Here is a 144,179-nt window from a genome sequence, read left to right as displayed (position 1 = left end):
TAAAGCCTGGTCTAAGGCATATGCAGCAGGTGTCTCACCAACTGAGACATTTTCTTTTGCCCAGTGAGCTTTGGCTCTTTAGCAGCATGCTAGAAGCATGTTTTATATTTGTGCCAAGTTTGCCACTCAAGGAAATAGTGGCAAACAGACAGCTGACTGTAGATCCAAGGTTTATGCCATGTCCTGTCCCTGGCTGAGGGGAAAAGCCCCTGAAAAGTGCTCTTAATCTGTGCCAAGGGGCATCCATTCCTAGAGAATCCTTCTTGAGCTAAGTATCGCTCCTTCACAGTATCCCCTCCATCCTCCTACACAGCTCCAGCCAGGAACTAAGGGAGACCCATGGATAAGGACCCAGCTATGACAGCTCTACAACACTGGAGGAATAGCACTGGGATTCTTCTGGTGTAGCAGGAGGAGTGTATAGTGGGTAGGCTGGGATGAAAAATGTGGTTCAAACCAAGACTAAAATTTGTATTTGATCAATAAGGAAAAAACCTGGTCATCCTAGCATTGCTGTTGCTCTGTGGTACCTGTTAGCCAAGCAATGGTACTGTAGGCTTGATGAGTATATTATTTTCAGGCAGCTCTCAGTTTGTGCTTACTCTGCATCATTTTGGAAAAAATATGATTTTAATCACTTGTCATCAGGATGACCTTCATGTAACACAGGAGATCTCAGTTTTTTTGTGGTTTTGGTGAGAATGACATAAGGAAGAGGAGAGAACGTTTGAGCAACCTGACATCTTGGCCAATATGGTCATTCTTAGGTTGACCCAATACCTTCATCCAGACTGTGGGTGGATGCCTCTGTAGCCTCTGGAGAGCAGAGCCTGCTGGCTTCCCCAGAGCAGGGCCTGGCTGAGCTTTGTGTGCACTGGCAGAAAACTCCCAACCCTGCGCTGAAGAAGGGCAGAGGCAGAAGATGTGCAAAAGGTAGGACCAGAGGAGAATATGCACCTGCAAGATGGGGGTTTGAAAACGAGACTGAAAGTTCTCGTGTAAAGCCACTGTCTTGACTTTTTGGCCTCAGCTAAAAATCACTAGATTTTGAACTTTGAAACCTCTGCTGCTTTGGTTGTGCAGTTGTTTGGTTTGGGTTTTTGGTGAAGTTCAGAAGAATGCAATGATCACATTTGCAATGATCATCTACAACAGCCAGTTGAGGATTATTGTCATCAACGTTATGGCACTTCTGGACCAGCAAGATCCAATCCCTAAGTCAAATAATTATACAATATAAAATTCAATCCCTCTGGCTAAAGAACCTCCTTCACCTCAAGTAGTAATTATTGCTCTTCAACCCTCTAGGTATAGGGACAGAAGAAATGTTATGATTATGACTTCCATGGGTGCAGCCCAGGGGATCTGGAGGGCACAGCATGCCTCACAGTTTTCAGTGTTTAACGAGATCTGCATGCTAGCTTTTTCCATTCCTGTTGAACGTGTGTGGAGGTGCCAGGAAGAGACTTAAACCATTACGGAAAACAAATAGGGCATAATCTGAAAAGTTTGAAAATTGCCATTGAAACAGATGTCATTGCTGAAGGTGTTTTCTGCAGAGGTCAAGGGTGTTTGTAGCTTCTCTGCCCTTTCAGCATCATTCTTCTATTTTTAATCTAAATAGACATAGTCTCTTCTGATATTCTCAGCTGGAGGTGTTACTTGTCTTCCTGGGCTCAAATGTCGTGGAGCGGCCATTAAGAATTGCCTGGTGTTGCCCTAGAGGTGTCTATGTTTTTATGATAGCAAAATGATTTCTGTCCTTTGCAGGGTGTAGGCCCCTGCCATTGTCACTGATAGAATAATGGGGGGTTGTCAAATGGTGGGGGCCAGGCTGCCTGGTTTTGTCAGGTGTAATTTTCACTGAAATTACACAAGAGATGCCGTAGATTTTGCCAGAACTACTTTTGAACCAGGTTTAGTGGAGGCCTTTTACCAGAGGATCCTCATGAATATATTTAGAATGAAATCTGTTTCCACTTGCACTGTCCTTCTTGGATATTTTCTTCCTCAGCCCATCCTAAAATTCAGATGCTGACATTTTAATTTTGTTTGTATTTATTGACCTAAAGTTTTGTAACATTTCATTTTCTTTCTGCTTTTGGATGGAGGTGAGATGGGAAAGGAGACACATTGATGAAGGTAGTTACCTGACAGCTGCCTGTGTATTTTGGGGGTCGTCCATCAACAGAGATTATCTATTGTGGGATCTCTCAGTCCAAAAAGGATGATGAGAAACAGGAAGGGTCCAGCAGGAGCTACCAAGGTTATCACAGTCGTAGAGCACTATCACAGTCGTAGAGCACAAGACCTACGAGGAGAGGTAGAGGGAGCTGGGGTTATGCAGTCAGGAGAAGAAACGGCTTAGGGGTTAGGTCTGACTGGGGGCCAAATGAAAACTGCAGGAGCTGAGCTTGGATCCCCCTTAGGACAGTTATGTCAGGCTAAGACTAATAATTGCCATGCAATACTGCTAATATGTTTGTAACAAAAATTGGATCACACGAAAGCAATGCTGTAAGATTTTGTAAAGCTATGTTGTGGGTGATGAGTACCTCCTTTAAGTTCTGCAGTGTATTTTCATATACTTCTTTATGGTGATTTTCATCAGCAGACCCACTCTCTAGTTTCATCAAACTCTACTGAGGTTTTTTCCTTGGGTCCACTGACTATTCCTGCCTACAAAATGCTGGCTTTCACTACTCTCTCATTACTCATTCATTAATAAATTTAGCAATCAGATTCATTTTATTATGGTACATAGGAGTATTTTGCAATCAACCTTATGGATGTAGAAAAATTACCAAATATTTCTATTCTTTTTTTTCTGTCTCTGAGCTAGTTTCTTATTGATTGGTATCCCCTGACCACTTACTCTTCAAAAGCAGCTTTATGCCAGGAGTATATAAATTTCCATTAAAATGATAATATTCATTCTCTGATCACTGTTTTGTTTACTGACTGAAGGAATCCCAGGAGAGTAAAAAAAATCACTGTCTGTAGAAAAGCCTTGTGGTGTACCCCCAGCCATGAGCTCTGTCTTTTTCAGATCTTTAGGTGATGAAAAACAGCATAATTGCTTTATTTGTGGTGGAATAATGCTGACTTGCATTCAGTGAGAATCTGAATTTTTATTGGCAGTGGCCACAAATGGGTAGGAGTTATCTCAGAGGTGAGACAGGGGCATCAGAAAGGACCAGTGGATCTGGTGTATTATAAGAAAGGATATATGCAATTTTTTTCTGAAAGTTTTCTTCTATAGAAATAGATTTAACATGTTCTGTTTCTTATTGATGCTCTGAGAACAGCATCTTTGCACTGGGAAAATAAAATTTTCTGCTCAAAGCTTCCCACAACGAATTAATTATTCAGTATTTGAGAACTCTGTATTTGAGATTTCCTAAGAAAAAGTGATAGGGTAGGAGTGAAGAGAATTCACAACACGTGATGCCAAACTCAGGCATGAAAAGAATGATTTCTTTAAAAAGAATGCAATATCCATCCTTTTATTTATATTTTGCACGTTTACTGTGGGTCTATAGGACATAAATCGCCTGTCAGATCTATTTGCCATTAAAATACAGAAATTACAATGTTTCTACTTGTGAGAGTGTATGTTAAAAGCAAGTCACAAATGTTAATGGTGGGCTAGAAACTCAGTAGATACAAATTGCAACAGCTCCTCTGAAATCAGCAGTTACGTGAATTTATGCCGCCACAGGTTGTGGCCCGGTATATTTTAAATAGATCCCAAAGCAGTAGCCAGTTTGACTGTCCTGAAAGCTAAGCTAATCTAACCAGAAAGGTCTGCTAGCTGACAAGGAACAAATAATATTTTATCCATCTCTCCTCGTTTCTTGAATTTGGTCTACTCGTTACTAGCCAAGGTGAGCGGCAGGTTTACGCTCCGTACAACAAGAAGACATCCAGCAGATGTGCTTTGTTCCTTCCAAAGCAGCAGAGCGGTGGCTGTCACACGAGCACGGCGGGGGAGCAGTTACCACATCCTGGCCCTGGCTGCTACCTGGATTTTCAGAGTGCCGTAGGTGCTACCCTGGCATGGGCTTGGGAGGGTGGCAATCACCAGTCCAGTCCCCTGACCTCAAAGCATAACAGATTTTCTTCGCCATCAGCCTAAAGGTATCCTATTTGGTCTGGGGTTTTTTGGTGGCTGGCATTAACAAAGGTAAATTTTATAGGATAAGCATTTTGTCCTGTTAAGTATTCATTGCCAAGCTGGTTGCTGCCGTGCAAATCTCAAAGTATCTTCATTCCTATGTGAGGACGAGGATATCTTCTATTTGAGGATGCTTCTCTGATGGCTGTCCAGCTGCTTTCATCCTTCTCTTATCACAGCGGAGTATTAAACAGTGTCATTTTGTAGGTGGACAGAATCTACTTCCATTATGTAAGTATGTATTCTGAGTTGCCTTAACAAGAAGTAAAATGGTTGCACTGGAAAAGCGTTGTTAGCGTGAGAGCTTGGAGACAGAAGGTTTTTGCTGCAGAACAGTGAGAGAGCTTGAGACTGTCTAAACCTATAATCTTTTAATGTGCTAAATCTCTGTTACCTAAACCGACAGTCTTTTTATATTATGGTAAGCTTGTCATAACTTGCAGATGTAGGCTGGTAAATAGTGCATCTTATATTTAGTAAATAAATAAAAAAAAGCATTAAACCTTCCCTGTAGAACTTTTTCCACTACAGTACTTAAGCTTACTGGAAAAACCCAAGATGGCATAAACTGTCAAGTGCCAAGACACAGTGCAGCTTTTTCCCGGGGCTGAACATTCAAGGATATTCTAGCCTTTCTGCTTAAATTCTGAAAAAGAGGCAGACAAAGTAAATATTAGGTTTGTGCTCATTTCTTTTCTTTGCACATCAGGTATCAAGACTCTTGCCAGGTTTTTTTTTTTTTTTTTGGCAAGCTTGATTATCAGGTTTGCTTGCCAAGGCTGTAGAGAAACATCCTTTGTTGGCAAGATGGACTAGATGATCTAATGCTCATAGTTGTTCCTTTCTACAGCTTCTCTACTTCTGCTAAATATTGCGGCACCGTAGTTTTGACTTACTGAAATCCTGTTGTTGCTATTACTTCTTGACTACTGAAGTTAAATATACTTCAAGTAGAAGTACATTGTATTTGAAAGAGATGAGCATTTATCAAAGCTCTATCACAGGGTTTTGGTGTCTGTGGGCCACATTTTCTGAGGTACCTAAGGGTGTAATAAACATCTAGTGAAACTTGTGAAGTGCCTAAGAAGCTAAGTGATGGTCTGCTTCTTGAACGCAATCTCTTGGTAATGAACACAGTCCCTTGGTAATTGAGCAAAAGGACTTGGAGGGACAGATTTCCACCTATTTTACAAGGTGAGAAATATCTATTAATCTCTCTCTTCCCTCTGCAGGAGTGCTATAAATGCACCAAACCGTGAAGTGGTTTTTGTACCCTGTAATGACAAATTGTCCATGTTACAGTCTTTCTTTCAAAAGCAGGAGCTATGTAAGGCACTTCTTCAGGAAATTGGCTTTCTCTTCATTAAGCTAATCTTTTGCCTCAGAACACAGAGTATTCCACACGGTCACAATTGCTGAAACATGCTCTCACCATAAAGTCATTAACAAAGGCAGCTAAGTAAGAGATACCATTAGAATCATTACCTAGTGACAAGATATAAAATTATTCTGACATCTCATCTCTTAGGCTGAAATCTGTTCTCATTCGGTGTTTCGTTATCAAGATAAGAATTAAAATACTAAAGCCAGAGTTTAGCAAATTTGTTTCTGATCTTGAAGGCATGTGGTCCTACTGCATGATAGTAGTAACTGCTGCAGCCTTCATGAGTAAGGCAATAGCAGAAGAGTGGCAGTAAATAAAAATGTGAATAAATTCCTATGGTTATTATTCTGACAGGCGTGAAGTGGGTCAATGCAAAATTGCCCAAACTACAAGGGGGTAACACCATTTACCTTGGCTGTCACTGGGCTACAGTATCGTATCCTAACCCACTGTCTCGGCAACAACATCACCTGGGAACTAGGACCTGTGCTGCCATTATCTCTTCCTTCTCAACACACCACCATTTTCTTTTAAAAGTAGTTAGAAATTAGATTTCTAATAAATATCTGACTTTGTATCTGATCAGAGACCAAGAGAGACTTTAAGTAGCTGGTAGAGTAGACAGAGCCCCTGTTTCATGACTTTGCTTTCTGGGTTTTTTTATTTATTTTGAGGACAAGGGAGACCTATTTAACAGGTAATACTCTGTGTTGTTTTTTTAAGCAATGTGTCTATGTGTTCGATGTGTTTAGTTTCTTTTGCTTCAGCTTCAGTGATCAGCAAACACAAGTGCAAAGCTAAGTACAATTGTGTAGAGGCAGGTATAGTAACGCTAGTAAACGGTTTGCCAAAGCCTCATTGCTGCGAGGAAATGGTAATGCCAATTTTCAGCTAGAAGCTCTTTTTTGAATAGCACTTCCTTCGAGCAGAAGGGAGCTTGATCTGCTGCAGGAAGGTAACATCTGTGCTTAGCTTTGTAGAGTGCATCCGCACCAGCGTTTTTGTTTGGCTCAGGGGCAGGCTTTTGAAATGTCTCTCCCAACACTGCCGCCATCCCATGCTTTGGGACGTGTCGCAGAGAAGTCTCGCAACACGCCAGTTTGTTTCCTGAAGGATGCGCTCTGAGAGGCTTGTGTGGCTCCTGCCACCTGAGCAGGTTGGCCAGTGCCACCCCCGGAGCCCCCACGTTCCTGCACGCCACGCACCAGGCCAACAGCGTGACCATCCTGGAAAAGCCTCGTTCCGAGGGGCTGCGGCTCTGCCTTCGCGTTATTTCACACGCTGAGTTGGAAAAAAGCCAGCTCCTTGTTGTAGTAGTAGTAGTAAGAATAATACCACTACTGAGGATGATGATGCCTCACAACAAACAGGGCCGTCGCGCAGTGTGGGCATTACCTGCCTGAGAGGAAGGGAGCCCCGATCACTACGGACGCAAGCCAGCCCGTGCCTCCAGGAGCTGGGAATCACTGTCTGGCCACATTTTATTTCACAGTACGCACATCTAGCCTATAATTTAAAAGGGGAAATACTTTGCCCGAAACTTATGAAGTACAGGCTATCCATAAGGTTTTGCACCACAAAATGCCAGGGCGCTCCTGTTTTGGCCGTTGGTGATAAGGTGAATGTTGTTCAGGGTGACTGTGTGTTGATATTTGAAAATTGAAGGAAAGAAGACAAAAGCAGTGTCTGCACACCTTGGGGTTGGGTCTTGGAAAATATTTGCGTGGCTGGAGAATTATTTGTGCGTTTACAGTCCTGCAAGCACAGCATTTGATCAGAGATTGGGGCCTAATCACAAGCAAATATAAATTAGTCAAACAGATAGAAAAGAAAAAAAGGAGAGACTGAGTGTATTCAGGCATTAAAAGAAGGGCAGAGAAAGATCAAACCCAACCTAAAGAATGACAGTCAATGCAATAAGGACATATCAACCAATATATAACCAGCGATTTCATATTTCTAACTTTTGACTCATTTTTCTGCCTTGGTTTCCCATGTTTCTTTTATCTCAATTTTGATCCCAGAAATATTGTGGTAGTGTAGAAATCCACTTGTGTGCAAGAACTTGCATGTCTGAAGCGAAGATTACAAGTACTTTGGGGCTAACACTATGTCTGTTTATTAGCCTAGACAGAACCAACCTCAATGAATAAATAACAATAGTTTATCCTAAGGAAATTGATTTGGAAATAATTATTCAATGGAGAAAAGTGCCAATATTTCAGTGTGACATTTGCATGAAATATTATTTGCAGACTATTATTCAAACATATATTGAGGTACTGAATAAGGAAAACATTTATCCATAATAAGTATTTGATAAAAATATTGCCCAGATTTGCAATGAATAATTCAGTCTGCATTAGTAACACGTGTGTGACTGTGCACATTATTCATATCTTTACAAATGCTACGGCAAATTGCTACAGGTTAATAAGTACTTATATCCTTTTCTGTGTAGAATGCTATTAGGTCCAATTTTTCAGAGGAGCTGAGCCACCCAGAAGTTTAAATATGATAACGAGTTGCAGATACTAAGCGTGTGTGTAAATCAGGCCGCGGCAATGTTAGTCACAGGGAGGCTGTTTGGGACTGGCGTGGAAGGATAACGCGGCAGCCTGAACTGGGGGGGTATTCTGTAGGGCTCTGCGGACTCGGGTATTCATTTCACCCTAAATATTCTTTTCTTCTCAATATAACAGACATATTTAGAATGGATACAATTAAGTGCTGAAAAGGTGATTAGAAACTGAACAGATTGTTGCTGGAAATACCAAAAGATGGGTAAGACTGATTACTGGATACGGCGATGAAAGGTGACAAACCCTTGTGAAAAACGAGACACAATAATCTAGAAAGCTCACTGCAAAAAGATCTCCCTACCATGTTTCTACTTCTGTTTCATTCTAATTGACACGTAGGCAGGCAGTGGGAGTCAAGCAATGTAAATAGCTGTGGATCTGGCATCCTGTCGTTAAGGACAGGCATTGAAAAAAACCCACGCTCCGAGCCACAGAGATGTATATGAGGCATGTATAAGAGAAGACAGAAAAATAGAATGTGAAACAGTAAAAGCATTTCCTTTAGATTTAGCTTTTTGCACTGATCCAAAAACCTTGTCATTCTAAAGCAAACTGGAATTGTTTAATACCATAAAATGTGTGGTTTCTGAGAGGATTTAGTTAGGCTGGTTCGATTATTCACCCTGTGACTTCAAAGAGCTCTCTAGACTGTATCAACCCATATGTCTGCTTAAAAGTTCACATATGTTGTAAAGCAGTTTTGATAACACAGCAGTAATATTGCCATAACCAACAGATATTAATAACAGGTCATTAAGAAAGCATTGTATCTATTTATATCACTCTGTTTATCTTTACACACATCCTAACGGACCGTTATTTCTGTACATCGAGCTAGCCAGTGACCCTAGAACAGGGATATACACAGGACTAGATTGTGCTAATAAAAACATCAGTTATTTTATCAGGAAGCCATGCCTTGAAGTCTGCTGAAGAAAAGCCGGGGATAATAGCGCAGGCCACGAAGAGCACAAGAACGTGATGATAGCAGGGCCTTGAAGGTACAGGCACAGGACATTACCAGAAGCCTTAAGCACAAATCGCAAGTGGTAAATTACTGATCGCAAGAGAAATGCAATCCTGAGAGCTGGGTAGAACCAGTTTTAGGGCCTAACTGGGACATGAGTTGTGTAACAGCCTATTGCAGCTGGCTGGCAGCACAGGTGGAGACGTCTTCTTCAGATGGTACACACGATTGCAACAAAACTGACTAGTTGCACAGGAATCTTATTTCAGAATTGGGTATGCGAATTGATCACTCTGATATCCCATATTGATACATATGCAAATATTCTTTCACCATCATATTTGCTCTAGTGTTGTGTTGCTTGTGTTTGGTTGGAGGCTTTGGTTGTAATTTGGATGCAACGTGCATAAAGCTGTACATTTCGGGTTTCCTGGAAAAGAAATATCAACATTAACTGCTGTATTTCTTAAAACACCTTTGTTTTATACAAAGCTTGGAGCCCTTCATCATCCCAGATGATGCCATTCCATATGTCCAATTCTAGCATAATCTGGTGTTGTAAATCTCTGGGAAAGACTTCAAGAAGCAGATATGTTTAGACAGAAAATACAGGCTTAGAGCCTATACTGTCTTTGCAGGAACAAGATTATGATCTTGTGACTGATCTTTAAGCTAAAGAAAACTGATTTGCCTTGTCTGCCTGCTATTATTTTTTGCTGGCATAGGTTGGAAGAGCAAATAAATAAATAATGTTTATACAAAGCTGTACTAGAATCATGTACGTTTTATAACATGGTCACACCTGAACAGCTTGATGATGTCGTGTATGTAAATTAAAGATGTTCCTGGTGCATAAAAAGATGCTGTAAGTGACAAAGCTGAAATACTGACTTACAAATTAGCCGCACCATCCGGTGAGCTTGTTAAAGAGCATCCCTCCAGGAGACAGTGGTAAATGTGAATGATGAGCCATGAATCCACTTAGTGGATATCCTGTAAAAACAGATTTTGAGCCCACATTTTTTGGTCTGCAGACAGTTCCGAAAAAACTATTTGGGAAACAATTCCTTAGTAAGCAGACATTTGGTAGAGGGCCGGTATAACAGCTCCTGGACCTCCTTTTCCTGACAAGGAGAATAAAAGACTTGACTAGGAAAATGAGTGGGCTTCTCATCCACCATACGTTGACAGTGCACATCAGCTGGGGGTCACGGGCAGCCACCCTCCCTTGGGATCACACAGGACTCTGATGGTTAGAGCAAATCCACTTTCCTCCTCCTCTTCCTCCTCTGGGACAGAAGTTTCAACCTGCAGAAACAGCATAACTTCATTCTTCAGCTCATATTCACACCTCCTTGCTAGAGGCATTACTCTCTCATTTTGAAACCTTCTTGTCGCTTTTCCAGATTTGACCTGCTTTTTCTTTTCTTTTCTTTTTTTTTTTAATTTTTGAGAGCTAGTGTTACAGTGCCATTCTAAATGAGAGAGTTACCCTTAAACACTGCCTGAGAGATGCCTTCTCAGGTGCTTCTTTTCCTGTGTTATACTTGATGTTGTCTACACAAGCGCTCTGCGTTTTTAGGAAGTCGTTGATCTCCACTGTATCAAAATCTTAGCATCTCCCTTTAGGACCAAGAGTTTCAAACAGGCAGAATCCTCTCCACTTTCCTGTTTTCTTGATATCCTTGGTACGTGGCCTCTGGCTGATGTATTCTGGCTCCCCACGCTGCCTCCCTTCCCTCAGCACACTTCATTCTGGAAAGCTTTGCTTGTAAGTACCTGGCTTCCGCCGAGGAGCCGGAGTGCTTTGCTTTTCCCCTCGCTCTGGAGGAAAATGAGGTGCTATTGGCAACTCTCGGGAGTAAAGAGCTGCAGCCTCCACGCTGAGACAGAAAGACAGAGTGCCTTCAGACCAAGCTCTGGGGTAGCTCACGCTGTGGATCGGAGCAGGTCTAACCCTCTGACACGAGGTTGCATAGGCCAAGTCACGGTTCTGTGTGCCGTTTTACTACTGACCTTTCAGTAAGTGATGGTATAAGTTAGCCACTTGAGGTGTAACGGCTGTAGGTTGCGTGATATAAAAGCCCAAATGCACCTATTTTGCTGAACGTCTGAGCAGTTGTATTTTAAATAGATATTTCCCATGTGCATTTTCTCTTGAGAGGGTATTAATGGAATAATTACCTGGATTGGTTTGTACTGAAAAGACCTAACTTAATGTCATTTTTCAGTTTCAGAAAATATGTTTAAACTGTATTCTAGCAGGATCTAATTCTTTATTTCACTGAAGCAAGCTGTTCAGGCTGTTAAAAACAAACAACAAAAAAACCCCAGTCTGGCAGTTTCAGCAAAAATTTAACAGCATTAAATGATGCATTAGCCAAGACTTCATTACTTTTACCAGATATAGTATGGTGTGTTTTAAGTATTATCAAAACTGACCTTCAGCTGTCAAATTAAGGTGGCAGATCAGAGGCCCATTTGGCCAAACCTCTAAACTTTGGCAGGGCAGACCCCTGGGCTTCTCTTCTCCCCTCCTTGGCAGTGCTGCCGGTGTGTCGGAGCCGATTAGCCCGAGTTGGGCTGGCACCTCCTGCTCCTGAGGAGGGATGTGAAGTTAGAAATCACAAGTGATGGGCTCTGGGCATCTCTCTGCATGGAGCTTGTTCCAGGATTAGTGGATTTTGGGCCAGAGGAGCCCACAGGGACCAGTCAATCTGACCATCCGTCTAGAGAATTTCACCCACTGTAGCTGGTAAATTTGTCTTCTACGGCTCAGATTACTGCATAAGTATTGCATTTAATTGAGCATTGTATTTAAAAAAAAAATCATTCCTTTTTTAATTGAGGTTCAGCTTTTGCAAATCACTAATATACAAAGACAAAAAGCTGCAGGAAAAACATCGCGAGCCTTGGGTTAGAAGCCAAGAAGTGTAATTACTGATGCGCGCAACAAGCTATTGCACGTGTGGTGCAAGTGTGATCCTGGCATTGATTTTTCCATTACTGTATCAAACTCCATGTGTGAAGCATTAACAGCGCTTCAGCGGGTGTATATGAAAATCTGTCATTTGCTACAGCTGCCTCGGCGCCTGCCCTCTAACAGCCCCAAAACCTGCCCTGTGCCCCCCGCCGGGTATTTCAGCGGTGTGAGAAATGATCGCTCTTGACACCCGAGAACTAGATGGAGAGAGGGGAGATGGCAGCACATCCTACCTGCAAGATGCACCTGCCACAGCACCCTGAATGATGCAAGGAGGGGAGTCGGGCTTTTGCAAAGTGAGCAGAAATTAAAGGAGTAATTTATCCCCTGAGAACAGGAGCTGCCAGTGCGTGTGTGCCAATGCGGCCTGCGCTGCGGTGAGAGCCAGCACCCGGGGAACGACCTCCTTCACTCGGGGTTGGGTGAAGCGCTCTGTCTTGTCCTCTTCTTAAGCCACTGATCCAAGGCAGACACGAAAAAGAGCCTCTCTGGTTTGAAACTTCCCACAGTTCCCAATTCTATGTAAGGACCTATTCCAAATCCCCAAGGTACAACTGCTGTGTTACCCACTTGGTCCACCTGACGGCAAATTTGGTTTTCAAATACAACTTTTTAAAATAGTTGCTCCATGTGGCGTGGCCATCCCGCACAAAGCCTTACTTCCCTCTCTGCCTTGCCTTCAGAGATTCTTTACTTTCCCTAAAATGGGGGCAAGGTGCCTTCCTAGGAGCCTCGGGGCCACAAGAAAAGACAGCAAAAGGATTCAGAAATGGCACACAGGAACCATTCAAAAGGTGGAAATTTTGGGAGGGAACAAAGTATAACAAGAGCCGAGGAGATGGTGTCAGATGCTGTGGTTGGAGGGGTGGTAAGAGGAGGTGGGGGGGTGCATCAGGATCGCTGCAGTGTTTGGATGAATCCAGAAATAATGATCTTGTAGCAGCCCCACATCTGCTTAACCTGGAAAAACTGATCCAAGTTCAAGAGGTTCCAGGCAAGAAGATATTAAGAGAAAGAGAGTGGAATTGGGAGAGAAGGGGGGAGGATCTGGGGAGTGAGAGGGGATAATGAAGTAAGTTGTCACAAAAGCAGTGCAGTGTTTCTCTGATGTGCTATATAGGAAAAAAAAAAGACTGTGAAAGCCTGTTGAGATTTTATATCATAGGATCAGGCTCTCTAGTTTTGTTGCTGTATTTTGTATGTCTAACTGGAGCAAAAATGTCCACAAAACATTTGAGGATTCTCCTTATAAACAGGGAGAATGAGCGCCAACCCAGAGACCTGGGAAAACGAAATACCTCCTCCCTGGTTTTCCTTAGCAAGCAAAATTTCTCCACCCACAAATGTTTCGACACTGCCCAAAGTAGCCGGCAGCAAAGGGAACATGGGAATATTTTTGCTTTGTTTCCTAGTACTTGCGGATAAAGAGTAATATTTATCTACACCTTAAAGCTCATTTTAACTTTTACAATACTCCATCAAATTCGTACTCCTCCCTCCTCCCCTCCTTGGCAACAATGTGCTACAAAATTAATTCTGTAAGAGTTACCCTGTGAACTGAACCCCACTCCTGCTCTGGTCAGGGAGCATCGCATCTCTCAGTCTGGCTCCGCAGGAGTCACCCGTCTGGTCCTGCCTGGGCGCTCGGCGGGCCGCACCGCGGGAGAAGCAGCCCGGCTCTGCGCTGTTTGCCATCCCTCACAGCAACGGTCTCCCTCTGGGCTGTTCGCTTGGCACGACTCGAGTCTCACAGGGAACACCTCAGAGCTGTTCTTGTACTCGCAAAGGGTGCTGCTCCTCCAGCACCTGGAATACTGACGTCCTCCGCCTGCCCACCAAAGACATGTATTTTGAAAAGCAGGCATGCAAACTCCTTCCGCCCTGCCACATTCGCCTCTCCCCATGGTCTGTGCCCCTGGTACACCTCCAGCTTGGCCGGGAAGTATTCTCGTCTTTACGGCTACTTCCCAGCCTGACCTCTCTGGTGGACGGCTGACAGCAAAATTAGAAATTAATTTCAGGTCTAGTGGTCAGTTTATGTGATGTGGCTGCTCATCCGCTGGGAACACGATTCAATGCTGAGATAAAGTCGCTGGGCACTGAAAAGGCTGCACAGAGTACCGGTTTTCAGTCAATACTGACCTGAGCTCAAGACAAACCTGACTATGAGAAACAAGCAGCTCTGCAGAGCTGCCATTTACAATTCCCTTTGGCATGCCGAATCCTTACCTACAGCAGATCCCTTCTTTCTGAGGATCATTATGAAGCAAACTCCATTTCATTTAGGTCATGACCTTTTGTTTGATTTTTCAGAGAATTATGACCTACTTGGTGGCAGGTCTTTGTGCTTGTTTTTAACTCTTCAGATGGAGAAACTAGTAAGTAAGCTAAGTACCAGAGCACAAGTGTTTATTTTTAATACTAGCCTCTCAGTGTAACCAACCATAAAATATTTAGGGTTCTTCCTTGTAAATCTAACAGCTACTAGTTCTGAATCTCCTGCTTTTTCTCCTGACCTTGATGAAATCTCCAGTACCTCACTGCGAAGTGTTGCATGAAATTCTGCCAAAATGAAATCTCTGGCCTGAAACACAGTAAAGAGTCCATACCTTAGAATAATGCTGGCTAAACTGATCTAAGCATTACCATATCTACTAGAATAAAGGAAAAAAAAGCAGATATTTTTTCCCCCACTCTCTTAATCCACCTTTCTCTATACTAATCTGAAGATGAGTTTGTGAATGGTCAATAAGGAGGCCAGGACTCAATGAGTTTGCTGAGCATCTGGCCTAGAACCTCAGCTGATGTAGATCACATGTATTGTGAAGCTCATCACACCAGCAGCAGATTGGGTTCCTGAACAGTAAATGTTTACTTCTATAAGGCCCTATTCAACTTTAAGAATACGTAATTTTCTATTCCAGCTCTTGTCCCAGATTAAGTCCAGGTAAGCAAATTAAAGCATGTTACAGCAAGATAGGGAAACATAGCAGCGTTTTGAAGCCATGTTTTGATTTTTGCTGGAAAGGAAGCGTGTCACTGGTGCTGTACCTTAACCAGGTCATATTGAAGTTTCCCCAAATTGTATTTGCCCCCTTCCTAGAACAATAAAAGTACTAGCAGTTGGGCTGTAGCACACAGTGTGTTTCTGAATAGTGTGACAAATGGCAAGGTATATATAAACAGACCTCTAGGAACATAAGGTCTGAAGACCTTACTAGGCTAAAAGAGTTTCCAACCTTTGCTTTTCTTTGTCCAAATAGAGACTCCAAGACAGGCTGAAATGCATTTATCCAGTAAACTTGTCACACAAGAAAGGCTGTGCAGAAGTGCTTGGTCGGGCCCGCCTTCGCTGAAAGGTAAGAGGATCTCCAGTTGTTTACTGGAAGGTATTGCACAATTTGCGACACCAGTTAAATACCAGGCTGGCAGGCTCTGTGGGAGCCATACTAGGTAGCACTTCCCCAGCTGCCTGGGTCAAAGGCTTGCATAATATCAGGAAAAATAATGTTTATCTGTGATATTATTTGAAGTGTAAACTTCATTAAAAATATCACCTACTGTAATTTTTTTCCAGTTAATTATATGATTTTAGATTTCTAGGAAAGGGAACAAAAGGACTACCTCATTGTATTGACATATATTGATCTGTTAATGTTAGATTTGGTGGCACTCTCTTGGCAAACCATTTCACACATTCAGGTAATTAATTACCTGATAAAATTGCACGTGGGTAATAATGCCAGGACGCACAGACTTGCTTTATCCCTCTTCCATGCAGTGCCAAGTAAGCAGCTCTGATGAAGTCAGTGCAGTTACTCCAATGTGAGATGCATTAGCTTCATCTTCACACCACACAGATACATAAACAGAGTGATGTTTTTGCTGTTTTGTTTTAAATACTGTATTCTGCACCAAGTCTTCAAATTTATGTTATTTGACTCAATAAATGTTTGATGGTCTCAGTGTAGCATCTAGTGGAGAAAGGGTAAATAACAGAAAAAAACACAAAGCAGAAACATTCCATTAACCCTTGCTTATGGCAGCGATGAAAATGTGAACTGTTGGGGAGTGGGAATACTCACTTCCCCAGATCATTCAGCGAAACACGTCAAGGGTTACTCCAAAGCGCCTGCAGTTAACTGGGTACAATGCGGGGCTTGTAATCCTGGCAGAGCAAGATGGTATCGCTGGCTTGAATTCAGCTCAGAAAGGTCTCTGTCTGAGGTACGCAATTGCTGTGAAGGCATATTGTCCTTTAGAAACTTCTTAGTTTCAATTTGCTCTTGCTCCAGCAGTAGTGTTTCTGTCCTGGCTTACGGTCAGTTTTGCATTTCTTCCCTTCATGCTAATGCTGTTTCCAGTCTAACTATAGAGCCAGAGCTACTGTTCCCCAAATTCTGTCCCAACTTAGCCCCTGCACAACCAAAATGATGTGGGTGTTACTGCAGCGGCTGGTTGCACTGGAAACACCGCAGCCAGATCCGGCTCAGAGCGGACTTGGCTAAGGACTAGTCCTGGACCCGCGGCGCAGCCAGACCTTGTGGGGCTCAGGGAAGCTGTGAACACGCAAGCAAAGCAGGAATTGTTCCTGCTGCCTTTCTGCAGATTTGATCTGGGATACAAGGGTTTAGCTTTTGAAACATATCAAATCTCAGCAGGTGCTGAAAAATGGAGTCCTCTATGTAATTATTTAACAACAGCAAAAAAGCTTACATTTATAACTTTTTTCTTAATATTATTATAAACAAATTCAAGTAGAATATCCATGGCAAAAGAGAAGAAAGCTTAATTTTCAATAACCATGAACATAACAGGGTAAAGAATAGAAGGCTTGTTTTACAATTATTTTCTTCAAACTTTATTATGACTTTTTCATGTGCATAATGTCTTTAGTATTTTATGGGGAAGTGAACAAAGAAGCACAAATCCGTACACCAGAATCTGCCTCTAGGCACAGTTCATAGTGGAGAGTCCTCCAGAAGCACCGCTGTTAGAGGAGCGATACAGCTATGAAATTAATGATGGGGTTGCAGAGCCAGTTCCTCCTGATATGGCATGGAAATGTGCTGCCTTGGGCAGGAATACAAAGGAGAAGGTAAGTATGTCCCTCATTAAGGGTACCTCTTGAGAACACTGTGATGAATCCAAAATTATCTGAGATACAATTTATTTGCAATTCATGAGGACACTGTATGTTGCCACTGATCCGTACTAGCAAGCAATTACAGAAGCATCTGCATTGGCCTTGGTGGCACTAACCAAGATGTAGCAGAAGGGTTACCCTCAAGGGTTACCCATTCTGTACTTGCCCTTGCTAAATCTTCTAAGCAAGATAGAGACAAGTTCAGATCTGTTTACTCCTTCATCCCTATTAGCCAACTGGACAGTGTAAAACAGGGGGATTCTCATTTTCCTATCCTGGTGCAAAGAGTACAGCTGATAGTGCTGCCTGTGAGTAGCGAGGCTGCTGAAGTGCCTTTCAGCTCTAGCCTAATCTCAGTCCAACCCCTCATTACTTGATGTTTTCCTGTTCCTCTGAACTGCTGGGGGTCCCATCCAGTGATCCCAGAAAAAAAGGACCCATGCAATCAGAATAACTACCCTGTTTTCTGAGAATTTAAGAAAGGGCAGCGGACATCACTGAAAAACTCTTTCGCAGCAGTCTAGTAAGTGACAGAGCCTGGAGCTGGAGAGCAAGCTCCAGATTTTTACCTTTTTAAGTGGAGAGGAATTACTTTATGCACGCTTTCTGCTGTCCTAAAGGTGACTTGGGAGTATCAGTAGCAACACTATTGGTAAAGCCAAGCATTCCAAAAAGACATTGTTTCCAAGATTGTGAAATACAAAATATAGATGCATTTTAATTTGCATTCTGCTTTTTTTTTTCTTTTTTGACTTTCGTATTTCCAAGTCCTCACAACTATTATGACTAGAAGCGTTGTCACTATCATTCCTATCATCAGTACTATGGCTGCTTATAACAGTAGTACATGAAAGCTAAGACTCTTAGATAATAAGCAAATTTCATGAGCTGTGGGCAACATTACAGACCTGCTACAGATCAGATAAAAGCCACATTAAATCTGCAACTAATTGGTAGCCTTGGTGGTGGTGTCACCACAGAGATGAAGCACTGAGCCATCCTGTCCTCAGTGTGTGGTCCCTTTGCGGTTGAGTAAGATAAGTGCAGGTAGAATAGCGCTGTAAACACAATACAATGCTTTATTATTTTCAATGCAGGCTACAGTCCATAGGGCTGACAACTCACCCTTTTATTGGCTTCTCTGTTCTTCTGTGTCCCTGCTAACCCAGCAGCCAATATTGTGTCTGTGAAAGCATCTTTTCAGGGCTCTATCCACGTAACAGCGATCAAACAGTTTGAAAACTTCCATCGGCTCTCTGGTCCTTTTGTCTTTGCTGGTTGTTTTGGAAGACGTCATCTGGAACACTCCATCAATACTGTTTTTAGGGTAGATATATATTTAAATCAAAACCAACACATACAACCTTTCTGCAGTCTTGAACTGAAAATAATTTTTTTCACCCTATTAGAAAATGCAGTGAGCTGAATTTTGTGTAAATGTTCATGCTTTTTATTATAATTAATCTAATTTCTATACAATCAGCCCAAGCCTTCTAAAAATGTTTGCTATTTATAACATGAACTTTGGAACTACTTCAGGAAGCCAGAAAGTGAACGTTCTATGAATCAAGAATTCAGAACGAATTGTTCAGTTCCTGGAAGAACTTAACCGGTCAAAAAATCTCTCTTGACAATTTTAATTACTTTGCAGGGAGGCCAGAATGTGGGTGTACCAGGAAGCAGTTTGCACATATGTTTTGTTTAGCTGAGTTGCTGCTGTGCTGTCTTTTGTCTTTTTCTTAGGAAAGGTCAAATTTGGCAGTTTTCTGTACTGCATACTCAAGTAGATGGTTAATGCAAGGTAAAAGCAAACCACAACAGTCAATAAACACTCTTATTTTTCTCTTTAGAGATACTTGTAAAAAACACTTACTTTTGAAACACGTCATGTTACACTGCAACAAAGAAAGATGTTCTTAGGACTGGAGTTGTATTTCTGGCTATGGTTTACCAGCGGGGGGGAAAGTCTTTTACTGGTGCTTGCTGTTGGCAGACAATGTCGACCTCAAAACCTCAACTGTGAAACTGCGGAGCGGTAAGAAGTGACATACGGTCTCCTCTGTGCTTCAGATGAGTGAGTAGTTCTGTGCAAACTTTTGTAAAGAAGCCTGTAAAAGGCCAAAGTAACCAAACACTACAGTATTTTTTTTAAATCCTCAGCAACAAAACGGGAAGAGATGACAGAGCAGCCATTTTATCCTCCTCTCTTTTATATGTATTTGTGTTTTTCAGAAGGTTTCCCGATGTTTTACTTGAAACAGACCTGAAATATGAAAACTGCCCATCTGAAAGACTGGGCTCATCCCAGCACTTGCCTTGCAGATCAAGGAAACAAAACCAATAAAAGCAACTTCTATATAGAGGTGGAATGTGTACTGCATCCCCTTAAAGAATAAAAGGCCTTCACTCAGAAGTGGAGCTCTTAGCAACAGAAATGTAAATAGCATTGAGTGCAAAATGCAGCAACCTGTGCAACATGTGCAAATACTTGGCGTCCTTATTAGAATCACTGCTATCTGACTTGCAGCTTTGAAAGAAAACTGTCTACCTTCCTGAAAGTTACCTAGAATTCAGCCAGGTACAGGTCAATGTAAAGTTAGGGGAAAAAAAAAAAATTAAAGCCTGTAGAGCTGGAATCTGCATGCCTGAGCTGCTCATTTCAAAATATTAATTGGAATTTTTTTTTGGTCACTATACAAGGAAATCAGTAGTAGAATTGAACTAATTCCTTACAAACTGAGCCCACCGATACTCTCGCTTTTCGCATGTTTCTTTCTCTCCTCTCAAATACTCTAGAAATTTTCTGACAAGTTGCAAAGCCAGGAGGCTTTGGTGGCAGTTCTTAGTGCTGGGTTGCTTAATGATGGACCTAGAAAAGGCAAAAACTATTTTAAAACATGCAACATAGCTCAAACCAAAGTTATAGGCTTGCTGCAAAAATTACTGGGTGAGGTTCCTTGGGGTAAGTCAAAGTGGAGGTCTAACTAAATGATAATTTTTGGCTTTATATCTGTGCAAGTGGTTTGCCTAAAATAAAATCACTATGGATATCATCTCGAAACAATGATCAAATCCCTTTTAAGGTTCTACAAATGTTATTTAGATGTTTCATTAAAATGTTTTATCAGGATTTCTCATGTTCAATACCCACAGTTCCAGGATATGATAGGAAACAAGACAGAAGTCTCTCTGCTGCAGTCTCTCTGCTGCAGTCTTTCTTAGACTGAATTGAGTCACACCAAAGGTCCAGATAACCTGGCACCCTCCAGTTGCCTATAGTAGAAATGTAAGGACAGAGCAGTTATAGCTTCATTTCTTCTCCTATTTACCATCTCAATTTCTGGCAATCTAAGGACAGAATTGGAGCCTCTGTCCATCTCTCTGCAAAGCAGCCTTTTCTTCCATTAATTTGTCTAGTTAATTCTTGCAGGCCTTAGTATTTTTGGCATCTAAAATACCACATGACAATGAATTACCCAAATTAAGCAGATGTTGTTTAAATAGTATTTCCTTTTGTTTGTTTTACACTTCCATCTGAAAAAATATTACTAGATTCATAAGAAATGAGTAATTGTTCCCTGTTCACCTTTCCCTTGTCAGATGTGATTTTTGATACCTGTATTATGTCTGCCATTTGTCATCTGTATTCCTTGTAGTCCCAGAGTACCTCATCTGTCTTACTTAGGCGGTACTCCATCTTTCTGATGAATCCAGTCACTCTTTTTTCTGTTTTGTCCTATGTTATTCTGATGCTTAAGATGATACCACATGTCAAGGTGCTATAAGCATACTTTTGTGTTGTATTAAAGGAAAGAACATTTTTCCTGAGGATTTATACAGCAGCATTGTTTAATGTTTGCTTTTTCATTCTTTTCTTTCCTTTTCAGTCCTAACTGCCTCTCTGAGCACTGACACAACAATTTCAGAAAACTATCCATAGTGACTCCAAAATATCTTTGCTGACTGATAGGAACTAATTTAAAGCCTACTGTGTTGCACAGGTGGAGAGATTTTTGTTTTCCTCTCATGGATATCTGTGATCATTGCATTTTAGCTGCCTCTTTATCACCTACTTAGTCTCTATCGTGAATATTTTTGCTACTTTGTGCCAGCAGTCTTGCTTTTGGTTTTCCTGAATAATTGTGAATCACTGGAAAACACTGTCATCTCACTGTTCAATCCTGTTTCACTTGCCACTTATGAACATGTTTTAAAGCACAGGTCCCTTTGGAATCTCACTGGTTACTCCCTTTGAGATCATTTGCCCATCCATCTTCCTTTTGTGAAGCAGTTGCTAATCACAAAAGGAGCTCATCTCTTGTGCTTTGTAAAAATGTTTGAGGAAATCTGGGCACACAATTGCTTAATCTAGGCCGCACACTAAATGTTCTTCGTGTCATGTCCACAGTCCCCTCATTGTTCAGACTGGGAAGATGCCTGGAACATGCTCTGTCTCCCTCTGTCCCATGCATTTGGATTTCCTTTCTGTGGAAATTAGACTGACAGTAAAGGCAAGCTGGGAAGAGAAAGAGAGGAGGCAGGAGATAGCAGAAGATGGCACGTACTTGGTCTTCTGCCACCAGGGAGTTGGATTATGGCTGAGAAGGACTCCAATGTCCCCATGTTTATACAAAGACTGTATCAGCCAGCTCCTCTTTATCAGTATTAGCTGACACTGCTGACATTTTTTAAAGCACTACCAGATTTGCAGTTTCCATCTCTACCTATTATATGGTGATGAGCCATGCGTTAGACTGACTGGTCTATCGTTTCTAGGTTTTCCCTGAAGTCTTTTAGAAAAGTTGGAATGTCATGTGCCACTTTCTGTTCCTCCAGAACGGAGTTCACTCCAAACCATAAATTACAAAGCACAGTTAATAGTTTGGTGATTTCAGATCTGAGTTCCTTTAGAACCCCAGGGTGAGAAACACGTTGTCCTGGCAAGGCAAGTACCCTACAATTTAGTGATTGGCTCCAAAACCACATGCTAAGTTTTGTGAGTGATTTTTCGGACTGTGCCCCTTAAAAACGTTTTGTTGTGGCAATCACCTCAAAATCCACCATAAGGAACAGTGGTGGTTTCTTTGAATGCTTCTGTTATACCTCTGTTGCCTGCTAGTTCCTCATGTTCTCTGGCAGGTGTCCTGTTCTTGATGCATTTGGAAAAGTTTTTATGCTTCAAAATATTTTTCTGGCCTGCTTTATTATGGTTTTATATTTAACTTGCCAGAGTTTATGCTATTCCTCTTTTGGACAGAAGCAGAAAATAACAGTTTTCCACAAGTGAATGCACAAATGGAATGCACAAAAGGCTCAGGTATTTGCAGTGGGTATCTAAAAATGCAACCTTGTGCTACTTTGATGCGCATTAAAGGCAAAGGAGTTTGTTGAAAGCTGGCTGGAGAAAAAAGGACTTAGCAAAATGTGGTCCAGCGACTGTAGCTACTAAGGTTTCCATCAGCTTTCATTCTCAGTGTATTCCTAAAGGGTTATCTTTTAAATATATTTTTAAGAGAAATACAGCCAGCCTCCAAACTGGAGAATAGCTGCAGCACGCTTATAAACACGAACTATTATTTCACAGTAATCTAACAACTGGCACTGTGGAGCCAGCCCTATTGCACAAACGTACAAAGTTAGTCCCTGCCCCAAAAAGTGAAATGATCCTGTCCCCGTAGATTACCTAGGACACTGCTGAACAAGCACGCTCGGTATTTATGTCAATACTGTGCTTTAACAGTGATCCCAAAGCCATGTTCAAGCACAAACTTGCCTGTCCTTCACACTGCTGAGTGGCACGCTCCGCACAGGATTTGGCCGACCTCACTTGAAGGTTGTGCCTGTGCCCCTGCAGATTCTGTGAGCAAGGCACATATGTCCAAAAAGTGTTTTGCTGAATCAGGAGCCCACTTTATAGCAAATGTATCTGCTATTAAACACACATTATGCTTGATCTTAGTGTTAAGATTAAGTGGTTGTCTCCTGCCCCTTTCCCAGCTAAACTCCACCTGCGGTGAGAGTCATTCATCTTGAATTGCTTTAATGCAGTGTTTAAGTATGTCATCTTGGCAACAAAGCAGTTTGCATGGTATTTCAGTGAGAGGTTTAAAATCCCATTCACATTTTTAATATACATTTCTCTCACATAAATTATCGCAGCTTGGTTGGCAGGTCTTGCATGAGTAATAAGGTTGTTGGCACAAACACATACCACAGATCTGTTAAGTAAAGGAGAGGCTTTCATTTGTTCCTAATTTTGTATGAGAGACGTGAGGTTTAACTTGTACAAAATGGTTTAAGATACTGGTGTTTTACTAGCAGGACATTACTAGTCATGGGAGAACATATCCTCCCCATGTAGTAGTACAGATAAATCCCCATGCACCAGTTTGAAAATTAAGCTCTTGCTGTGTGAAGTACCTATGCAAAAGGCAGCAGCTTTCATTGCTTATACACACAGGCAGACTGTAGCCGAAAACTTGCTCTTTTGAAGAGCTAGCTACTGAAAGAGAAGTGAGCTGAATGTACTTTTTGCATATGAAAGGAATGTGTTCTCTTTTGAGTAAATAATGACAAAGTCAGGTTTCAGTTTGCTTTCTCTCATTCATAATTTTGGGAAGTGATCACTCAGGGTATATAACGTAACTCAGAATTCTGCAAAGTAAGTTCTCTGCTGAACTCCACATTATAAGGTCTGAGCAAAGTCTGTAGCAAATATTCTGCAGTGCAATTTTGCTCCATTGGTATTGTAAGAGCATGAGCTGGAGAACTTTGTCTCAGTATCTATTTTTAAAACATTTAGCGCTCTTGCAATGTAGGCCTGACCTGAAGTGCTTTGCATATGGTGGGAATCTTCCAACTGCCTTTATTTAGGGCTTTGAATCAAGCCTTCTGTAAACAATGAATTATAGGAATAATAATGTATTGTGAGGAGATAACTTAGGAAAGTCTAGCCTTTAATATGCGTCACCAATTTTGTGTTAGATTAGCAAACATATCCTTTCATAACAGCTTCAGGTTACATTTGCCAAACAAATGTTGTGTAGTTCTACAGTCACATTGAGTGGTTTGGATTGCTTCTCTATTACATGCTCTGTATAAAGTAATGTATTAATTATTGTTATTCTCAAATTGTACATAACTGTATGTTTGACATAAACCAGGCACAAGCAAAGAAAATTATACGAAAATGTGAGAGGCAGACTTTGAAGCTTGTGTGCAAATGGATTAAAACGTATCTATGCAATTTGTGAATAAATTTGCCATGATCTGAAAGAAAATTATCAGGAAGCCAAGCCAACTCTGCAGCTAAGGATCCCTTTAATGCACAGAAGAACGTATCTTGTGCACCGCTCGAGAGGCTGGCAGCAGTTCAGAAATGCAGAATGCAGTTATTGGATGTCTCTAGGTGCGCCACGATCAGTTTGTCAATAGAACTACAGAAATGTTTGAGAAGAGCTGGAGAAACATGGACACAATAAGGAATGGCATTACTGATGCTGTGTGTGTTATTTTGGGGCTTTATGAAATCATCAGCCTAGGAATTGTTCAATCCAGGAGAAACGTTCACATTTCAAACTTTGTTATCTTATTTATAGACTTTCATTAATAAAATTTAAATAACAGCAATTTATGAGGGTGTTCTAGTCATTAAAAACTCTATTATTTCAAAGTGCTCAAGAGATTGTGCATTATCTAAAATTCCTGCTTGTCTGCCTTCCCCAAAATCAGTCTTCCAACCCCTGATTCAAATTAGTCCTGAAAGAAGATGAGACAACTGGAGAATCCCATGTGTCCTAATACTCACTCAGGAAAAGGGAGGGGAGGCTAAAAGAGCTTGGACTATTTAGCCTAGTAAAATGAAGGGGGTATGACTACTTTCTTAAAAATAATTGGGGGTAAACGCCATTAAGAGGAAAGGGCTATTTAAACAAAAGAAGAAAACTGGCACAAGAACAACTTAGGCTGGAAATGTACAGGTTTCCAAACATCAAAAGAATGAGATTTTAGAAAGCTTCCTAATTAGAAGAGTACATGCAAACTCCCTTAGTATTATTCTGCATCTTCCTATGGTTAGGAATTTAATTGTGCAATCCAAGAACTCAGTCCCAACCATATATTGTATGTGTCTGTTATTTGGTAAAGAGCTCGTTGTGAGAGGTTGTATTTTAATAAATGGACATTAAAGACATTTTAAACTAAGCCCTTTCACACATAGTATAAATACATGAAAGCACTGAGTTGTGTTAAACTAAGTCTTGCAAAGCCAACCTTCCCATGGGCCACATATAAAAGACCTTTATGTGGCCAAGAGGCACAATATGCCTCATACCTTGGAGAACTCTAGCAAGGACTCAGAGGCAGAAATGACTCTCTAGGACATTTGCAGGGTGAGGCTGGGTGGACATGTGGCAAAGACGGAGGGTTACCCCATTAAGACAGCCCCGTTCCCACTCCCTAGCTCATTTTCTTCCACAGTAGCGACTGTGACCACCCGGCAGCCCTGGCCTGGCAGTTGCACTCGAACTACTTGCAAGGCAGCCCGGTGAAATCGAGAAGCACCACTTAGCTGTATGTCGCTGAAGCACATTATTGCTACGGTTCAGGTGAGCAGTACCTCACCGCCCTTCTTAAATGCTTCCCTCAGCTCTGCTTTCTCATTACGCTTGTGTGTCCCTGCCAGCCCTGCGGGCCCGGGCTGCTGCCTGCTGCGTCCCTGGGCCTGCCCTGCAGGATATGTCACACCCTGACAGGAGGGTCCCCAGGCTGCACCTCAGGGTGGAGAGGCTTCACCTCTCCCACCCCACCCACGCCAGGGATTATCGGGAAGGCTGTGGCTACACCCCACCTTTCCGCAGCCTCACTTCTCAAGGTGGGGGATCCCCGCTCTCCCCGGGTCTCGCTGCCTGCGGGCACGCCGGAGGCCCGAGGGGCTGCCTGCGCTGACGGCGGTGTTTCGGGTTAACGTCCCGTGGCAGGAGCGGAGGCCAGAGCAGCCTGGGGCACCTACACCCACAACCCCCTCAGAACGACTTCTCCCCCGAGCAAGCGACAGACGCCAGCCGCCGCTAAGGGCCCAGCAGTTTAGCACACCGGCGCGCCCGGAGCAGCGACGCAGCCGTGACTGACGGCTCAGGTGGCCAATCCACGGTCACGGACTGACGTTGAACACCGCCTCCATGATTGATGGTAGACCCACCTAATCATGCCGCGGGATGCCCTGCCTTTTCTCTTTTACGGACAAGCAGCGGGACCAATCCCAAGGGGAGGACATCGCCCACTTCCCTTTTGACTCTCGCGACTTTTGCCGGGTTGGCTCTTGTCCCCCCGCCAGCCACCGGTGACTGCGCAGCCGCCATGTTGGTTGCTATGCTGCCCGCATGAGGCGCGAGGGCGGCTGTGAGGGGAGGAGGCTGCTGTTCCTCCCACCTTCTCCCCCACAGGCGCTCGCTCACTCGCTCGTTCAGCGGCAGGGAGGGCGCCTCTGCAGAACCCCGCCGCCTCTGCCCTCCCCGGTTCCCTGTGCCTCCCAGCCGGGGCTGCGCGCGAGGTGACTGCCGGCGTGTGTGAGGCGGCGCCGGGCCCCGTTGAGGGGAGCCCCGGCCCGCGCGGCACCCGCCCGCCGCCGCCGCGCTGCCCTGCCCGCACCCCGGCTCCCGCCTCGCCGCCCCCTCCGGCCGGTTGCTGTGAGGAGAGGGGGGAAGGAGAGGCCGGAGGGGGAGCTCCGCCGCTTTTCCCCCCCCGGGCTTCCCCGTCCCTTCCTCCCCTAGCTCTTCCTCCCCCTTCCCGGTCCCTCGGCCCAGCCGCCGCAGTACGATGTGGTCCTCGCCGCTGCGGCTGGGCGCGGGTCGGCTGCTGCGGCTGCTGTCGCTGCTGTCGAGGCTGCGGCTCGGCCGGTCGCTGCGAGGGAACTGAAGGCAGCGAGCGGCGCTCCCGCGCGCGGGGGTGCGGTGCTGCGCGGTGCGGTGCTGCGCGCGCGCGTACCCCAGCGCGTGCCCGAGCGTCTGCGGCGCGTGCCCGTGCGCGCGCGGGGGGTCGCGGGGCGGCAGCGGCGAGCGCAGCCCCCGCGCCTCTTCCCTCCGCCGTCCCCGCTCCATCTGGAAGGACGTGGCTGTTATATGAAGGTAAGGCGGCCGCCGAGGCGCTCGGGTCTCCGTTCGGGGGGAGAGGGGCGGCGGTGGCGGCGCGGGGGGGGGCGGTCACAGCACAGGAATGCGGCGCGCAGCCCCCCCCCCCCACACACACACCTCCCCGGCTGTGGGGGCCGAGGCGCCGCCGCCGCTCCCCTCAGCCCCGCTCCCCGTCAGCCCCGCTCCCCCTTCCCGCAACTTCGCCCACAGGTCGCCGCTGGCGGAGAGCGGCTCTGCCGAGAGCCCTTCTAGTGGAGGGGTGGCGTGTGTGTGGGTGCCCCTTCTGTCCCTCACTCCGAAAAGAAAGGAGATCCAGCCCCGCTCTGGCGAAGGGGCTTGGGGGTGTGTGTGAAAAGCGACCGCCGGCCCGCGGAGAGGGCTCGTAAACAGCCTTCGGGGGAACGAGCGGCGGGGGCAGGTCGGGGGCGGTTTGGGGGTCTGTAAAATGTGGTAAACTCAGATGAACGCCTGAGACGGATTTTTTTTTTTTTTAGTATGTTTAATATGAAAGTTTTGCGTTCCTGTGCTTTCTAGGCACATGTGCACGTTGCCCTGGTTATGGGCTAGGGAAAATGGGTTTGAGCGCTGTCGTTGCGTTCCTCTGGTACATTTTTAGTATCTCCCTCAAGCAGAAGGCTTGTATAATCGCGTGTGCCTATATGCGACAGTGGCTTTCGGTGTACCTGGCGATGGGCTAACTCCTGTATACTGTTGCAGCACCAGCTGGAAGAGGAATAACGTCTTTTTCCTTTAAAAAATCTCCAAGAGCTAGTTGCTAAAACTGGGTAGCTGCCAGTGTAGGTGAAATGTTCCCACCACTTGCCTATTCAAAGAATATATGTCGTTCAGATGTAAAATGTATGTGAATGAACTTTGTGCTGCTACTTAACCCTTCCAGCACTTCAGTGTGGCCAAGCTGTTATTTTTTTAACTGTGAGACAGAAAATATTTGTGTAATTTGTGTATTACAGAAGTGCTAATGGATCTCAGCTGAAGAATAATTGTTAGACTACAGTATGCACGTACATTTTTTCACCCACGGGGCATTTCTGTTGCCCTGAGCTAAACTGTGTTGAATGCTAGGGGGTTTTGTGAGTGCACATGTTGGCCTGCTTGTTATTGGCAAATAACTGCCCTGTAATGTTGGGAGCCACTGGTGTGTTCTCACACGTGCAGACATTTATGAGCTCATCACGTCATAAATGTGTGTTGCAGAAATGCAAGAATGAGATTAGAATTGGAAAAACCATTTTCTTATTAGATATGTATATTGTAGGAAAGGGTTTTTTTCAGTTCATTGCCTAAACATAAAATGTTTAGTATCGTAATCTTATGGATGCCATTTTCTTGACAATGGATTTCTTGCTTCACTGACCTAAAAAGTTGTTTTTACATATTGGCATGACTCTGGCTTGCACCATGTTGATAAAATATGATTCTGGATGATAAGCTTGCAAATACATATGTGTGCGTCTATACGTTTCCCAGGCATGTTTATGCTTTATAAACTCAGAAATTTAACTGTTGGTCTGATTTTTTGAGATAGTTTTGTTGTCATTACAGTTTCTGTGTATTTTTAGATTATGTTCATGTTTTTATTTGTAGTTTAAAGTTAGATTAAACATTGAAATACAAGTGCATTTGCCTGAAAAGCAGAAATGTATTTATATTTTACCTTTTGGTACATTTCTTTTATGTTTGCAGTTAAGTTTGTTTAGAATCAGGTTTGCCTACTTAGGGTTTGATGTTTATTTCTTGTTCAGTAAATTTTTCCATGAATCATATTGTTTGTTGCCATGTGTTACAATTCTGTTGTCCTGCTAATATCTAATTTAGGTTATACATAGCAGTATTGATTGAGCACCCTTGCTAAAAATACTTTCACGGTTGTGTATACTTACAGTGTAGCAGCAGGAAAGTTAAGCCTATACTGTTTTTCTGTGATTAGAATTTACTTATTATTAGCAACTACATTTGTAAAATGAATAAAAGTAAAATCCTGTAATCTTAGAAGTAAAGCTAGTTGCTTTAGAGTAGATGAGCTCTCTATTAATGAACAGAGTTCATGTAATAGTATTTACATGTCATTGCCATTAACATATTTGGAATATAGGGTAAGTTAATACCCAGGGTACATAATTTTGGCTCTGATCCTGCAGTGACCCCTGTTTGGGCAGAGGGATCCACCTACACAAATCTTGCTGCAGGAACTGGAGCTGAAACATTCATTCTGTAGGTGCTAGGTCGATGTTTATCACGAGTATTTGCTGCATGTGGATGTTGTGTATGTTTTGTTGTTAACATTTGTGTTTGCGTGGCATGTCATGTAGGCTTCTGTGTATGCAAAGAGCTGCAGGGTTGGTGCTCAGAGTAACAACCTAATACAATAGTGTGCGACATGATTATTTTGTGAAAATGAGGGTTTCTTTTGAAATTGCTTTCATACTGTAACTTAACGGTGCTGAAAGGTGACCAGCATTTGGGGATTCCATCTTGCTAGGGTCTTGTTATCCTTGGGGACTTATTTTATGAATGTTTTGTTGAATATACATGGAAGTTTTGTGCATTCATTTATGCTCGCATATGAAAAGTGGAATGCATCTCTACAAGCATATTCTGGAGAACTGAGTGGAAGTTACAAGGTTGAATGTACTAGAGGGGAAGATATGCAGGATGGTTCACTTAGTCCCATAAGCTAACCTGTACACGGGAAGCAAAGACTAAATTGCTTGCTTGTGGCAGTTTAGACCTTTGTACGAGGTAAATGAATTGGGTTAAGCATCTTCTGAAAATTATGGTGCATTAAAAATTCTGTTTTAACTTTTCAGCTGATTAAAACAAGTAGTAGGCATGTGCATGCTTTTTTGTTGTTGAAGTCAATGTTAGATTATTTTTCTTAAACTGATAAATAACAAGTTTCTGTGGTTTGTCGTCTTAGGTCTTCATACTACCAGTAGTTAGATCCTATGATACGCCATGATTCTGCTTCATCTCTCCTTGTCCTCTCCCCCACCCCTCCCTCCAGTCTGGGTTTAAATTTGGTACAAGATCACATGAATCCCATGCCTTCACATCCTGTTTTTGTGTCACCTCACTTCCATTCTCACCAATTATAAAAATGGTCAAACAAGAATCTTTCAGCAGATGGTTGACTGTGCTTTTTTTTTTTTTAAATACCACACTTTCACTCTGGTGCTGTCACTTTTCATAAAATGCCCAAAGTTCTCATGGGTTTATTGTGCTCCAGCCTAAACAACTGTAAAAATGGTTGGTGTGTGCATATAATATGGGATTGTTTGTAGTGGAAAGAAGGAACTGTGAAGGTGAAAGAAAAAGGGGAGAGGAGGATGGTCTGAGCAGGAGACAAAACCAAAAAAGCTGAACAGTGGCCTGGTAATACAACAGCAGGTCTTTGCTGTCTGGGCCAGCTGTTCACATATGCTTGTTTGGGAACAGAGGCTGTTTTTCCTTGAGGACTTGTAATCCATTAAATTAACACAAAAATAGTTTTATGTAGGCTTTTGAAAGTTTTTAATTTCTAAAATTTGTAATTTTCTGGAAATTTTCACTAATATATCATAGAATTACATATCTGCAGATACATATTAAAAATCTCCATTCTTATTTTGGAAAACTTCAGAATTATTAGAAAACCATTGCTATTTATCACTTACAAAATAAATTAGTTCAAGCTTACAGTAGTTAATGTGTTCACTGAAATTTTATTGACATGTCGACGTACCAGAGTTAGATTTGAGATGTAGGTTACAAGAATATGGTCTTTTTATGGTGATCTGGGTTACAGCATACTAAAGTCTGTGCTGATTGTACACATGGTGTCCCAGTACATAAAGAATATTACAGCTGATAGTCACATAATTACTTGGGTAGATCAGATGAGCATAACTAGATGAATTTGAGTTTGAAATGTGAGAATTGAACCAGCTTCTCCTTTCTCAGTTTATGCACCTTCAAAAAAGACTTGGTAGGGTGATGCAATTAAACCTCTCTTGGCACACTTCTTTGTCTCACACTGCAATTACTTCTTGGACAAGTTATAAGGTGACTGTTGGATGATAAATGCAATTCCATTTGCGTGGTTTATGAGATACTGCCATCTTTACAGTTATGTGAGGAAGGGGGGAATGGCTAATATCCATTTAAAAATAAGCAGTCTTTTAATGATGAGTACTTATGATCTGTTATGAAGAATGCTCTGGGAAATATTTTCACTGAGTGGGGAATGAAGTGCAGTTGCCACTTAAGAGTTTTCAGGCCATCTGTAAGATTTAAGAGGGAAAAATTGATAATCCACTTCCTGTGGCATGTGTGTTCTTACATTGCCTTCTGGCCATTCCTTATCTTCTGCAGGGTAACTACCTGAGAGAATGCCTGAATTATTCTGCATGACCAAAAAACCCAAATCTGCAAATGAAAATCAAATGTAATGCTGCTAGAGATTAACACTTTCATACTTGGATTTTTTTTTTAATTAGAATGGTGTAGATTAGATTGAAGGAGGATGTATTCAATTCTCTTATCAACCTGGGATTTATACTTTAAATTAAAAATCGTTAAATATCTAGTATTAAATGCTGGAAACCTTGTTCTAACTGGTGCTTTTTTGGGGATGATGTTCCAATCTGGAGGCCTTAGTTACATATAATTTTGCTATTTTGTTTGCTAGTTTTAATAAACTAATTAAAAAGTTTTATTTAAATGTAAGCTCTTTGATGTTTGTTAGTGGTAACAATATAAAAATTGATTTGGTTTTATGCCTGTTAACTGTATGATCCTCACTTATTTTGTCTCTAAAAGGATATTAACTTTTAAGACAGTTGAGTGTACTTTAGCTTTTCTTGAGTCCTTTTGTGTACCAACATGTCTCTGCCCTACAAAAAAACCAAAAAACAAAAAACACCACCAAACAACCCCCTAACAATGTTTTGTGCCTGTCGAAAAAGACACAAATGAGAAACAAATTATATCAGTACTGCACTGAAACTAAGTGTCTATTCAGTGCAGTGAAAGTTACATAAAAAATGTTTTCTCAGATGAGCAAATTATTCTTGGATAAGTCTTATCATTTTTTTCAGTTTGTTTTTTTTTTTTTTTTATGGCATCAGTCAGGTTTAAAACCAGAAATTGAAGCTGTATCTGCAGCAGATAGCTCTCCATGTAAACCAAAGCAGCAGCTGGTAAAAGATAAGAGCCTGCTGTGGATCCTTTGTCTCAGAGAGATGTGCTAACATACTTTGTCTTGGAAGAAGGTTAACAAGCAAGATTCCTGTGTTTTGTTTTCACAGTGGAAGGTGGTATTTCCAAGAGTCAAGCAAGTGGATTTGATACACTGAAAAGCTGTGTTAGTAAAATAAGAGACTCAAGTGTGACATACCAGAAACTTGTGCTCCCTGTTGTCTGTGCCAATAGAGATGCAATGAATAGAAACAGAAATGTTATTAATTCCTCTGTCAGGTAGAGAAATGACCACCTTTTCAATAAGAGCACACAAAAATGATACCACTCAGTGGAAGAGCAGTTATTGCTAATAATGCTCTCTGGACTCCCAGGTTAGCACAGTTTTGTCTGAAGATAATTTCTTGATGATGCTTTGCCTTATATTTTCTTAAGCCATGTCAAATAGTAGTAAGTTGAGAAACATGTTCATTGTAACTTAAAGCTATTATAACTGATTTGAACAAAAAAATAATCCAAAATGGGATATATTTCTCTTGGGACAGAAAAAGATGCTTCCTAGATCTAACAACTTTGATTCGATGCCTTTGCTCAAAAAGAAAAAAATAAGACAAAATAATTTAGGAGGAAAACCACTTAGTAAAACCGTGGGTTTGGGTTTTTTCCCACTAACCTTGTCAGTGAATTCAGAAATTTTTTTTTTTGGAAAAAACTGCAGTCTTTCCAATGAAAAATTGGCTTTGGAGAGGGTTAAAATTAACATGTCATTTTGCATTTGTCTGTCTTGATACTTGCAATAAACTTTTAGTGTCATCTGAAAAAGTAGTTAGACATATTTTTGTCTTTTGATGTGTGAATAGGGTTAAAGATGACCAGTGATAAGTTGCATTGTAAATTTTTTTTCTCATATGGATTCTGTATGTGCTGCATATGCCAGCTTTGTATTGTGTCTCTAGACTGCATAAAGTCTCAGTACTGTTCTTAAATTGTTTTACTGAGTTTATGTAGTGCCCCTATTTAGAAAAGATGTACTTCAGGAGAAGGGATGTGTATCAATTAGTTTGACTTAAAAATAAAATTTTATAGAACTTGGCATGTGAGTTTTAAATCACTGCGGCCTGTAACCTCCAAGCTGAGCTGCTATTAAGGCTTTCCTTGGAAGAGGTTCTTGGTTTTTTTGGGAGGCAGGCTGCTGTTACAATTGATGCCACAGTCTGTTTTTAGTACTTGAGTGCAAATGAGGCTATGGGTGAATCTTGGGAATCCTAATCTGCAAGTAATTCCCCACTTACTATGTTTTAGGCTTGTGTGTTGACTCTGTAAGAAGATACTGCATCCTGTTAGCTCATCTGAATGCGCCTGCTTTCCATGGAGCTGATCTCTTTAAATCTAATGTTTGGAAGGACCTTTCCAGATGTAATGTCTATGAAAAAGGGGTTGTTTAAAATATTAAAATGTGGCTGCCTCTTTCAAACTGGAGAGATGTATCACCTTTGTCTAAGTCTGGATGGAGAAGAGGGGAAAGAGGAAAAGGATAGCTGCCCTGCAGTGATTATAAAACATACAAGGTTTTGGAAAACATAAGTAAAAAGAAAAGGTCAATATGTTAGGGGTTTTTCTGGCCTCTATCAGCAAATCTCATGACCTCATGGGAAGCTTCTGCTGAAATAACTGTGATGCACGGAACCAACAGGGGGAAACTGAAATATAGAACTGGCATTACAATGAAACAAATAGATCGGTTGGCTATACTATGGGGTCATACCTCCAAATTATTTGAATATTTTTTGGCTCATTTGTTTTCTGTGAGCTTGAATTAGACTACTGATTTAGATGTTTCAGTATAGAACTAATAGTTGTTTCTAGTTGTGCTTCTAGCATCTCTTCCTAGGTTCACTATATATGCAACAAGGTAAGGAGGGACAGAACATTAATGGTAGTAGGAGGTGTTTTTATGTTTTCTTTTTTAACCCTTCACTAAATAATATTTTACTTCTATGTTCATTTTATGATAAATTAAAATATACCATATTACTCAAGTTCATAAACCACTCAGTTTGGAAGTGGCTTGAACTTTTTAAACCTTCAGATCTTCGTATTTAGGACTGAGGAAATAATTTCATTTTGAAGGTCTTTGGGAAAACTTGAAGGTCTTTGTTGGGAAAACTTACTGGTTTTTGCTTTGCTTTCCTGTGTGGTGTGATCTGCTTACAATTTTTTTGGCCTCTTCACTTAACAGATTTGTTTTTATTTTAGAGACTTAAGGCATTGGCGATACTGTCTTTTCCCTTACCTCCTAGTATGGATTTGAGTCCTTTGTTCTACAGCTCTTAGATCTGCTGGGAGAAGTGCCTTAGTGTGAGTGTGTGTCTGGGGAGGGGCAGAATGCAGTGGGTTCTTTTTATAAAGCCATTTTTTTCTCTGGGTTCTTTTTATAAAGCCATTTTTTGCTTTCTACATGCACAGGGACTGTGAAAACTGGATTATTTTCAAATTTGCAATAGTTAAGTAAATTTTATTGAATTGAATAATAGATGTAAATATATTAAGTAAAATATCTCTGCTTTCAAAAACATGCCACTTAAAAGGTTGAGATACAGTAAGAAAATGAGGCATGAGTAACTATGAAGGACATATACAGTTACACTTAGAACAGAATTCCTCTGTAGAAGACTGGAAAACAGACTGAAAATTAACATCTGACAAAAAGTCCTCTAAGAGAAAATTCCTACAGGAGAACTTCATTCTTGAGATTAATTAAAAGAAAGATTAGAAATTCTCTAGATAGCTGTAAGCTATTTAATAAAACTGAAGTAAGCAATTAAAAGACTCAGTTGTAGTTACCAGCAGAGGCATTGCTTCCTTTGGTGATTCTGGTGCTGCCTCCCCCCACCCCCCCTCCATTACATATGTTTCCCTCCTTTTACAGGAAAGCTATATGTGCAGCTCATTAATGCTAGATGTCTTCTGCAGAAGGATTTTCATAAAAAGCATCCCGCTCTGAATAAGGGTGATGTAGATGACAACTTCTTTGGCATTGAAAACACATACACAGTCCCGAGAAAACAGAAATAAAAGTGCTTTGTCGGAATTATACTAATGAAATGTGTGAGAGAGAGTAGCTTGAAAGAGAACCTGATTAACATCTGAAGCTTCAGCTAACATTTAGCCACCTTTGAAAAGAACTTAGGTTGCTGATAAAACTACTCTGTCAAATCTCTGGTTTCTATTTCGAAGTTACATTGATGTAAGCATTTTTCAATCCACCTCTTTACAGTGTTTTTTTTCCCTATGTCTTCCAGACAAACAGATAAATTCTAACTGTTCTGGGAAATGATTGTAGTTATTCTGGTATCTGCAAAAGGCATTTTCCACTTAAGTCTTTCATATTCATTCTGAATATATTTTGCATTCTGCTGCACCTGGTGTGCCATGACAATTGTGTATGCTCTAGCAGTGGTGTACAATGAGCTGGGATGTGTTATATCACCAGAGATCCATCTCTCATCTGAGGGCAGCGTGTGATAGCAAATCATGTCATCGTCTTAGGGAGAAAAATGTATCATTGCAAATTGGTGCTGGATTCCCCAAAATTGAAGTAGTTGCCATACTTCAGCAGAATCACTGTGCTATGAGTAAATGGGAAAAACAGAAAAAATGAATCCTTATGTGTACCAAGGAGTGCTATTATAGTAATTTTAAGTTGCTTCAAAATAAGTTACTGACTACTTAAGTCATTAAGAGAAGAGCACTCTACGATGAGATTTTTTTCAGAAGTGTTCATTACTTTCCGCTCCGCTTTAAGTTTATGAGAAAACAGATCTGGTCTTCAGCGAAAATAACAATAGGCTGATACAGAAGTTCTGAAGGTAAACTTCTTAATGCTGTAAACAGAAAGCCACATTTTAAAAATTTGCTTTCCAGAGTTAAATGACTATAATGCTCAGAAAAAGCCAGTGAAACTTTTTCTTTTGGCAATGTATAAATATCCTTACTTTCATAACATTTAAGATTAAAACATAATCCATCGTCAGACTTTAAAGCAAAACCCTAAAAAGGGAGAGATGCCTTTCCTAGTGGCCATTTATTGCATTTGTAATAATTCTTTGTGTCTAAGTAAAAATTAAAAAGTATTACTAAAATAGTGTTATTTTTGTTGTAGCTTCTAAGTATGGAAATGGGCTTGAAGCCCACTTTGCTATGTACAATTAATAGAAAATAAATTGTGCTTTGAAAGCCTAACATTTCTGAAGTTGAGAGTCTGAGTCTGATAACAGACTTCCCTCGTTAGAGTGTTGGTGGGATATCCGGTTGCCCTGCAAATGCTTCAAAGTGGCATAAAAATGAATGAATGCTTATGAAGGAGGGTGTAAGGGACCCAGATCTGAAGCCTTCAATGCACTTCCAGCACTTATGTTATAAAACATTCTCTGCATTCATAATAACTATATTTTGTCATGTGGCCTAAAATCACTAGGGAATTACATCTTCAGAAGTGTATCTGTTTAGTGTCCATAATATAATTAACGTATATTGTACACTTCAGATATATCTGTACACATGCTAAATAAAATACCTTCATATTGATGTACAGTGGACAAAAGGATGGAGTCATAATATTTTAAAATTCTGTAACAATAAGTCCATGTTTTACTATAGAACATATTTGAAGAGTATCCCAAGATTTTTTTAAATAATACTTGAGAAGCATATACCAATATTCATACTTCTTAAGGAGTGATAGGGAAATGTATTTTGTATATTTTTTTGTATTAGACCTTATCATCTCTGCCAAACAGTGTCATACATGCTTGCACTTCAAAAAAAATGTTGAAATGTTCTGTTAACTTCTTAAACTTTTTTTGGCAACGCTATGCTTTCCATTTATTTTGTCCCTTGCTTAACAGTTTTTGTGTGTGTTTTCAAAAGCACTTCCATTCACCATTCAAGGAATTCAATAGAATTCTAATAGGAACTGCACATAAATAACTACAGAAATCAATGCTTCAATTCAGCCAAGAGTTTTTTGTGACTTCAAAAGCCACAAGAGCATTTATTATTAGAAACATACAATTGACTTTTCTTGTATTATCATTTTGCATAGTGATTTGGTTTTTACCATCACAACAAGATGTTTGACAGTTTCATTTGAAAATGATGTATTTACATTCGGCATTCCAAAACAGTGTAATTTTTATCTTTTCTGTGAAGCTCTATTCATGTTAATTTGCATGTTCAGCTCTGTGCAAAGATTGTCAGTGAAATATTCACTGGTGGATTTGTCCTCAAAGGTCAACCAAATGTTAGGCATAGTCTCCTATTCCTGTATTGTAATGAAAATATAAAAGAAATCTTTAAAGAATGGAGTTGTTGGATTAATTTTTGTCTGTTTAACTCATACAATGTGAAGCGTATCCTCTCCTCCAAAATGCTCGATTTCCTGAGTGTAACGACCACAGAAGTAACCAGCCTGCAATAGCACAGGGTTATCTTGGAAGTACTTTCAGTCTTTAGTATTTGCATTACACCTCAGGCCATGTCAGCTGTAACGGTCCTTTCGATCCTGAAGTTTTTAGGTGGGTTATAGAGAGTGAGATGGTCTTGAGTGAGGTTGTTTGAGCACATTAGAAGCTTTAGAAAATTGATGCTTCTTTTCATTTGAAACAGCCTGAAGATGGTGTGACATGAAATACAGCACTCCATGTTCACTAGCGTTTACTGCCTTGTAAATGGACCTCCTGAGTGCTGTGGCTTTTGAGCAAGCTCTTGCACAGAGTTTCCGTCAGGTAATAGTACAGTGTTATTGCCTTGGGTGGAAAGCACATCCAGAATAAAACAGAGTTTTGTTCTGGTTGTCAGGAGGGTACTCATGGATTAATGTATTTTTCTGCATTAATATTTTGTTTTTCACTGTTGCTGATTGTTTTTCAAACTGAGTCAAGTTACCAGCAGGGGCTTTTACATGGCAGTAGCCTTCCTTCTCCCTCCCAATCTTCTGATTCCTGCTGACCAGCCAGTGTGGTTCTGCGTGAGGAAGATGAGGTGGTGTTAGAAACTGCTTCATGGAATTTCATCTTGTGAACCAACTGGTGCTGAGACTTGCCACCCACCACTCCAATTACCTTGAGATGCAGACCAGCAGTCCCATACTCATTCACCTTGTCACACGAGCAGGTGCTGGTTGTGGATGCATGTTTTGGCACTTGAGAAACATTTCAGCTAGGTGGAGAGGTAGGGAAGCACGGCCTGTCTCTAGTCCCTCCCTCTTCTAGCATTTGGAGTTGAAAGACTACGCAGGTGAAAGTGCACCTTGAGAAAGGTTTTAATGGTGATGAGGGGGGAAGAGGTGCAAGGTAGAGCATCGTGAGGAGTAAGACTGGTAACACAGACTGCATCATAACTGCAGTTCCATTAGTGTTCAATGTTGTCACTTGGAATTACATGCATTTAGGATTTGAGTGCTGTCATGGTGTGATCTTTAAAAAAAAAAATAAAGGAAGTGAAGTCAGACCTTTTGTTGGTTCCTCAAAGTTCTTCCCCATTTCCTTTTACCACTTCTGTCTAATTCAGATTGCATTTGAGTCAACTGCTTTCATCTTGACACTTATGTCATTCAAGCATCCACAAAGTTAGTATGCTAATGTCTGCATTTCAACTGACTGATAGGTACACCAAAACCTATCTTACTTTTGTCACTGCAATACGAAGCTTCTTTTAATTTCCCTGGCTGTTCAGCATTTACAGAAACAAGATAATGGAATGTTGCTGGCATCATTTGTAAGCCTAATGTCTGAAGTTTATTAACATGGTTTTCTTCTTGAGATGCACTCTGGTCCTTCTTGTGTTCTCATAGATGCTTGATAGTTAACTGGTACATAAGTCAGAGTGGAAGAAATAATAATGAGTGTCAAAAAATGATGATTTTTGTAAAGGAAACTTGGTTCTGTAGAGGGGCAAAACAGGCTTTTTAGATTTGTCCGGAAGAAAGAGTCTTCCAGCTCTTGGAAGTAGTTGCCAGACAACTTGAAACATGGAGGTATTAAAATATATTATTGGTATGGAGCAACAAAGACTTTATTGCTTGCTATAGCACACTGTGTTTCATAGCTCCACCCTATCATGTAATCCCTTTTATTGAACGTTGTTTCAAACTGATTGAGGTTCCTTATGCCCTGTTTGTAGAACAAGTGCTTAGAAATTTATCTTGGAGACAAAAATACAGTTCTAAATTTGGACTAAATTCTTCCCTGACTATTTACTGTATTTTGTATTTATCACAACTTTTTTAGAAGCGCTTTCTTCTGTCTGGGCAGGTATGTCTATGAGAGTGTTGCTCTCCTCCATATCATTAAAAAAAAAAATCTAGTATCTAATTGGTGTTGCATTTTAAGCTTCTTAATAAACAGTCCATCAGCTATATATGGAGAAAAATTATTTGTGTTTCAAAGTGCTGGAAAACTATACTACATAGAATTTTTGCAGTCTCAGGTGAAGCAATCTGAATTCTTTGTTTTATCATTATTGTGCTTTTTTAGGTATTTCATTTTGGTACTGCTTGCTGTCGGAACAGTCTCTTGACTGTTCCTAATTGATCTATGTCTTTTTTTGGAAGCTTAAAAATGAACCCATTTGAGCTTTTGCAATACTGAGCAGCGTGAGAGAGGACCTTCATCTGTCCCGTGGGCTGTGCGCCTTACTGAGCATCATCATATGAGGAATTCCCTCTCTACAACAGCATGACATAGTTGGTTTATGTTTGTATCTTACGACCTACTAAAAATATTTTCTTACCTTCCCACTTACCTTCTAAGATGTTTTTCTGCAGAATTGGTGTATAACCGCTTTGTATGCAGTTTCTGTATTTTTGCAGTGGATTATGCCTGCTTGATAGAGTATATAAATTGTCCAAACTTATAAAAAAGAATTTTTGTTTTCAGAAAATCGTTTTCGAACTAAATTTTTAAGAATAAATGTTGTTCTTATGTTCTGAAAACATTAATGACGCTTTAAGAATGGTTTTGGTTTTTCCTAAATTTACACTTGTGTTACTGGGAATGAAGTAGATCTTATATAAATTTCAGTAAATGATTGGATACAGTGTCCATGAGGGGTTCTGAAAACTACTGGGATTAGTAGAAAAGGCATCAGTTGGATCAGAAGCTGACCAAAGAGAAGAGTGCAACCGGCTATGCCATAAAAGCAACTAACAGGATGGAGAGAGATAATTAGTCATGCTCTTCAAAAATCAGTCTTGAAATTAATCCTGTCTCATTACATTCATTAATAACCTTGGTGCAAGAATTATGTCTCTTCTTATTAAAAGCTGTAGATAACACAGTTCAGAAGTTTTTTTAGTATTTTAGAGGACTGGATTATCCTGTAAGAAAAATAAGATAAACTCATAGATTTGAGTACTAAAAAAATTTAATAATATGAAATAAAGTATTTAAGGCATGAGAACATTTATTTGGTTTTAGGAGTCACAAATTGGTAAATAGGAGAGGAATTTGGGAACACTAATAGTAGCAGCTCCCAATATGAAGTACAAGCAAGGCTAACCCTCTGAATAGTTATCAGTGGTTCACTGTCAGAGCAGAATGTACCTAACAGTTTCTTCATTGTCTAGTGATTTTTATTACTGGCTTGGATAACAGAAGAGAATTGGTGATAGCACGCCTTAAGTTTCACCCACAGCACCAACTAGAGGTGACTGGAAATATATTGGAGAAAAAGTTTCAATGCAGAATTTTTACATAGGGTTTTTTTGTTTTGTAAACTTGTCAAGGCAAAGTAGGGTTGAATTCATTGGTCTCTGTAGAACATAGAGCGTGTTTTTTAAAATGTATTTAGAAAACTGTTTTCTAAGAAATATATCAATCTTTTAAGTTTAGACAGTTTCTCTTGTGCAATTGTTTTTTAGAATTTCTTTACCTTTTGTATGAGAATACAGTTGGAAACAAAAAGCATTCTTTGAGAGTTTTGAAATGTCTTATTTTGTAAAAGGAATTACATAAACTGGATTCCAATTCATAAGACACATTTACAAATTTAATATAAATATTAGAAACTTAGTTTTAACAGTAGTCTGTATAATAGGTAGATATCCTGATTTACTGAGTTTATGGCAACAAACTGATATAATGACCTCTTCAGGAGATTTTGTGCTGGAACCAGCTGAGGTCATAAATTCTAGTTCTGTCCCCATTTCTCTGAAAAAGAATGCTGCTACTCATTGCCCTATTGGGACAGACAAAAGGCTGATCAACGGGAACATCTGGATCTAACTGAAATGGCCTAGTGTGTCAATACAACTAATTGCAGCTCACTCTTAACATTTTTGTCCTAGTTCAGATTTACAGTATTTGCAATAGGATTATCAGTCTGTTATGCCTTTTTTTTTTTTTTAATTTGGAAAAAATAGGAAGGGGGGGAAAAAACCTTTATTTCTGAGCAATTGATGTAATTTTAATAATTGTGAGGAGTAGATAATGTCCTTTAAGGGCGTTAATATATCTACTCTATGGACTGGTCTGGCTGTCTTAAATGCTTTTTTTCAGTGCCAACAATGTGCCAAGGTGAGCTGATCATATGTGTGTTAAACCTTAAGGATGTTTGGAATGCTTTTGATGGTTTGTATGTCTATATGTTGTGTGTACCAACAGGATTTTTCATAAAGTATTGTGCATTTTAGTTAAATGCTGAATTGTCTTCCTTTAGCATTTCTGTTCCTGCTTGTGTTTAGCCTTATCTAAACTTACTTGGATCAGTTCTATTACAATACAAAAAAAATGTACAAGATTTGTCTACATATGAATTTCTTGTAAAATAAAGTTCTGCTAACAAGCAAAATCATTATTTCAGATGTGTTCTATTGACTCCCTATTGAGTGTCTAATTGGCCTCTGGTTAAAGTCTCTTCTGAGATGACATAAAGGCAGCCTTACTGTTGAATAAATGGGTGCTGTTTTGGATTATGTTGGAGAAGAAAAGAGAGGGAGAAAAAGATGTGTTAGATTTCTAGTAAGCTGGATCAAAACCTGAACATCTGAAGTGATTTGTCTTCAGCTTTTGGGAGAGGCATCTTTTTTTATCTTTCTTGAGGAAAAAGATTTTTGTGGAGTCTTTTATGCATTTTAAACGTCTTAACTATCAAAATACATGGAAGCACAAAATACCAATATGTACAGAACATAAAATTAGAACAGGTGAGAAGTGACTATATTTCATGTGATAGTGAAAAAAAATTACATGACTTGGGCTCTTAAGCACTTACAGCAGTTCTAAAAAATAAATTTAAACTATTATTTCAATGTAAATATCTGCATTTGTTTGGAAAGAAAACAGGTTTCTAAATCAGTTGAATGGTGTTGAAGAGTTCATTTGCCATCTGAAAGGCATCTTAAGCTTGTAACCTAAAGCTAACTAAGCTAATAGATAGGTGCAGCTAAAAATATATAAGGATCTTAATACTTTTCCTTACCCTATACCCAATTAAACATTGGCTACTGAGTATAAATATTTTTCTTCTGTAGCAATTACTGTTCCAAGACCTACACCAATGCTTGGTGTAGTAATTTTCCAGAATGTGTTAACTCAGCCACACCTAGTCAAGCCTATGTCCCCTCAACTCTTCTCATTGACTATAGCAGTAATACATCCCTTGAGCATCCCTCTGAAGCAAGGTTCTCTATGGCTATGCAGATCCCTAAGCATATTTTTAATGGAATTATTCTAAATGTTATTAACACTTCACCTTTTCAGAGGAATGTATACACTCACTGACATTGAGTTGTGTTCCTACATCAGAACCTTTCTGAATAGTAATATTAATGTTAAATTTTTTACTTAGAAAGGTTTTGGCCCTTACTGTTGAGAAGACAAACTTAAGAGCATATGTATAGGTGATGCAGCTCTCCAAACCTATAGGGAGCCTGCTGTGGTTCCTAGAGGCAGGTTGTTTCATCCATTTTAATAGCGTTTGCCTTTAATTCCAGTGGCACCACCTCAGTACTTCTTGTGATCTGCTGTAGCCAGGGTGTGATAGAGGTGAGTGGTCATTGCTGATGTTGGGTGATAGGTTTCTGAATAGCGTGGTGCAACAGAAGCAATTGCATGGAGAGGTCAAGATCTAGGATGCTGAATTCAAAGAACTGTTAGAAACCGCTGATAGTGACAAGTTTGGAAGGGAAGGAGCAGATCCTGCTTTATCTCTTCCTTCTGCTGCTGCTTTTCTGCTTTACCCACAACTGGGCATTGTTACAGGTCTTTGGAGTCCATCCCTGTACAGCTACGTGGTATTTTCAGGTAGGAGAAGATGTATCCTCAAGCAGCCATGTAATCAACTTGACCTTCCCTACCCCACCCGCTATTGCCTGAGCTGAAAGTTTTATGCCGATTGTATTAGATGCACTGGCATGAAACTCTTCATAGCACAACAGCTTTAATCTCTCTTGTATTTTCGTACATCAGAATATCATGCTTTGTCTTTTATTTGCAAAAGTGGCAGTGATTATTTTCAATTTATGGTTATCTGTTTGGACTGGGACATCTGCAGGATAAGAAAAAATGATTGTCAATTAAAAGTCTAGACTCCAACAATATTCTGGCAAATAGTAAAATAGGCAATAAGAAACTTAAGTGAAAGTTTCTGCTAGAGAGACTAATTGTAGAAAAGTGTATCAGCATCAATTACAAACAGGGAAGTCTCTCTTTCTGGAAAGGTCTGCCAAAGTCATTGATGAAGGTAACATCCCGTCTTTCCTGAGCTGCTTTGTGTGATTGTGTGCCAAAGATGATATGCTAAAGGGATGGTAGACTTTATGCCAAGTTCTGTGGGATTTAAGGATTGCTTGTTAACCAGAGGAAATTTTTTCTTTGAGTTGCATAAATTAACCTTTCTTCTAACAATTTATCTTTTGTTTATGTATTACTGTTTCTTGTTCATTTGTACTGTCATCATCATTCTTTTTTTACCCCCCTCATGCACTAGTCACTTTTCGTACCATGGGGAGAAAAACTCTTTATCAAAAGGACTGGCACAGTATGCACTGCAGATAAGAACCAAAGTGCCATGTTGGATCAGATTAAAGATCCAGAACTCGGTAATCCTGACAGTGATGAATAACATGAAGTATAAGACGCAGGTCCTGTATACAGTGAACCTTCCTTGATGTAGCCACATACGAACTGGTTGTAAATCAGTTTCCTGGTTTTGTTTGGTTTTAACATGTAGGTACTGATGGCTATAGCTTTTATTCTGTAGAAGATGTAACTATTTTTAAGTGTTCACGGTAAACCCAAAAGCATTTCTGGTGTCTTTCAAGCAATGGAGTACTGGACTGAAAAAGGAAGGCACTAGTGTGTTATCTTTTAAATAGTGTGCATTGTATAAGCTTTAGTGCTCATTTTCATAGCAAAAGAAAGAACAAGCATAAATTTGAAATAGTGAGGATCATGTTGTTAATGCATATGGCATGTAACTATTATAAAAGGCCTTATTCGAATGCCAGTACCTGATAAGAACAGCAAAAAATGTATGACCAGTGTGGGCTGCTGCCACTGACTCACTGTGTAATGACAGGCAAATTACTCAGTTTTCTGCATCTCGTTCTACTCTTTTATAAATGAGAAATATTGTTTCCCAGTAAAACTCTTTGAGATCCTTGGATAAAAGGAGATTATTTTTTTTTGTACGCCTACTTAGTATATAAATTTGAAGTGAGAAAGTGCAGCAAATACCAGGTTCTATGCAAGTCTTTTACCAGTACAGACATAGTATGAGTCTTGCTGCTCATTATGGATTGTATTAAAGCACCTTGTGCTCCTGAAGACCTCTGTAAAGCACAAGCAAAAAGAGGGGCTTAGGTCAGACTTGGCACTTGAGTCTGTGTTCTGTTCAAGCCTTTTTATAGTTAAGTATAGCTTCAATGCAACTTCTGATGCGTGCATTGATAACTACCATTCCATTTTCTTTGATATGCCAGGCACTGCACCACCTTCAGATGAAATAGTACAGGGAACCTTTTAGAGCAGTTTTCTGTCAATCTCCATCAACTCTTTCACAATATGTCTTTGGCTAGGCTTTATCACTGAATTTTCATAATGTGTTGGTTAACTTGACCTATCCAGAATTGTCTGCGTTAACACTACAGTCTTAACTGTTCCCCTGGTACCTCCTGAAACAAAATACAAATTAATGATTCAGACACCACAAAACAAATCACATGCCACTTGTTTCTTCCCAACTATTCTTCATTGTCATTGTTTGCTGTATTGTGTGCAAGTCCTTGTGTATTCTCTGGTGAGGACCTAAATAATGCAGGAGATTTTAAGGGGGGTCTGTGGCAGATAAGTAGACAAATGATGCAACAGTTTCAGGTATATACAGAAAATGATTTGGATAAACATAAAAAGAATGCCATTATTTCAGCACTGACATGTGGAAGTTAACTTAGGTCTGATGTATGGTTTGGTTTTTAATAAATTCAGACTTACTTTGTGATAGTCCATAAATAGCTGTGAAAGTGGTGGAGGGTACATGAAATTTCTGGTCTCTTGTGCTTCAAGGAAGAATATGCTGTTGTCTCTTTTGTGACTGATTGCGCCTCTGTTTTTGCATCTTTATCTTCTTGCATTGAATTTATCATCATTCTTCATCCCTTTTTAATTTGCTGACTTCCTTAGACTTTTTCTTCACAAGAAGTGTCTGCTTTAGCTTCATCATTTAAAAAAAATACATTGTCTTCTGATCACTTATTCTAGTTATTGTCCCATTTTATCCGGTTGTGTGCTGCCCCAAATTTAGTAAATACACAATGTAAAACTTCAGTTTTGAATATCTCTTTACATTTTTCCCCACCTTCTCACCATTGTCCACTCCTTTATTCTTCTCTTGAAATTGCTTTTCCCAAAATGAATGGTCTTCACTTAGCTGGATACTAATACCTTTACTCTGTTTTCCTTGTTTTGACCGTGAAAGAAGCAGCTTCCCCCCTTTGTGGCCACCTGCTGTCTTCCTTGGGCTTCTGTAGTGCTTATGCTGCTGCACAGCAAACCATATTGAGGAATTGGTCTGACTGAAAAATAATTTTGCCAAAATTGTGTTGTTTCTTAATTCCCCACTCTGGTTTACCATATGGCTGTACAAATGGCTATGTCAGCAGTAGAGAGAGGATGATGCAAGGCTGGAAATGAGTGGCCAGACTCAGGAGTGGACCAGGAATGCTGCTTTAGCTAGTGGTGCCAGGTTATGTCAAAATAAAGAGTTCATGAGAGTAAAGTCTGATTTTCTCGACATGATCACATCCTGGAAATACTGATCTCTGCTGCTTTTTTCCTCAATCTCTCTCTCTCTCTCTTTCCTCGTTATTGTTTAACGTATTTTCCAAAGCTGCTTGTTCATCTCTTTTTTATAGTAAGTGGTCAATAACATCAGTAGAAGCCTCCATTTCTTGGCATGCACAGGAAATGGAGTCTGTCATCCTTAGGGCATGTCGAAAACCTCCTATTTAAATCATTTGGGTGGGCATTATTAGTCAAACCTGCACCATCATTTGGAAATACCTGTTAAAAAATTAAGATAAGATTTAGACTGATAAGCTGTTGGAGTTGATATGTATGCTTCAAAAGAATTATTTAAATCAGTAGTTTTCCAAGGCAGCACAGTATACCTGTTTAATATGAATTTTTCAAAACTTAAGCCATTTTGGTAGAATCATTGGCAACAAAAAAGATGTAATATAACCTTATCTGCTTTCGTAGTGTCTTTCCAGCAGGGACCAGATACTTTCACAACAAATAATTTTGGTTTTCATGTCACTGAAATCACAAGGTGCTCTTTGTCTGTGAACAAATGCACTAAATAATTCTACCCTTTTCCTTAGTCTACAGAGATGCACTTTCATTCGTCTGCAATCAAGTTACTAATAGCAGCATAAAAGTGTATTGGTGGTTTTTTGGGGGGAGGGGGAAGACGGTGGTTTGTTTTACTCTGCAGATATTAAACTAATTCTGAAATGGTGAAATGTACATCTGAATCTGCAAAGCTGGGCATTTTCAGATCTGAGCCTAGGTTAAGGCCCACAAAGAATATGAATTCACATCTAAATCCAATTCTTCATACTCCCATGGTGCCGGGTGAGTAGACATTCTGGCTGGATCCAAGCCTGTATGTAATGGTGTATCTGCATGCATTTAAGTCTCAAAATATTTCAGCAAACCTAAGAATATCTTTTTGTTGTTCTTAAAAAAAGTCAGGTAAATTATGTTCCCTCTATTCTTTTATTTGCTTGGAAAAAAAGTCACAGAAAAAGCAGCATTGTTGAACAGTGTGATACACAGCATTGAGGCAGTTTCTGTAGCTCGGCTTTGCTATTAAGGTCTCTACATCCTTTCAGAAAGAAATCATATTAATTACCCTCTGGTCAGTCCTATGAGCTATAGTTCATCGTGTTGTCCTTGCCTTCTTTCTGGCTATCATAATCCTGATTATTGACTTTCAAAATTTCCATTTGTTTCTAGGACAAAAGGATCAATCTTTGATACTTTCAAAGATCAAACCATGAAGGAAAACGAAAATCTGAGCTTAATGCACAAACATGAGCTTTCTCAGGGTGCAGACGATCATTCAGTATTAGTGTCTTTCCAGTAAATAGATAATTTTTCAGTCTTTAATACCAGGATTTGATGCACTGTCCTGATGAAGGTGAACCATTGAATTCCAGTCTCTGGAAGTATAACTCCAAATCAGAAATGGAAAACACTGTCCTATGGCATGTAAAATGTAAATAAATATGACTTTTTGTGGGTTTATGTCCCATGATCTCTATACCTTTTCCCAAAATATCCTAAGGCCTTATTATATGTGTATTAGGGATCTGATGCCCCTGTCATAAGGCTGGCAAGCACTCCTCTGCCTGAGAGCTCTTACTGTTGCCTTCCTCCTATTCTCAGTAGTCATATAATGTCTTTTTAGGCTTTATCTGTTCTGTCCTGCTGGTACCTGCCAATAACTGGGATCCTACTGCCCGCTCTTTTCCATAAGCCCTTGAATGCTGTTCTCTTTTCCCTACTGAAAAGAAGGCATGATCTTCATTCAGGAGTTGCTCTCTGGTTACTGAGGTAATATTTTTCTTGAATTGCTGCCAGTGGAGATAGTGGTTGTGTTCTCTTTACCGAAATGTTGCTGTCAAATAATCAGTTTTCTATTTCTCCCCGGTTGCCTTGCCTAGATTTTATGTACTTTCCATAGATGTATTTTTATCTGTAAGTGTTCTTAAAACAAGCATTTAAGTAAAGGCTCTTTGATCTCCCTTAACTCTGATATTGTTATTCTGGGATGCGATTTTATATTCTCTTAAATTCTCTATCAGTCATATTCAATAGAAAACTGAAAGGAACTTCTTAGTGAACCCAACAAAACAGGAAGACAAGCTAACTACAAAAGTGAATTTCAGATAAATGTTCAAACAACTATAATTTTAAGACATTTCTCATGCCTTGTGGTTCAGACTGAAAATTAACAGTCCATGGAATTGCAAGATGAGATGCGAGAACCAGATTTGCAGTATAATTGAAACTTGCCATGTAATGGTGGCATGGCTACACCTACTCTAGCTACCAGGATCTTCCCATATCATGTTTCAGAGGAGTGTAACAGCAAGTTTACAAAGTGGCTTAATAGAATATGTAGTGGCAAAAATATTAGTGGTTGTTCATCAATGTAAGTTATTTTGCTGTAGTGACCATTGTGTGCCAGAGAGATGTATGTGTAGTGTAGCCTATATATCTTAAAAAAACAAAGCCTACCACGAAGTATGCATAAGCTGTGGGTTTGGGTATCTGTGCTCTTCAGTTACTTATTTTGGATTTCTTTAGAGCTAGATGAGATTTCTCTGCACTTTCATGAGCTCTGTCAGCACTTGTTCAGTCTAGTTGGCACCTCTTCATTTCTCTCTGGTTTTTTTCAGCAGATTTTCTTAGAGAAAGGGGGATGATCTAACACTGTGAAGAAATTCTAATTCGTGTTTCTCTATATATACTTCCAGAGGACAGATGGACACGTCTGTTATTTAATAATGCTCATGTTACATCCTTCGTAAAGATCAGAATAGCTCCTAGCAGTCTGCCTGCCTGTCAGTAGCAGATACAAGCTTCTTGCTGGTTTTGTGTTAAATAACAGGGATTTCTGCTCTCCAGGCTCCAGTTTTCAGAGTTTGAGAACAGCACATTCTCGGACTGGCATTGTAGATTCCTCATACTCTTGGCTGATGAGAAGTTTACTTTCTTTGAGGGATTTTTGGGTGACCTTCTGGTAAACATGCTGTGCTGATTCTTGGAGAGTGGGAGCTATTTTTCAAAAGGATAAGGCGGTGGTAGCAATAAACTCTTTACCATTGCCTCTCTCTCTGATGCACATAACATCATGCTCATTCTTAAGAAATTGCCAGAGCGTTCTGACACCAGCTCCTGAATCTGGAAATGACAAACTTTGTTTCATTTCTTTCCTCTGAATAGTCAGAACTGAACACCACTCAGATATTCCTCAGCTTGCCTTCAAAGCCACCCCACCATCAACTAATGCTGAAGGAGTGCCATGGTGCGTGGCACTGGCCACTCACTGTGGTGGATAACATTCCCGGCAGCCTCAGCTCAGCAATCAAGTGATCCTGCTGGAACCACATCTCTCTTGTCCTCTGGCTTCACAGACTCCAGTTTTGGACCTGCTAGCACTGACTTCAGAGAAGACCTTTTTCAGCACTGGACAAAGTTGATCCTGCAACTTCTTGGAGCCACAGAAACCTTCCCAGTTATGGGTCACTGGGGTCTCTTTCCTGTGATCTGGGAATAAATTGTATGCTGTTGTTGCACCTTTCCACACGTGGTTTCTACAATTTCACAGTAGGCCAGGATGTTACCAGTGTTACTGCATTTCCTGACAGTTCTGAGACTGTTGAACTCTGATATCGGCAGCCCATTTCGACAACTGCATGGTCATATCTAGATGACTAGTCAGTATTTGCCAACCCGTAGTGGCAGATACTTGCTGAAGTGTACTTGTTCTGAAGTCAGTATTGCTAATGCCAGTATGGTGGCTGGAATTCAGAAGGGATAATCTGGACTTTGTCTGCTAGAGTGCTCGCCATAATCATAATGCAAATGTAACATATTCAGATCTCCTTTGTACGCTATTAAAGAATGCAGTTTCTGTATCTGCTCCCAGGTTTATTGTTCTGTGAGGGGAAAAGTATCCTCTCCATGACTTGAAGTTTTTTGCCTCTTTGTAATACGTAAAGTTTGTTCATCTCTGTCACAGATCCACTAATTATATCAGGAAGGACTTAACTGGGAAAACTGAACTAAATGGCTAGTGGTTTGGTTTTGGCTTGGCACTCTGAATCTTCATCAGCCTTACTATTCTGGGCTGTCTCCTGCATCTTTGTTAAGATGAAGCTTGTTGCTGACTCAGGTTACCACTGCATTTTTGGATATACTAAACTTCCTGAAGTCTCTATTTAAAGTACTTCTTTGTAGTGAAAGAAGTGGTCCCCCAGAAGAATGGAATCTGATCTGTGATATTCTGATGAGAACATCTTGCTATTTAGAAAGAAATCTCATCAGCTATTGCTTGTGTGATACTAGTATCTTCATTTTGGGAAAATCTCTTCTGAACGTCTGTGGGAGCACGAGGAGGAGCATTGTGCCCTCAGCTGAGCGCGGTACCACTATACGGAGAGATGCTACACTGCAGAACAACACTCCTGTTGCTTTCACCTGTGGCTCCGGCAGCTGCTTCCAGGGGAACTGGGCTGTGCTACAGAGCTGCCAGCAAGGGAAAGTGCATGTGAATAGACACTGGAAAACAGAAGAATCTGGTTACTTGGTTTCTTTGTTAATGTGCACATTCTATATCCTGCCACATGTCCCTTTTCTCTAGCCTTTTAATTCTGGGATGTTATAGATGATGCCTTCAGACGTGCTTCAGTAATGTTAGACTGCGTGCCTGTTGTAAAACACCATTAGAAAAAATTAAAAAAAATTTTTTTATAATAATATTAGTGTTAATACAGCATGGAAAAATTAACTAAAATCAACAACAACAACAGACCACTTGGTTTTATACTTTATAGTGGTATTAAACAAGACTCCTGAAATTTTCTTATCTAAACCCTAAGAACCTATGTGTACAGCAGTTGGGCAGAATAATATTTTTCATAGGCAATATAAATAAACTGAGCTTCTAAGATAATATAGTTTAGCTATTAGCTAAATAGCTTTTTAGCTTAGGCTATTCTTAAGGATATGAATTCTAGATAATGAAAAGCATTGGAATAAACAGTCCAAGGCAATATTACTGATGCTCCCTTATAATAAAAGAAATTGCATAATAGTGTAATTTTTATGATATAGTGTCTTTGCCTCCAAGGGAAAAAATAGTGATTCTCTGTATGAGGTAGAAGTTTCACTTTCTGTCATGTAATACATAAAGCAGCAGATAGTTTGGGGAAAATGAGTTTAATTATAAAAGAGTGCCTAAATAAGAGGGTATAAGAAAGTGATTGAGCCTGGCTGCAGAGGCACATGAATTAAAAATGAGTTTTTAAACATAATGCCCAAGAGGAGCAGTGCAGGTGTGCTGACCTGGAGAGCCTGTCACCTTTTAATGCCATCTCCTTTGATTAATTTGTATGTTGTTAGACTGTTCCTTCTCTGCACTTTGTACAGTATTTTCACTTTAAAGAAAAGATGAATGTAATCTTCTATCAAGTTTTCTTCTCTTCTGTATTGGAAAACTTAGCTACTGGAAAGCTGTATCCTGTCACTGTCAACATGTTTGTGCATGTTGAGAATAGACTTGTACTTAATCAGTTTTCCTTCAGGGTTTTCTCTTCTCCTGAAAGTCTTGTTTTGAAGGAGGTTGTCCCTAAACATTACAGGCATTGAATTAATTCTGTTGGTGAAGATGATAGAAAAATGAGGCAGGGTGAAGTTCTGAAACCCGGAATTAACTCAAAATTTGTGCATCTGGGAGACTGTTAGGGCAAAGTCACTTGACTATGCAGGTCCTTTATGGATTTTTCAGATAGCGTGGGAATCTTTTTGGACCTCATGTTAAAATCTGTGAAATTTAAAAGCCTTTTAATGACTTCTAGTAATTAGTGTAGGTGATTATGTTGCCATCCATCCCTTCCACTCATAACGATGTAGAAAGCATCTCAGCAGAGTGCATCAGGCACCTTAGACCTGTGGTGTTGCTCTGACTGTAGATGTACCTGGCATCTCTCTCTTAAGCTTGGGAGCAGACTTGGGCATGGTTCTTGTCTCTTGGCTACAGTTTTTCTTGCATCCAGGTGGTATATGTTTGGTTTCCTGTGGTTTTAAGGGACATTTTGGTAATTTCTATTGCTGTTGCATCTTCTGTACCCACTACAAAGGAGTAGGCATGGAGTAGCAAAGACAATGATGGAGTAGGTCAGAGAGAAGTTGAAGTGATTAGAGAAATGGGCATAATGTAGGGAGGGATTTGAGTGGTGAAGGGAATTGAACAGTTAGAAGGGGGACTGTTAGAGCCTTGAGAAGTGCAGAAGGGACGTCAAGGAGATCTGGAATACTTGAAGGAGAGGAATGGTACGGGACTGATAGTTTCAGTAATAAATAATTATCTTTGTAGTTGCAGCACGGCTACTTCATCAACCTGTGAATCTGTAACCATCAGCTGATGAATCTGACCCATGTTTGTACCTGCCTTTCCAGGGAAAACAACAGGAGCAAGAGCCAGGCTATTTTAAGATTACTTAATTAGTATATTATTTAAATTGCCTAATGATGCCTAATGCCTTTTAAAGCACTATTAGTAGCCACATTTAAATGTCTGAAAACATAAACTTAACAATGTGCTATCTCCACTGTTATCTATTATTTCTTTCAGGGATGATAACATGTACTTGCTAAGACAAAAAAATCTTGCATTTAATGTCCAATATTCATAGAAGAATGGTTCTCCCAGAAGAGACCATATCTGTCTTGATAAAATGAGAAAAATCTATTGAGAAAATTTTCTTGTTTATATTACCAACTTGATAGGAATTTTTCTTGTCTATAATGGTATTCATAAAAGTAACTTTAAATATTTGTTATTGTAACTTGTTTTCATTTCTCTGCAAATCTGTGCTAATACTTTTGACTATAAGACCCGTAGCCTTTTATTGTGACTTAATGAACTCTGAATATAAGCAAGAATTGTAGTGGGAAATTTTAGAACTGCATTTTCCTTTAAATAAAACATAAATGCCTAGAGTAAGCTCTTCTAGAGCTTTTAGGAAACTAAGCTAGATTCTTCATAAAACTTGCCTCAGTTGTTATTTTTAAGATTTGTTTACTGAATTAATAATACAGGTACGATTTCTCATTTTGTGCAAGTTAGCACTAGTGGAGACTAATAACACCTGTAGTGGTGAACTTTTTTCTAAGGAGTGCCTGTAATTTTGAGATGGCTGACACCAGGTTGAAGTCTAGATGTTCCTTCCTTCTACCATCAACAGTCTCTGCACATGGTGTTATTCAGAGGGAGACACTGCACAGATACGCATTTGTGCTCTGTATTTTGACAGGGTTTTTTTTTTTTTTCCACAGTAGCTTCTGTTCCCTTTTAGAAAAGGGAAATGAATCTGTCCCAAAATGTTGACTGCTTGGCAGTTGAGCAGAAAAAAAGTGTTCAATGATGGCCTCATAGGAAAGGTATTTAAGGAACCGATGATTTTACTTGCTGGCAGCTTCCCTTCCACTACTTTTATAGAAAACAGCAAAAATTTTGATTCTCAGCTTTACTAAAAGGACAAGAAGCTAGGAAATTTGGGTACATTCTGCAGGTCTTTTTCTTGCTAGGGACACTTAAAATTTATCACTTCTGTCAAAAGACTTCAATCTTTTTGACTCCACAGACTTGGAGCAATTTTGGAGTTTCTTTGTCAGAAATTCTCATCTCCACATACCAGTGAACACTGGAAGTATGGGTCACTTAGTGTGTATGGATTGTTGGGAACTGAAATGCTGGGCAGAGATATGCTTGCTGAAGTCCTTATGGTGTGTTTGGCATGGGCCACAATTACACCTGATGTAGTTACTTCCTAGATTTAAGAACTGCAGTATAATTTCCATGCTTAGTTTTAACTGTGAGGAGTTATTGCCCTGTCTTTGAATAGGAGTTTTGGCTAAATGTCAGCTGTCTACACAATAGCTTGTACTGAATTTGCAAATATTAAATGTCTACTATCATAAAAGTACATTGACTTGTTGTCTTGCTGACATGCTTGTCAGATAGCTTTGGAGAAAGAATTTTACCCCTCTTGTAGAAGTAACGAATACGGTAGCAGGGTGAGTTTTATACTGTGACTCTTGCTTAGGCTGTCATTGCAGATCAGCTACTTAAAATGTATGTTCCTTACATGCTTTTGGAAATCATGATGTTGTGGATAAGTTTGTTTTTTCTTGCAGATTTACATTACCTTTTTATTTTGACTATGAAATCCCTTTCTGGCATTTGTAGCATGCCAACTTTGCTGAAAACTTGCTCACTAAGCCTTGCATTGGGTCTCGGCTGTCAGGTTTCTCTAGACTACCACATGCTTCAAATGCTTGTTACGAATTTAAAACAGATAGACATTCAGCATAATCATTCATTATTACTTGAAGTACTTTTTCAGTAGAATCAAAGGAGAACAGAGAGCACTGAGGGAATTGGTTAAAATCTGTCATTGAGACCTGCTGCCTTGCGTAATCCCTGGCTCAGCAGAGGTGGTGCTCTGCGGGAGCTTAGCACTTTCGTGGACGAGCAAAGAGAACTGACTAAGTAAACATGGAACAGTCTTGCAAACTTCTGGTTTCTAACAGCCTGGGGATTGTAACTGGTTTTGTTCAGTTACAATAGTATCTGTTAACTGCAACGTAGTGGAAGAGACTGTCCAAATGGGGTTTTTTGCTAAGTGTTTTGTAAAGTTGCTCTATTCTGAAAGGTGAATTAGATTGCATAGAAGGCTCTTAAATCAATCTGCCGCTTCAGTCATTTGACTTCAAAGAGAAAAATAATGCTATATCCTTATTTTTAATACAGTGGAAAAAGATTGTTAAAAGCTAGGATGTCAGTCTCTCGTGTACACAGTTGAACAGTAAAATAACATATGTTCATTTTTAACAGTAGGGATTTTTTTGCACAAGTATGAACTTCACTGTGCCATATAAAGCTAAATCAATTGCTTGATTAAGACTTCTTTTGAGTGCAACTTTTATGGTTAGATTATTTTCTTATTAATAAGTAGATGTTAGTTATAGGCAATGTAGTGGGAAAGTTGATTTGTGTTTCACTCAAAGTTTAGTGACTAGATATATAACCATCTCTAAGCATGGTTTTCTTAGATTTGTTTTTAAAAAAAAAAATTGGCCTGATCTTTCATAACTCAAGTTTGAGAAGGTTTGCTGTGATGACGTATGGACTTCTGTATTGGGCTGTGGCTACAATCAGGTTGGCGTTTATAGTTCTGGTAGGAAAAAAACCCAACATCTGAACTCACCCCCAGCCTCTCAGCCGAGGCATGGTAGCTGTGTGCTTGCAGCCTGCAACACAGCAAAGATGCTTGCGGTGGGGATTTGAACCATCAGAAAATATTTTAACAGGGTACTTCCAGACCTCTGGTTGTTTTACAAAGAAGAATAAAAGAGGTAATTTGATCACTTTCAAGGTATTGTCGGGGCAACGGACTCTTCCCCCCTGTGTTGGTTTGTGGCAGGACGTATGTGCTAGCTTCCTGTCAGGAAATCGATTTGGACAGATGAAAGTTTTCAGAAGCCGCCGAGAAGTAAGTAAATGAAATTGAAGACCCTGTGATATGCAAGTGGTTAAACTGGTTCGGGGTTTCGTTCTTGCTTAAAAGTGATAAATACATGAGAGAAACCATAAATAGCAGTGTGATAGATAATAATGTGACATTAAGCTTATAGATAGCCTTTTACACTTTTGTAGTAGTTTCTTCTTTTAATAGCCTGTTGCTTTTTAACTTCAGCACACACTAACTCTACATGTGTGTCTTCATTTGCCCTTCTTGGCAATGTTTTATTCCACCTGGAGCTGTGATGTTTCTTTTATTGCTTTGTTTTTAGTTGGTGAACTGACTTGTAACATGGTTATGTGCCTGCTTTTTCAGTGGACATGAAACTTCATACTGAACTGAGTTAATATGATAAAGCAGCATTAAAACCTCTGTTGTCTTCCTGAACATGAATGCTTTAGAGGAGATTGTATACTAAGAATAAATTCAGTAAATAATAGAATAATCAAATTAATTCCTCTTGAACCAACAGTATTGGAAGTTTCTTGTGGATTCTGAATGGTAGCTGATTTTAAATGTGTTCAACTCCAAGCAAAATGGCCACATAATTTTTCTCAGTCGGATGTTTCATTAAATGCAATGACACTAAATGTTTTTAGATAGAAAATGTGTACCCTGTACCTGGAAAATTATTCACTATTACATTAGTAAAAGGAATCTAACTTCTAATTAAAAGTCTGAGATCAATTGGGTGGACTGAGATGAATAGTGTATAAATACAGAGTTTGTCAGTGAATTTTAGTTTCACTTGGGTAACATGGTGTGACTTCATTTTGGTGCTGTAGTGCATTAAAAAATTCCTTCTTTCTAGATTTTGTGCCTGTTCCTGTTGCATACCTGTAACTTTGTGCCTTTACTTTTTGGATGTGGGAATGTAGGGATTTTTTGTTGTTGTTGTAACAGTGTATGCATAGTTAGCACGCTTGACAGTGAGATATTGCTTTTCACACCATTAATAACATATGCTATTTTTGTTAATTTTGTGGAAACTTGCAAGTATTAGTGTGTAATTCTGTAAAGAACAAAGCTATAAGGAAGAAAACAGCCATATTCAGAAACAAAAAAAAACTTAAAAGTTTTTTCAAAAGTCTACTTTGATAACCCTTATAAGAATTATAAATTCTTTATGTAAGTTTGGATCTTGTTTTTTCTCTTGCATTACATTTTCTCCCAATACTTTTTTTTTTTACAAATGCTTCTGTAAGTTTGTTGATTTAGTTTCAAAAGAAGGAAATGCATTCCACAGGGAAAAGCATTTTTAGATAACTCTTAGAAATACGCATGAAGGTAATTTTTCCTCTTGCTCTCTTATGTACAAAATTGATTGTAGTTTAACGATTTACAAAACTCAGAATGTATCAAGATGAGTGCACAGAGCCTGCAGTCATTTAATCATGTCATAACCCCTGATAGGGTGTGACTGTTGAGGTCAGTATGCCACAACTTTGGAAAACTTTTGGTTTGGCTTTGAGTTTCACTTCATAAGTAGTACAGATAAAATTGTCCTATTATTTTCAAAGAAATTGTCCTGTTATTTTGGCCAGAAAACAATCCTTTTACAAAGTAGGTTTGTACAATTTACAAATCTGGGGAGTTTAGACCTCTCTAAGATACTTTACTAAAGAAACTAATCTCACAAAAGAGATTTATTTGTGTTTTTTTAATTTCACTGCAGGTGAGTGATTATCAGATTTAAATGCTTCATCATTTGAACTTGAGTGATTTTTTTCATTGCCAGACTCACTCAAATAATTCTGAACTTCTAGTCCTCTTAAGCTGACTTGAAAATGGAAATTGTTTCCTGTAAAGAAAATATTTGAGAGGAGGGAGAGGCAAATCAGAACAATACTTACCTAAGCTGTGCTGAAGTTGTAAAAATGTGAGAGCTCTTAATAATAAATAAATAAAAGGAGAATAAATAGGTTGATTCTTTTGCTACTGGGCAGGTCCATCAGCAAAGCTGCTCTTGCCCTGTGCAGAGAGCTTTTTGTTCTAGTGAGCAGACATGCTTTGGGGGTCTCCCTCTAGTGCACGCCCCCAGAGCAGTGGAAGGGGCAACCTGCTCTGCTGTCATACCCCAGGGCCAAAGAGCTGGGGAGAGGCTGAGGTGCTCAGGAAAGGAGTGAGAGGCTGGGCGGCTGAGAGCCAGGGGCATGGATGGAGTGAGGTCACTTTTCTGGGCAGTGCTGCTAGAAGACTTCATTTGGTTTCTTTGCTGTTGGAGGAGGAAGCGGAGTTGACAAGCATTTTCCAGGCAGGTAGCCAGGCAGGCATTATTTTAATGTTTCCAGCAGAAAATCGATGGTTTTTGGCAAAACTGAAATTTTTCATGTGAAAATTTCTATTTTGTGGAAATAGGATTTCTGATTAAAAAGTAATTTTGATGGAAAATGTCCGATTGGTTATATTCAGCCTTAGAATTAGCATCTGCTGTGTTTAAGTCTATTGAAGATAATTTGGCTTAGGTTTAGCAACTCTGAACAGAATATACACAGACAACTTTCCTCCCTCTGTCTAATACTTCAGTTCTAGTGCCAGCCAAAATTCAGCGTGAAGTTGGCTATGAGTAGAATAAAAGCTTTTCCCAAATTTTGCCAGTTTGTTTTCAATTCAGACTGCCTTCAGCTTCAAAGGCTTCACAACACAGATGCCATGGCTGGAACTAAAGCTGCCAATTCAACTAGATGCTCTGGACTTCAAGATCCTGCTGTGTGCAGCAGTATTGATCCATGAGTGCTCAAGTGGTTAATAGCTAGCCCACAAATTTTCTCCATTGATATGTGTTCTGTTAATGTTGTCTTCAGATAATTGTGGTTGAGGCTTATACAGTGTATGGGATGTGGGACTTCATTTACAGTCAAACCAAGTTAGAACATGTAACTTTCCAGCATTTGGTGTTTTACTCCTGTTATCTGCTTAGTTGTATACAGCTGTTGAAGACCAGCAGTTAGTTAAGTGTAATTTCTTTCTCTTTTTGGCTTCTTAAATTGTCTTAAAAAAGCCCTCCTGTCTGTAGATGGAAAAGCTGAAATCAAAACCTAATTCTCACTTGCTACGTTTCCTTGATTCAGTGTGTGTAGTCAGGCTGTTAATAATTAGCATCCTGAAAGGACTGCACTAGGTTATTATAGCTATCGGCAGTTGTACATTGTCATTAAAGGCTCAAAGATTACCAGACTCCTTTTAGATACTAAAGAGATTTTTGGTTTCTACTAGCCCTGTAGAGGACTGTAAACTCCTTTTTCGAATAGGTAAAGGTATCTTTTTTGGAGTGGTATAGCAAAGGGGAGTCGCATTGAGTTACCCCTTGATACTTTTGAGGAAAGCTGTAGGAGGAAGTTTAGGGTTTTTTGGGGGTGTTGCTGGGGTTTTTTGTGGCCCCCCCCCCCCCCCCCCAGTATATATAAAATACTAACATGTTGTTATCACTTGATGCTTCTGGTTTTAGTTTGTCTGAACTTGCACTGATTTCAACCCTTTTTTCTTTTGGTGACTAAATATTTAGGCTTCCTAACCTTAGATTTGTATGGGAGCCAGAATTTCCTTTTGATGGAAAATCTATTTAAATCTATTTAACCTAGTTTAAGAACACATTTAAAAAATTACTGCAAATTTATTTTGAGAAGTTTCTATCAAGAAGATATTTTAGTAATGTTTCATTATAGTCTCCATTTATTACATCTTATTATAGCATTGAGTCATGAAACCAAGAATAAGAGCTCCGGCTCCAGGAATGGGAAGTTAGATGCAGTAATCATCTGTGTGAGGGTCACGGATTGCCATTTTCAAGGCTATTTTCAAACAAGGGCAGGTTATAGATATACCGAGTTTAAAATATTGGAGGTGGAACTCACTTGGAAAACTTTTCTATTTATTCTTAGTAATCTTTACACATGATAAACACCTCCAAGCTGATGGCTGTGTGCTAGGAAACAAGATGGTTTTATGTCTTATCAATGCATTTGCATATTTGTTTATAATATTTTTTAAATATAGAAGGATAGTTAAATTCACCATTTTGTGATATTTAAACAATACTCCTTTTCCTAGTTCTTTTTCCTGGCAGCTTTATCCTTTTCTGACTACTTTAGCTATCTGCCCTTCCTCAGGGTTTGGTCTGCAATTTTTTTTAAATAGATTTAATTTTTTTCCCTGATAACTTTGTCATTTTCTATCCTAAATTGCTTATTCCAGGAGTGTGGGCTGCTGCTAACTCAGTGCACGTGTTTTTTTGCTATCGCACTGGCTGAAGTGGTCATGCAGTGGTGCAGTGACCACAGCCGTGCACCCAGGGGCTCTCCCCTCCATATGTCTTTGCTGGCTCACAAGCTGGCCACTGCTATAGCTGGTGATTGCCATCAACTTATGTTTTCATATTACAGGCCTTAAACTGTACCAGTATCTTTACTTAAAGACATTTCTAGCTTTAGCTACCTACTCTCTGTTTCTTCATGCCATGGTATGCCTTTCCTAAACCATTCTGTAAAGTGGTCATGCTATGATCCAGGTGACTCCTGAACATCAATTATAATTTATTGCTTAATAGAGGGATAGGTGTGTTTCTCTGGTTCATTAAGGTGCGTATGTGTATATTGCTATCATATAGAAACTTTCTAGACTTATGCTCAAAATAATCTCTGAAACCTCACATAAACTTCACACATCTTGTTCAAGCATGCATGTGACTGTTGTTTCATAAAACGTCCCTTACACCTGAGTTATCACTTGCAAATAAATGGTCTCTGAGTCAGAAACAGTATGGCTGCACAGATTCATATGATATTTCAAGTCTGATTGTGGCTTCAGCGTGTCACCTGTAGGGTTTGTATTTGTTGTGAATAACCATAGGTACTTAATATGAAGCCTTTTCCTAAAGGCATGTGGACGTTTTTCTTGCGTCATTTGGAAGTAATACAAAAGTCCTGTCTCTTCTGAAGTACCGTTATCATCAGGTCAGTGAGTACTCAGCCTTGAGCTGGTAGGAGCTAGCTGGAAGGAGGTTTTTGGATTTTCTATTTGTTCATACTCTGACCTGTAAGAAGACTGTTGCAGTGAAAAGGAAAACGGGTTGAACCTGCTGAAGTAGGATAGCGGGAGGACAAAAAAAAAAAAGTATGAAGTATGACTATTTTAATTCTAGATCTTTCTTAGCTGCAGATTTCTAGTGTATTGGGTGTATTTTTTCAGCCTCTCTGAAGCTCGATTCCCTATCTAGAAAACTGGGCAAAACCTGAAAAAGGAGATCAGATATACTATGAAAGGATGTGCTATGGAAATCCAATGCATTTATCAGGCAGCCAGTTGTAACGTGGTGTGGACAGGTATTCACGAAGAATATATTTGAAACTTAAAAATGGATTTAAAATGAACCATATGGAGCTGTTTGGAATCAGGCCCCTTTTTTGTCATCTTTTTCTAAAAATTTTTTTTTTATCTTCTCAGGCTGTATCTAATCTACAGTCGTGGATAGTGAAGATGGAGGAGTTACTTCATGTGAAAAATGACTGGGCATAGAAAGGGAGGGCATAAAGGTTTTACATTCAAAATAATTGGCAGTATTGATGGCATGGTTTCTAAGAACTAGTTTTTGGGTTTTTTTAATTAGTATTACTTCTAAACTGTGCCAGTAAGTATTTTAATCTCAAACTAATGAATTTTATCTTGCTGTCTTTGTGTTTTCTGAAATGTTATGTATAGGAGTGAAGCAAAGCAGATACCAGACTTCCTGCACTGTCTTATTTCAGACCCAAAGCAGAGAAAGGGAGCAGCTGAATTTGAGAGGCTTTTTTCTAAAGCATTGTGCATACAGTTCAAACATAATGAGTATTGACATTTAATTAGATAGAAGTGTCATTTATAATAGGCTTTTCTGTTCACTATGCTCTTGTTCTTGGGGGAAGGGAAGAGCAAGGGAGGGAATTGTCCAATTGTTGAAATAGTTTATTTTTCAGATGAAATAGATTGCTATAGTACTACCAAACTAATTTGCTGTGTTCTAATACAGATCCTCCGTCTTTCTCTAACAGATTGGCCACTATCCTGTGTAGAGTGACCAAACACTCATTAATTATTATTTTTATGCTGGAAAGAATTAAATTCTGGGAGTGGCAGAGCAAGGTGTTTTGCCTTTAACCCTTTGTCCTGTTAGTAATTATGTGATGATAACAATGAAAATCTTGCTTGGTATCACACAGAAGTTGTTCAAGTTTGAAACTCCTGTCCAAAGAAATAGATAAAAAGCATTGTCAAATGAGGTCTTAATTTAAAAAGAAGTCCTGAAGTAATTTTTTAACTGAGAGTAGTTATTAATTTAGGTGTTGAGCGTGTACTGAAATTCACAGCCAACCCCATGAAATCCTCATGCTCATAAAACGAGATGAAGTAACAATTTTAGAAACTTATCCGAATAAGTGGATAGACTATTCCTGGTGGATAGACTGTTACTGGTTCGTGTATAGGAGAAGCTGATAGTGGAGGAGAGAGGCTGAATTCAACTTCTTTTCTCTCAGCTATTGAACTTCGGTCCCAAAATTCTCAGAAACTGTCAGATGTACTTTAAGCATTAATGCTTTTTGTGTTAGATTTGGTGCTTTATGTGGTTCAGGATTGAGAGTGTGTGTAAGAGTAGCACATTCATTGAAATTCAGGTGAGATCATGGACATTTTGGGGCCATGTGAGTGTGTTGCTCTTTATTGCTCTCAAGAGTGAAATACTTGCAGATAGGAATTTCTTTTGCTGTTCTGCTTCTTGAATCTGTGAGGGATTTAATCAAGCAGCTCACAGTGCCCACTGATAACAGAAGTCTTGAGGGAATGTATAAAAGCAGCTGGAGGTGAGATAAGTTTTGTGTACCAGTTGTGCATATGAAGTGTGGAGCCTGCTCAGGGCCAGGCTGTAAAGATGGGTGTGGGAAGCCCTGACTGAGGAGGGGGGTAAGCTTGGAGCTCCAGAGCTGCCAGCCCCATAGAGATACCTGGGCTAATGAGAGGACAAGCTGGTTACCTGCCAGTGAAGAGAAGTTGATGAGGTTTTGGCAACTACCTTCCCAACTTCCACTGCCAGTGTCTCCTTGTATCCAATGCTCTCTTTTGAGAACTTGGGAATACAATAGCACTGAAGGAATTGTGCCTGTAGTTACATTGTGCTGTCACTGTAACTCCCAGCGTGTCAACAGGAAAAATGTGATATCCCTCTTTCCAGTGGAAGTTTTGGGAAGAGTTTGATAAGTGGCCATATGATAGCTTTACAGGAGTATATTATTTTCTTTAAGCAGAATGAATTTGATTCATTTATATTTTACAGATAATTAATAAACTTACAAAAGAAACAGAAGATTTTGATAGAGCACAGAATCATTAATAATGTTGTTGACTAGCTAGAAGCCTGGCTTGAACCTTTGCACCTGGTGACCACAAAGTGAAATGACCCAAAGTTTACATGTCAACTTTCAAGAATCCCATTGTTTGGTCAGCAGAAAGCAGGAAGAAATGAATGAAGTATGAATCATTGGAAGGAGTTCAGGATTGTAGTACTTGGGTTGATTCACTTGAATTGAAAATGCATTTCTACTCTGATTTATTTGTAAGGAGTGTCCTGAAGCTGTGTGCTACTTCGGAATTGCTGAAAACTTTCAAACCAAATTTTTGAAAGATAAAAAATTTGAACTTTTATTTGTTGGACTAATGTGGACTTCCCTCCAAACAGTGCACACTCAGCTAATGTGTTTAGCATTTTCAAACTGATTTTGGTTAAAACATTTAATAAAGTTTCACTCACGTGTTTTCAGTAAATGTGTATGAAGGTGGGTTCTAGATATAACTCAGTGTTTGTTTGAAATGCTGTATTACCCCGTTTAAACCTTCAAAATTTTCTTGTACTTTTAATAGTTTCTTTTTCTCCTAATTGGATTATCTGGATAATTTTAGTAACCATGGGGTCTGCAATCTAATTAACATATTCAAGCTACATCATGTTATAAGGATGTGGGGTTTCTATGAGTCTGGCCTACTTTTCCACCTCTTGTAGCAAATTCATGCACTGTGTTGGACCCAAATCAGCAGGTGGGCTACAGTGGAAATACGTGCCTTCTGGGTTGCTAAAATACCAGCTTCTAAACAAATAGAAATCTGGTAATGCATTAGCTGCTTAGCTGCTTTAGATTAGCCATGAAAACCGAAATTTCTCATGTCTTTGCATGCCCATGTGCATACTGTACTGTCCTAAGGTGGTTGTCTTTGTGCACAGTACATGATACGAACTCTCTTTAAAAGAACTCTTTATTTCAAGTCAGCAAATAGGTTGCACTCTTGGATAAATTAAATCTCAGTTAATTACCTTCTTAACCAGCTGCTTATTTATTAAGCTGCTTAAAATTGGTTAGTTTATTGTAAGCCCAAGCAAATTGTCATTTTTCGGTATACTTTTACATAAAAGAATAGAAGATGCCAAAAATTCATTTGTGAAGCTTCTGTATGCTCTTGAATGCCCTAACCAGGCCAGTATCACAGGAATGTTCTGCCCTTTGATAGGGAACACTCCCTAGAATTGTTTCATCACTTGAAACCTGAGCTCAGGCAGGAAATGTACAATTTACTCCCTCCACAGACCTGAGAGGTAAGCAGAGTTTCATTGCACAAGTTCTGTCCTTCTTCAGTTGCTGTAGCAGCACGTGCTTTGGGCTATTAATTCAAGTGTCTAAATATTAAATGCTTAGGCAAAGACACTGAAAAAAAATAAGCAGAAACCTTCTTCATACACAAACATTAAATAGAATTTAAAGAATCCACTTGCATATATAGAAAGATTTTAGTGTAAGTGGCCATGGTACTGCCCATGACATGGATATGCATGCACAGTAGTACCTTGCTTAAGTTAAGCTGCTGTTTAAACCAGTTGTTCTCTTTTTTCCTTCTTTTTTTTTTTTTCTTGAATCTCACTTTTTGTCTTTACTCCTTTCTTTTGGGGCTGCAGATCTTACTTTGGAGCTTGAAGTCAGTCCTTTATTTGTTCCATACTAACTTTAGCTATAACATATTTTCATTTCAGAAGGTTGCAACCACCATAGCTGAACTTTTTCATTAGTTTTGTTATTTTACAAATTAGTATTTACTGGGGAATCAGACCGTTATGGTTTATAACCTCGTAAGCAATAGCTAGCCATCTTACTATTTTGCTAGTATGTTTTCAAAATGTATAGCAAGAATGACAATACCTGGTCAGGAGGAAAAAATGTTGTTTGTGTTCTTGGTGCATGTATTTCTGGAAGAAAGGAGTAGTAAAGATGGTATGGATACAGTTCAGGGCCAATTATATTGTAAAAGAAGTGTGTCACAGTAAGGCCAGTAATTGCAGGGTCTTTCCGTGCTTAGTAACTGCATCCTTTTTGTATGCATGTATGCTGATAGAGGTGTAAATATGGGTTGCTTGGTCACAAAGCAGTTACATGTAATAGCCCTGGCAGATCTTAGAATGAGGAGTATTTTTGAGAGAGCATGTGAAGGCATTTTAACATAATCCCTACATACTTTCATAGTTTGTTTGCTGACATATGGGGAAAGAGTAACTTTGAATGTGGTTTGCAGAAAATAGTCTGCCTTTTATTACCCTCCTCTCTATTACTTTCATGGCTGCTATATTTCCATGTTGTAGAAGTATTTCACAATTTCAGTTATACGTAGTTGTAAAACTGTATTCTGCAGTTGCAAAAGCCTTTTAGTTTAATGGAAGAAATTTGTCTAATACAAGATGGCTGTTCAGGCTACTACGTATTGTATGTGGGGCATGGAATATAATGCTTCATTGCTTAACCTGAAAGTTCAAAACATGGTTTCCTAAGTCCATGAAGAAAACATTTATGAATGACTACCATGGTGTGAATATGAGCTCTACACCAGGAAGATGCTAAGCTCCAAACTGTGGAACAGTATGTGAGAAATATCTTTATGTGTGTCTCCTATTCATTTCCTCTTTCTTTAAAGAGAGCGAGAAGGCATTGCCCTTCAGGTCTTCGAGGTAGATGAACTGTTGTTTTGATACAATATAACTTCTCCTATTTCCTTAGCAAACTCATAAGACATGCCATTTGACAATTTCATTTCTGTACATTGAGAAAGACCTGTCACTGTGTTTTTGGTTAGAGTGAAGATCATCTATGTTACAAAGAGAACCTTGCTGCATCTGCAGGTCTGGTATATCCAAGGACACGGTGAATGGTTGCTTGATATTAAAGGATTTTTGAGGATCACTGAGGGCGGATTTTCTCCTTTCTCGTATGAATTTTTTGCTGTTTGAAATGCAGAAGTTTTCTCTAGTTTAAGGCAGTGATGAGGAAGGAAGAAATACTGTCAGTCTTGATGAGCAAATAAGAAAAAATAGGGGAGAGAACAGGAGGCAAAGGTCAGATTTTCCTTTTTGTTCCCTTAAAGCATGATGGCTTCCAGCCTTTAACTAGTCTTTTGCGGCCCCCCCCATCCACATTCTGAAATTGTGGATTGTTTACTCAGACCCTCCTAGCTCACTACCAAATGGTTTTGTGAGGACTGCAATACTTATTTGGAAGCTGAAGAGTCCTACTTTTGTGCACTGGTTGTATCTGTGGGAAAGAACTCTGAGATAACCCTCACTGTGTCTTGGTATATTTGTCACTTATGCAAATCCTAGTAAAATACGCCTGTCAAAGGGTTGTTTCTCTGGCATGGATAAACTGTTTTTAATCAAATTGCATGCTTTTCTGAAACTTTCTTTGATTCAACTCACAGGCAAATGCCACTCTAAAGTCTTGGCTATAGTTATTGATTGTGTAGCTGCACTGGTAAAGATGCTGATGTTCATGCTGTTATGGCTAGTAAGGTGACTGACTTTTAGATTGTGCCTGTGGGACATAAAATACTGTTTGTGAAATGTTACGTTGTTGGTGCAGATCAGTGGTATGGAGGTTCAGTTAACTGTTCTTCTCTGTTAAAGGTTTTCTTCTGCCTTTTATTTTTCAGACTTGTAGAAGGCATAGCAGAAGCAGCCTCTTCAGGAGGAGTTGTCAGACATGTACTTTCTTGTTAGGCTTACTTTGGAGTTTTAATGTTTGCAACACAATTTTTCATTATTTTATCATTAAGAGAAAATCGTGAGTTTTGCTTGCAGCTGGTGGGTTTATCTGTTATCTTTATCCTTTCTTGGTTTGTCATGTTGGTTGAGCAAAAATAAACTTGCTGTAATTCTGCATGAATACAGCATTGCAGTTCTGAAGCCAGAGTGACTGAGTAGACAAAAAAAAAAAAAGAAAAAGCTGTCTGGTAAGGAGACAAGTACTTTTTAATCTGAAAATGCTGGTTAAGTCAATACTGAAACATTTTGCAAGGATGGATTATTATAAAAAAGATTTTTTTTTTTTTTTTATGTCTTGAGATTTGTGGTCATGCTGAAAAGAGCTGAAGACATGCTCTAGAAAAGCAAAATACCTCATGGATTTTTAGGACAGTTGCTCAGGAGGTTGACTGCAGTAGAAGGAAAGTTAAACTGCAGTCTCAGCCCTTTGTGATACAGGTGGCATGAGTCTTGGTCTTCCACTTTCCCAGGAGGGTCTATGTATCTAAGCTCTCAACTATTTAGGAGGGAATAGATGTCTGTCTTGCTACCCTATTCATTTGTGTATATTGGAGCACAGATATCTCTTATGATCCAGGCAAGCTCTCTAATCACTGCTGGGATGTTTGCTGTCATCTGCTAAATTCCTCCAAAATGGGAAGCAAACATACAAACATTTTTGAAGTCTTCATAATTTTTCACAGAATAAGGAAAATCAATCATTTTGTATTGTTTTGAGAATACTTGTTTTCTTTTACTACTTTTAACGGTATTTTAATTTCCTATGTCAATATATTCTCTACTTAAGTTATGAAACGTTTTGTTTGCTTATGCCCTTGTCAAAGGATGTAGAAATAGTTTGCTGAGTGTGTAATTAAGTGAATCACAGGCCCTGATCCTGTGAAGTACTTAAGAAAGCAACTAGTATTGCTGGATAGGGCTAATAAGATCAGGTGTGCACATAAGTACTTTGCTGGACTGGGGTTGCATGATAATCATTAGAATCTTAGTGTTGAAAAGTGAAAGTCACATTTCAATTCTTGCATTTTATTTACCAGCACTTAGAGCAGGGCATAGATAGACTTGTGTTGGTCACTGTTCCTTATCTGGAGAATAAGAATTGTGCTTCCAAACAAAATATGTGAATCAAATCAAATTGACCTAGACAGAAGATTCAGTGGTTTGACAAATCTTTATCTATTCATGTTGTAATTAGAAAAAAAAGAAAAAAAGCAATGCTAATGTTTTTGTTATTGCTGAATATTCCTGTGTCTAATGATTATAAAGTGAATGCACAGGTTTTGCAATTGTGTATTTCCTGTTTTCTTTATGCTTTCTCTTTATAAAGCATTTTGGTGTAAGCATTTTTCCCCCTGTTTTGCACTGAAATTAATTTACTTAATTGCCTCTAATATGGGGAGCTGAGAAGCCATGATGCCCAGCAATTATGATGCTTTTTGTAGTGAAAATGCTGTTCTGAATCTTTAAAAACAAAACAACCCCCCCCACAAAACAACCTTAAAATAGGGAGGAAGTGGACAATGGGCAGAAAGTAAAGGACTGAGTATTTTGGAATAAGGTTGTGTTGTAATTTTTAAGATGCTGTTTCATTATTGGATACTGTGAATTTAGTACTCATTTTTCATTTGTCTGTAATGGATTTTTTTAACAACGGACTTACTCTGTGTTGATCTTTCTTTGAAGTGTGACATTCTTGCATTTGCATTTTTTGGTCGTCTTAAATTTTATTTTTGTTTTTCCCAAAGACCCTGTGTGGACAGTAATGACCGCACGTTTCCGATTGCCTGCTGGCAGAACCTACAATGTACGAGCATCTGAGCTGGCACGAGACAGGCAGCATACGGAGGTGGTCTGCAACATTCTTCTCCTGGATAACACTGTACAAGCTTTCAGAGTTAATGTAAGTCATTTGCTCTATTGCAAATCAGTATCACGGAGCTTGCTTTCCTTTGCTGGATTTGTATGGCTAGAGTTTGACTTTCAAAATAGTGTTAAGTACAGAATAGAAGGGGAAGTTATGTTCAGGCAGGCATGCTTGTACACGTACATATGAAGTCTCTGAACTTAGTCATTCTGGCATCCTCTATAGTACATACACATCTTCATTTCAAAATTGAATTACAAAGCATAGTTTATTTCTAGTAATTCTTTTCATGGACTAAAGTTATGTAGTGGAAATGGAGGGCAGTTTTGCCACTGAGTAGAATGAGAAGCAAGCTTTTGTTTTGCTCTGTTCTGTTTTTTGCATTTTGAGCAGGAACAAGGTGTAATTGTAACTCTTCTCATGACTGTGTAGCTAACTTCAATCATGTGTATGGTTATATTTGGTTACAGTGATCATCTTAAAGTATCTCTTTGCTTTTCTCAGATTATATTCTTGTTCTATTTCTCTCACGTTTATCACCTTGTAATGCACTAACGAGGATGTCAGGAAAAAAAAAGGAAGCTGGTTGCTGAATGCTGAGGACTGTTACTGGGAAAAGTTCATAACTTTTACATATGAACCTGGAATTTAAAATAGGTTATTCATCAGATTTTCTAATCTGTAATCCTTGATAAGGAGTTAAAATCAAAACATTTATGATTTTGTGCATATATTCATACAAGTGCAACCATTTCTTTCAATGTCTTGAGGAAAAAAAACCCACAAACAACAGGCAAGGACCTCACGATAAAACATTAAAGCATTTAAAGTGATCTTTGTGTGCGAAGAACCAGAACTCAAGAGGAAAGATGCTATGGGGTGTCCTGGGGCAGCAGAACTCGGCTTTTACTTTATAAGCTATAGAATTGATGACTTATGTGGAGAAAGGTTGAATAATGTGATGGTAAAAGTTACAGGTGACATGATTATTAAAATTTTCCAAGAGAAAATTGAACTTCAATGAATAGAGTGAAGGAGTAGCTTGATATCAATAAGACTGTGAGACTTCAGGTGGGAAGTGAGGGAGAAACTGAAGCAGTTCTCAAATCTGGGTGAACAAGTTTGATTTGGACTATATTTGGAAAAGTTCTAATGCTCAATAATTATATTGAATTCTAATATCCAGTGTTTAGTGAGAATGTTGATACATTTGGATGTTTTAGGGAAGATTTGTGAGAGTGATTGCATTTCTTTGTTCTGTAATGAGGTGGTTAGAGCCTGTGCTGCCTGCAGCTACCTATCAGAGGAGCAAAATCTCTGTTATCTAGCAAAAACTTGCAAGGATCCAGTGTCGAGTGGCTTAAGATTTAGAGGTAGACTTAGTGGTTACTTGTGTTAGATTTTTCAATCAAGATAGAAGGTTTTAGGATATTTTCTTAAGGCATTGTTGTAGTTCATTCAGGAGCTATTTAACTTTTCAGGACTTCTGAGTATTTAAGGGTTGGAATTTTGGATGATGGAGCTGGGGGAGGGAAAACCAAAGACTTTAATTTATCAACATCAAACCTTATCTCCTTTCTGGGATAATTTCTCCTGTATACCTTTTCCCTTTTTCTCTATGATATTCCACGGCTTTTCTATATCTCCTATCTTCTCATCCTTGCTAACAGTTTCCCGGTCTTTACTACCTGCTGAAAAGCAGTACGCGCAGAATGAAGTTGGATACAAACCATTAAAAATGCATGAGAAATTGTAAATGTTGTGTTCTTTGCTTTCAGGTGCATGAGTTTTCTATTAAAATATCTGTCTTGCAGTTTTTCATTTGTTTATAAGAGTTGGCTAAAATAAGGAATAATTGTTGTACAATAGGTATGGGAGACTGCTTCTTTTTGATCTAGGTGTTTAAAAGCTGTGTGTTAGAGAATGCTAGTGCCTGTCTAGAGGAGAATCACCGGTTATAAATCCTCAAATGCCTGTTTTGTCTCTCCCAAGAAAAATTTATATAATATGTTCTTCCCACCTCCCTAGTGTACTAAATATTTTAGTTGCGTGGATCACGCTTTACTGCTTATACAGATCAGCCTGCAAGTTTAACTATTAAAACTGAGTTTAGGGAATTAAAAAGTTTCTTGGTGCTCAACATTTTGATCTTGGGTCTTAGCCTCAATCTGGTTAATTTTTAAAAATAGGGAGTAATAAAGTATACAATCATAGCAAATATATGCTAACCTAGATAGTATACAGGTTTTCAGGATTTATAGCTGTGTTTTACTTTATTGTGGTTGACACAATACTTGGCAATAAATATTTATGGAATTGTTTTCAAAATAGGAAGAACAAAGATAACATCAAATAAATTAGCAAGGTTTTTTTCTCCTGGTGATTGCTATAGGTATTCTGTATGCTAATGATTGTAAAGCTTAATCATCTGGAGTATGCAGTGCTGTATTAATAAAAACGTACTCAAATGCTGTTTCTTCTCTAACAGCAAAGTACTGATCACAGACAATGTCTCTTGATAATTTATGTGACGTATTCTAAGTTCACGTTTCAACCAGCCTTTTCCATTGATCTGCAAAGTAGGCATTCTTTGTGCTAAGCCTTACCTTGTATAGAGCATAACAAATCAAATCAAGTAATCCCTATGGATTGTAGCCAGGTAAAGGTTGTTTTGGTTGCAGGCAGAAGAATCAGTTGGAACTAACCTGTGTATATATTTGAAGAGTAGAAAGTATTTCTGTAAAATGCTCTGCTTAGCAAATAAAGAACTACTTCGACACTGAAAAGCATATTTTATAGAAAGTGTAGCTGGAAGAAGTGAGGCTGACTTGAGTTAATAACATGATCAGGATGATTTGCATTACTGTAAACCTGCTTCTTCAAGATCAAATTGCTTTAATTGGTTTTAATTAATGTTTAAATACCTCAAATTGTGTCTTTTCCATGCAGGCTGACTTAATTGCGTTCCCTGAAAGCCAGTACATAGATACGGAGATCACACTAAAATTGAGGGAAAACTAAGTCAAGGTAGATGGGATGAGCTGTTCTGTGAGCAAGGCTGGTGGGTTACTGGTCAGGGATAAAATGTTTCAATTTGGAGCCTTTATTATCTCAGAATTCTCCTCAAACTTAATGTATTGACACTTTCATGGAAGTAAAATCTTTAAATCTGTAAAATAACCCAAACTAAACAAAAAACCACACCATCCTCCCTGTAATTTTAGAAGCGAAAATTTTCAATAATTTAATCTTCAGCATTGCTGAGTTATACTGCCCTTTTTTCTTTGACCAAAAAATAACAGCCTGCTTGGAAACTTTTTTTTAAAACAAGATAACTTTTTGCAAAGCTAACGTAAGCTGTGGAATGAAAGGAGACAGTAGAGCAGCACTGGCTGTTTGGGGATGTGCTTGTTTGAGTCACAACAGAAGTATTAGGTCAGCCAGGAGAGGAGATGTTCCAGTGTTGTCATTAGTGAAGGAGCAGCGCAGCTTCCCACGCATCTGTGAGCAGCAGAGCTGTCTGACCCCCTCCAGGAAAACCTGACACCTGTTATCCCATTCCTCTGTCATCAGAAGTCCAAATTTGTTTGGCCTGGCATAGCAGCAATATCTCCTGGTGTTTGCTGTAGGTATGACCAGTTTTGTAGGCCAGCAACAAAACCAGAATGTCAGTAATATAAATTGGGAAGATGGTGGTGGTAGTTGGTAAACAGGCATTAAACGTATGTAATTGCAGATGTTTACCTAAATTTTCAAATGGGTGTTTTTAAACAGCTAACAATCATTTTGCGATTAGAAATTAATGTGAATATATCTAGTTGTACAAGATGTTAGCCACTAGATGATAGAAACTTCATAAAGTGCAGTTAATATATTGATGTCTAGCGTTGATGTCAAATTTGTTCTGAAAGGCCAAAATTTGTTAGACATTTTGCCTCCAGCAATGACTAAGACATACACATAACTTCCTAATAGTCCGAGTCAGAAAAAAAAATGTTGATATGTTTTCTATCTAACTACTGTAGGTGTATGTTAGGTAGTTCCCATTTTTCATATATTTTTCTATTATTCCCTGTTTTAAGAGGAAATATTAATGTTTAACTTTATCTGTAGAAATAAAGCACATTTCTTTTTATGCTAATCCACATTTATTGGTTTTGCTTTTTTATGAAAAAAAAGCAAAAGTAAAAACTTGTTATCATACTTTATAATTTATAGCAGCTATTCAATAGTTCTGATAGTATTACAAATATTTTGGACCTTTCACAACAAGCAGGATTGTGACCTTCACCTGCACTGGCAAGCTGCAACATCATTATATAAATATCAGAGATGGGTTAAACTGAGGTCTGGTTTTACTAGATGCTTATCTTTATTTTGCACTGAGAGTAAAATGTTGTGATCAAAACATATGCTTCATGTTGAAACTAGTCTTCTCTTACCAAATTTGCTGCTCTATTGCAGGAGAAATACCTTCCTTGTGGTTGTGAAACGACGTTCCGTAATACTAAATTCAAACTGGTCAGCAAGGTCTAAGCATTTTTGTTAGGAAGCATCTATTCATATATTTAAAAAACAGTATAAATTTTCAGGTTTAGATTAGAAAAAAGCTACAGAATTGATATCTGCATGTTGTTTGAAAAAATAACGTGTCAGTAGTGGCAAATGTAAGTCTAAACTTGGGTTCCAAATGTTTCCCGTTTTCTGATAGTTACTGTCATAAATTCTTAGTTTGAGTTCTGATTTAAATCTACATGGGGAAAAATGCCAAGATGCAATTAATGTTGCTATGTGATTTTAAAATTAGTTTTATTTGCTGAAAAAAAATTGTACTGGTTTAGTTGAAAGTATATCAGAAACTCCTAATTTAGTAAAAATGAAAGTGGCTAGTTTGGGATTGTACATGAAAACTGTCTTACGGATTTATACTGTTGTGTATTTCTTAAGTTAACATCTTTTTATTTTTTTATCTTGTTTTTAGTTATTGGAAAGTAAAATTTTCAGTAGTGAACTTTATAGCAATGGTGCTCCTACTGGCTATTCATTTCATTAAACATGAAGAAATTTTCTCTATATGATTTAAAAAAAAAATTAAGATCTTATTTCGAAGTAAATACAGCAATTCTTAGATCACTTTAACTTAGCCATATTTATATAGGACCTGAAATATATGCCTTATGTAATTTCAACTTAAATAAGCAGAGCTATGGTTATGGTTATCCTGTTGGGATCATTTCAACCATAATTTGTTGATAACTATTTTCTAAATTTTATTATTATGAAATAAATTGTCAAGCTTCTTTGAGTTTTAGCCCCAAATAAATGGTTTTGACAGTTTACTCAACTTCAGTGTAATTTCAGCTGAACAACAAAAAAAAGAGAGTTTTGATAAGATGCTCTTAGATGTTAACAAATGTCTGAATGTGATTTGTAGATCTTTCTCGTATATGGACATTAATGATATTCTTGCAACCTTCTTTTGACCTTTTAGTTATATACTTCTAAGGGCCATAAAAGTAAACTGTTGTGTAATCTCTATCAGAAGTGAGATCATTTGGGAGCAGAACAGCAGGATTTATGTTTTAAAACTTTAAAAATATCTTATTGCCTACAGTAAACAAGGCAAGATGTGTCAAAGATGTATTTGGCACCTAGAAGATTGTTAGAAGCTTGGTTGGTGCTAGAGAAGTAGAAAATCTATGCAGAAAATGTATCAATCATTTTCATCATGGGGTTTTGTTTGTTTTGTGGGGTTTTTTTGTTTGTTTGACAGATGTTCTTGCAGAATTTTTCCTCATCTATTGTACTTCAAGAATCTATGACACTTTAACTTCTTTGGGAAACTCCCTTCATATTTCACCAAATGTATTTATTCAGTCCTGTCATAATGGCACACTCAGTGTTTCAGTTACTGTGTTGGCAGTATTTTCAGATTAGGCAAAAAATTGCTAGGTACCAACAACTACAGATTCTTTTTATTTCATTTTGTGGGTAAGATTTGTCCCCATAGTAGAAATCAAGTTTGTTCACTTGTCTCTGAAAAGCAGAATTACTGTTGTTCAGTTCATTTGAATTAGTCCATTTAGTGTGAAGTAGTATCTTTGAGATACATTTAAATGATGCTTCTCAGTTAGATATTTGGCTTCTTCAGCTGTCTGTGCCATTTAACTTTGGAAACATTTATAATGTCCTGGTTCATTTAGATTCAGGAATAGATTTTCAGGTAAAATAAGTAAGAATAACTTGTACAGACGTGTACTTTTAAATTTGGTGACCCAAACAAGGCTACAAAGCTCTTTGTCAAATCCTAGCCTCCCTTCTCTCTCTCTTTCTCTCTCTCTCTCTTTTAAATATCAAATTTGGCTAATCAATGGCTTTCAGGAGTAATCCTGTAGCTAGCTGAGAAGTAAGAAATTCATACTGTCAGAAAATGACAAAGGAAAAATAATTCCTTACATATGTTTCAAAAAGTGAGATGAAGCTCATTTTAAAATAGTGCTTTTGGGATGCACTTTGTGATATTTAAAATGTAGGCTGCTAGAGCACATCTGAAAGAATGTGTATGTGGTCTGCCTGTCTGAAGTCTGTGTGTCCAATTATATATTTATTCATTAAACAATATATATATATTTGTTCTCTGCAGAAACATGATCAGGGTCAAGTTCTGTTGGATGTAGTCTTCAAGCATCTTGATTTGACAGAGAGAGATTACTTTGGTTTACAGTTGGCTGATGAATCTACTGATAACCCAGTAAGTTGACTCTGTTTTATAAATATGATTTTATAAATCATAATCATGTTCATCACTGTGCTCTGTGGCATTGTAAAGAGAAGAAAATAGAAGTCATTGCAATATTGTGCCATCTTCTCCAAATATGTCATTTGAGTGGGTCAGTATCACCTTGTAGTTATGACGAAACTGAATGTGAATAGTTACAAGTTTGGAGTAAAATGATGAGATCTGCGCTTATGAAATAATACTGTAAAAGGGTATTGCTTGTTTTATTGTATCAATTTACTACAGTGCATGATCATTTTCAGTGAGGATAAGAAATAAGAAATATTTTTAATTTTTTCTTTTTTTTTTTCATTAGGACTTAAAAAAATGAGGGGTTTTTAGATTGTCCTGTACAGTGGTTTTGTTTCTAGCCCAGATACCTAGTAGGTCTTTGAATAGTGCTTCATATAGCCCACTCTCTGACAAGGGCTGTGTCAGCTTATCACCTTAACAGAAAAAGGAAGGAACTCCTTTGAAAATGAGTGTTTATAATATTTCATATGCTTCACTTGAAAGGAAATTCCATAGGACTGAAACTTTGTAAATCACTCTATAATTCACCAGTAGATCCAGCTGCAATGTTCAGTGGCTGTAATAGTTATAGCTGTACTGCTGAGATCATGATGGCTTGAAGAATACTTCTTGAACGCTTTCTTTGATAGGGATCAGATGTTCCTTTGATAGGTATCAGATGTTCAATACTTGTTTTAAAGTGCAATTTAACTAAGTATTATTCCTTTTAATACAGTTCTTTAATTCCCATTATATGCGTGTCACAGTGATGGGGTCTAAATTTATCTCCTAACTTGCGTGTTGAAAGTAATTTTTGTTCACAAAATGTGCAGAATATGATTTATAGAGATAAGTGACACTGTAAAGTGTTAATGATTCAGTAACTAAGGTGAATTTCAGAAAATAGTGCAACTTTCTTTGGTAAGATTTGGTCTACTGTTGTTTTACCATCATGAGTGACTGTCCTAAATAGAAGGAACAGTCTTTTTAATCTTACTAAAAGGTTGCGGGGTTTTTTTTCTTTTTACTTTTTTTTAATGTAGAAGAGAAAGAAAGAAGTCATAATACAGCCATAATTTTTCTTCTGCCTGAATAGTGAATTACTTCCAAATTTCTTTCTTATCTAGAACAAATTATTCTTAATTATATTCTTTTTCTAAATTCTGGTAACAGTAAGATTATTAATATGAATAAAGCCGTATAGCACAGTTGTAGATATTTAACATTTCTTTTGTAGATAGTTACACATTGTGGATAGTTAAGACATTGGCAGGCTGGCCACATTTAATCTTTTTATTCTGAACTTTGTTTCCAGGCTGAAAAGATATGGGCATGCTGTCGAAAAAGCTGAGTTATTTTTCAGCTTTGTTTAAGAAGTATTTAATTCAATATCACTCAACATTTTACTCAACATTCAGAAGGTTGTAATGTTTCTCATTCTCATTTATCTGGCTTTCCAAAGCTTAGACCTTTAAGTTCTCTTTTGTTAGTTTATCTATCTGGAAGCAGCTGAACACAACACTAATAGAAGGATCTGGTTAACAGTCCAAAAGAAGAATGACTTCACAGCTATTTGATATAAGCACATGCTTTAAAGGTTTAGTATTCTTTGACTTCTAAATATTTTGGCTTTTCAGCACATATCTAGTTGCCATGAAAACAATGTGTCAGAGCTAAATAGAAATGTTACTAATATTAGTCATGTAAGCTTGAAGAATTTATGAGTCTGACTAATTTCAGTTTTTGATATCAGTTTACTTTTCCATTCAGTTCATTTGGACAAAGAAACCAGATTGAATTGACAAGTATTCTAGTTACTTGTGAAATAACACAGTGGAATATGACTAAGATATAGTCAATGCTGCAGGAGATAAAGGTGATGGAGAAAAGGGGATTCTGCTATTTGAATGTGAAACCTCTATCATTGTGCCTAAACATGGATTTCATAAACTTGCACAAGCTTTATGTTTTTGTATGATATCGTCAAAGTCCATGCAAGAAGGCATTGATGCTGTGTACAGCTGGAGTGGTGTATTTGGCTGGGGTCTTGGGCTGTGGATGCCTAGAGCAATGATGAGAAGGGGGTATTGGTGCATAGTGGGAGTGAGGGTGCAGCGAATGCTGTTATTGTGGGTGCTGGAGCACCCTTGGCAGGAGGGAGTGAGGCAGGGATCATTGCCAGGGGAGAAGAGAGTACAGAAATGACTCTCCAAGGGTACAAACTTCATGTATTCCCAAATCTACCTGCCTCTTGGACTTACTGGGATGCAAATGGGGTAACACATCTTGTTAGCAGCACCTTGATTCATAAACTTCTGGTACTTTTGCCTAAATCCTGTCAACTTCAGCTTCTTTATGATATTAAGTGCTTTGACCCTCTGCAGTTTCCCAGAGAGAAAATCACCTTTTACATTTGGATCCAATGGTATCACTTGAAACCATGGATATTGCCTTTTAAATATAGTTCAAAAAAAGTTACTCTGTGGTTTGAGCTACACTAGTACATACCAAATTGATCTTTACAACCAGAAGGAAATGTAAATGCAAGCTTTACTGCTAGACACTTCAATTCCAGGTTTTCTGGGTTAACTGTAATCTTAAAACTTCCCACCAAAAAACAAGAAGTGAGGATCTGTGCATTTATCAGATACATTGGTTCATAGCCCCTTGCTTAAAGATACTCAAGTATATTTTACCATATTTTAAAAGATTTTTCTATAAAATTCATGTGTATCCCTGGCTGGAGAGTCCTTTCTTAAGCCTTTACATTTTGTCTTAAAAGTTAATAGATCCTTTATGAGATTTTTTTTTAAAATAATCACTCTTTAAGCTTTATTAAACCATCTCTTTAGTTCCTCTTAAGGCATCTACTACAGGGACACAGCATTTGGATGTAGTCATCATTATTTATTATTTCCAATGAATAAAATGACTCAGAACTAACTTCAGATCCATAGTGCATGTCAGCTCAGGTACCTCTGTGGTGCTTGCTTCCTCCTCCCTCACATGAAAAAAATTAAAAGCCCTGTGATAAGTGTCAGGTAGTTACATGCCATACAGGATTAGATCTCTGTCACTTCGTAGGAACTGTGGCCATATAACCATTTCCTGAGGCTTGGGGGCTGGCATTGCAAGGCAGGATGAGGAATCAAACAGTATTTATAACAAGCTAGACTTATGAGTTAACTGAACTCTGTTGGTATGTGCAGAGTCTGCTGGGTTGCTGGTGGGGTGTGGTTTAAACAACTTGCAGGACTTTCCAGAGAACCATACTTCTCTCTGAAATTTGCACCGTTGAATTTTAGAAAGATCTGTCTGTACTTCCCCACAGCAGCGTTCTCCCATAGAGACGATCAAGACTGGGTGCTGTTTGGTAAAATTGTTCTGTAGTCCTTAATCCAGTAGGCTGAGTGCTGAGTCTCTGGTTTCCAAGATCCTAATTAGCGACTTACCTGAGATGACACTCAGGCTGACAATTTGAAGAAAATCTGTGAGCCAGTGGGATCACTCCCTGGATGTGTCAGACTTGCAAAATGCAGAGTCAAAAGTACTGGAACTAGTTTAAGCAAACTGACTTCTGAGTTAGGTAAATTAGCCTGCTTATAGCTCTTCACTGCCACAGTTAGTTCACCTTAGATAATCAGTTTAAGGAGTAGCTGAAGATTGCTAAACACAGCATAATTGAGTTCTAACCTCTCTCAGGCTCATGTGACAATCATAGAACCAAGTCATAGTCAAATTACTACTGTAAGAGACAGATATCTGGACAACAGAAATTAATTTCAGGGAAGGAAGAACAATAGCAACTGTTGATGATAATGTTGGTGTCTTTCCAGAATCAATAACAAGACTTTGTATGCCAGTAAGACATTTTGGTAAAAGACCAAGTAAAAAGTAATGTAAAAGCAACAGTTACTTGATGTATAAGGCTATAATTTGTACATTTTTGTCTCTCTAAAGTTGATGTTATAATTTGTCTCTTTACAGCGGTGGTTGGATCCAAACAAACCTATCAGGAAACAATTAAAAAGTGAGTACATGTATGTATTTGGTTGATTCATATATCATTATTATGCTGTTTTTCCAGGGTACCCTGATTAATTAGAAATAACTTTTCTTGACTGTAGGAGGATCACCTCACAGTTTGAACTTCAGAGTTAAGTTTTTTGTAAGTGACCCCAACAAGCTCCAAGAAGAATATACAAGGTAGGTCTAGTTAATTTATCAATAAAACGTTTTTTTCTAGAAGGCTTATGTTTAAGAGGAAAACTATCATTAATTTTTTTAAGGTATAACATGGAAATTTTCTTTTAAATAATTTTTGTGTTCTATATGCAAGCTTCTAATTTTTGCCTAGTAATTACAGATATGAACTATGCAGTTGCACCAAATGAATATAACAAAAAGCCTCTTTGAGTAAATTTACAAATTTATATGCACAGTGAAGTAACTACACGAAATACAAGAAATACAACTACAAGAAAATACTACCAAGTAGAACCAGAAAAGGGAAAATAGAGAAGAGAGGAAAAACTTAATGCCGCTATTCACCAATGAGTACAAATTAAATTTTGTCCTTACTTGTGTTCTCCTTTGTGATTAAAAAATTCCTGAGCTTTCTGCATTTTTTCCTTGATACCTCCACCGCCCAAGTTTCTGCTTGGCACTAATAAGATTAATCTCTGTATGGTTGTAGTCCTATCTTGAAGCATGTAAGCTTACTTTGATAGCAGTGTGTTGAAGTCTATTGAAGAAAATGTTCAGCGTGAATCAAGAGTTTGCTTGTGAGTTGCAATTAGTCCCTGAAGAAATGTCTCAAATTTTCAGTATTCTTAATTAGTTCTGGTCCTCTACATAACTGCCATGATTTGACAGATTGGAATTTTTGGATGTCAGCCATCTGAAAACAGGTCAGCCCCATTCAAAAAACAATATCTAAATTATTAAGGATAGCTTTAGAAACGTTAAGTACAGAAACTGTGAAAATTTGAGTCCACATCTGTTTATAATTTCTTTTGATTTGTCATATTTTGGAAAAAAATTTACACACATATATGCAGACAGAATTTACTAAAATGAGTCCCAGACATCCTGGATCAGGCTTTGTTTTATTGAATTATTTACTCTGAGAAAATTTGGCAATTTATACATTTTTCATTATTCTAATATAGTTATTTGAATTAAAGGACGATATGTAATATTCCGAAGGAGATGGAAAAACAGTAAATGTTGATCAATATAAAGTAAACACTAAAGAGGGAACTGTTTACTTTAAATGTTATGCTGTAAATACAGAGCTATAAATACAGCATCCTTTTAGATGAGAAATAATGTATGATTGCTGTATCTAGGTCAGCTCTGCATTTTTTGCTAATAGGCCTAATTGCCCCTGAGAACTCATTTGTATTTGGAATTATTATAAAGGATGAGTTGTTATCCGTGGGGTTTTTTGGAGTGAAGTTAGAATGCCATGTCACAACTATGGGGTCCTTTCATGTAATCAGTATTTGCTCCTTAGAAAAACACAGCACAAACTTCTGACAATTCCAGCTCAAGCTGAGGCATTTCAAAGATGTTGGTTTTTTAAATAAATTTCATGAAAACAGAGGAATGAACCGACACATGAGGCAGTACGAATAGACATCAGGGAAGGGTTCAGTGCAAGCTCCTGTCTTATTAGACCTCTGCGAATTCATGTGAGGGAGTGGGTTATGAATGCCCCAGGTCAGGAGAGGTCTGAGGGAGCTCAGCTTGTGTTGGAGAGTGTAGCTTTAGGAGCTTGTCTTGGTAGGAAATGGAGCTTCATTAGTTCTGCTCATGGCACAAAGACTTGCTTATTAACATTGACTCCAGTTAGCAGTAATTCTCTTACCCTTTTCTAGATGTATCAATTTATCTCTATATCTATCTATCTATATAAAGGAAAGACGAAAACATTGTGATGCAAGGCCACCTTCATTGTTTTAGGTGAATTTGTTGTGCAGGCTTTTTCAGATCTACATTGCTAAAGCTTCTATTGATTTCCCATTTTGCTCAATAATCTGTGAGACTTCTGTGTTCAAACTGGGGTGGTTAGCTAACAAGCAATTAACTTTGCTGTTTGCTGAAAAAAGTGGAGAGAAAATGAACTCTGCTTGGTGTTCCTTAATCATGAGGTCCCTTAAGTACCATGGAATATTTCTAATAAAGCATTACAGCAAAAAAGTAAAATAAAATGAAGGTGCAACTGCACATACAGAATGTTTTTGTCCTACATTTTTGCAGCCATAAATGTTAACAGGAAAGCTAAGCATGTGAAGCATTTCCTTTTAATATATAAATTTAACTTGTCATTTATTGCTTTTTTTAACAGATAAATAAATTTTGCTTTATTTGTGTGTCTTTTTGTTTCAATATGCATTTTAAGGTGGAAAACGAAAAAGTATTTTGAGGTCTCTAAAGCCTAGTTAATGTCTCAGTTTTAACTTCTTGAGGTTAATAAGCTTCTTGCCATTCTGGTCAGTTAAAGAACCTCTAGGTGGTTTTGTAGGAGTTGAGTACATGGGTCAACTAGCATCTTTGCTTGTCAGTTTGCAAGTGTTTTCCCTCATTTTCTTTCAAACATGGAATGTTTTACCTTTCCCCACTATATTTAGCATGTAAATGATTGCATTTGTGTGTGTCTATTTGTAAATGTTTGTGGAAGTCTTTAAAGTGATAGTTAATCCACTTTCTAAAGACTACACAATTATAAGGCACGTTATGTGTAATGAAGTGGTATATTTTGTTAATATTGGGAAATATTTAATGTTTGGTTTCAGTCGAACTTGAACTAGGTGGTTTTGATAAGTAATTTTGGTGAGTGTTTACAATGAATGGGTATGACTGACTCTCTACTCTCAAAACTAGAAAAAGGAAAACAGATGATTTTTATAATAATAATAATGCAGGAGGTCCCAAACCAGAATAAATTTATAGGAGCGAAGAAATTATGTTTAAATTCTGCACTCAGTAAAACTTTTTTTAAAAAAAAAAGAATAAAAAGGCATTAGAACCTAAACGGTACGGCTGCTTTTCTGCCCTGTTATAATGGGTTTTTGCTGAAAGTTTAAGCTTGTGCTAACATCCTGGCATCTCAGTGTGTCAGTGGGGGTTTATAGCAGGTGTGAGTTACCACTTGATGTAAACATTTATACTACTTTGAAATTCTTTAAAACCTTTGTGTGAAATCCGAAGGAACCAAACTGAATGAACAAAAAATTCATTCTGAGACCTTAACAAAGTATTTGGGTTTTGTCAGAGAAACAAAGGAAGTAATTTAGAGGAAAATCTGTTTGCAGTTTCAGGTTTGTTAGGGTTTTTAAGTCATAGTGTTTCTGCTGCCATTGTTTGGTGGGAAATAGTTCTTGTTATAAAGTATTCATCTGCTCCTTTTGCTGTGTCCATCTCCTTCCTGACTTGAAAGAGTGGCCATGGGAAGACTAGATGAATTTCTAAAATAAGCTTTTCTTACATCATAATTAAAGAAAACTTAAGAAGTTCAAGGAAAGTCAGTTGGAAGGCGTTTAACACAATAGAATCCACAACTTTTATTTAAGAATGTAACTCCAAAATACTAGGAGTAATTCTTTTAATTTAATCATCATAATGGAATCATAGAATGGTTTGAATTGGAAGGGACCTTAAAGATCATCTAGTTCCAACCCCCCTGCTGCGGGCAGGGACACCCTCCACCAGACCAGGTTGCCCAAAGCCCCGTCCGACCCGGCCTTGAACACTTCCAGGGATGGGGTGTCCACAGCTTCTCTGGGCAACCTGTTAAAATTTAAATGAAAACAGAGTAATATCAAATACTCAATGAGAATAAACTAATTTTACCTACGTGGAGTACAAATCATTCTTATTAGGGTACCTGTGTACACAGATGCAAACTTCAACTTTTGGTTGCCATATTCAATAGTTCTGTTGTTCACACTCATTCATCATGAAGGCATTTCTTTTTCCTTTCTTTAAACTTCCAGTTCAACATAAATACTGGAAAATAAAGCAGCTAGAATGTAAAATTTGGAGCCTTTTAGTGAAATAGAGCGTATAACTTCACTGCCTGTAACTAGTTTAATTTACAAATTTGTTTTATTATTTTACAAATCACCATTTAATTTCTTTCCCATGGGAGTTTTAGAAATAGCATGCAAAATGTAAAGTTTTAGTTTTGCACTTACAGAAAGCAAAATGCATTAATTTGATGAAAAATGATTAAATAATTTTAATTACAGTATTTTTTGTTTGTGTTTTTTTTTTTTTTTTAAATAAGGTACCAGTATTTTTTGCAAATTAAGCAGGACATTCTTACTGGAAGGTAAGACATTTTTGTTGTGCTAAACATTAAATGCAACTTTGGTAAGAAAAAGTTAATGGTGAGGGATACTACCTGCAAAAATAAAAATATATTTAAAATACATTACTGTTCATGCAAGTAAAAGTGTTCGTAATAATTATCTGTCCAAGTTGTTCATAGACAATGAAAGATTAGACTTTTCAAAATAACCAACTTTCGTATGAAATACGTAATTTTATTTGTTTCTCATTTTAAAAACAAAACAGATTGCCCTGTCCTTATAATACTGCTGCTCTTCTGGCTTCCTATGCTGTTCAATGTAAGTATAATTAGTATTCATGTACATTTTAGTACTGTAATAGCTAAAAAGTAGTATTGATTAGTTTCTAAAGAATGTAGTTTGTATGGCATTACATTGTCATCTTTCTGGACATGATGCTACTTTTCTTATGATTAAGGAAATATGGCTGGTTGTTTTTTCTCCCCCAGCATGTTTTGCTGAATTAGATATGGAAAAAAACCTGTTAACACTCTACTGTCCTTCTTTAAACCCATGCAGTTAAAAAAACCCAAAACCACCCTCTTATTTCTCTGTATTCTGAAGCATGGGGTTGGGTTTTTTCTTGAGAATGGTACTAAGATACTTAAACATTTTTAACATACTATACAGTGAACCTCCAAATAGGAGTGGAAAAGGGAATTCTGGTCATATCTGGCCAAAAAGTTTAATACCCATGTTATCAATTTTAGCCATTCAGTGAGTAGGTAAGTCATGAAGACTGAGATTTAGTCCTCTTCCTCTCTCCCTATTTTCCTTCATAAACTTGAAATTGTTCATTGGAGAAAAAAAAAAAAAAAAAAAAAACAAACCCACAACAAGCAGCATCATTTAGTTCTTGAAATTTGTGATTATCAGAAATTCAGTTTTATAAGCAATCATGATATATCCATCTACACTCATGTGTTTTTCTGCTATTAAAGATACTTATATCTACATTTAGTACTATGTATACTTTGTACGTATCAGAGAAATAGTGCTCAAGTTAATCTTTTCAGGGGAAAAAAAGTACTGTAATGTTAATGTAATGTTTCATGCATAGTTTTGGTAAGTGGTCACCTTTTCCAGATCAATCAATAGAGCAATTTCTCTTAAAACTCCCAAACACTCCAGCTACTTGGAAATAGATACATGCTGCAAGTGCTGTCATACCTTAGGGGTTTGCCTTAGAAGAGATGAAGTATTTGATAATGAAGCAGGCATTATGAAAAGTTTATAACATTTTAATCTTTTAAGAATGCAATATGGTTATTTTTCAAATATTGTAGAAGTGGTGAGTATGCATAGTGCATTGTAGTTACATTTCTACATGAGATTCTGCTGCCCTTACATTCTTCAGTGCGCAGACCTCTGCCTAATGATTTTCTGTGCATGTCTGTTACCAAGCTCTCTCTGGGTTTGGTTCCTTGGATTTTTTATAAATACAGGTAAATAGCACATGTAGATCTCACAGTACTGTATTCTCTCTAGTGGATTTTAGCAAGGCATGCACTCCGTTATGAAACCTGGTCCCATTTTCCAATTTTTAAATTATTTAAAATAGGATCTGTTTCTGGTGATGCAAGTGCCCTAGACTTCTTTCCTACCTTCCTGTTCCTTGTTTATCCTCCTGCTCTGCGAGTGCTTCATCCTCCTTGTCAGTTCTTCTGTGCCCCATAAAAGTGTCAGTAGGCCTGCCCTAGACCCCACATCATACTGTGTTGCTGTGAACTTTCCAGTTTCCACATGTTATGTTACTTACCGGTCACTTCAGACCTGTTACATGGATTGCAGCTATTTAAAGCTGAATTTTTTTGGATTATAGTTAGAAAACCTCAAAGCCTGTCTTCTTAGCAAATGTTGGGTTTTGTATGGGTTTTTTTTTATTCTGACAATAAATGTGATTTTAACTTATTTCTTAAAATTGTAAGAAAGTGTTAGAAGTTATGTAAATGCACTTTTTAGTAGTTTCAAGTAAAGTACTTTCAATGTTGGTGTATGTATGAGTACTTTTTTCCGTACATGCAATTGAATGTGCAAAAAAATATTTTTCTAATGCTTCTGAATAGATCTTTGTACAGAATGAGTTGGTGGTTTTTGCAGATCTTAATGAAGAAATAGCAGTTGTAGTGTTAAAAATATATATAGTGTAATCACATGAAAGCAAGCAAAGATAGAAGAAGAAATCAAATATCCTGAAGTATATTATTTAGTACTAGCCATTATGATAGTGTTTATGAATTAATTTGTGTATTAAAACTTAAACACTTTATAAACTTCCTTCATAAGTACCTACTCAAAGCTCTCTTTAAATGATCTCTGCGGTATTCACAGAGAATGTGACTGTTTATTCAAAAGGGAAAAGAGCAGTTCAAATGTCTTCTCTATTTTTGTTTGCTGTAGATCGTAAAGTATGTGGGAGCAGTCTCTTATGAATTTGGGGGCATTGCACAATGCCAAGTACATCAGTGATAAACAATAACCTCTCTTTTTAATATTTTAGCCGAGCTGGGAGACTACAACCATTCAGAAAACTTGCCAGGCTACCTCTCAGACTATTCTTTCATCCCTAGCCAGCCTCAAGACTTTGAAAAAGAAATAGCAAAATTACATCAGCAGCACATGTAAGGATTTACAGCAGAAAATATTGACTGATTTTGTCAAATCCTGACTGCTGGTGCTGTGCTATTATATAAAAAAAATGAGTATTTTGTCTTACAGATTTCTGGGGGTTTTTTGTTGTGTTTTTTTTTAAGAGTACGTTTAATGTGATTTTTTTTTTTTTTAGATTGTCTGTATAATAAGTACCATTGATACTCTGCACAGATAGAATATCTATGACAGAATGACAGGGAAAATAAGTGAAAAAATGAACATGTTAAAGGTACACTGAAAACAGTATTTGTATGTATTACACGGGATATTAACTTAGCAGGATATAATTTCTTTAAGAGTTTTTTTCAGTCTTTGAGAATGCTCTGTGCATAAAGGCTTTGTTTTTATGGTGTTCTCACCAGTAAACAAGAGTTACTTTAGAAGTAACAAAGTCTTTTTCTTCAGTATCTGCTTGTTCCTGTGTGCAAGTCTGTGACCTTTTACTAAAGGCGATGAAGCAATGGAAAATATTTTTTTTTTCAGTGTGTGATATCGTGGTACTTTTTCAGTGATGGTTCCTTGGTATTTTAGAACTTAAGTGCTTTTTGTACAGTTAAATTTAACAAAATGTAAGCTATGTTTACAAAAACATTTTCCTAATTGGAGCATGTTTTTGGCTTTAGAAACAACTGAATGTTAAATTTCAGTCAATGGCTTAGCAAATTCTGTTGGATAGGGTAAAGAAATTAAACTGAGTTGATGGTAATTTAAACTAAGGGTGAGCCTTGGAGAGAAATTGCTGTTATCAATACAAAATACAGGACTGCAAAAGTAATTTCCAGATTCTAGAGCTCCACAGACCTTTAAATGATACAGTGTATTAGAAATAAAATGTGTGTGTTCACAAGCTGTGTTGTGGACTTTTGTCAAGACTTTATCTATGTGGAAGCACAAGTTTTTTTCTGTTAAAATTTTTGGGTTATGATCTGTTTATGGTGAGAAAGGAAATTAACATTTCAGGGTGGGGGTAGAAGTATTAAAACGAATGCAGATATTCTGTTTGAGCTCACTAGGGAGCCTGATGGTGGGGGGGTTACGTTAGAATATTTCTGATTTAGTGTCTTTCTTTCAGAGGGTTGTCTCCTGCAGAAGCAGAGTTCAATTATCTCAATTCAGCACGTACCTTAGAACTTTATGGAGTTGAATTGCACTATGCAAGGGTAAGTTTGGATGAACTAGGATGGTAATGTAAAAATGGATTCCTCTGAGATTTATGGAAAAAAATATTTATTTTTAGTGAGCCTTCCTGGCTGCTGCTTGCAAGAGGAAAAAAATGTAAATAATATTATCTTATTAGGTGCCTGAGTGTGATTTACTAATTTCAGTAACCACTATTTCACTCTAGTGAGGGTGTGTGTTTGCTTAAATTTGGGCTTAGCTATACCTGTATTATTCAGGTTGAGCCTTGTTGACCTGAATGCCAGTTCAGCTGGCTACTGGTGAATAAAAAAAAATGTACTTGTTGAATGCGCTTTTGATATTTAAGGATCTGTTAGCTTTGAAAAATATTTAAGTTGGTTCCAATTAGAACCAAATTATAAATCATGACCATTATATAATATGAACTCTTAATGTAAGGTGAGCATACTATAATTTGATATAATGTCAGTTTTATCTGGTAAAGCAAGTAGCTCAAGGTCTTGACTCAAACAATCTTAACCTGTCAGTACAGTGCTACCATTTCTGCAAAACCTCTGAATATAATTATTTTTAGTGACTAAGACATCTCTGTTTTTTAAATATTCTTGTCCTACTCCTTAAGGTTATAGAAACTTGCAATTGAATTTGAAATGTACCCCACTTCACTGCTGTCTGTATCCTGCATTTGTTGCACAGACATTGAGAGATCTATAGCAGGTGTTTGATTAGAGTGCAAAGATATTTCAGGAAAAATGTGCTATTTAAATATGCTTACAATATTGTTTGTTTTAGAATCTCTCCTCTCTGTGTTCTGAGATTGCAATTTCCTTTCAGGTAGGAATTTAAGTTGCTGGTTGCTTTTAGTGTAGCAAACGTCAAGCCAGTTTGTTAGTGCTGTTATTCGTAATAAACTGCTGAAATAGTCTATATTGTGTATTTCTTCAAAGTTGGTGGAAGACAGAAGATCTAACTTCAGAAATGAAAATTCTGTGGTAGCTTATAAAGAACTCCGAGCAAACATTCGGGCTTGTCCTAAATGGGAATGAATAATTTAATTCTTACTTGCCTTATTAAAACACATTTCCTTCCATGTTAATTGAGATCTGTTTTACGATGGTATTTGTGTATTTAGAGAGAGATGAGAATGAATATGTATGAGGTTTCAAAAGATATTTGTATTGTTCTTCAAGTAATTTTCTCTTTTCTTTTAAAGGATCAGAGTAACAATGAAATAATGATTGGAGTGATGTCAGGTGGAATACTAATTTTTAAGAACAGAGTACGAATTAACACCTTTCAGTGGTAAGGACAGCTGTTTAAGCTAGTGTTTTTGTTTGGTATTTCAAAACATATTTTTACCACTATGAGTGTCACATGCTTTAAAACAGACCAAAACTTAGTTATAGCATATCAAGTTGAAATGATTTACCTCATACTGTGCTATGGGCAATTTTATGATGGTGTTTTGTCCCGTTCTGCATGCTGTGCTGTTAAATGACTGTGGTGCAAACTACAATGAACTTCAATATGTTTTTTCAGGAGTGTGTAAGCATACTTTATCTTTCATTAACTATGTAGCCAGCACCAGTGTTATGGTCCAGTTTGCAGTCTTTAAAGAGACAACTGAACTTAAAAATATTAACAGAATTGCACCGTGTGTGTTAAATTTAATATGGGTATGGCACTTGAGGATAACTGAGGTGGAACATTCAGAATGTTGTCATCTCTTCATCCATAGATAACCATTTTCATGATAAGGATCAAAAAGTGCATTTATTGTGGAAAATGCTGTCATTTATTTCTCTTAACTAAAATAATTTTTAAAGCTGTTGTGTAAACATGGAGTTATCCTCATTAAATATGTTACTCTAGTTATCAGTCGTCTTAAGCTGGGATCGTGTTCTTATTTATTCATATAAGAAGGGGAAGGATGTAAGAGAAACTCTGTTCTGCACTATAACTTCTGTAGTTCTCTACAGAAATTATGTCACCTTCTCCAATGCTTTTTTTAGTTCCCTCAGAAGTAACTGTCCCTTGGTTTCCTTTGCCTACTTGGAATCCATTTTGACAGCCTTACTTACTACATATGTCATTGAGTATGCTATTACAGCATTCTGAGTGGGCAAAGTCAGCCATATAAAATTATCATAACAGACATTAGTTTACCAGGCACAAAAGCTGTTCATTCTGGAAAAATGGTGAAAAGTTTTGCATTTTCATTTTCTACTGATTGTGCATTTTCATTTGCTACTGATGTGTGTGCTTGGGCAATGCAGCACTGGAGTTCTCTAAAGTTTTTAGCTGGTCTGTTGTCTTCATATAAACAGATTAAATTGATTACCACAGTTGAAACTGGAAAAACTTTTCTCTGAATTCAAACTGATAACGGCAGTTGAAATCTTTAGGTTTTTGTTGTTTTTTTGTTAGCACAGGGTAAGATCCGTTACCTATAATCAGTGACCTGTTTTCACTTAGTAAGTTCCCTTCCAGAGATTCAAGATGTTAATCACAGTCTTGATCTATCCTGCAACCCAGTGAATTTCTGAGACATTCTGGTTTTCTGTGCTAAGTCTGTCTTTCTTAGTCTCAAGTTTTGTTGTAGGATGTTACGTATTCTGTGGTTTACCGTGTTGAGAAACTATGAATGGTCAAATTTTAGTAGATTTTTGGAGAGAAAGAAAAAGACAAAGCTATGTCATAAGTGTTATCCACAGCCAGATACAGCTGACCACAGTAAACATTTTGCCTGTAAGCATTCAAAGAAAAGTAAGCCTGAGGCAATTATGAAGCATGTAAATCTTCAGTCTCCATGGTTAGTTGGGTAAATTAAAACTGGATCTTGCAGCAATAAGTCTGGAACTACTGTACCAGTCAGTCAGACCTGCCTTTATAGTAGTGACACATTCTAAGAAAGATATCCTTCATCTGGTAAGAGTTTTGAAGTGTTAGAGCCATTCCTGGGTTAAGGCTGCTTTATAAATGTAATGCTGTAGTAACGAGGAAGGTTTTAATTCAGGCTGCTTTTACTACTGTTATTTTTGGGAAAACAGTAATAGTAGAAATAGGTTCTATAAAACACACTGGTAAATTATTGAGTACGTGCAATGTAAGTAATAATTAAGCTACATGTCCCTACTGGAAGCTAGAGGTTTCTGTGAGCCCTGCTTCATATTGTTTGCATGCCAGGGATGCTGATCTAAATTCTTAGTGTGGTTTTTGTGTGTGTGTAATTACCTAAACAGTTCTCTTTGTATTGAACTATATCAGCTGACATCAGGGATATTAATTTCTTCCTGTGAAGACTCTAGTACCAACATAACTGGTCTTTAAAAAAAAAAATAAAATAGAACCAGCACATACACCCACACCCCCCCATTTTGTCCTATTACAGGCTTTCTTTTGCTATGAATAAGGATCTGAAATGTCAGTTCTCACAATATAGCTCAATAGTGGACCTGTTACCTTTCCTTTTTATCCATAATCATGCAGCTGCTCCAGTGACACCTGTACTGATACTTTTTCTTCTTGCTTCCCCTTGTTCTTGCTCCTGTGCAACTGGAGCTGTGTAATGTCTTCCCAGTGCTTTATGGCTACAGTGAATGTTTAGATATTCCTTTTTCAGTACTCCTGAGCTGACTTATGAGACAAGTGAGAGGATAGATGTGCATTTATATGGGAAGAAATAAAGGTTTAACAATTGCTCAGAGAAGAATCAAGCAAAATGTCTTTGTCCTCTGCCTCTTAATTTGGTATTATATCTACATTGCATATAATGAATCTTATGATCACGGGGAGAAATGAAACAGGAGGGAGACAAGGCAGGAATAAGGCAAAACAAAGGAGACTGCCTTTTATCCAGTGTGTCCTAACTTGATCTTCCTGTATTGTAAGTAATTCCTCTCTTCCCAAGCTGTGCTACCAGGCACAGAAACCTGGGAATCCAGGGAGGAGATCTTGCCCTTGAAGACCAAAGGAGAAGAGTGTGGAGTACCTCAGCCTTTCCTTTTTTACTTGATCACTTGTTCAGCAGTGGAGACACTCTGTCCTTTGCCTCTCTCTTGTGGTCGATGTACCCCTGGAAAGCTTTGTTGCCTTTCGCATCCATTGCCAGTTGCAACTGCAGTTGCACTTTGGCTTTCCTAGTTTTATCCTTGAATACCTAGGTAGTACTTCCGCGTTCCTCCATGGTCATCTGATCCTGCTTCCAGGTTCTGTACACTTCCTTTTGTGTTTGAGCTCAGTCAGTAGTTCGGAGTTCATCCAAGTTTGGCCTCTACCCATGCTTGCATGTTTTCTAGCATATCAGGATTGTTCTGGATTTAGAAGATTGTCTTTTAAGATTGGCCACTTCTCAGTTTCTGTGCCCCAAAAGGCAGCTTCCAAGGGATTTTGCTTACCTGAGCAAGCTGGAGTTTCTTCTCGTGAACTCCAGGGTTGTTTAATCTGCTGCATCCCTCCTCACATCCCTCAGGATCTTTAGCTTCATCATCTTGCAGCTGCTGGAGCCAAGTTTGTATTTGACTACTAAATATGGACAGTCCTTCCTTGTTTGTGAGTTGCGCTACCAAGAATGTGTTCCCTAGCTGTGACAGGTCCAGAACCTGTGTCAAAGAAGTCTTCATCGAGAAATTTGCTGGATTACTTATTCTGGTTTATCACCTTTCCGGCAAGGATTGGAATGGTAAAGTCCTTAGTGAGAACCAGGGCTTGATATCGTGAGACTCTTCCACATGTTTGAGTATAGTCCTCACTTTAGACTAGGACTTTTAAATATCTCTTCATTTAAAAGGATTTAGGATACCTGAGATGACTGCAGACTGGAAAATCATACCAGGAAAATATTATTGATGCCTGTCTGTTCTTACCCTTTTCCTTGGATATGCACCAGTGCCAACAGAAGGAAAACATAGACAGACATGCCTTTTGTTTTGGCTGAGTACGGATATTCTTATTCAGTGACTAGCAGGGTATTAACAGTGCATATGAACTCTCTCTTATCTGCTGTATTTTTTGAAAATAGCTGAGATTCAGCTTTGAATCATTTCTTTGTACTTGAATGGCGATTCTTATGGGTTGAGTTAGACCTTATTGGCTATTGTTACAGTTTTGAGTCTGTTCCAAATGGTTTCAAGCTTAAAAGGCAGCTGACTTCACTCTTCCTCAGTTATGGGGTGAGATTAAAAATCCATGTGTGTAGCTTTCATCCTTATAATTCTCCATGAGTCTATAAATCACCAACGGCAGTGATTTCTTTAACAGAAGAGGGGGGGGAACAAGAGTAAAAGGTAGTAGAATGTTTTCATAAATGAAATAATTTTAATTTATTTTCAGGTTTTCTGTTGACATGCTAAGCAAATCTGATATGTTGTATAGTGTATGCAGTTCAGTTTTTAGAAAAGGTGTATATTAAAATGTTCTTTTAATTGCCCCGTACCCCAAAATTTTAGAAAATTAACCACAACATACTTCCGCTTAACTGCAGTCTAATAAATATAATAAATATATAATAATAGTCTAATAAAATTTTTTCAGTTTTTTCCACAGTCAGATTGCTATAATCACTAGTGTCTATCCCATCCAGCAAATCTAGGACCCATCCCTAATTATTCTTTAGTAATTGTTTGTCACAGGGAGTGCTAAGAAAATTGCTGCATTACCAGTGAAATAATTCGATTTCAGTAAATAAGCTGTAGCCCTCTCATAGTTTCTAATCCTGGAGAAACTAACTTCAAGAGCAACAATTTGTTAAGAATTGAAGGAAAAAAAATGGACAAAATTATAGCTGCTGCATTTTTAATTTTTTTTTAATCTAATGGCAAAGCTAGGAAAGAAGAAAGAAATGGAGCATAGTTTAAAGGCTAATATTCGCAGATTCCCTTTGTTATTGGAAATAGAAACTCTCTCAACAAATTAGGATATCCATGTTAGGTTCCTGCTCTGAATAATCCTCTGGAGAAAAACGTCTCCATTTGATTTAGTTAAGAAGATAATTTCTATATATAGATAACCAACTTAGGTGTCTGGTAATGTTTTGTTTCTCATCCTCCCTAGTCTAGAGGGTTTTTTATTCAACAAGGTGATTAATATGCAAGTAAGAATTCCAGTCACTATTGAGTTCCCTGTATATTCTTCATTAATAAGTTTATCTCAAAAATTGTAGCACTGTCTTCACTGATGTGGGGGTTTTTTGTTTGGTTTTTTTTTTCTTTCTTTTGTAGCTTTACCAAGCCAATATAATAACTTGAAGTACAGGGACCGTCAGCGATGAGAGTTCAGATTAGTCAGAGTGCTCTGTATAAACCCACTGTGTAAAAGGGTGATTGTAACCCCTGAAGAGTTTGCTGTGTAATTTCCTGCAAGTTAACTGTGTGATCCAGCTTCTCTTTTGCTTTGAATTTCATAACAATTGTCAGTGAAATCTCCTTTGAGTGAGATAGCATTTGAAATTAGTGCTCTACATTTTGCAGTATCATATCAGTTGTTCCTTTTCAAAGTCACAGAAGTTACTATGTTTTTTCATGTTACAATTGTTACCTTGCTTTTATTCTTGACCAGAATAATACTCCTGTATATTTAATAAAGGATGTGCACTATTCTAATATTGCATTTCTTTGAAAAAGTATATAATCAGATTGTGATGGAAATATGGCCTTATTTTCCTGTGTGGCATAACTAGCATTGCAGTGACCATCCACAATTGTCTGGAATTACTGTCAGCATCTCGTATGTTTATAGATAACCTGAAAGACGAAAAGATCTGTAGGCTGATTTTTAAATGTTTTTTCCTCCTCATAGTGTGATGGGTTTTTTGTTTTGTTTTTTAACTTTATAAATACCAAGATCGCAATTTCTTATCTCTTGTCTATTTTACTACTTATCTCTTGGCTTTTTTACTAAAACAAGTTCTGGTTGTATTTAAAGACGTGTAAGAACATAGAGAAAGAATGTCTTTCAGCCATCAGGTGAAGCTCAAAGGGGTTTTTTTTTCTTATTCTAAGGGATAATCAAAGTGGTCTCAGAAAAGAGAACATCTGGTTGGAATGACCTGGGGATAGAATAGTTCTTTGGATTTGGAACGGGAAAAGATACTTAAATTAGCAAATGCCTTGGCTTTAGGATAGAAACAAGTGAATTTGATAGATAACTTAAATATATTGCCATAAATTTCAAATTATACAAGCTATTTTATAAGCTTCGATATTTTTTGTGTATGGAAATTAAATGAAATCTGTTCATGATTTCGTATACTAAGTGTTTAAATATTGTGATTTTATTTTTTATTTAGGTTGAAGATTGTAAAAATTTCTTTTAAGTGCAAACAGTTTTTTATTCAACTTAGGAAAGAATTGGTGAGTACTGTCTTAAATTTCATCTAAAAAAATGAGAGCAATGAAATTTCTTCATACTGCATGTCTGGATTATCCTGACTGATACTGTGTTGATTCTTGCCTTTATCTGCAATTAAGTCCAGTTTCACCAACATTCTTGCTATTTCGGTTCTCAAATGGGCCGTTATAATGCTTTATAAGACTTTTTTTCATTTGATTTGCCTTATATTTTAGATACATTTGGTTTTATATTTGTGTGCAGGAAATGTAACTTGGTTATATAAGACGAATGTCGAAAAGGTTGAAAGTAAATCAATATTAAATTTAAATTTCAGAAGAAACCAAATTAAAGGTAATGTTTAATGCTGCTTCAGTTGTATATGTGCTTGTAAGTAAATGTTTGATTAAAACATGCTGATTTGTGTTATTCAGATTTAGTAATACAAATTGGCTTTATTACATATATTTAAACAGAAGAGATGAGAATGCCTTTGCAGTTTTAAATTACATATGGTAATTTTTTATGCTTACTTCTAAATTTTTGGGGAAAAAGTTGAAGCTTTCTGGGAAGAATGTGTGTTTGACTGCTTGTGGTGTGTATTTGCTACCCTGTGAAGCACCACAGGACCACTGTGTGTTTAATTCAGCAAGAAATGGATTGTTCCATGCCTCCAAGAGATTAGAGTCTAAACCCATCACAGACACATCACTGGGGAAAGATAGAGGAATTAATTAAAAATATGACTACGTGATTAACTCCTCAGATTAGTTGAAAGATTTTGTGCAGTTCTTACAGCTGAAAGGATTTGAAGACCTGAAATGCAGAGTTACTGACTAGATAAAAAAGATAGATTCTAGGCAGAAATGCATCCTGAGTACTGTAGGACTGTTCCGGATTTAGAAGCAATATGGTTAAACAAGAAAAATATAAGGAGGAAACACCTGTTATGTCAGATTGGACCAATAGCTAGTGACTAGTATTGAAAAGAGGAGTCAAACTGTATATCTTAAAAGCAGATCCTTTAAAATGAGGCCCAGGAGTTTGCAGTTTTCACAAATGGAACTACCTGATAACCTGCAGACACTTCGTTGAGTATTACTTGACAGAAGAAGTTTGACACATGTGCTTGGAGCGGTGTGAGTTCAGAAGTAGGATAACAGGAGTTAGAGGATTTTGGAGTAATTATGTGTAGAAAGAAATTAACTTTGGCTATTACATGAAATAAGTGGAGTATCTGTCAACGTGAGCAGAAAAATTGTAATGATACAAAAAGAAGTGGGAGAATATTTCATTGTGGTGACACAGGTATTTCCTAATATCCTGTTGGAGCTATAGGCTAGTTCTCAAAGACAAACTCATCTCTGACAGCCCAGAGGTCAAATTTTGTCTTGGTATCAGTGTGTGTATCTTCCCTCACAGTTTCAGGAATATTGTAGTTAGATCTGAGAATTCGGGGTTTTATTTGGAATTCAGAAATTATGAACTGCAGTTGTTTTCTAAATTAGAACTTGAGGAAAAGTAGTAGAGTTCAGGACCTTGAGATACCTGGATATAAAATCGGATTAGGTACTGTACTTGAGCATTTTCTGTTTTCTGCAGGAAAAAAAATTCTGCATATAATAGAAGGTAATATATAAAGATAGCTTTCTCATCTTTTTTTTCTGTTGCTTTTTAATACTCTGCATATTGTTACTTGCACCATAATGTAGTATATGTAACTAATGTAATTTCTCTACTGAGACATCTTATTCAAGCCAACAAATTAAAAAGTCTTGTACTGTTTTTCTTTAAACTGTATGTATCAGATGAAAACTGATGGCAAGAACTTAATTTTCATTCATTCCAAGTCATGAATATCTTAAGATCAAAGCTGAAATTTGCCTTCCAAAGAAGGCATGCTTTAACTAATTTTTTAATCAAACCTAATATTAAAATTATTTCCCGAGTTACTTCCCCCTCATAAGATAAGATTCATCTCACCTATATTCAGCTTCAGTGAGGTTAAAAGAACGTATTTTCTCTTTCATGATAATTAGCTAACCAAAGATAATCATTAGACTTCCTCTTTAGTAACCAGATACATGCAAAGGGTGAAACATCTTGCATGAATTGGAAGTACATTTTAGGATGGATTAAATTGCTCTCTGGTGGTATATGCTTACTTTTGCTTTCACTCACATTGACAATAAAGGGAGCCTAAATGGCTCTCTTTAGGCAGCAGAAACGAGGTAAAGTGACTCAGTGATTGCACATTTGGTATGTAAAATATCTTTAGTCAGTGCTTTGAGTGTATATTTAAAAGCACTGATTTATGCTATGACAGTGAAAATACATTCATGGTCTGCTGATGATGTATGTCAAAGTTGTGTGTAAATATATAACAAATTGTATAGCTGAGTAACCATATTTATTCTGATGCAAAGCTGAGATGCTATAGGATATTAAATTAGTGGACTTGGGAGAGGAATTTTCTAGTGTGGTTTATTGTTGGTTTTTTTCCCAAACTGGGCTACATTTGCTTTTAAGTAGTCCTAAATAGATATTTTTCAAATACTGCTAATGAGTGTTGAGAGCTTTTAATTGCAACTGTCCTCAAAAGTGCAAGTGCCTTATCTTTTAATCACCTAATAAATTTATTCCCTGACAGGGTATTGCTTAGAGGCATTGACATAAGTAAAAAATTAGTTGCCTACTTTTAATAGATTATATCTGTGTTTAAATAAATCACTTAAAGGAAGTCAGATGAATCAGTTTAATGTCAAAGTCATTTTCCACTGGTAGCATAATACAATCTTGAATGGAAACTGGTTGTGTATTCTGACAATTAAATAGCTGAGCAGCCATCCACTGGAGTAGATTTTCTTTCCATTGTTTCTTTATGATTTTGTGGGGGGGGAAATAATGTTATATGTATAGCTTCTTCATCTGACATTAGAAGCTCCCTGAGCCGTAACTTTAATGGCAGGTTTTTTCCCCATATTTTTGTTTATTCTGCCTGTTCCGTACGCTGCTTCCCTTACATGCTTTGGAGCTGTTTGAGAATAATTCAGTAGTTTCAACCAAGCTTCTCTGGTTTTGTAAGACAGTTTCCCTTGGCTGTTGTAATGTCAATAGTCAGCATCAAACTCTTAATGCTGTCCAGCATACTTTAGTGGTCCTGATTCTTCGACAGCCAAATAAACTGTTCAGCATGTTCTTTTGCTCTTTTAGAGCCCAGATGTCCACTGAAAAATCACGTGAGTCTGTAACCAAACAATGGGCTGTGACCATGACCAAGACGTGGTTTCAGTGTGTGGCCAAAGTTGGGGTTTTTTTTGTGGTGGGTTTGTTTGTTTTTAATTTTAGATTATGTATCTGCAGTTTGTGCTTTGAATTTTTTCTTCTTACTGACTTTTAGAAAGAACTAGGACTAGAATCACAAGGTAACCTATGGGCTTATCTGCCTGAGTACATACTTGATCTTAAGTAACTCTGGCATTCATTAGATGCCTAGTTGATTGTTGCCTAATCTTGTCGAAGTTTCTGCCGTTGGGTTTTTTCGTGAAGAGCAGATACTGTTGACACAATCTGTGTTGCATTTAAGCGTCCACAGGACTTTTGTCCACTGTTTGTGGAGTATCTTGAGTCTCTGGAGCATCTGCCGCTTATAAAGAGCAAGTCTTTTTGTCTCTCTCAGAGATGGGGGTAGGGAATGTTTGCTTTGTTCTGGGATTTTTCTTTGTTTAGGCAAAGTGAAAGAGACCCACTAGAGAATATGTTTTTCAGCCCAGTTTCTCTCCTGAGCATTGAGAGATCTGCTCTGAAGTCCCTGTTTCAAATCAGTCAAAGGTGGGTTTGAATGAATGTCCCCAACCAAGATGAACGTTCGAGGACTGAGCTGTTGTATGCAAACAGGGCATCAATATCCATTCTGCTTTTTTGTTTGTTTTTTGTCCTTTTAATAAAAGGTATCACAAACATGACTTAGATTTACTTTGCCCTATCCCTCCAGTGTTTCTTCTTGGATTCTATAGGTAGCCTGCCATGCGGTGTACATTTGTAAGGTTATAATTTAAATGAACTTACATGGTGGTATTTTCCTTATCTGTAACTTCACTCTTGGGCCCTGTGCCTCTTATCACCAGTACTGCATTCCAGCCACTTCCCCCAGTACGTAGCAAGCTGACTGTTTTCCTCTCTCTAACAGGAACCATGGACACAATTAGTAAGATTGTAATTTCATAGCAGAATCCAACTGTGACTCCCTGAGGTAGCCTTCTAACACCGTCTGAACAGACCTAAACCCCAGAAGTACCAGTATGTCATTGTGATACCATAGAGCATTCAGCATCTTCTGGGAGCCTTGTGCTATAAAAACATTCTCACAGGCTGCAGTATAACTGTCCTGTTATTTTATGTGCTTTTGGCTGAAGCACCATGGATATTAACACGTCTTACGCTGAGCCCACATTGATTCAAGCCTACTATTTTCAGGGAAAAGGGGTAATCTTATTCTAAATCCAGGTACCAGACAGCAGTAGAATCAGGGCTTGCCCCCCAGAATCATCAGCAAAGATGAATTTCAAATGCTCAACTTACATTCGGATTTTACAGAACCTGCAAGAGTGGATAGGAAAAGGATGGTGCATGTAGGAGCCAATACGTTATACTCTTCTTACCTTAAAGATTGATTCCTAGCTGTAATTGAGATGAAGGGTAGGGTTTGAGAATCTGTTCTCTGCACTGCAATGAAAGCCTTAAAGGCTATGAATAGAACTATTGTTAAGGCACCTTTAAAGCTCTAACACACCAAGTTCCTGTGAAAGTGCTGTTTCGCATTACAATTAAGCTGATCTAGCTGCAGCTCCTTCTCATCATGCGATACCAGCTCCTCCTTCATGCTTCATGCCTGATCTAGTGATCAGATGGTGGCATGACAATCAGATCAGCTCATTCTCTGGAATACAAACTAGGGAAAACAGCAGGATATTTTCCCCCTCAACCCATAATTATAATGCTTTGAGAGTGACATGAAAATGCATGATCATCAGCTCATATAACTTGTCAAATTCTCTTTTCCAATAGTGTAAAAGGCTGACAGAGCATTAAAATTTACTACATCATGAAAACTTTTTGTTGGAATCTAAAATCTTAGCTGATTCATCCTTTATCTAGATGAAGCAGTCCATAATTTTACATAGTTGCTGTCTTGCAGAGTAGTAATGTATCTTGTTTATATTACTGTACATTTACATTGATGATAAAACCTTTTTTAACTGAATAGGTAATGGACTTAATTTCTGTTACCCTGTTTGTGACTTTTAATTTTTAAGTACTTCTGTTAACATGTCTAGAAAATACAGAGAATGGTTGGCAAGAAAAGAGATATAAGAAATTTTTGTAAATTGAAGTAAAATATCAAGTTTTAGTTTCTTGTGTACAATTTCTTGAATTTAATCAATAGTCAGAATTTGCTGTTTACTTTTAAAATACATTTTATTCTTTACCCTAAATTCATCATGTGGCTGAAAATACAGTGGTGGTGTTAGCCATTAGTCACAACAACTACCCAGATACAACACTGGGAGAAGACTTGCAGGCCTATGCCCCAGTATCTCAGCAGAACTAAAGATGAGAGGCCAGCAAAAGCTTCACTTGGAAAAGGAGTTTACTGCTAAGTGAAAACAGTTAAGATGCGCTAAATGTGGAGGGTTTAGTACTGTGAGAAGAAAGCAGAGTGCTGACGATGTTTTCTGGCTTACAAAGGTTGTAATCAAGCTCCCTCAACAGGCAGAATAGCTTATCTTGCTTTGCAATTTTGCTTCTTCCCTTTACCAGGAACCTAATTAATCGTGTAGAAGTAGGCATATCAGTCAATAACTGTTCCCAGTCTCTAACTAGCACATGTGCGTGATAATTCCTCTCTTAACTGTAGTAATCTTGAAACAGGGAGGAAATTTTTAAATGTAGTTTGGGTCCTACCTTTTGGGACCGTTTCTTCCTATCTAGACTTACTTCAGTATCACTAAACAGACTGTTAACCTGTGAGCAGGCTCATTTTAAAAACAAAAAAAAAGTGGCTGTAAAGTTTAAAATTCCTGTAAAGAAAATTTAGATGTATTTTAAAAGGGTTTACAATACGTAAAGTTAATGTAAAATTAGAGAACCACTTCAGAAAGCATAGTTTTTAGAAAAAAATCAAAACTAACATTTATTGATCTTAATTTAAGAAGTAACTGGGAATAATTTTTATCTGAAATAAATTTTTCTCATTTTTAGCATGAATCTAGAGAAACGTTACTGGGATTCAATATGGTGAATTACCGAGCATGTAAGAATCTGTGGAAAGCTTGTGTTGAACATCACACGTTCTTCCGTTTGGACAGACCGCTTCCCCCTCAGAAGAACTTTTTTGCACATTATTTCACTTTGGGTTCCAAATTCCGGTACTGGTAAGTGCTGATTTGAAATACATGGGAAAGAACATAAAAGGACAACTCATCCATAGGGAATTATTTAGAATCTATATTAAAAGGTGCCATAATTCAAATAGCTTTTGAATCCTACAATTGTTCCCCTCACCTTTTGGCCTAAGTTTCAAATGTCGGTAATTTTCTAGGACAGCTTGAAAATATAATTATTGTATTATTAGTGGTTGCTAACAAAATAGTACTCTGAGATTGTCTCACAGGCTGCATTTCTTCGCCTGCTTACCTGCTGGGTTATATTTGTCTTAAAAACGTTGTCTCAGAACTTCAAAGTCTTTGGCCTGGTATTTTTGAAAACTGATGGATCTCGGATCTTGTTTGCAGCAACAGCAACAAAACAGACCTAAATAAAGATCAAATAGAAAGCAATGAAAAGAAGCTTGTACAAGTAAAGCCCACTTAAGCTAGATGCATACAAGTAGGAACTAGGTGAAGACAAAAGACCTACATGCTCTGCACCAAACCCAGAAGTTTAGATAATAAGAACGAAATTAAGTCCGTAACTTTTAAGGATGAACTTAACATAGTGGGCAAAAAAGGTTGGAGTGCAAAGAATGACTGTGGAATAACTATAATCCTCAAGTATAATTTTTATTCTAATGACAGAGTGGGTGGTGTTGGTTTTTAATATTTTATGCTTTTTATTTAAAAAAAAAAATCTCAGTTAAGTAACAGAGTTAACTGTCTCTGTAATGCAGAATACCGATGGTTTAAATCCTGCCTGAAGCAGAGAATAATGGAGCTGCTACTAATCATCCATCTAGAATGGCAACAGTGTCTGTGACGTACAAAGGGAGACGATGAAAAGCTAGAAAACACAGTAACAGACTATTTCTGTTACACTTGTGAATTGCATAAATGTATAAAGAGGAAAGTAATTCAGTGGCTAAATTTTATACCATCTGGTTTTTTGACCAGCATTCACAGCACCTATTTGAGAAACAGCATTCTGTGATCCTGAACAGTGTTTGAGACTTGATTCAGTGTTGCCGTAGTGAATTTTGGGGAGCTTTTTCATTTCTGTAAAGATTTTGAATTTGAATCATTGTGGTTACTATTACAGAATAGCTCTTTGATGACATTCAACTTATGTTAATGTAAGATGAAAAGGGAAACTGCATAAAAATGAAGGTCATTAAAGTTAATGAAGCAGCCAAAAGGTTAGAATTTCTGTAAGTAGTTTGAGAGATTGTTTAGAGGCAGAATAATAGTAATAACGTGGAACACAAGGAGATGTTAAGGGCACTGGGCTGGTTTAATCTTGTGAAGAGGAAACTAAGGGGGAATTTAGTAGTAAGCCTAGAGCTACTTCAAGGGCAGTGTCAGAAATGATGGAGCCAAACTTGTGCTGGTAATGGCAGGTGATAGAATAAGGGACAACAGCCACAAATTTCACCTTGAAGATTCTAGCTGGACATTGGGAAAAGTTTTTGGTTTTTTGTTTTTCTAGGAGGATAGTGCATTACTGGAACAAGTTACCCAGAGAGGTTGTGGGATCTCTATTTTTGGAGGCTTTTCAAAACTTGGCTAGACAAAGACATGGCCAGACATGAGCTAGTGTTAGCAGGAGACTGGACTAGAGACTTCTAGCCAACATTTCTATGATTAAAATGAACTAATAAAATACTAAACTGCCAGGGCTAGACAGAACTATCTCCAGTTCTGAAAAAAATCAGACACATGAGATCGTTGAACTATTAAATGTGTTACCTAATCTGTTATTTCCATTGGACTAAGAGATTCTAATGCAGTGAATTCTAAAGCAAAGTGAGATTAAAAAAAAAACAAAACACAACAAACAAAAAAAACCCCAAACCAAAACAAAAAACAACTTCCGGGAGGGATCAAGAAGACTACTGATAAGAAAATCTGACTTCTGTACACTGTCCTTGGATTTTCAAAATGATTCTAATAATATTCCCCACCAAATACTCATTAAAGAAGTTAAACTGCCAAAACATGAAGAGTTTTCTTGCATATTAGCAACTGTTTTAATCAGATGGGAAACAAGTAGGTCCATTCTTCACAACGAAGGGAAGTTACCACTGAAGCGATACAGGTTTTTGTAGTAAAAGATGAAGTTGACTGTAGAAAGCTTCGGTGGTATGTCACAATGAGAAATGAGTAAGGAATAAAATGGTAGATCAAGTTCAGTGTCCAAAAACGCAAAATAATCTACACAGGGAGAGAAAAGAGTAGAAACATCAATTATAAATAAGCTATTACTGTCTTGGAGCTTTGTAGTTCTCTGAAAATGTTAAATCCATTATTAGTAGCAGTTAGAGAAAGGCAAATACAGTGTTAGAGATATTGGAAAGGAATAGATGAAAATATAGATGGCTTACTGCTTGTTGGAGTTAAAAATGTATAACCCCAGGAAGTTAGGAAGCAGCAGGTTTGAAAAAGAGAGATTTCTTAGAATCGCAGCATGCAGAGGTTGGGAGGCAGCTCTGGACACTGTCTAGTCCAATGTCCTGTTCAAACAGGTCCACTATAGCAGGTTGCCTAGGACTGTGTCCAGCCAGGTATTGAATATCTCCAAGGATGGAGACTCCACACCATCTCTGAGCAATCTGATCCAGTGTTTGACCACCTTCACAGTAAAAATGTTTGGTTTGTTTTGTGTTTGGTTGGGTTTTGTTGTTGTTCTTCCTCACCCCACCCCCTTCTGTTTAAGTAGGATATCTCATATTTCAGTTTGTGCCCATTGCCTCTTTTCCTGTCTCTGGGCTCCTTTGAGAAGAGTCTGGCTGTATTTTTTTACTTCCCCCTTCAGGCATTTATTATGCACTCATTTGATCCCTCTGAGCCTTCTCTTCCTGAGGCTGAACAGTCCCAGCTGTCTTGGCCTCTCCCCATCTGTCAGATGCTCTGGACCCCAATTGTCTTTGTGGCCCTTTGCTTCACTTGGGGGACCCTGGAACTCGACACAGCACTCCAGATGTGGTCTCACCGGTGTTGAGTAAAGCTACTTTCCAGCCATTTGGTCTTCAGCCTGTGCATGGGGTTATTCCTCCCCAGGTGTGGGATTTTGCATTTCCCTTCTGTGGTGGGTTGACCTGCATTTCATGAGATTCCAGTTGACCCATTTCTCCAGCCTTCACACATCCAGTAGTTCTGTAATATGAATGTGAAAATAGCTAATTATTCTTTGATTTCATAGTGCAAATGTCCCTGTAAGGGACAAAAAAGAGCAGAGTTTTAAGTATCAGTATCCTTTTAGGACATGCATCCTCTGACTCTGTGCCTTGTTCTGAAGTTATAAATGAGGAAGTGACTGCAAAAGGGAGTTCTACTGGTATCTTGCCACCAGTTCTTAACTGCTGATAGACACTCCAAAAATATTGTATTTTTTCCTAAAATAGAAATTATGAAATATTGTAAAGGACCTTTGATTTGACACAAGACATCTAATCTTATGTGAAAAGTCAGCAAGTTCCAAGATCTAATCTTGGTTTTGCAAGTTGCTTAGAAGAATACAATCGTGATGTGTTTATCATCTAATTTCTTCATGATACTTTGCCGAACTAAGTAGTGACTAAGTAATTAGCAGCTCAGGAAATAGTTTAAGAGGAGTACAGAGGAGATGGTGTAACTTATGATTGTGGCTATAACAGGAAAGATGATAGTGTTAAGTGTTATCCAAAGATCCAAGCAGAACTTTCTTATTGTTTTGGATAAGAAGAAAAAGAAAGAGAAGAGAAAGGTTTATGTTATGCCTAAAATTAATTGGTCTTTGTTACAGTTAGACTTTAATAGGAAAGATGACCTACACTTACCCAAATGCTGTCTAGAGTTACACTGTACTGAAGCTAACACAATTGCTTGTGCATGACTGAAAATAGAATTTAGGGGTTTTTTTGTTGAGATGGTTCAATTTTAAGCAAGAAATTGTTATCCTAAGTTTGTTGCATTTAGTGGTTTGGCTTTGTTTTGTTTTCCAGTGGGAGAACAGAGGTCCAGTCTGTGCAGTATGGTAAAGAAAGAGCAAACAAAGATAGGGTATTTGCAAGGTAAGCAATTTACATTTGTACAGGATCAGTAAGTCTTCTGTTTACATCTTTTAAGATGTTATGGGATCATTGTTTTCTGTTTGCAAAAATGTAAAATAAAGAGCAACTGTTGTTGACTGTTGCTAGTGGCTTGACTTAACCATGTTAAGGAGTTTAATTTTGATGGGGAGAGTGTCTCTTTGGGGCAGCCGGAAATGGAGGAGAATCTTATGATGGAAAAGTTAATAAGGGTATTCTTTAATATTTCTCCTTTTATATATGTCCAAAATTCAGAATTGCCTTCCATCTGTGCAGTTTGTTGTTACATGTACTAGCCCTCTTTGTGCTGTCTTTATTGCAAAGAATGGTCTCTCTAACTATTCCATTAAAATATTGAGTTACTATGTTTTACCCTGATAACAACCTACAACTATACATACATATTTCCTTTAAAATTAAGGTGCTGTGAGTGTCTTGGTGAGAACAGCCTTATCCCTATAATACCAATGAGATATTTTGCTATGAAAAATTTGACTGGGAGTGAGCTGCTTCTTAAGGTATTCTGTTAGAGAGTCGTTGGCCAATGATAGAATATATAACTTAATTTTGTTTCAGACTCCTGAGTGGTTTAGTGGTTACAAGAAAACAGTCAAGACATAGATTTAGTTCTTCATTCAGAAATTATGATACAGTATTCAAAAGTAAAACTGCTGCTGCATCCGTTTGGCAGTCTGCTCTGATCATTGATAGAAAGAATCCTTATGAGCAGGAAGCATGCTCCATGCCTTTTTTTTATGCTTATACTTTTACTGAGATGAGGAATGGCTTTTAGCATAGTTACCCCTTGAGGAACACTGGAGTTCAAATTTATGCTCACAGACTTTGCGTAACAAGCCCAGCAACCTTTCTCAAGAACCTGTAAAGAGTGTTTTTCAGAGCATTGGTGAATTCTGCCTTGATTTCCTGCCCGCTCCCTCCCCCCGCCTTATTTCCCCCTGTGCAATATCATGTAACATATGAGTTTTTAGCTGGGCACACTGTAGATACCCAGGTCCGTATTAGAAGGGTTTGGGGGGCAGAAGTGCTGTGGCATGTTTGTTCAACAGGTAGATTTTTATAAGGCCAATCTGTTCTGTGTGCTGTAGAACTATTTTTTACTCTATTTAATTTACTTTGGGAATCTGGTTAGATTTTTTACTTGGGGCAACTTTTTTAGTACTCAGAAGACTCAACACTGACAACTGAGTTTTATTTATTTAAATGACAGTTACAAATCAGTTAAACTTTTTTCTTGTTGCACTATGAACTTGCAATTCCCCACAAGTGAGGATGGAGGAGAGCCGATACCTGGTTTTGAGGAGTATATTTATCTTTTTAGAAACTGTTATTCAGTAGATGGCACTCTTCCCTTTGAGCCAAAACTGAACAAGTGGTGCTGGGGTCACTTGTATTTTGTAGTATATACTCTGGATAATATTGAAAGCCATGACTAGAATTGCTTTCATGTTTTCTTAAGTCTTTTTGGCTTTTTTAAGTTAATAAAATACTTGGCTCTTCAGTCCTCAGTAATTTTATTTTCCACTGTTGCTTTTAGATTAAGGAATACATCATTCATCCTCACCTTCTGACTTGTTTAATAACGTTGATGACTGATAAATGTCCGAGGCATATATGTGTACGTCAGTGAACTGAAATTAATGATGCACTGTAACAAGTACACCTCAGAAGGCTTTGTTTCTTCCTTTGTCCTCTCCATCACAATTGGCAATTAATGTATTTTCAATTTTAAATACTTCTAGTATTTTCAAGGGTGAAAAAACCTGAAATGTAAGACATTTCTAGAACCCCATGTGGTTCAGGAAGCTTAAACTAAGAACATTATCTTTAATTTCTTGTCTTCTAAACAGTTACATTTCAAGTCGAAATACTGAGTAGATGTTAGACCTTTTGTATTCATACAGAGAATAAATTTTGCTTTTTAAGGTTTTATGGGTATAATGTGGTCTTTATTCCTGGAACCTGCCTTTCTCAGTGTGTCTCTCTCAGACAAAGTCATCGTGTTGTTGGAACAGCTTTTTAAGCTGTCAAGCAGTGGGCTTGTTTTGGTTGCTTTTGAAAGTTATACTAGGTATTAGTTGCCTTTTGCTATGCAACCAGGAGCATGCTAGCATTAGTCAGGTCTTTTTTGAGAATTAAGTGGACACATAAAAAAATTTAAATAACTACTGTTGCTTTTATAATTACTACATCAGAAGATTTATTCAAGGTTGAGGGAAAAAATGTTTTCAAGTGTTTTTTTCTAGAGCTATCTATTTTCTTCTCAATATCTAACTAGACACTGGCTTATTTGAGCTAATATTGTCTAAGCAAACTTTTGATTCATTTCATTGTAAGAAAATAACGCCAATAGTTACATTGAGATGACATTTCAGTAATCTATTTGTTCTAAGTTGGGAAATGGTAATCACCACAAGTAATGATCATCTAGCCTCTACACACTGAGTGGAACACAGGTACAGAGCACAAGACATGGAAATAAAATTTCTTAACAGTCATTTGAATAAAACAAGCAGCCTACAATGAGCAGGCTTAGCTGTTTGTCCTCAGGATTTTGCTTTAAAGTAAGCTGAAATAGTATTGATGGATTTTTTTCCCAAACTCAGAAAAACATTTAAAAATGAATTTTAAAAAATGGAATGTATTACTGTGCAGGAGATAGTCTGTAATAAATTTGATACATTTTCTAGATGCTGTTTTCTTAATCTTCATGCAGCACTAACTTCAGCATTTAGAAGACTGTTGCTGCAGCGGTTTAGATGTTTTGTTTGTTTTCATCTTCATTACAGCTATTCTCTTGGCCTCATTTGTTGCAGGATATACACAACACAGGAAAACCTGTAAGAATTCGCAGGAGCATAATAAAAGTAAAAGTAGATAATAAAAGCAAAAAAAGTTTGATCGAGTCATGAATTGAGAGATTTCTTAAAGAGCACTGTTCTCTTAGTCATTGCAAAATATTCTAATTCTTTTCAGTTCTGATGGTGTGTACTGGAGCTGAGAGAAGGTAGTTTATGTGCATTGTATGATAGCGAGTGGGTATCTCAGTCATTCGTATTTGCGAACTCCCTACTATTAAGTTGCAATCTCTGTTTCCAAAAATCCAGTCTTGCTTCAACAATGCATTTATTCAGGTTAATGAAGTAATTCCTCAGTTGCTTTAAACTGCATATGTCATTTGTGGTGTATCTGCAGATTTGTATACATTTTCAGCCTCTCAGTCTGAAGCAGTAGCTGCCAGTTTTGCTGAGAAACGCATTCCCTGTACTTCTTGTCAAAATGCAAAGCAAGGCTGTACCTCCAGGTTATATTTCTTTTTGGGACAGAAATTATTGAAAAGATTCCCTCCTATATTCCCCTCTTTCTTTCCCAGCTCCTCTGAGAATTTTGCACTTCAGCTGTGGGACGCAAAACAAATTCTGTCTTTGAAAGCTTTTGTGCACTGTAGCTGAGCTAATACAATTTGTCATGCTTTTTTGGTTTTTTTGGTTGCATTATGTAATATCATCTCTGCTACTAGGTTGGGGTTTTTTATTTGACATAGTACCACAGCTTCTAGAACTGTTCTTGATCTTGGGGGCAGGTAAAGTTTTTGGTCTCTGTCCGTACTCAGATAGATAGGACTTCATGCTATAAAAGTTGGAAGTTCTCTGCAGATTCACCACAAATTAAATCTGAAAATAGTTTACTCTGTTAACTAGCAGTGCCCTGTGCTGGGGTACAGTAGAAGCATCCAGACTGAGCAGACAAACCCAGAATTTAGAATTTCAAAGTTTATCAAAGCATTTCAAAAGTTTTTTACAGCTTACTTCCCCCCTCCCATCTCCTCAGCTACACTCTGGCATGAGAAAGTGATTTGAATATTGTAAGGAATTAGTGATACAGAAGAAATTTGCAGGAATATTTTACAACACATCTTAAAAGATAATTAAAAACCCCTTATTGTTAGATTTAGAAGTGTTGGCAGGAGAGCTAGTATCAAAAAGCCACGGCACTGAGAAGTTCGGTGCTGCAGTGTGGTAATTTTTTCTTTGAAATATCTGCAAAGACAGGAAATGAAGGCAACAAACATGAGTGGGTGGGACTCTGAGGTTAGAGCTGTTAATAAAATAATTGAAACGAACCTTTGCTGATAAACACTGCAGCCGTTTATCGTGGTAGTGAGGTATTATTTCTGAAAGATCTGACTATCCACAGTAAAAGGTGAGTTTTCTTAACATTGAATCTTTTTTTATAGGGAAGAAAGTGATGCTTCTCATTTTAGAGTTATGTTCATTTGTTGCATAGATTGAGGAAGTTTTCAAAAATGTAGTTATGAACTATGACTTAGGATACAATGCAGTGGCTTTTTTTGGAAGCAATCAAGAGTTTAATTTTTTAAAAAATCTCCCCCCCCCCCCGCCATATGCTTGTGTGTGTGTCTATAATTTAGTTTGTTTTGTACAGGTGAGGATAGTGCCCTTTCACTGGTTTTGCACATTTTAAAAAAAAAAAAAAAACAAACCACCAACTTTCCTATATTCCACTCGTTGCTTTTTCACTGAAGGTAAATGAGATTCAGTAGCTGCCTTTACAAGTCTGTCAGAAAATACTGTATCTGCAGTCCTGTATTTACCTAATGTAGCATTGGATATATTATGTTCCTCTGCATTTTTCCCTCAGCCTGTTCTTTGGCTCAAATTTACTATGTTTGTGAAGAAAAAATACGTAAGTGGTTTAAGTTGCTCGCATTTGAAGCAAATTACAGAAATTGAAATGTTGGTTTAATTGACATGATGTCAAGCTAATTACTTTTGAATCAAATTAATACTGCTTAGGATACATGCTAAGAAACTGGATGTTACTCTCCTCAGGAATTAAATAATTGATATTTTCCCTGTTTTGAAAAATCAATAGATTTTTTCCTCAAGTGGAATAAGGCCTGACACAGTAGTATTCAGAATAGCCCATCTTGCTTAACTGTCTGAATTTGTCAACTGGTATTCAGTAACTCTTTAGAGTAGCAAAGCAGCATGCACTACATGTTCAGAACTGCTTGGGGGTGTAAAACCAAAAATAAACCCTCCACACACAAATCACCACTCCTTTAATATAAAACAAACACTGCTGACATTAATAGGACTTAAATATTTCTGCCTGTGAAGATAGATTATTCATTAGGATGCTTGGCTGGTTATTGTTGTAGACTTTTTTGATTATATTGAGGATAGTCTACTTAAAGGGGTGCCTTGCATTGAGTTTTAAGTTCCGTAAGAAGCAAAAATGTATTTGCAACTAAGGTTCTCATTTTCAGAAGGATGTAATTTGTGTGGGGTAGTTCCTTAATTTCTCAAAGTTCCTTCTTTCTGGACTTACACTTTCAGTAAATCAGTAAGGTGATAACGATAAGAAGAAGATAAAGAGCAGTTACCACGTGTCCCAAGGACAGCAAAGGCAGAAGTTGTTTTGTGATATGGGTGTATGGAGCTGGCGAAAGAAATGAAGGAGTTATGCTAGTATAATAATATGTCGTCACCTCATTGTGCAAAGCTGGAGAGTAGAGAAGAGTATAGTGATAGAATATAAAGGCAAAAGGGAATGAAATGGTCATGGCACAAAAGACTGATAAAATTGAGGTATCACTGGAAAAAGAGAGGGTTGGGTAATGATAGACGAGAAATTTGAACTATATAGCATCATCAAAGTAGTAGAAGCAAAGTAAAAACCCCGTAACACAAAATACGCAGGACATGTATTGAAGGATTGTTTAAAAGAATGTTGTTGTTGGCTAAAGAATTTTCAGTTGAAAACAACAAACAGCAAAAGTCTGGGTTTGTTTAGTCACAGGATGACTGAACCATCCCAATGATGCTAAGAAAAAAAGCCACCACAGTTCTTGGATGATTCATTTGATAATTTCCAGCATAAAAGGGAAATATACTGTTTCATGAGCGATTAATAGTATAGGTGGTCTCATTGGTGCTGAAGAAATAGGTGAAAGAAATAGTAGAAGAACTTGTAGATATCCTGGGATGACTGGACAATGAGAAGAAAAAGTGTCCTCAATATTGAGAAAGGAAAATACACTTCCTTTTGTATAAAAACAATGGCAGTAATGACCTTTAACCTGAAGGATATTTCTGGCACAAAACCAGTTTGGTTACCTACGAAGAAGTTTAAATAGGATGATTGCATCTGCCTTACAGGTGATAAAACATGTTCTGGAAGAAAGCATGTCACCTTGATGGAAATACTTGATGAGTAAAGAAAACCCAGGAGCTCCGTTGCCATGTTGACGTTTACCCCACTTTCAGTTCTTCAGTCTTTGGGAGTTTTTTTGGGCTGATGTTTCCACTGCTCTATTTTTCCTGAGATGGCTGAATAGTTGTGTTACTTGAAGTTTTTTGGTTTTCTTTTCATTTTTAAGTTCAGATCTCTTTGACTTTTCTGTTTGAGTCAGATTCTCTTTGAGGCATTAGAAATGCCTAGTGAAGTTCAGTGGGTTCCTGTTCCAGCTTGCCTGTCTCACTCCCAGCCAGCAGTATTTCATGACCATATTTCATTGACATTCTTGTATAAAGTACAGAAAATTAAGTACAATATATTGAGAAAATACAGAACTGCCCATGTAAATATAGTTTCGCATTATTACATTTCCTTTCGTCCATATAATTTGGTTTTCTATGATAGAACATCCATAGTTTCATTGTGGTGAATTTTATGTAATTTTGTTCTTACCTCATATAATTTTGGTTAGTCATTTTACTACTTCTTCTAGATCCCCCAGTAAACCCTTGGCACGGAAATTAATGAGTGGGATGGACTGGGAAGCAGTGAGTAGGAACTCACTGTCTGATGATAGGTTGGAAACCCAGAGCCTACCATCACGATCTCCACCTGGAACCCCAAATCAGTAAGTAGCATTGAATCTTCTGTCCCTAGAAGTGACTTTTTACCCCTAATGTGTGTGTAATAAAAAGATGAATGCATTATGGAGACAAATAATTTCCGAAGTCTGTGCCGAGTGGTTCTCTGGAACATTTACCTCCAGATAAGAGAAACTATTTGGGGGTGAATTTTAGGTGCTTCTCACTCAACCTATGAAAAGTGTGAGGTCTAGCCTGCAACCCTAAATTTGAGAGCTTAAGTGTTCTCAAGCACAGTTAAAACTAAATTATTCATTTGGCTGAGAAAAAAACTGATAATAAAATCTGTGTGATATTTTAGAAATAATTGATTCTGGTTAATACAGCTTTAAAAAAAACCCACTGGGGAAAATTGCTTAATCAGAAATCCTGGCAGGTTTATTCCCCTTGATTTTTCTGCATTTCCTTTCAATTCTCACTCTTTTCACCTGATATAGCTTTCTGGTTTATGGTTATGGTTAGTGAAAAAACATTCCTGATTTCCTTTGGAAAATAACCAATTTTCTCAGTGTGCTGAAACTGGCTTAAGAACTGGTATTATCCAATTTTGTATTGCATAAAACAGTAGGTGTTAAGATTCATTGGCATTGCAGCATATTATTCAAAAGACTGTTGTTGTAAGTATCTGTAGCATTTAAAAACTATTGTAAAAATTGTGTAATAATGATGCTTAGAGCATAACATAACTTATGTTTCAAACCATTTTAAGAAAGATGCCTCTGTCACTATGCTAGTTTACAAATGGGAAAATTTTGAGTCACAGAAATAAGACTCTCAGTGCAAAGCTTATGATTTTTCTAGGAGAAGATGCAGGGGAAAAAAACATTCATCTTCATGAATTCAGGTTCTGCCATGAACAGAGCCAGGACTTTTCTTGTTGGGGATTCGTTTTTCTTCTCATTGACTGGGCTGTCAGTCCAGTAGCCTGTTCATTGGACCACAATGTTTTTAGGCTTCTTTAAATTAAAATTAATAATAATAAAAAATAATAATTAGCCATTTAGTGTTTATGAAAATAATTTTTGAACACTTAAAAAGAAAATTATGAAATATAGCATGTTGATCTGTCAACATAACTGTTTCAGTGATTTTGAAAACCTAAATTATTTAATAAAAATATGTATGTGAACATATGCTTGCTCTGAGAGAAAATAATTATTTTAGCATTCCTTTGTAGTGATATAAGAAATGTAGATTAATAATAACATTCTTTTCCTATTGCACTGCTATGCTTTCTCTCTTAGTCGCAACTCCGCCTTCACTCAAGAAGGAGCCCGGTTACGACCCTCATCAGTTGGACATTTAGTGGACCATGTAGTTCACACTTCCCCAAGTGAAGTATTTGTAAACCACAGATCTCCATCTTCCACCCAGGCCAATAGCATCATACTGGAATCATCACCGTAAGTTCTGTTTGTCGTTACTATAAGGTAGCATGCGGGGCGCCTGAAGATAAGTCAGAAATCTTTGCCATTAAGATTTTAGTGTTAAATGTTTGGGTCAGGAGAGCCAGAAAATCTAATAAAAAGGTAGCTGTTGTTTAGGGATTTTTCGTACAGGTCTTATTGAAAATTAAATGATACAGAAGTAACAACCTCTAGCTGAGAAGTTTCTGATGCAGGGTTGCAACACCTTCCTCACCCACCCAAAATGTGAGTTTGCTGTAATGTGACCATCAGTGTCTGGATGTGGAAGTGAAAGTTATTTTTTTGATAGAACTGAAGTGTGTTGTTTTATGATAAACGTTTTTAATTCCTGTGAGTTTGGAAATTTTGCTTTTTGTCAAGGCACAGAAATATGAGTGAGCTTTACAAATTACTTAGCCAAAATACCTTCGTAGCACCCCAGCATTCTGAGGTTCCTAGTATGTTTCATATATTGTTACTGAGTATATCTTTATTTTTTTAACATAAGCACTATCAGGCTTTTTTTCTGTTATGCTGAATGTCTTTCGTACTGTATGTTTACTATGCTGTGGTGGGGAAAATAAAAACTATTATTGTGTATTAAGTCCATAAGGATGACAAAAAAAAGTTGAGTTATTCAAAGATTTGAAATAATAACTTGTGGCCAGAGCACAGATTAATTGAGGAAGAAAGATGTACAATATATACCTTATTTGCACTCCCACTGTACTTTCATGTAATGCTCAACTTGCCCTCATAATTTTGTATAATCTCTGTTAGCAAGGAAATGGTGCAAATGGTTTCAAAACCGTTTGAGAACTATAAAATGGCACATACATAATTACATGTTTATAAACAAATTCTTTGGAAAAATTACTCTGGGAAGGTATTTGAACATGATTTTAAAACCTTGCTTGGACTGTACCTTCAGTTTTAACAACTGTGTGTAACTTTGGGGAGGGAATCCAAAATTTTTACAGTTTTGTAAAATAACACAATGCTGTTTGTGATAGGGTACAATAGTTATAATTTGACCATCAGCTAGTTATTTAGCTTTCAGAGTTATAAAACAGTAATTTGGCCTAATAAGATAAGATACCCTTTTCTTGGTGGGCTTTTTTAACCTAGTCATGTGGCAAGGGAGTCTGAAAACTGTAACACCTGTGAATCTTTTCTCATATTAGAGTTTTGCTGTACAAAGGCCACACAGGGTCAGGTTCCTTCTGTCCCAAGGCTTCCAACTGAAGTCAGTTATGAGAAACAGTTACTGAATGGTAGTGATTCAGTGAAGTAAGCACAATTCTTAAATATTCTCTTTTATTAATATGCCGTTACTCGAAGTTAAGTTGTAAAAGATGTTCCTGAGTGTCCCTGGGATTTGTTTATTTAATACCTGATTTCTTGTGTAAGTTACCATAGAAATGAGTCTTAAAGAAAGGAAGTGGTTTTGTAAATTAGTTGTGCAACTATGGCTGTTCTTTTTCATGATTTTGCACTTTTTATACCCAAGCAGAAAAACTATTGCTCTTCCATCACTAAGTTTTGGGGTTTGGTTTTTTGTTTCCCTTGTTGGAAGCTTAAAAGTGGAATTTAATCTCCCAGTATAGATACTTAGCATAATATATTTTTAAGATTGAGGCTGTTGACTGCCAAAAATACATGAACATGGTCTTCTGAAAGTTTCAGGTGATGTTATTGATTCAAGATTTGCGATTTACGAAAGCAAGTAGTAGTCATGAAGTTCATATTAGCTATATATTTTAAAACGCTAGTTTACAGTCCCAAACACTGCTTCTTAAACAACTCGACCTTTCTGAGTGAAAAGATTTTGAGTAGTCCATCTGCTAATTTGTTGGGAATTTTTATTTATTAATCAAATTTACATATGTAAGAAAGAGGAATTAACCTGACAGGGAGTAGTTTTAGAGATCTCTTAAGTTTGGAGTCAAAAGAAATTATTAAGTTTCAGTGCAGTTTAGAAGGATATAATAGCTTAACTAATACAACCTTTAATTCTGTTGTTTTTTTCTTCATCTGTTTGTGCTATTCAAAATTAAATTGAGATTTCTGCTTGTAGTTCCCTGAGGTAATTATAACCTTAAATTCCAAAAGCACGTGATATGTGTGTAGTTTAATAAATTTGTAGGGGTGTGTATGAAACTTTTGCTTAATATATTAAAAGGTCAGACCGGATATATACAAAAATATCGAAAGCTTGTCAGTGCTGGGGTTTGTGTGTTATTTTATTATTATGTAAATTGTTGAATGCAGTAACAGAGAGCTGCTTTGCCTGCAAAATAGGCTGCTTTCACTGCCATTGTCTAAGCATTCATAAGGAAATTCAAAGCTGACTGGGCAAATATAAAGCAATGAAGTTTTTGCCCAGGGCTTGATTGTTAGTTCTCACAATTCATTATGCTAATATATTACAGTACTTGCATTGCTGCTTCTAAAATGCTCATTTAAGTAACTTTTCAAATCTTTTCTATAAGTTTGTATGTTTGGTGGGAATTTATTTGTGTTTGTTGACATATATGTACAGACATCTCTAGTCAAACACGAGATCCCATCTTTTACTTGTATTGGAATGACTTCTTTTGTGTCTCATGTTTTCTGTTCCTTTTTTATTCAGTTTGAAACTCTCAGGAGTAATTGTTTGCAGGAAAATACATAACTCTGTTGCCCTTCACTTAAAAGGGTGAATAGTCTGTGCTGGCCAGACTTGAATGAATAAATACATGGGGCAGTTAAAAAGCTCTGGGTGACCTTTGTAAGTCAATGTCTAAATAATTTATAGCTGCCTTGAAAATTCATTTTGCAAATGTTGGCAATCATATTTTTTTCTTTCTCCACAAAAATGAATTTAGAAAAGCTGCTTTTCCTGAAAAATAAAATAAAAGGATCATATGCTCTTTTTTACTGTCACTTGCATTGAAAAGTGCTAAGAAATACTATTTTTATTCCCTAATGTGATTTGAACATGAGATTCTTCAGACAGCAGATACTGAATAATTAGTACTTTTTTCTTTTAACACTATATAAGAAAAAATTTCTGAAAGTTGAAATTAAGCAAAAACTTACAGAAAAATATTAGAATCTTTTCAAATGTACTCTTTCATACACTGACAAAAAAATTTATCAATATTTTCTAAGAAAATCGACTAAATTTTTTAAAACTGAAATGGAAAACGTGTGGTATTTCAAAGTGAAGTGTTACATTTCCCATTCAATTTTCATGCTTTTTTGAAAGAGGTTCATTCTTTATTTGAAATCACTGTAGACAATTGTGAACTGATTTTTTTTTTTTATTTGAAAACATGTATCTGGGACCTGCCTTTAATTGCATAGGAACAAATTATACAGTATGGAATTTGATGTGCACCTTAGGTTTTCTAATTTGCAGCAACTTGAAATGTTATGCTGTCTCATAATAACAATCTTACCCTGCTAAAAGTTTACTGTGGCTAGACCAGTTAAATACAGTAGGACTACTCATGTGGTGACCCGTGCTTTTCAGAGGGATGTTATGCTATGAGTTACCACTGCAGCTTGCTGATAACGAAAGGGGCAGTGTCCTATTTCTGTCTTCTGGGAGTGTACTTCCCTCCCTGTGCAGTGGTCAACCCTCTGTTGAACCAGTTCATCTTGTTGAACCAGCAGAGAGCTACCTGGGCTTGTCCAAAAAGTCCGATGTATTTTTGTTTGCTTGGTAAGCTGCCTTAGCCAAGGGAGGAGCACCGGAGTGCTTTTAGGAAGGGGCCATGGGTGTAGGTGAAAGAAGGAATGGAGGCACCCATTTTTGGTGGTAGCATTGTCTTTAGATTTATCTGTAACTTCATTCTTCATGGGTTTTGGATATGCCACTAGTATCAGTGGGCTGTTGTCATGAGTTTTTAAATTACTTAATAATACCTTTTAATGTGGTTCACAGGGAGGAAGGCATGTATCCTCATTGGCATTTAGAAACTGGCATTCAAACTAAGTTAATGGGAGCTATGTGCTAACTGCCCTTTTGGGCCTCTCAAAATGTTCTTCTTAATTCTTAAATATAAAGCCATATAATGAAAGATGAATCATATATTTATGTAATACAAATTATACAGTTAAGCTTTTATTCCGAAAGGACTAATAAAGGAAATTATCCATATTATACATAAACACAGAACATTTTTATTAATCTACAGTAGAGTGCATGCAGATCTAAAACAGAAATAGAACTTTCTGCTCTTTCATCTTCAGTAATGGTGGTGTAACTCAACTTAAAAAATGCATGCGATGAATGCCATTTTTACAAATGTTTTACAGCTGCACGTGTTTAAAAGGGGAATATGTTCAAGAGGAGGGGGAAAAACAAAGTTCTCTTGAAATGTATACATATACTTTTAAACTGAAAAATTAAAATTTAACACTATCATCTCCAGTAGGCTTTTCAAATAAATGCAGGGGGACAGTTGAGTTGTCTTCAACTTGCACTCCTCCTATTTCTAGATCAAAAGCCAAAAACTGGTATGGGAACATTTTATTATGCTGCTTGTGTCTGTTTTTAAGATTTAAATTGCAGGCATTAATTTCAGATGCAAACTAATTTATTTTCTTACTGAGGAAAATATGTTAAGTGACATATCTATTTTAGAAGTAATTTTTTTTTAGCAGGAGTGCAGAGTATACAGTGAATTTTATAATACTCCAATATATAGTGAGTAAAGAGTGCTAAAACCATAAAAAAGTCATGTGTAAAAGATGAACTTACTAGTTCTGTGTACAGACGCTCATCAAGAAAAAAGCAGTAACATGTCCAGACATACACTTCCAATGTATTCCACCACAGTATATTTTTGAGATTCTAAAAATACATATAGGTATTCAGCTCTCAAACTCTTGAGTTTCTTCTAGAATTTTCAGTTTATTTGGAGCCCTGAAACAATATCTCACGATTGTTCCACTTCTTACTTTTATTTTGGTATTCAGATCTCAAGAGACTCCTATAGATGGGCAGCCTCCTGCGTTACCACCCAAACAATTTAAAAAGAACAGTTGGAACCAAATTCATCATTCACACTCACAGCAAGAACTGGATAACCATATTAATGAAACATTTGACGTTCCTGCATCACCTGAAAAATCCACAGTAAGTTTAGCCATTCTGCTTTTTATCAGAATGATAGTGCTGCTTTTCATGAGCTTGGTTTTGATGCATTTCAGAGAGTTGTTGTGTTTGTGCATTACATTGCAGCATTTCCATTATACATGCAGTCTCTTTGCTAGCTCCCACTGTTTCTTCCACCTGCTGGAGTAGTTCTGTGTCAGTTGTCATCAGATGCCTACATTGGGATGAGTAGGCAAACATTTTGAACATTAGCTTTTCCGCACATGCAGAAATTTTGAACTAACCTCCTCTTTGAGAAGTCATTTACCATCAATTTTAAAGACAACATTGCAGACACTACCACTGGTGTTTAATCTAGCTTTTATGAAAAAGCTGAAACTAAAAGTACCTACCAGCTTCTTGAGCAGTTTTGTCAGGAGAGGCTTCTTGAATCTGTGGTTGCATTTCTCATCAGAATTTCCAAGAAAGAGACTCTACCAAGAGCCCTGTGACAAGGAATGTAAAAATCTGAGCAAAAGTTGTTCTTCCGCACTTCAGCACATGCTAGATGAGTAAGCTAGTCAGTTGATTATTGTCTGAGATATCACTGATCATTTTTGTGAAGTTTTTTTTTTTTGTCCAGAAGTTTTCAAATGGTTCTTGGTTTTATACTGGTGTGGGACAAGAAACGCTTTGCAGGATGGGAAGACTGTTTAACATTCAGATACAGCAAATACTGTATAAACAGTTTTGCCAACCTCCGACATTCAAAATTATGAGTCAGCTCCCAAAATTGATATTTTTGAAATGCCTTTGGTTTATTTTTATTTGCATTCTGAACTCTAAGCCTAGGGTGTTCTCTCAGGCCTCGTTACAAAGTTAAGATTCCCATAAACCCCATATTTAATTTCATAATTAATTTCATAGCCAAGGTTTTAATAAAACATGCAAAAGTGAAACCTGTTAATTTATGAGTATTTTGGAAATGCTGTAAAAAAATTTGCTTTAATTAAATAATAAAACAGAATTTCTAACAGCTTTGTCTTCTGTCAGTGCTTACCTGTGTCATATTAAAGTGCTGTTCTGTTTTGAAAGATAATACTACTCTACACACCAAGTTTTCCTGCTCTGTATTCAGTTATCTTTAACAAATTGACAAAAATAACTTTCAGTTGTTTTTTTAACTCCTTTTAGTTCTGCAAAGCCAACACAGCTGCGTGAGAGTGAGGGTTTTTTTCTCTGTGCATTGTCAGTGTGATTGTTTGCTGTGGTCCAGTGGGCTACATTTATGCAGCCTCTCCTAAGGCAGTACGCTGTTGTCATTGCAGATCTAATTTGGTCTGCTGAAGGCTTTTTATTTTGCATATTAGAGAAGAAGAAATGCAGCATGACTCTGAAATTCTGTGAAATTGTAAATTTAGGATTTGGAATAGGGTTTTTTTGGGGGGGGGGGGTGTTTGTTTTTTTGTTTTCCAAAGTTGCTTTTCTGACCAGAATGCACTTCAGATTCCTGCACCACTAAAGTGCTGCCACATCTCAAATATTTTAAGGAAAACCCCTCACTTTTTTGACTTCATTTAGCTATTGAATCTCCTTCCTCTGTTAAGTGTATGGAGAGTCTATTTAGAAAGGTAGTAGGACAGGAATGGGAATGACAACTTTTTACTGCATCTGCAGTCCCTAAGTATCCAGTCTGAGAATGTGCAGAAGGATTTGAAAACAGGTGTGGCCAGGAGTCCCTTCAGTCAAAGAGGTTAATGATGATATACAGCACTCTCCTCAGGTTTTTCATTATAAACTGCTGCTCAAAATAGCCTGTTAAAGCCGGGGAATTATTATTCCCTTTCTGTCTGGGGAATGCAATGGCACAAAAGTTGCCATATGCTGCAGGTGAGCACTTGGTTGTTCATTCTGCCAATGGTCTTCCGTGCCATTGAACACAGGCTAAAATGATTTGCATATGATCAGGCTTCCTAAGCACCCTTCCTTCTCATTAACATATCTTACACAGTTTTTTTCCTCTTCTTCCCCAAATTTTTCATCTTTTCATTACTATGAATGTGTTCAGGGAGGTTTGTTTTGTTTTAACTAAGAGCTTAAAACATCTGGAATTAAGTTTTTATGAGCCAAATTGAGCAGACTTACCTATTGAACCTGCAGATTTTGAACTTTCGTACATATAGAAAAGTTTGATTTACTAAGGTGTTGGGACTTTTTTGTTTTCTTCCTTTCTGAAGGAAAAGTCTGAATTTTCAAAGTCTTACGCTTTGGCTGTAATTGGTAACATTGAAAACTTCCTTGAAACAAATTTCTTTAATAATGCTTCACATCCTCACCATAGAAACTATAGAAATACTAGCTAATGTTCAGTCTGTGAAATAAATATCGATGGGAGCAAACTAAAAATCACTTCAATGGCACTAAGTTGATTTTTCCAGATTAAAAAAGTATCTAGTATTCCCCAGTTTATTGATGGTTCATTTAACAGTGGTTGTGTGATCAGAACAAAACCAGAAAGAAAGAAGCTAAAATTGTCAGAGTGCAAAGCATTTGTCACACCTAATACTCCACTACACTGAAAATAGAATAGGGGATATGGAACCAAGCTTTTGTTGCCGAACTTGTCATTGCTTAATATTGTCATTTTGCTGTTAATAGAAACAGGGGTATACCTTTAATTACCTTATTCTTCATCATATTACATTTTTACTGTGGTCTTAATTAAAACAACTTTAAGGTGTTTCCATTTAGTAAACTGTTTTTCTTAAAACAGCTTGAAGCTAATTAGTCTTTTCTAATACTGTTGCTTGCTTTGACAGAACACACTTCTAATTTAGTTATGTCCAAGACTTTTAAATGTGTAACTTTTCCCTTCTATGCAAAACTCAAGATGTTTGCACTATTACTTGATGTTTTCTCAAGTGTCCAGGAGCAATTACTTGATGAGGAAACTGCAAAATTATTACATACAATATCTTCAAAGTCTAACTATGAGCAAAATCTATATTAATATAATTTTTGTTTACTAGCCCAATGGTGGTGTCCCCCATGACAATCTTGTTATGATCAGAATGAAACCAGATGAAAATGGAAGGTTTGGCTTCAATGTAAAGGTAACATCTGTTCCCTCCATGTCTGTTAAGATTATTTTTCTGACATTTGTGATTTATTACTAATTTAATTTGTTTTTAAAGGGTGGGTACGATCAGAAGATGCCAGTAATAGTGTCCAGGGTAGCTCCAGGAACACCTGTAAGTTATCAAAAAAACCAAACGTGGTAGCAATATCTGTGTATCTTGTATCTTGAAGTATGTATGTATTCAAAACTGTAAATTATTTCATAGCTGCCTATTAAAATTAGTTTCTGCTGTAACATTATCCCAATAAAGCAAAATATGTGCAGTAAGAATTTGATGGGACTACATAAAGTATTCTTAAAAGTTCTTCAATCCTCAAGAATATTTTTTTCTTACTGAAACAAAATTTCATTTCTGAAAATTACAGGGAGTTACAGATGTTCAGTATGCACTGTTTCTTGAGCTGTGTCATCCTAAAAATACATTTACTTTATTACTTTTTTTAAATATAGGCATTCATATAATTTCACAAATTATATATTGAAAGTCTTTTAGTATGTTAAAAATAACTAAAATAGCAAATCTCTTATTTTTGTGACAGATGTAGCTGAATAAAGCCAAGATTTAGATTAAAATCAGACATCATGAATCATTCATCAGGTCTGATTGTCTGTTGTTACTGGTGTTTAGTGACTATCAATAGTGTCTTCAAACTAGGCACAATATTTTGTCAGTTGATTGCCAAAAATACTGACCTGGTATTCAGCTGCCTGGAGTCAGCTCTGTTTATACCTTTTAGAGTAGAGCGAACCGTTTATTTGCTAACACTTAAGTAGTACAGTTTATTTGGGTTTGGGGTTTTTTTTTGACTATTTGTAATTACTGAAATGTTTGCCAAGAGCATTGGTCTTGTCCCTGTTAATTATTATCTCTGAAATATTTAATAACATAAACAATTTTGGCTGAATGCTTTAAACATTGACTTTCTAAGGAGAAGATATTTCATGATGGCATGTGCTCTTCCTTTTCTACAACGATGTTTAGAATATGATTATGATGAAGTTTTTTATTACCTGATTCCTCCCTCTGGGATTAGAGGGATTTGCATATTGTCTTGGGTCCTTGTTTTACTCTTGTCTTTACAGTTGTGATATTTCACACCTGAAGCATTTAAGCCTGTGAATTTGATTTGGACAAGGCTTTGCTGTGTTACTCCCTTCCCTTCAAAGATAAGAACATCCTGCTTTTTAATTGCCTATGCAAAATATGATTCAGACAGAAGAGCTTTCTACTTCAGCCAGAGGAGTGGAGTAACAGCTGCTGAAAGACATGTTACAGTGACAGTCACCTCCCAGTTGCAAACTGATTTGTTCACGTGAATGGCACTGTCTTATGTATTGTGTAACACTTAAATTTATCATTTGGATACAGTGCAGCAACCATAGCAACTAGGCTGTAAGGATTCGAGTCCCCAAGTATAGTTACTTTAAGTTGCTATTTTAAGGTGAGAAATTGGAAATGGCTTCTTTTACAGATTTTATTTATTTATTTCCCTTGCAGGCTGATCTCTGTGTCCCTCGTTTGAATGAAGGGGACCAGGTTGTACTGATTAACGGCAGGGATATAGCAGAACATACCCATGATCAAGTTGTTATGTTTATTAAAGCTAGCTGTGAGAGACACTCAGGGGAACTTGTGCTCCTAGTTCGACCCAATGGTGAGTGATTTGTACAAAATAATTTTAAAAAAATCCACACCTTGCTTTCATTTTCTAACCTCTATTTTGTGTCCTGAGATACAATGCTTAACATCTTTGTAAGAAAGAACTAACTCCCTTTCTTGAAAAGGAATTGCAACAACGCGACGTATTTTACAAATCTTGGTCAAACCTGTACTCAGGAGCTCTGCATAACTAAGTGTTGCAAATTACTAGGAAAATCAGAGATCAAATATTTCTAACAGAGAAATAATTTAAATTTTGTTTTCACTCTCATTGATAAAAATGTCCAGAAAGCTATATGGCTATCGAATGCAGTTTCTGAGGTTGCTGTTATTTTCCTTAAGGAAAATAAAAACCAAACGCAAACAGATAGAAAACCCGTCACCAAACTCCCGGGTGTTTGGTTGACTTTGGAGCTTGATATATGCAAAATCCTTCCATATGCTTTTAAAACAATCCAAAGCAACTGGTAACATTTCTACTTCAGGAGGCTTAATAGAAGAAAGTGCTAAAAATGTCGTCTAAATAACAGCTTGTGCAATGTATTCATGAAATGCACTGCTGGAGCATTGCCAGCAGATGGTCACTGGATTTAATTCTGCTGCACATCCCAATTATAATACAGTTGCAGAGGAAAACGCAGAACAAAAAATAATGATGTTTAATCAGAATAATTGAAGTTACTTTAGGAGAGTACCTCAGCCACCTCATAAACAATTTTTCCTTTATTCACTTATTTGCACTTCTCACTTACTTGTGCTCTCATTCTCTGTGTAAGTTGTCATGCGACTTGTGTGTGCTTACTTTGTTTTTCAGATAAAATTGATAGCTTTGTTTACAAATATACTAAAACAATTTCCCCTTGTGTGTTGATTATCTTTGTATTCTGGATAACAACATTAGAGTTGTAGAAGTGAGTTGGTGCCAGTTTCCTTCTTCATGATCATGGGATATAATTTAAAAACAGGCTTTTGAACAGCATATGTCTCTGTTATGTATAGTAGAAAATGAATATTATTTTTCAGTTTATAGGCAGGGCACACATACAGCATTGATAGCATTATAATGGCATATATTAATGCCATTTTCTCAGGTGGTCTGCACGTCTTGCCCTAATTACTGAAGCCTAAAATCAGTTCAAAGTGAATTAAAAGTAAAAATGTAAATTTAATTATAACGACTTCAGAGACATAATGTGAGGATCTGAGATTTGGGAGTGACATCAGAAAAGGGTAGGTTATAACATGAGTTTTGATCAAAATTTTAGCAGTCAGTGATGTGCTTTCACTTAAAATTACTGTTAAACAAACAAACAAAAAAAGCTTTGTCATGGATTATAATGATCAGTAAAGGCTACTTGTCCATACTGATGGGCACTAAAATCAGTGTGTTAATAAATCTGAATTTTCCACAGGAGAAACACTTTTTTGCTGTTTTAAATAAATGACTTAGAGTTAACTCTTACTTGCCAAACAGCATGTTCAGTCAGAGCATTCATACCTTTCTTTATTGTAGCTGTCTATGATGTTGTGGAAGAGAAGCTGGAGAGCGAGCCTGACTTCCAGTACATCCCTGAGAAATCTCCACTTGATGGTGTCCATCAAGATGATAATGCTCTGAGGGAATCCATGATTCAGCTGGCAGAGGGGCTTATCACTGGAACTGTTTTGGCTCAGTTTGATGTGAGTGCAGTGTCACTGGTAACTGTGTGCAAATTCCAAGTCTTTTAGGATAGTAATTATTTTAAGCAGAGCAGATTTCAGTTAAATTTCAGAAGAATCAGCATCTTTTAGCAAAACATTTGACTTACACTCTCAAGAGAAAAATAACCAAAAAAATATAATCCTGTATTGAAACATTAGATGTGCAAATTTATGGCATAGAATAATCCCAATACTAGTTTTTAATGTTGTTTGTTATAAATAGCTTTATTGATTACTTGCAGCTTTTTGTGTTTGTCAGGGAGCTATGATAATAAAATATTTTGATAAAGATGAAAACTAAAAAATGTATACCAAAATATGTGTTCTGTACTCAGACCTTCATTCCATATCTAAGTTACTGTAGAAGCTGAATGACAGCTGAGCTGTTGACATTTTATGGATGATCTCAATGAGGGAAGGTACAATTACCAATGGAAAATACAACCCTAATCTTAAAGGTTAATGTAACAATGTTTTTTATACATAGTTGATTATTTTTTTAACATATTTCAAAAGAACAGTGCACTTCCTGTGGGGTCCTAAGCTGCTGATAGTTGTAGTCCTTCTTTAGCAATAACTTGTGCCTTGATGGTATTCGATCTTTAATGCATTAGATCAAGTGACTTGAAGCAGGAAGCAGTAGGTTTGTGAAACACAGCAGTGTGAATTCTCTGAATTCCTCACCAAATGGTGACTTAGCATTATGTACTACAACATATGTTTATCAAAGATATTTATATACTATTCTTTAAGAACTTTGGTAAAATTTACTTTTATATATAGAAATAAAAGATTTTTCTCAAAGTGATCTAAAATCCCTCCTTAACCATACATTTTCAGTTTCCCAAACAGGTTCAGTATTTAAAAGTATTTAAAGTGCTTTGTAATGAACCTGGATCATTTCACTGATACTTTTTGCAGCGCAAGGGTTGTGGTAATGCATGGCTAAGGCATGAGGGGGGCAGGAACCTCTCAAAGGAGATTTGGTGCAGGAAAAGCACAAGGTAGCCTAGGATTTGCTCTACAGTTACTGAAATATGGAAGGACATGTGAAGAAAAGAAAAAAAAAAAGTTGAAACAACTGCAACATAGGTAGATGCCTATACACAACACAATCTGCTTGCCCCAAATCACCGTGTTGAACATCAGTATCAGCCGATTCCCTCCCAGTATACAATATTGACTTTTCTCTGGATCAGTGTTCTTATGGAAGCTTGAAATTTAATGTTCAGGTTGTCTTTAAATAAATTGTGATGCTATCTTGATTATTTTCAGTGATCCCACAGCATAACTAAATTCGTAGTGCTTTCTTTTGAAAACTATTTTCATGTGTGGTGAAGCTACCATTGCTCAGTAGTTTGTTCTAAAAAGTACCTCTAGGCAAATAATATACTACTGGGTCTTTTGCATCTATTGTAGTCTGATCATCAGTTTTGTCTTTTAGCAATTATATAGGAAAAAGCCTGGAATGACAATGTCTTGTGCCAGATTACCTCAAAACATTTCCAAAAATAGATACAGAGACATTTCGCCTTGTAAGTATATGTGTTTGTATATGTGTTCTAAAAATATTTTACTGTAGTTAGTAAATAAGTAACATCTTTCTAAATTTTTTTCAGATGATGCTACACGGGTTATTTTAAAAAGTAATGAAGATTACATCAATGCAAATTATATAAATGTGAGTAGTATTTTTCAAAAGAGCTTCTGACATTAAGTAATTTTGCAGTTTTTCAATGGAGAAGTTGATTTAAAAAAAAAAAACAAACCCAAAACGTTTTTATAAATCTAGTTCAGACTAGAATGGCTGATAAACCTTTAGTCAGATGGTTTTAAATATACTATAGATATACTTATTTGCTTATTATACTACCTTTGTGGCAGATGTTTTTATAAATGAAACCCAGAAAAAGCGCTAAGAGAAACTAGCATTCTACCGGAGGAATTTATTCTTCGTTTCTGATTACTAATGTGGCAGTAGTATTCAACATCAGCGAAGTTTAATCTGGCAGCACTTTCTTTTACATATTCCCTCCCATGCCTCATTAGTAACAACAAAGTTAGAGCTATGGACTTTTTCTTTCAGGAACAAAAAACAGAGATTAAATCAAATTCCAAGATCAGTATTTTAAAAGCTAATGTCAGAAACCCACAGAGCATGAAATGTTTGCACCTGAATTATTTGCCAACTGGTCTATCATTTCTTGATTATGGCAACTACATAACTGTCAGTTAATATGTGAAGTGTACTTGGATCTTTGTAATAATTTTGCATATGAAACATTTAGAAGACTTTTATCTGTGCCAATCCATATTTACTAACTCATAATACATAGAATTAATATAGCTGATGCTTTTTTTAATTTGTTAGTTACTAAGCACTAAATGTCTGATGCCTGACTTACATTTGCAGTAAGAATTAAAATAATAACTTTGTCTTCTCTTAGATGGAAATCCCTTCTTCCACAATAATAAACCAGTACATTGCTTGTCAAGGTCCATTACCGAACACTTGTCCTGATTTTTGGCAGATGACTTGGGAACAAGGCTCATCTATGGTTGTAATGTTAACAACTCAAGTTGAACGAGGCAGAGTAAGTAAATTATTTCCTTGAATACTACTTGCATAATCTTCTAAAAATCTGTTAGTGATTAGCATATAAAAGATTAGAGGAATATACTATTATGACATATTATATGACTTTTTTAATAAGGGCAGTGCATTCCTAGTACTGTTGTGATGATGACTTACATTTTAAACCTTCTGATACTGTTAATATAGCAAATACTTAAACTTTGTTCAGTTCTGAAATACATTCAAGTTTTCACATATTTCTTAAAATACTTTTAGGCATCTTTGTTTTATTCTCTATTGTAAAGTAAAAAGCAACTAGAATTTACTTTCATAGGATTTTTTTTTTCTCTAAACTTCAAATGAAGGAACTCCAAGAAGTTTCATTGGTTTTTCACGATTAGTTCTTTGACCTGTAGAGAGATTGATTTTTAAGGCAGCCTAACATAGCTTTGTAGGGTTAAGATCCCATGACTGGATGGCTGTCTTTAAGACAATCCTTGATAAGTTTGAAATCTAAAATTTTTCATAAAATTTTCTTCTGTGTTTATAAACATTTGTTTAATCATACGAAAGAATCATTGTCCTTTAAGTCATTTCCATACAAAAAAATCTGTAAAAGTAGAGCACGAGTAATAAAGTAATTAGAGTTATAAATTACTAAAAATAATTGTGTATGGTGCTGTAAAAGGCCTCGGGTGTATTTTGTGGTTTGTTTGGTTTTGTTTTTGTTTTTTAAGCTACAGTTTCTCCTTAATAGCTTTGTTTATTATGCAGCTTCGTCCTTTGGAAACAGTCAAAACAATCAAATCTAGTCATACACACAGTGTAATTCCAGAGTTACTGAGTTTGCAGTCTGGAGCATTCACAGTAGCACTGGCTGGTTGAGTGTGTGGACAGAAATGACAATCTGGAATAGTAGTTTAGTGGAATTTCTCCACATTCAGGTTTTCTTTTGAAGATGGATTTATAGTAGGTTGTGGGTGTTCTGATCAACTCGGACTGTAGTTCAGCTGTCTGTATATATTTTAACTTTTTAATAACTATGTATTTGCTGGTAGGTCAGGCCTCTAAATATAATTGCAATAATTGAAGGGGAGATGCAGAGTTTTTAAACCGTTTTTCAGTGACTCAATGTTAGCATGATGCTGCCTGCTCCCAAATAAACATGCTCAGAGGGAATTTCGGTACAAGTGCCCTTTTAATTTCAGTTTTCATTGCAGATCTGCTAAGAACAGACTTGCAATAGCAGTTCTCTGAGGTTCGGGCACCCCTTCAATAATGATATTTGTGGAGTTCTTTGGAGAGCTGCTTAATAATGAAATAAAAGGACTTATCTGTCTTATACCCATAGGCAGACTCCCTGCTCTAAAGCTGATCATGAGGCTACTGACATCACTATCCCACTGCATGCCAGGATGTCTCAGTGGAGCAGGAAGTCTGCAAATCTGGCTGCTCTTAAAGAATCGCCAGGTGGGTTGGAAAACCAAAAGTGCACTTGAGCTGAAATGACCTCTGTAATCAGGTGTTTAAGCGATATATCTGAAAATCTTAGCATCTGAAGTTTTTGTTTACATTCAATGACTTGATCAAGAGTCTTTGAAGTCCACCATCTGCACCCCCCCTAATTTCTGCATTAGTTCAGCAACTTTTTTGTTGCTTATTGCATTTTTTCATTTGTTCTTTTCCCATATAAATGTGCTTTGAGAAGATTAGATTGGGATTTTAGAGGTCAGAAATGTTGATAAAGCAGCATCTTTCTCATTCAAGTGTTGAGAAGGAATATTTATAGATAAACTTTTTTTTTTAAGTTGTAATGAAAGTTAAAGGCATCCATTTTCATTTAAACTAACCTCAAGAGCTGGTGCATGTGTTCTCTTGAAAAGTGGACCAGGAAATCTCTGCAATACCTTATTTTATGGACAATAATTAGGTAACACAATCTATTTGGTAAGTAAATTAATAGTAATTACAAAATTATCAAAATAGTCTTTAATAAACAAAGATATTTGAGAGAATGGAAATAATACTCTGTGAATTAAAACACAGGCATTTTTAAAAATGTGTTGGCCTTAGGTTAAATGCCATCAATACTGGCCAGAGCCATCAGGAAGCTCATCATACGGGAATTTCCAGATTACCTGCCATTCAGAAGAAGGAAATCCTGCTTATGTCTTCCGAGAAATGACATTGACAAATCTGGAGGTAAAATCATAATATGTATTTTTAAATATTAATCTGTGGAATCTTCACAGACTAGCTGAAACTTACTTAACCAGACTTTCTTTTCAACTTGGTGGCATATCCACATAAATAGAACTGTTTATTTCTAGAAACCTTTAGAAAACTAGTCATACTGCCATGTACTTAGCTAGCATAAATTCTGCTCTTAGAATGAGAACAAACCTTTTGCTAGCAAAGTATCACAACGATTCAGTTTCCATAATCATATTAATTGGTTTCAAATCACATAAGATGTATTATTTGTCTTAAAAGTCTTTACTGGTGTCTTTCATGCCCTGGCCAAAGAAAAAGAGTAATTAAAGAAGTTGAGAAACTTGTTATTCCCTTAATGTTTTCAAAACATGAGACACTAGAGGTATTTCATTATTGCAACTGAAAATCTGTCTTTGTAGAGGCAAACAGTTCTTAATAATTCCATCTTGGAGTATACGTGCAAGTAGGTGGAAGATAAATCCTGCTGAGAGGAAGATGAATTGGGATTGGTTACTACATGGAAACAAGGACCTTTTTGAACATGCATTGCATGATTTTCAGGGCACATGTAGTTTTCAGAGCTTCCCCAGATAGCATTTCAATCTCAGAATTGTTTGGAAATTACTCTCTCTAACTTAGTGCACATACTTATTTCTCACTGCTTGGGTTACCAGATGAGATAGCAGTTTTATAGAGCTGCCTTTTAGTCAATTTGCAGTTAAAATTCCTTCCCTGTGTGCTATTGGGACAATTGCTCGTTGGTTATCAGCAGTGGAACCTCTGTAAATGATTCTGTGCCTAAAGGTTATTTGAAGTGCAGTAACTCCTGTTCTTTGAAATGCTGCTTTTACAATGATTGTATGGCCTGTCCCCTTCACTAACCAGGGACAGAATATGTTTGTGATATTACAGCAAGGGGGCAGGGGGGAGTTGAAAACAATGTCATTCTGCATCGTATAGTGTATGCTGGACAAAATTAGAGATGAAGATAAAGCCAAAACAATACTGTTGTTCACATGGGGAAAGCTTTTGTATCTGGAAGTCCTGCCTCTCCCTTCCCTACCCCAGTTCTGTCATTTGATCTAGTAAGATAGCACTTCCTTCTGTTAAGTTTGTTTTGCAAAAAATTTGACCACCTTTTCATACATGTAGTGTTCAGATAGACCATTGGTATCGTTGAACTGCTTTGCTTTTACATAGCATGTAATTTTTTTTAATGCGTTGGCGATATAAACATATGTAGATTGCCTTTTCTGGTTTTAAGAAAAAAATGTAATTATAAAATCCAGGATGAGCAAGGATTAACATTAATGAAGTGCTGTTAGTTGCCTGAAGCCACTTTTATGATGGGTACAGGTTGCTTAAATGTACCTTCTTTTTTTAAAAAAAATTATTTTTGGCTTGGGTTTTGTTTTGGGTTTGTTTGGGGTTTTTTTGGACCTGAATTACCCTTGAATAAACTTTTTATTTCTGATTAGAAAGAGGAAAGCCGCCAACTAACCCAAATCCAGTATATAGCATGGCCTGATCATGGGGTGCCTGATGATTCCAGCGATTTCCTAGATTTTGTGTGTCTTGTGCGGAAGAAGAGGGCTGGCAGAGAAGAACCTGTTGTTGTTCATTGCAGGTATCCCATTTTTTTCCAACTTGATTAAATCATCAAACTGAACTTATTTATCATCAAATAGATTTTCTGTGCTTTGTTGTTGAACTAAATATTTAATTGTGTCTGCTTTGGGAATGACAGGAGAACTCAACATACGAATTAATTAAAATTGTAGTCATGTTTCAATAAGCAAAATTTTGAGTATCTACATGCATTGATCTGTGCAGGGATTTTGTTGGTTTTGATTTTTGTTTTGTTTACAGTTTAAATGCTTGTGCTAACAGTCTATATAATAATTCAGAGAAACGGCAAAAAATTACTTAGGAACATTTTCCTCATGATGACTATTCTACAAAACTGAATAGCTGTATAAATAATCCATGGCAGAAAACATGGGTGATATATGCAATGATCAAATAAAAGATATTTTCTATCAAATCTGCAGTCTTAGGCTACATGACATTTTGATGCATACATCAAGATGACACATTTTTCTCAACAATCTACTTTTGTCATGAATTAAAATAACTCTGTTACTCAGATGTTTAAGTCCACATGAAATATGAGGTTTTTTCTGGTGAATAGTTTTTAATAGCATTCTACATTCCTATAGTAAATTTCAAAATCTTAATCCTTTAAAATGCCTAATTAGTAAACTATAATAATGCATAATGCCAAATGTCTTCAAATGAACGTTTGAATAAAATTTGACCTCCAAATTCCTGAATGCTCCCCAGACAGTCAGTGTTCCTGGTTCAGGTGTGCATTGTTCCTGTTTCAGAGAGATGCTGAGAGGTTTAAGGGATAAAATCAATTTAAAGACTATCTAATCTACAAGTAAACTAGACATTTATTGAAGAAGATGAAAGAAAAATGTTTTCTCTTTGTAACACTTTGTGTATTAGAAATTATATTTAATTGGTTTTGTTCTCTCTTCTGCTTTATGCTGGTCAGGATGAATCTTATTAACTAGGGAAACCAGTACCAGAATGATACTGGCCCTTCATGATTTTCATGTCCTGTCTCAGTGTTCTGCTCCATCAGTCAATGATTTCTTTTTCCAAGCTGAGGAGTTCTAGCCTACCTGATATTTATCATATGGAAACTATCACACTTTCCATCAGTGTTGTTGCCCTTCTCTGAATCTTTGGAAGTTGTAAAATGAATCATTAGGTTCTCTGACAGATACTGTTCCTGTTTGGATTTGATAAAGCATTCTGCATGTAAATTGTGTATGTATAAATTCTAGAAATATAAAATGCTATTGAATAATTTTATATAACTAGCACTTTTACATCTTGTCATAAAATTCTCATGACATCACTGAAATATATAGTAGCTTTGATGCCACCTTCTGGACAAAGATTTAAAGCCATAGTTTGACCAGATTTAATTTGAAGTTATGCTTCAAAATCAGAACAATTAAGTTTCAAAGTTTGGAATGTTTATATTAACTAATTTAGAAGTAAACACTTTCATTTATTGACTGAAATACTTAAAACTGATTATGAAGTTCAGAGTTAAATATTCAGTCTTTGAGCATTGCTAATTGTGGGAAAGTGTATGTATATGCAATCCAATGCAGAAAAATCTTTAGATTTGTTTTATTTTTAAGCTAAAGATGATTCACGCAAGTTCTCTTAACAATTTTGCCACTCTGAGATGTATATGTTATGGTTCTTCCTTATCTAGAAAGGGATTGCTATATGTATTCCTTTTCAATCTACACAAGTTAGATCTTTCTTGTACTTTTTTAATACTAAGAAAATTGTCATCCTCCAATGCTTTCTAGTAATTGTTCTGTTCCTTACTCTGAAATATCAAGGTGTGGGTCACTTCAGGAACATACATACATACACATGATTTTATCAAATCAGCCTAACATTCCAGTAACAGTCGTTCCAGTAACGGTCAAATTGACTCAAAGTGCACAATGTTTGCTAGGTATCTCTGTGTTTTGTTATTGTCTAGGTATTAGTATGGTTTATAATATGATCTGAATAAATATCTGCTTGTAAATTCTGCTCCAGTGGATGGCTGGGTTAAGATAGTCCCTCTTCAAAGGACTGACAATTCTGCACTGATTGTTTTTTGCTCTGTTCGGGCAGGATGGAAGCTTCCAGTGACACAATCTGTCTAACCCCTGCCCTAGTAGTATGGGAATCATAATGATCAATCATGAGAATCCTTAAGAAGAAGGGTCTTAGTTGTTTGGGTTTTTTTTTTTTTTAAACACCTTTTAGGAACATACGATCTTTAAGTATGAACTCTATTCCAGACACTTTGTTACACTTTCCATTTTTGGTTTTTTGTTGTTTTTTTCAGTGCTGGGATTGGACGGACAGGAGTTCTTATCACTATGGAGACAGCTATGTGTCTCATTGAGTGCAATCAGCCTGTTTATCCGTTAGATATTGTAAGAACCATGAGAGATCAAAGAGCCATGATGATCCAAACACCTGTGAGTATCATACTTGCTGTTCTATATTGCAGAAGAGTAATAACATTTATCTAGTCATATTATTAGATGGATTTTTAATACACTTGCTGTTGATCATATGGCAAAGAGGTCACCTTTACCCAGTGTAGCAGTAGTTTTGGCTCCAGGCAGGAATAAATTGCTAAAGCGATTGGAAAGGAGCAAGTCTCTAAATTTCTACAAAGAAAGCTTAGAAAAGCAGCAGCTGTTTTAGGCATACCTGGAAATTAATGTCAAAAAGCACCAGTTTTCAATAGTGTACAAATATCTCAGTGGAGAAAGCAGGAGCCTAATTCCAGGTGTTAAGAATGGGAATAGCATAAAAGGCAAACACAGAAAGATCCCAGACATGCAAGAAAAACCTTCAGTGATGCAGTTCAGTGATTTTATGTTGCCTTAGTTACAGTGAAAACAAGCCTCAACTCTGCCCTGTAGTGACTCAATTAAAGGGAGGTAATAGAATCATAGAATGGTAGAATGGTTTGGGTTGGAAGGGACCTTAAAGATCATCTAGTTCCAACCCTCCTGCTGCGGGCAGGGACACCCTCCACTAGACCACGTTGCCCAAAGCCTCATCCAGCCTGGTCTTAAACACTTCCAGGGATGGGGCCTCCACAACCTCTCTGGGCAACCTGTTCCAGTGCCTCACCACTCTAACAGTAAAGAATTTCTTTCTCACATCTAATCTAATTCGACCCTCCTTCAGCTTAAACCCATTACTCCTCGTCCTGTCACTACAGTCCCTGATAAACAGCCCCTCACCATCTTTCCTGTAGGCCCCCTTCAGATACTGGTAAGCCGCAATTAGATCTCCCTGGAGCCTTCTCTTCTCCAGGCTGAACAACCCCAACTCTCTCAGCCTGTCCTCAAAGGAGAGGTGCTCCATCCTTCTGATCAGCTTTGTGGCCCTCCTCTGGACTCGCTCCAACAGCTCGATGTCTCTCCTGTACTGGGGCCCCCAGAGCTGGACGCAGTACTCCAGGTGGGGTCTCACAAGAGCCGAGTAGAGGGGCAGGATCACCTCCCTCGACCTGCTGGTCACACCTCTCTTGATGCAGCCCAGGGCACGGGTGGCTTTCTGGGCTGCAAGCGCACGCTGCCTGCTCATGTTGAGCATCTCGTCAATCAATACCCATCAATCAATAATCAGAGAACTAGTTTTTTTAAAAATCAATGTAATTAAATCTGATGCAAGATATATCAAAATAATTTTAAGTGTGTTTAGTCTAAAAAAAAAGTAACTTGCTATCATGATTCTTTTGATGCTCTCTTCACATTTACTGTATTTTAAGATGCTAAGTTTTTTCCTGGATCTATAACGTTTGGGTTTTTTGAGATAATTGTGATGTTGTTTTAATATATTATATTTCAGAATTGTAAAAATTTTAGAACAAATTTAGAAACTTTTTATTTGTATCAGTCAGGTGTTGTGTATCTCAGAGAGCAGTTTGTGTTTACGTTTTTAGAAAATACCTAAAAAGGGTCAAAAGATTGAGTTGTGTTGTCTTAAAAAAAAAGAGGGGAAAAAAAAAAAGGCTTCAGACTCTTGGTTGTTCCAGGCTTGAACCAGTTTCAAGTTTTTCATTTTTTTGTCAGTAATCAGGTGTATAGTTTTACTCATAGTATATAGCATTTAAAGAGAAAGTATTTTGAAGAAGAAAAGGCACTACATCCAGTATCAAATCTCTCCCACAATTACCTGAAGGTAGTTGCTCATTGTAGTAATTTTAACGTCCCTGCTGCTGTTCCTCTAATCAAATTTCAATAAGCCTTTCAAGTTCTTCAGAGACTATTCCAACTGATAAAAAGTGTATATGGGCTTCCATTTCTAGGTCATCTGTCATTCAATACTGCTGACCAATATTCATGTTCCACTAAAAAAAAGTTGTATTATTCAGGTAGGACAAGAAGGATGAGGAAGATGATGATACATGAAAAATAATAAAGAATGGCTCTTGCTGTTTCTGATGACTATACAGTATGAATAGCATATCTCTCTAGCATACATAGAGAGGAAGAGTTTTATTAGTAAAGGGAGGAGGTGCAGGGGTAAGGGGTTTTTAACTATCTTGTTTTCATGGCATGTGCTAAATATCTTCTGGTCTCATTTTTCTTAGAGAAACCAGAATCTTCAAGCTTCAGTGAAACGCAGGTGTTTAATTTATTAAAAGACTTGAAGTGCAACCTTTTTTTGGCTTTTAAGATTTCATAAACATTAGCTATTGTAATTTCTCCTTTGGCACTCTCTTCCTGATTTTGTATACCCTGAAGGATTCACTCAATGTCCACAAGATGGCCCTACGCGTGGGTCTCTGCTGTGTGTGCCATATGAGGAGAGTACAGAGTCTCCTTCAGGGAGCACTGGAGGCTAAATAAGTATTTTACACAAATATGTATAAATTTAACTATTTTAATATGCATGCAACAGTACAGTAAATTATGATTTTATGACTGAATCTGTTACTGTGCCCATCTAAGATCTGACATCACTAATTACTGTATAGAGGGATATTCCACAACACTGAAAAGACAGGCATGCTGGCTTTCCAACCAGCATATACACTATTATGCAGTATTCAGTGTTGGTTTTGGTGCTCTACAAAACAGTGATTTTATTTCATTTTATTTTATTTTCATTATGTTCTAATTTGATTACTGTTGGGTTTTTTAACTATTACTTATTTAAAACAAAATATTAGTGGCCTTTATGTATGGAGGTGCTAGGCTTGAATACATTGCAGAATTCTAGCTTTGAAAACATGAAACGATTTTCTTTTTTATCAAATTCTGAGGGAGGTGTCAGTAACGTGCCAGAATTAATGTAAGTATGAAAAAGTGCTTTGAAACTCTAGCTTCTAAATCCAAATGCATGGAAACCTCAGGTCAGTGAAACTTCAGCAATGAAATGAAGAGCAGAAAATTACTAAATAGATGATGTTGTAATAATAGTACTGGTTTTGTGGGTATGACTTTTGGTATATGTTGGTGAGTGCCCTTCATCCTATTCTTCTGTTGAGAAATAAGATGTTCTATTACAAAGTTCCTGTTGTTTTGTGTTTCCTAAGCTAACTTTGAAGCACAGTTCTTGGCCTGTCAAGAGAATGGGATGGGGAAATCTTACAGGCCTTTTCTGCTTCCAAATGACAATTATATTCTTTTCAATTTACTGAATCTACTTTCCTTTTCAGAGTCAATACAGATTTGTATGTGAAGCTATTTTGAAGGTGTATGAAGAAGGATTTATTAAACCTTTACAAGCATCACTGCATAAGTAAAGAGCAAAAAACCTAGGATATCAGTTGAGGAATCCTGTCCTCTATAATGAACTGGCAGCATTCTTTGTGCCGTAATACTGCTTGCAGGAAATGATAGTGAAGTACAGCAAAGAATTGACAAAGGACTTTGAAAACTTCAGCACTGTTGCACTTTACGTTGAAACAAAATCAGTCTCTGAAACTCTTCTAACCTTCATCTGTTTGAAGACTTTCGTGCTTTGCTCCGAACAAACCATAAACTGAAAGAACTAATTGTGTTCAGGGTAATCTACGATATTTCATTGTAGTGCCATATACTGCGCTTCTGGTTGAATTGCTACAAACAAGGCTTGGAATTATTTCACTCTGTTTTACACCCATGTCTCTTAAAATGAAAAACAAATGAAAAAATACACTAAGCCATGGTCTTTTTCCAGCGCTAGGTTTATTTACTATGTACAGACTCTCACTGTTTTGTTTTTTACAACATTAGCAATATTGCCGATACTAGATAGATACACACTGCCTACTGATGCAGCACACTTTGTCCGACACCCTTACTAGAGACCAGCTGGTTGTTAGAGGAAAGCTGGCGTCTGTGTTAACCCAGCAGTAGCTGCATAATGCCCACTTACCAGCATCTTGTACAAAATAACAATAACAATAAAAATTAAAAAAAAAAGTTAAATAAACAGCATTTCTTTGACACAGCTTGTGTGTCATACACTGGTGTATTCTGATTCATGTGACTTAAGATTACGTGATGGGAACTAGTGCATGCATTATGTCTTAACCCCTTAAGTGCCTTGAGACTTACAGCGTACATCCAGTGAAAGGCACTCATGATTCTGTGGGGGTGGTATTGTCCTGTCATATTTATCTTAATGGGTTCAGATTTTTAAAACGGCCCTTGGTGCTTGGAATGTGTTACCGCAAGGGGTCATGGAAATACCATTCCCTCTTTCCTTATACAAGTACCTGTGTGCTACTCTCGGTAGCAAAAGCACCTCTGCCAACTTAATGAATGAGCATTGTATGCTGCTGTGTTGTAATTATGTGAAAAATCTGACACATTCCTTCATTCCTTCCAACTAGTAACTTACTAGCAGCTTACTATGAAATGCTGGTAGGTCATTAGAAACTGATACTTTGTTTTATCCTTTTATTGAGAATAGCTGTCTTACTCCATTTAGAACATAACTCTTTAATAGCACTGATAATTAAGTTGAACTTACAATCAGATGCGATTTAATGCCATTATCTGCTAACCAATTACTTTAAGTTCTTATAGTTGATTTCAAGCCATGTTCGTACAGGTTTGCCTTTTTTTTTTTTTTTAAATTGTTTGGGTAGGGGGGAAGGGAGGAGAGCACTATGAAGTTGTCCCAGAACTTTATTTTAATTCCATGATGACCCCAGTCACCTTCTGTTATGCTTGTGAAAAATTGTTCCAGTTGGTATGGGTTGCTTCTTATTTAAGTAGGTAGAAGATTTTTAAGAAATGTCTGTGATACAGTATCTGAGCTCATTCTAAAGATACATAATGTCCCATTTTTTAAATATTTTTCCAGTATAGGAGAAACAAGTCAGAAGCAAGGTGTCCAGTGTAATATACTGTAAGAAAAAAATCAGTCACTTCTTTGACTGCCCTGTGACAACATAACTTTGTGCCCTCTATTTAAAAGTTTTAATTTATTGTATTGGTTTCCTGAAAACGTTTATCCAGTAAATTTTGTTGTAAGCTATATAGAGCATAGAATTAAAATGGAAAGTTCTACGCTATATAATTTTTAACTATTGAAGAATTATATTATATAATATACTGTGTTCTATGGACATTTGAAAGAGATCAGCTATGAACTATTGAGTGAAAAGGGATTCAGGCAAAGTGAAATCCTGGCTTATGACATAGTAATAAACGTGAACCACAATGCCAAATGGAAGAGAGTTTTAAATATTTTTAGAAAACAAAATAATATTAGGTGGCCTGTGGCCTTGTTCCTTATATTTCTAGATTTGATGCTTAAATCAATGTTATCCCTCAGTGAAAAATGAATCTTACAAGAATCTCTGGATCTGATCAACTGAAAAAGAGTAATAAGGTAGCTTTAATCTCAGTTTTATTTTAAGCCATTTGCAACAAAAGAAAATTCTTCTTTAGGAAAGTATAAGCTTTAACTTCCATGTGATGAGATTATTAGCTGAGATACCAGCTAGTTGGAAGGATATTTTAAACTCAGCACTTAATGTCTAAAAGCTAAAATAATTCATCCGTTATATTGAAATAAATTTTCTTCATAGTCAAGTTGTAAATGAAAATAGCATTTGCCCTTTTTTTCTGAGGGAAATCAGAAATGGAGTTTATAGCAACATTATATAGCGTTGGTATGTCACATATTTAAATATTGTTATGTAAAGTTGCCAAAGCAGTTTGAGTTCAAAAGACCCATTTATACCACAATTACGTGTGGGATACTTATTGGTCGTCTGTCAGTACTGTTTTGATTACAAACACAGGCAAGAATAATAGGTCTCTTCAAAATCTTCCTCTGCACTGACTTAAGCTGATTTGTAGTGTATTAACTGGTTGCACTGGGGGGGGAAATGGAACAAAGTAACTATTCTTAGATAATTGGCCATCAAGAGCTTTGGGGCTTCTCCAATGCCAGGACAGAGGTAACCAAAAACTGATTGGGAAAGAGAAAATAGCATTGAAGCCTTTCTTGCACCATAAATCATTTGCTCAAATGTTTCTACCTGTTGTGGTATAAATGGCCTTTAAAATATTTTTATACGGCCAAAAAAAGCAAAACTGCTAAATATTTTACTTTGGGTTATGAAGATCTGTATCATCCTTAAGAGTTTTTTAAAGAAGTTTTTGTATGTTTCATGCTGTACAAAACATGAATGTATCTTTCAGACATAATGACCTATAGACCTATATGTGATTGGTGTTATGACTGTTGGATTTTATGAATAATTATTTTCATACCACTTGATTGGGAAAAATGCTGGGTGGGTGTGGGAAAGAGTATGTTTGTAACACTTCCATGATACAAATCCAGTTTAAAAAAAAAAACCTTTTCATTGTAAATAAGAGCAATATTACGACAATTTTGTGCCAATGTATAATGTTAAGACTTTTGTTTTCCTCTTAGGTTTGGATTGAAAACTACCACTACCATCTCTTGTTTAAAATGGATTTGAAGGGGTTTTTTAGTAGAAAGACATGGGGCTCTAGCAGGGGCTTTGAGTGTTTTGGGGCATTTTTTATTTTTGCTAAATATGAAATAAGATACAGGTAATTTTTAATAAATCACCTACAGATTATCAGCCAATCCACTTTGAGAAATAATGCTTTAGGTATACCAGATATCTGAGAGCTGAAGAATTCATTTATCTTGAATTTGGAAGCATTCAGTATTTTAAATAACTTGCAACTCTTAAGCAGTAAAATACTGGGTTTATGCATTTATTTTTATATATTCTCTCCCAATTATGAAAAAGAGAAAGCCTGGGTGTTTTTCTCGCTACATTTAATGCTAGCTGATGTTTCTTCCATATTTCACTGTTAAATCTGGAAAGCTTATGTCCCATACAGATAAAGCAATAACACTTCCAGAATATCTCATTAAAGTCTGGCACACCATCTATTAGAGAAAGGGTGAGAATGCAGTTGGGAGATGAAGGAACATGAGGAGTTTGTTATGGAATCCATGTAGCCAGCAACGTTCCATGGAGACCTTCCCAAAACCTTTGTGGTACCCATGGAAGGGCTGAAATGCAGCAGACCTGCTGCAATTGCACTGCCCAGGGAGATGGGACGTAGGGAAGGTCTGGCATAGAGATGCTGGAGCTCCAGGTACACCGTGGAGTTTAATTATGAGCTATTTTTATGCTTCTGCAGTGTGTGTGCAGGTGTGTGGGCGATGTTTGATGGCTCAGGGAATTAGCATGAGCATGAAAACTCTACAGATCCACCAATTTCCAAGTGAAAGCAGGTTGTCCAATACGTATGCTGTAGTTTTGACTGTAGAGCCGCTATGCAGGCAATCTTCAAGACCCTCAGCCCTGAGGATAATGGTTAGGTTATGGTCTGAATTAAATTTTGCATATTTGGACTTTCACAAAGTCCAGGAATGGTGCCCTCTAATGTTGCTTGTAGTCTTTTTGTAGCTCACATTTCAGTTCCCCCCCGGCTGGGTGTATTTGCTAATTTAAGTACTCACGTTTTCTCTTGAGACTCAAAAATCTCTTTTCCATTGCTACTTTTAGTGCTAGGATCCAATATCAAAATCTGGAAAAAGATACTCATTAATTAGATGTGGATCTTGTGTGAAAGCGCAGGGATTATAATTAGAGGTGATTGGGAAGCTGTTAAAAGGAGGAAATAGTTGGTTTGTTTCAGTATAACTGTTCTGTCCAGTCTCTGTTATCCCACTGCAGTTACAAATTGAAACTGGGTTTTTTTAATGGTGGTTTGGTTTGGGGTTTTTTGTTGGGGTTTTTTTTTTTTTTGGTTTAGCAGTCTGCAAGTTTGGGAGGCCAGTTTGTTAACACTGGATTTTACCTCTGTGCTGGTTGCTACCACAGATGTGCATCTTTTCAGTTCATAGGGCTTCTCCAGCTACAAGTTTTGAACTGGTGCATAAGCTGTAAGGTCTGGCTATTGGCTTTGGCAAGTTTTGCTCATAGAGAGCTCAATGGTAAAAATTTGAGATAAATCACTTTTTAAAAAAATGCTGAAATTTTCAATTAAAAAACATGGACTTTTTGTTTTCTTTGAACCAGTAGCCTCATTTAAAAAAAAAAAAAGCCACTAAAATATGTCATTCAAGTCTGCTATAGCATGAACTCTGGTTTCATGGACTGGCTGACAGTTTGTTGGTTATTTCATATTTAGCAAGCTTACAAATTTTAAAGGGTGGTTTTTTTTCATAGTGTTTTGATGTTTGAATAGTAGCACTTTATCTCATGCTTACTACTGACTGAACTATTGGACAAAATAAATTGGGTTTGGAGAGAGATGTTTAATGGGTTTCTGTACAGAGACGATTTGGATTATTACACCCTGGTACGAATGCTTTCTATTGATTTCTATTCTAATGCTTTCTGTTCCAACCATTTCTGGTTTATTGTTCATCTGTTCCTGAGGGACTTTCAGAAAATAGATATTAAGAAGATATGAATTCTATCATCTCAATTTTCCTGTCTTAAAAAGAATATAAAGCTTGCATTTAAAAAAAAGAAAAGAAAAATGGTGCAAATAGAAACTACAGGGTACTCGTAAATTTATCTCTGTGATCTCTCTCAGCTAGCTGCAGATTAGCTATGTTTACTGTAAATGTTTCTGCTAAGCATTATTTTTAACATTAGATCAATTACCTGGAAATCAGTATTTTTTTTTACTTAACTTATTTGAATTTTGATAACTAAAGATAATGCACAACAAAGTTTAAAGAAGGTGTCACCCTTTTACTCCTAGGCCAGGGGCCTAAGACATAAGTGAAAGGGTTAAACAGTTTACATTAAGCTGTTGTTTTCTTTAACTAGAATATATCCACAAAGACTAGACTATAAATGATCCAGTGCAATTATCTCAATACATTGGGGCACCACAGTAACAACCCATAATAAGCTTAGAGGAAAATTAAGGTAAGAAAAAAAAGGTTTTATTTTATCCAGTGTATCCAGATTTGTTTTCCATTTAGTTTGGTTTGTTTACTGGTGATCCCATTTTAACCAGTGAATTTGTCAGGGCTGTTTGTGTAAGGTTTGGGTTTTTTCTGTAACAGGTGCTATACTGTGTGTAAATACAAAGGGAAGAATATTGTTCAGATCATTATTAACAATCAGATGGTGGCAATATTTTTTGCTAGTTAATTCTGGTACTTAATTTGCATTTCCAGCTGTGGCTTTCAGTTGAGTTTCATCTCAGTTTCATACTGCTGAATGATGGACT

General features: G+C 37.4%; 1 protein-coding gene and 1 long non-coding RNA gene across 4 annotated transcripts in view; one reads left to right on the top strand and one right to left on the bottom strand.

The window, feature by feature from the left end:
• Positions 1–10,135, bottom strand: part of LOC129208373 (uncharacterized) — an 11,444-nt gene extending 1,309 nt beyond the window's left edge. The window contains exons 1-2 of the long non-coding RNA XR_008577807.1: positions 10,006–10,135; positions 2,151–2,311 (exon numbers count right to left, since the gene is read on the bottom strand). This is a non-coding gene — a long non-coding RNA (uncharacterized LOC129208373). The remainder of the gene's footprint in view (positions 1–2,150; positions 2,312–10,005) is intronic.
• A 16,511-nt stretch (positions 10,136–26,646) lies between these two features.
• PTPN4 (protein tyrosine phosphatase non-receptor type 4) lies at positions 26,647–140,822 on the top strand. Of its 3 annotated transcripts, XM_054830967.1 has the most exons (28): positions 26,683–27,363; positions 69,290–69,444; positions 76,052–76,159; positions 80,186–80,228; positions 80,326–80,404; positions 84,492–84,536; positions 84,782–84,834; positions 87,056–87,176; positions 88,280–88,367; positions 89,140–89,181; positions 89,561–89,649; positions 95,633–95,696; positions 101,935–102,107; positions 106,088–106,156; positions 112,950–113,084; positions 114,342–114,500; positions 119,472–119,631; positions 122,619–122,702; positions 122,784–122,840; positions 124,227–124,383; positions 125,902–126,068; positions 127,534–127,624; positions 127,709–127,770; positions 128,537–128,683; positions 130,738–130,866; positions 132,357–132,505; positions 134,810–134,945; positions 138,152–140,822. In XM_054830967.1, exons 2-28 carry the CDS (start codon positions 69,307–69,309, stop codon positions 138,236–138,238), a joined length of 2,832 nt encoding a protein of 943 aa, XP_054686942.1. In that variant the 5' UTR covers positions 26,683–27,363; positions 69,290–69,306; the 3' UTR covers positions 138,239–140,822. The 3 variants fall into 3 exon arrangements, 2 of the variants coding, with proteins under 2 accessions (XP_054686941.1, XP_054686942.1); XM_054830966.1 differs by lacking the exon at positions 89,140–89,181 and having other exon boundaries at positions 26,647–27,363; XR_008577806.1 differs by lacking the exons at positions 132,357–132,505; positions 134,810–134,945; positions 138,152–140,822 and adding an exon at positions 130,016–130,134 and having other exon boundaries at positions 26,647–27,363; positions 130,738–130,856.
• Positions 140,823–144,179: the final 3,357 nt, after the last annotated feature.

Source organism: Grus americana, chromosome 6 (genome assembly GCF_028858705.1).
Source record: "Grus americana isolate bGruAme1 chromosome 6, bGruAme1.mat, whole genome shotgun sequence".
Classification (NCBI taxonomy): Eukaryota; Metazoa; Chordata; class Aves; order Gruiformes; family Gruidae; genus Grus; species Grus americana.
This window is presented reverse-complemented; position numbering and strand designations above follow the sequence as displayed.

What these genes read in the sequence shown, in the direction of transcription:
- PTPN4 (XM_054830967.1), top strand. Translation starts at nt 69,307, where the DNA reads ATGACCGCACGTTTCCGATTGCCTGCTGGCAGAACCTACAATGTACGA. An exon ending in CCACCTGGAACCCCAAATCA is followed by an intron (nt 113,085 to 114,341) that starts GTAAGTAGCATT and finishes TTTCTCTCTTAG; the next exon opens with TCGCAACTCCGCCTTCACTC. An exon ending in TGACATTGACAAATCTGGAG is followed by an intron (nt 130,867 to 132,356) that starts GTAAAATCATAA and finishes ATTTCTGATTAG; the next exon opens with AAAGAGGAAAGCCGCCAACT.